The 144179-nt window shown below is 38.9% G+C and overlaps 3 protein-coding genes and 3 long non-coding RNA genes across 6 annotated transcripts; 2 read left to right on the top strand and 4 right to left on the bottom strand.

Annotated features, from left to right (window-relative positions):
* The first annotated feature begins 19862 nt into the window (after nucleotides 1-19862).
* On the top strand, nucleotides 19863-21845 carry LOC140240028 (uncharacterized). The gene is made up of 3 exons (XR_011902011.1): nucleotides 19863-19951; nucleotides 20943-20967; nucleotides 21689-21845. It is a non-coding gene; the product is annotated as an uncharacterized lncRNA (long non-coding RNA).
* Nucleotides 21846-26771: 4926 nt separating this feature from the next.
* On the bottom strand, nucleotides 26772-37381 carry LOC140239994 (acetylcholinesterase-like). The gene is made up of 9 exons (XM_072319802.1): nucleotides 36963-37381; nucleotides 36132-36291; nucleotides 34406-34483; nucleotides 33575-33693; nucleotides 32394-32558; nucleotides 31343-31636; nucleotides 30477-30826; nucleotides 28682-28869; nucleotides 26772-26893 (listed from the first exon to the last, which is right to left on the bottom strand). The coding sequence occupies exons 1-9, from the start codon at nucleotides 37344-37346 to the stop codon at nucleotides 26805-26807; spliced, it is 1827 nt and encodes a 608-aa protein (XP_072175903.1). The 5' UTR covers nucleotides 37347-37381; the 3' UTR covers nucleotides 26772-26804.
* A 4828-nt stretch (nucleotides 37382-42209) lies between these two features.
* Nucleotides 42210-58834, bottom strand: LOC140239510 (enoyl-CoA hydratase EchA19-like). Its single transcript, XM_072319341.1, has 7 exons — nucleotides 58713-58834; nucleotides 55572-55742; nucleotides 54304-54392; nucleotides 52288-52432; nucleotides 47717-47866; nucleotides 46448-46588; nucleotides 42210-45570 (listed from the first exon to the last, which is right to left on the bottom strand). The coding sequence occupies exons 1-7, from the start codon at nucleotides 58786-58788 to the stop codon at nucleotides 45470-45472; spliced, it is 873 nt and encodes a 290-aa protein (XP_072175442.1). The 5' UTR covers nucleotides 58789-58834; the 3' UTR covers nucleotides 42210-45469.
* A 6594-nt stretch (nucleotides 58835-65428) lies between these two features.
* On the bottom strand, nucleotides 65429-74912 carry LOC140239478 (uncharacterized). Its single transcript, XR_011901989.1, has 4 exons — nucleotides 74851-74912; nucleotides 70894-71025; nucleotides 69212-69310; nucleotides 65429-68574 (listed from the first exon to the last, which is right to left on the bottom strand). It is a non-coding gene; the product is annotated as an uncharacterized lncRNA (long non-coding RNA).
* Nucleotides 74913-75899: 987 nt separating this feature from the next.
* LOC140240266 (NPC intracellular cholesterol transporter 1-like) lies at nucleotides 75900-118424 on the top strand. Its single transcript, XM_072320051.1, has 21 exons — nucleotides 75900-75998; nucleotides 90303-91436; nucleotides 94800-95012; nucleotides 96840-97075; nucleotides 98045-98145; nucleotides 98603-98766; nucleotides 99533-99661; nucleotides 104705-104887; nucleotides 106998-107112; nucleotides 107957-108084; nucleotides 108516-108653; nucleotides 109256-109345; nucleotides 110032-110222; nucleotides 111138-111256; nucleotides 112105-112231; nucleotides 112689-112750; nucleotides 113513-113654; nucleotides 114389-114620; nucleotides 115126-115239; nucleotides 116292-116454; nucleotides 117718-118424. Exons 1-21 carry the CDS (start codon nucleotides 75900-75902, stop codon nucleotides 117840-117842), a joined length of 4005 nt encoding a protein of 1334 aa, XP_072176152.1. The 3' UTR covers nucleotides 117843-118424.
* Nucleotides 118425-128928: 10504 nt separating this feature from the next.
* On the bottom strand, nucleotides 128929-130060 carry LOC140239953 (uncharacterized). The gene is made up of 3 exons (XR_011902005.1): nucleotides 130020-130060; nucleotides 129473-129572; nucleotides 128929-129057 (listed from the first exon to the last, which is right to left on the bottom strand). It is a non-coding gene; the product is annotated as an uncharacterized lncRNA (long non-coding RNA).
* Nucleotides 130061-144179: the final 14119 nt, after the last annotated feature.

Raw genomic sequence — 144179 nt, 5'->3', positions numbered from 1 at the left:
TTGTCCGAGAAATTTGTCGGTCAAAATGCTCCATGAAATGCCCCCTGATGTTTCATGTATGTTTTATTTTAATTGGGTGGTTTTCATGCTTGTTTAAGTTAACGTGTGATGGTTAAAATGTACTTATAAGGGCTCCCATTACAAACACAGGTCGTGTTGCTTCTCAGGAGTATAATGTTGTATTTGCTTTCCTGCGTTGATTTGAATAATTGTTTTGTATTTTGCCAAATGAATGAATGAAAGAATGAATAATGAATGTTAAAACGTACTAAAATCGCTAGGTTATTACAACAAAACATCTAGATGTGAACGATGTAAAAATTGTGGTGTTTCCTTAATTAAAAATATTAGAAATAATTATAATGGTTGGGCGAGAAATCCATCGCATCACATGCATCATCATAATGATGTCATATTTTCATTTCATATCCAATTCAATTTTCTTATCAATTCAGTTCAATCTGTCACTCATTTTCCTCAAACAAAAGTTGTACCAAAACCCAAAGCACATTACACAATTATCATTTTGTAAGAAATACATGTAAGAATATTTGTAATGGTAAGATATAAGTAAGTACTAAGTATATAAATGCAGCTATACGTAAAATAATTTCGCCGATAGGGAAATAGGAAAAGGTGCCAGAGGTCTGCCATGCTGACAACAGCCATTCAAGTAATCATGACTTCTTTTCCATTTAACGTTTATGGTTGCACTTTTTTCTCCTGCAAAGCACATGGCCAATAATGGTTATTCGTGTATTGTGATCGAATCATCTCACCAAAAGGCGTCTCTTCGGTGACTTTTGAGACATCTTCAAACAGAACGACATATCGTTCGACCAACTGAAGTGGCAGGGTCGTCTCCTGCAGCCACGGCGACTACTTCTGAGAGACGTCATCTCAACTGCAAAGACGCCTCCGCGACGACTCCTCATTGTCAGCGTATGGAGCTATGGTAGCTCCATGGTTAGCGGTAGATCACTATCATCGTGGGTTTCCGCAAGGCTACACGAGGAATCGTGGACATGGCGGATTAAATTGTTTTCCTCGACGTCCCAGTAGCTTATGTCTCCGAAAAAAGTGTCATTTTTTATTCTAATGCAACTCCCTATGAAACCGACTCGCCTCTATAGAAGCCGGCGAGGAGACTTGTCCGCAACCGGGGGGATTTGCGTCGGCACCTGTGGCCGCATAGTCTCCAGGCCAATGAGATAAGCCCTATACCCATTAAGACTGTCACTGAGCAGTTGTATGAGGCAAATTGGGGCATGGCAGAATGAATTTTTCCAGGTCACAATTTGATAAGGTTTTGACTATGTATTTGAATTCCAATGGACCATTAGAAAACTTATGACCTATCAATATTATACTTGATACTGTAATCCCTCTCGCAGCTCCAAAAAGCTATACTGGGCTGAAACTACACATGTGTGCCATTGGGAGGTGCCATGGTGATGATCTCTATTTACAATAAAAGTGTGCACTGTGCGAGTAAAATCTGAATGCATCCTCCTTTTAAAGGATGAGTGATCCAGAAGAAGGCTGCAAGGTTGTAATACATGGGAGAGCAGCTTCTCTGAATGTTGTTAAGGTGGTGGCATGTACAACTTGACTAGGCAGGCGGTTCCAGATCCAAATTGTCCTTGGAAAGGATGAGTACTTGAATGCATCAGTAGTTATCTTGGGTATGTTGAACTTGAGGTCATGATCGTTCCTTCCATAGTAGGTTGCAGGGGTAACTGCTGAGGGCATTGGTAGGCTTACCACTCCATAGTGGATTTTGTAAAAAAAAAAAAAAGTGAACATTGGTCCAGGAGTCGCCGGTGGTGTAACGTGTGTCCATCCGTGTGCCGACACCAGACGGGTAGATGATGTAGACCATCTGTAGTCACCAGCAACAAACCGGGCTGCTGCCTTCTGCACTTGTTCGAGGCTGCTAATGGACGTCAAGGTGTGAGGGTTCCAAACCTCAGAGGCATACTCCAGTTTAGGCCTAACCGATGCTGTGTAGGCTCTACACTTCACTTCCTTTGAGCATGATGGCAATGTTCGGCGTATAAGTCCCAGGGTCTTGCTGGCCCTGCACCTGATGTTTTGACAGTGTGTATTCCAGCGTAGGTCAGGTGTTACAGTTACTCCAAGGTATTTATACTCCGTAACTCTTGGAATGACACCATTCTGAAGGTGGTATTTGTAGATTTTAGGATTGCGTTTTCGAGTGATTGACATTACTCCGCACTTCTTGATGTTGAAATTCATGAGCCACTTGGATGACCATAATGATAATGTGTGGAGATCTTGTTGTAGAGTGTTGTAGTCATCTTCTGACCTAATTTCCCGATAAGTCACACAGTCATCAGCATACAGACGGATGGGTGACGACATGCCATCCTGGATGTCGTTGATGAACAGTAGAAAGAGGGTAGGGCCAATAACAGAACCCTGCGGAACTCCTGATGAGACCTCCTTCCACGATGATTTGGTTCCATCAACGACTACAGCTTGTGACCTATCAGCCAAGAAAGCACATATCCAGTTGAGAGACTCTCCAGTAATGCCATAATAGCGTAGCTTAATAGAAAGTCGCTCATGTGGCATCCTGTCAAAGGCTTTCTGGAAGTCTAGAAAGATGACATCAGATTGGCTGCGATTTTGGAGTGTCTGAGACCAGTCATTGACATCAGAAGTGAGTTGTGTTGTAGTTGATAAGCCTTGTCTAAAACCATGCTGAGAGTCTGCAAAGATGTTGTTTACTACTATGTGCTTGGATAAGTGACTCAGCATGATATGTTCCATGACTTTGCAGGATATACAGGTTAAGGAAATTGGACGATAGTCGGAGGGATCACTTCTGTCACCAGATTTGTGGATTGGCGTGACAAATGCTTGCTTCCATTGAGGCGGAATCACACCACTGTCATAGCTTTGTTGGTAGAGGAAGGACAAGGCTGGTGCAATCTCATGGGCTATAAGTTTATATAGCCTAGGAGGTATCTCATCTGGTCCACTAGCATTTGACGGGTTCAGCTGTTGAAGTTGTTTCTCAACGCCAGTGCTGTAGATAATGCAGAATAAACTTACAATTTACAATGAACACGTAATTTAATGTACTGGCAAGTTATAACTACACTAAATTGTCATCATAACATAATCATCGCCAAAGAGGTTTCTTGATTATCTCCTTGACAGAACACAACATGCGTCAGACAAATTGAAAGACTAAGGATATTATGATTACATTTTTTAAGGCTGTCTTTCAGATCTCCCGTAAACAGAACAGTTCTGAGACCGTCGTGCCGCATTACACTCTATTACTACATTGTATTAAGGTGGCCCTAAATCTGCAAATAATACATTTTTGTTCGTTTCATCTGTTTCATTTAATAGTCATGGAATAAAAAAGGCTGTCTTTCAGATCTGCCGTAAACGGAACAGTTCTAAAATACTTACATGAAAGCTTTGTGCGTCGTGTGGTATTACACTGTATTAAGGTGGCTCTAAATTTGCCAATATATGTTGTACATTTTTGTTTGTTCATTTGTTGTTTGTTTGTTTGTTTGTTTTATTTAGTCATGGAATTAAAAAAAAAAAAAAGCTGTCTTTCAGATCTGCAACGAGAACAGTTGATATATACAACAACAAAAAATGTAAACCGAACAGTTCCAAGATACTGAAATTAAAGTTTTATGCGCAGTGCCGTATTACATTGTATTGAGGTGGCCCTAAATCTGCCACTGATATGCTGTACATTGTTTGTTTGTTGCTTATTGTTTGTTTCTTTTTTCTATTCAGTCACTGAATAAAGAAAGGCTGTTTTTTTTTTCAGATCTGCCGCGAGAAATGTTTATATACAAAAACTTTGTAAACAGAACAGTTCAAAGATACTGAAATGAAACAAAATCAGTTCAAACAAAACAAAACATAGAATAAACGTACGATGAAGAGCAAACAAATAACCTTCTTGAGACAAAAAACAACAACACACGAACATTTCATTATCAACTATGTGTTGCATGACTGTAGGGATACGTGTACTTTTAACCGAGTCTATATAGAACTTTTATTAAGAGATTATCAAATATCTGTGCGCCGATAAAGATACATGAAAAGAAAACATGCTTTGATACCGCGTGACGAATGGGTTTATTGTTATTGCTATATCCATCCTCTATTCAATGCGCATGAATGTATTTATGCCAAACTGCGCATTTATGTATTTATGCCAAACTGTTACGTCATCATCTGTACCTCCACACCCACTGAAATCCTGACAATCTCAGTCGTTGTTCTCTCAATGTCCGTATTTGTAGTTGCGTATAGTTGCAACATGTGACCTTTCTGTATTTTATTCTGTATTTTATTTAGTAACACTTATTCGATTTGATCTTTGTTCGTTTTAATCGGATCCCCCAGTTATAGTATGGCCTAAAAAAATATTTGTACTTATGTTTTCCCTAATCTGATTTTATCACGGGACCTGCGGCTCTATACAAGCTTGCTTTTACGCAGGCCCCATCATATTTTTCACATTATGAACAGCAGTACAGGCTAAGGCAAACAGAGGATTCTCAAAAATATAAGCATAAAACTTTAAATGCTTTATACTACAATGTATAAACTACTACGTCGGCTCTATACTGCGGTACTTCATTACGGGTGCTGTTCGTTATATAAGGTTCGCTATTCCGAAGGTTCGTTATTCCGAAGGTTCGTTAATCCGAAACACGCAAATTCCCTATACCTAGAGGCTCGTTAATCCGAAAATGAAAAAGGGTTCGTTAATCCGAACATATTTTGTGGCGTTATTCCGAAGGTTCGTTATTCCGAAGATTCGTTAATCCGAAAATGAAATTCGGAACAACGAACCTTCGGAATAACGAATCTTCGGACTAAAGAGCCTTCGGAATAACGAACCTTCGGAATAACGAGCTGTAACCCTTCATTATAACCCCCATTCTCTCACCAGAGTAAGATTGTCAAAAGTCTGACAAATCATAGTCTTCGCACTATTTAGATATCCAGACGTCAACAGATAATGCCAATCGCCTGTTATAATAATTTAAATGAATTGCTATATCAAAGTATTGTATATCAGACACAACGGGGTATTTTTGCTCATGGTTCAGAGTGTTTGAGTACTTATTTGGTTGGTTAAGTTAGTTTTGTTGTTGTTGCTGTTGCTGCTGTTATTGTTATTGTTCTTGTTTGATATGACACACGCTTTTCATCATATTTCAAGCCCGGTCACACAGCGCTTTACGGCTTAATCACTGTCAAAACCCGTCAAAAAGTGGTCTCCCGTGAAGCAGAAGATGTTGTTCGCGTTGATGTCGAGTTTAAGACGAGCTACGGTCGATTTATAGACATGGCAGGACGCGGGGAAAAATCGGAACGGCGTCGGACGCGGTAAAAAGTTTTGAACTGCTGAAAAGTTTATTCCGCGGACAACCACGGGCGGCACACGTGGTAAAGACGTCCAACACACGTGAAACGTGTTACGCGTTGGTATCACGGGAAATAGCGTGTGTTTAACGGCTTATCACTGACAAATGGATTTTCCTCGTACATACACGTGGCTGGACGTGGTTAGCCGTGCTTAGGCAGTGCTTCAGCAGTGGAACAGCCGCCAACGGCCATACCCAAGTACAAAGCACGGCAAACCCAAAATTGACAAAAAAAATTACCACATACGACCACGTCCACCAGATTTTCATAACTTTTTATACGTGATTTAGACGTGGAGTGCTGTGTGACCGGGGCTTAAGTTCTATTATGACATCACTGACATTGTAAAATGCCACTTTACAATCAAATACAGCTGACTGCTGAGGTGCATCGACCCGAGGAGAGCTATCACACTGTCCCTCTCCCCGTCGGTGGAGGCTCGGGGACAGATTGCGTTGCATGCACACAACTCGATTTTCACGCTCCTTTCCGCTCTGGTACACTCCGCGATATCAGGCGTGTCAGGATGGCACGATCATAGTCCTATACATGCGCCAATTTGTTGGGTTATAGACAATTGGTCTACTCTATGGCTGCCAGGCCAAACGTTTCCAACTCACTAGAGACATCAAAATGGTAAGCATGCCTGAGATTGCACTTTTAAACCTAGAACCTTGAAAAAGACAGTCCCTTTTGGTTGAGGCTTTGGGGTTTTGTCTAATGCTAGGAATCAATTGGAATTAACTATCTATGCGATGCAAGGAGTGCGTAGTTTTTGAAAGTAATTATTATGCGTGGAACTATGCAGGACATCAAAGTAGGAAAAATACATATCATCTTCTTATTCTCCTAGGTCCATGGCATGATATGAAATGTGCCTGGTGGATATAATTATAAGCTCGCGTCCTGATTTCAATCAGAGTTCGCGCGAACCACATGGGATCTTGGTTGTAAAATCTCATCTGTTTTGCAGGCTGACTAATGAGTGCATGCAAATGGTTATATTTGAAGTACTGACACGGGTCAGTTAACGGCGGTTTCTCATTGCTCTTATCCAGAACCGGATCTTTTAAAGTTGCTTTACTTCCTCATAATGTAGAATTCCAGATTATGTCTTGTATGTGAGGGACATGAAGGTGGAAAGGTGTGAGAGAAAAGGAAAGAACACTTTGTACCTGTGCAGCATGCAGTCTCCTTCATGGCAAACAACCTGCGATTGCAAACAACTGTGTGCCCTTGCATAGACGAATACAATATACTGAAAGCGCCACGTTAAAAAAAAGTACGACCTGCATTCCGCTTGAATTTAGCAAGTGCAGAACTAAGGTTTGTTTGTTTTTTATTCATAATAATGAATTTATATTTCTTGGAAAAACATATGTACAGACAACTTTGCTCCTTTATGTATGTGTTATCTTTTTTCTTGGTCAACGGTGGAGGTGTGATGAGCTGAGAACGTACATCTGGGCAGCACGAGAAATGGTGTAGGAACTTTCATGGTAAGTTCCAGTTCACTATACAATGTAGAACTAACGACCTATTTTGTATGCCTATAAGCATGCTTTTTGTATAATATGTACATACGATCAGATCAGGCTGGCGTTATGTCAACGTGAGCAGAAAGGCATACTGTTCAATAATGCTCCCAGATTGAGGAAATCTGAGATGCATGGTAATTTTGTGCGCCCAGATTATCTGATATAAATCATGTCGATATGAGCCATGGAAAACAACATCTCAAGCTTGAAAATAAATGCAAAGCATAGTTCTCAGAAGGGTTCAAAATTTATCTTCTACAGGGGCGGATCCAGGAATTCCAAAAGGGGGGGGGGGCAAAAAAAATATTTCTGGCGCCACTTCCGGGTTTCATCGGCTGACAAGCAAAAACAGGAAAAAAAATGGTTTTCTTCAAAAATTTAAGTGTGCGCCCCTTTCATTTTCTTTGGAGGGGGGGGGGCCCTCTGGATCCGCTTATGTTCTACATTAAAATTGTCAACAAAGAAACCTGTCTGACTGACGCGATTTGCAAGGATAATGAGTTTTTTTGGTGTATTTTGATATTAAAAGTGAAAAATAATTTCGATCGTATGCATATGACTTTTATTCCTAAAGCTCCCTCCCCATTCAGTAGTAAGCCTAGGTAGGTATAATATTACGCGATGATTGATCGTGCTCATAGCAATCTTATTTTCCAACAGCTGCATGCAATTGAAATGAATTTCTGAATTGAATCACTGTAAGTGCACCAGTCTTACACTCGAGACTCATCAGTGGACAGTTCCAGCACATTTTTTTCTTCATATTTCACTTCACAGTGGTGTAATACATAATTATTCTGACACACAAAAAAGACAAACAAGTAAGACAACATACATTTTACACTGGATCATGACTAGAAAGGTCTTGACTGCAGCATGTATGCAGGGCTGCACACTGGCGCCGGTCCGACGGTCAAAGACCGGTAAAAGTCACTGTCGGACCGGTAACTTTTCAGGAAATCCACAAGTTACCGGTCCGACATGACCAGTAAAAAAAAAAAAGCATTGGTGGGGTCAGTAGAAAGAAAAAGAGCAGCCCCGATCAGGGAGAAACAGAATGCAAGATATCGCACTGTTCAACAAGTTTTACGCAAGTTTTCGTTTATGTCTACCGGTGCACTTTGTACAGTAAACATACATATTAGTTTTGAGCACCAGCAGTCGACCAGTTATTCGCCCTCGCTTGCGCATTTGGCGCTGCTCACGCACTGCCATGCAATGCAATACATGCAGAGCATGTACAGTGTAACTGCTTTTCGTTTGCTTGCGATCGGCGGTCATGCCAGACAAGAAGCATTGATAGAAGAGCACGCATTTCTGGGTCATTTTACTCATGATTTTTTTAACGCAAGATCGATCCGATCCCGGCTTCGCAGCAGCGTGGCAGTTATGTTAGAACTAATTTACTTGTGTCGATTTTTAGAAAAAGTAAAAACACATTCGATATTCAGCGATACAGTAAATGGATCTGATTGCGTTCATTGATTTTTCATTTTACACAGTCATTTCACGAATGAATATTTTCATTCGCTCAGAATGGTCTCATAATGAAGATAGGCGCAAAAAGGATCACGAAATCGGCTCTTCCGTGTACTTTTTAAGAACGCATGCACAAAATGTGAATAGATAATACTAGGGAGGAAAAAAAAAATCATGAAATCATGGCAGTCCCGCTTACATATTTGAGGTAGAAATCGTCCCAAAAAGGATCATGAATTCGACCGGCTGCGTCGTATCTTTCAAAAGCTTATGTACGAAATGCGAAGAGATTTATAGAGGAGGAAAAAAAAAAATAAAGGACACATTTTGGTGAGTGCATCATAAAAGATTACAGCCGAATAACAATTCATGAAATCAACGCAATCCCGTTGAAATTTGAGGAAATAATATAGGCGCAAAAAGGATCTTGAATTCAGTCCTGCATGCCGTGTTGGTTATCAAAAACGCATGCACAAACGCGACGAGATTATCGGGAGAAAAATAAAAAACACATTTTACCCTTCTGGTGCGTGCATTATAAGAAATTACATCTGAAGTAATTCATGAAATCGCCACAATCCCGCTGATATTTGAGGTAGAAATACTGTAGGCGCAAAAAGGATCGTGAATTCGACCGTGTCGTATACCTTTTAAGAACGCATAGTTTACGAAATGGGAAAAGATTAGCGGGAGAAAAATAAAGGACACATTTTCACCCCCTTTTGGCGCTTGCATCATATAGATTACAGCCGAGTAGTAATTCATGAAAATTTCGCAATCCCGTTGGAATTTGAGTAAACAATAATAGGCGCAAAAAGAATATCGAATTCGGCCCTGCATGCAATGTATAATTTTGAAAACGCATGCATAAATGCGAAGAAATTATCGGGAGAAAAATAAAGAACTCATTTTCAACCCTTCTGGTGAATGTATCACAAAAGATTTCAGCCGAAATAATTCATGACATATAGCAATCCCGCTGATATTTGATGTAGAAATAGGCGCTAAAAGGATCGTGAATTCGGCCGTGACGTATAGGCATGTACGCAATAGGAAGTGATTTTGGGTGTAAAATACAGGACACATTTTCAAACCCTTTTGGCCCGTGCATCATAAAGATTAGAGCCGAATAATAATTCATAAAGTCATCGCAATCCCGTTGAAGTTTGAGGAAACGATAGGCGCAAAAGAATCATGATTTTTGGCCGTGTCGTGTATCTTTTAAGAACGCATTTATACGAAATGCGAAGAGTTTATCGGGGAAAAATAAAGGATACATTTTCAACCCCTTTTGGCGCGTGTATCATAAAAGATTGCATCCGAAGTCATACATGAAATCATCGCAATCCCGCTGATATTTCAGGTAGAAATAGACGCAAAAAGGATCGTGAATTCGGCCGTGTCGTATACCTTTCAAGAACGCATGTACGGAATGTGAAGAAATTATGGGGAGAAAAATAAAGAACGCATTTTCAACCATTCTCGCCGGTGCGTGCATCACAAAAGATTACATGAGAAGTAATTCATGAAATTACCACAATTCGGCTGATATTTGATGTAGAAATAGGCGATAAAAGGATCGTGAATTCAGCCGTGTCGTATACGCATGTACGAAATGCGAAGAGATTATTGGGAGAAAAATACAGGACACATTTTCAACCCCTTTTGGCCCGTGCATCATAAAGATTACAGCCGAATAATAATTCATGAAATCATCGCAATCTCGTTGAAGTTTGAGGAAACAATAGGCGCAAAAAGAATCATGATTTTTGGCCGTGTCGTATATCTTTTCAGCACGCATTTACGAAATGCGAAGAGTTTATATATCCGGGAAAAATAAAGGACACATTTTCAACCCATTTTGACGCGTTATCATAAAAGATAACAGCCGAAGTTATTCATAAAATCATCGCAATCCCGCTGATATTTTAGGTAGAAATAGGCGCAAAAAGGATCGTGAATTCTGCCGTGTCAAATACCTTTCAAGAACGCATGTACGGAATGCGAAGAGATATGGGGAGAAAAATAAAGAACGCATTTTCAACCATTCTCGCCGGTGCGTGCATCACAAAAAGTTACATCCGAAGTAATTCATGAAATCGCCACAATTCCGCTGATATTTGAGGTAGAAATAGGCGCAAAAACTATCATGAATTCGGCCATGTGGTGCATCTTTTTAAGAACGCACTTACGAAATTCGAAGAGTTTATCGGGAAAAATAAAGGACACATTTTCAACCTCTTTTGGCGCTTGCATCATGAAAGATTACAGCCGAAGTAATTTATGAAATCGTCACAATCCCGCTGATATTTGAGGTAGAAATAGGCGCAAAAAGTATCATGAATTCGGCCATGTGGTGCATCTTTTTTTAAGAACGCACTTACGAAATTCGAAGAGTTTATCGGGAAAAATAAAGGACACATTTTCAACCTCTTTTGGCGCTTGCATCTGAAAATATTACAGCCGAAGTAATTTATGAAATCGTCACAATCCCGCTAATATTTGAGGTGGAAATGGGCGCAAAAAGGATTGCGAATTCGGCCCTGCATGTCGTGTACCTTTCAAGAACGCATGCACAATGCGAATAGATTATCGGGAGAAAAAATAAAGAACCCCTTGAAGCGCGTGCATCAGAAAATATCACAGCTAAAATAATTCATTAAATCGTCGCAATCCAACTGACCACCAAGAGCAGGTTACGCAGCAAGTTCGTGCGCCGATGCTTAGAAAAAGTAACAAACGCATTTGATACAATCTGATTTTGTTCATTATCATTTTACACTGTAATTCACAAACAAACATTCTATTTTTTCCTATCTTTTTTTAAATTTCTTGTGCAATAAATAATGCAAGTTTAAAAAAAACTATTAATCTGTAAAATGTACATGGGTAAGGGGGTACGTCCATAAAAAACAAGAAAATAAGTTTGCAAGTCATTTAATGTTTTTTTAGGTTGTCGTTGTTGACCGGTAAATTTTCTGTTCGGACCGGTAAAAAATGGTAAAACGGGGCATTTACCGGTCCGACAGAGACAGGTTGGACCGGCAGAAAAAATGGGTTAGTGTGCAGCCCTGATGTATGAGAACTATGTTTTCCCTTAGATGCTGTTAGTTTTTCATTTTCCTTAAACATGTTAAATGCTATTAGTGTTTCAAAAAGTGATAATCCTTTAGTGCTTGGAACAACGCACTTATTTTGTTTTCATAGACAGGAATGTTAGAACAAAGCATTTAGAAGACCTTAAATATACCATACAAACATTGTGATTTTGGTTCACAAATAAATATATGTTATTATCATTATATATTGGGCCTGACATTTTTTTTTTTTCTAGTGGCTAGGTTCAAGTCACTAGAAATTTATCTTTAAATCTAAAATGGCGGTGGCCTGAAAAAAAGAGCAGTCTTAAGAGGCCATTCGAAATTTTATTTTTGCTATTTCATTCATGACGCTGTATCTCATTGTGTTAAATTGGTCTTTTGTTATCATTGCTATCTTGAAGGGCGTCTGCAAATGAATGACAAAATGTCAATTTCTGCAATTTTTACTTTTGTGTCTTCAAAGACAAAAATCAATATGTTCACTCATGCATGAAATTTCCCTTTGTATCAACCTACCAGGTTGATAGCCAATTAGATAATCTTTAATATGGTATATGGCACAATAATTTCGACCAAAATCTTCTTTGAAGACTCGTATTATGTGCTGGAAAAAAAGTGTTTACTTTCTTTTTTTACTGAGTGTATGTTTATACAATGTATATAATATGTCCAAATGAATTATGTATACATGTATATATATGTATTACAGGGCTGCACACTAACCCATTTTTTCTGCCGGTCCAACCTGTCTCTGTCGGACCGGTAAATGCCCCGTTTTACCATTTTTTACCGGTCCGAACAGAAAATTTACCGGTCAACAACGACAACCTAAAAAAACATTAAATGACTTGCAAACTTATTTTCTTGTTTTTTATGGACGTACCCCCTTACCCATGTACATTTTACAGATTAATAGTTTTTTTTAAACTTGCATTATTTATTGCACAAGAAATTTAAAAAAAGATAGGAAAAAATAGAATGTTTGTTTGTGAATTACAGTGTAAAATGATAATGAACAAAATCAGATTGTATCAAATGCGTTTGTTACTTTTTCTAAGCATCGGCGCACGAACTTGCTGCGTAACCTGCTCTTGGTGGTCAGTTGGATTGCGACGATTTAATGAATTATTTTAGCTGTGATATTTTCTGATGCACGCGCTTCAAGGGGTTCTTTATTTTTTCTCCCGATAATCTATTCGCATTGTGCATGCGTTCTTGAAAGGTACACGACATGCAGGGCCGAATTCGCAATCCTTTTTGCGCCCATTTCCACCTCAAATATTAGCGGGATTGTGACGATTTCATAAATTACTTCGGCTGTAATATTTTCAGATGCAAGCGCCAAAAGAGGTTGAAAATGTGTCCTTTATTTTTCCCGATAAACTCTTCGAATTTCGTAAGTGCGTTCTTAAAAAAAGATGCACCACATGGCCGAATTCATGATACTTTTTGCGCCTATTTCTACCTCAAATATCAGCGGGATTGTGACGATTTCATAAATTACTTCGGCTGTAATCTTTCATGATGCAAGCGCCAAAAGAGGTTGAAAATGTGTCCTTTATTTTTCCCGATAAACTCTTCGAATTTCGTAAGTGCGTTCTTAAAAAGATGCACCACATGGCCGAATTCATGATAGTTTTTGCGCCTATTTCTACCTCAAATATCAGCGGAATTGTGGCGATTTCATGAATTACTTCGGATGTAACTTTTTGTGATGCACGCACCGGCGAGAATGGTTGAAAATGCGTTCTTTATTTTTCTCCCCATATCTCTTCGCATTCCGTACATGCGTTCTTGAAAGGTATTTGACACGGCAGAATTCACGATCCTTTTTGCGCCTATTTCTACCTAAAATATCAGCGGGATTGCGATGATTTTATGAATAACTTCGGCTGTTATCTTTTATGATAACGCGTCAAAATGGGTTGAAAATGTGTCCTTTATTTTTCCCGGATATATAAACTCTTCGCATTTCGTAAATGCGTGCTGAAAAGATATACGACACGGCCAAAAATCATGATTCTTTTTGCGCCTATTGTTTCCTCAAACTTCAACGAGATTGCGATGATTTCATGAATTATTATTCGGCTGTAATCTTTATGATGCACGGGCCAAAAGGGGTTGAAAATGTGTCCTGTATTTTTCTCCCAATAATCTCTTCGCATTTCGTACATGCGTATACGACACGGCTGAATTCACGATCCTTTTATCGCCTATTTCTACATCAAATATCAGCCGAATTGTGGTAATTTCATGAATTACTTCTCATGTAATCTTTTGTGATGCACGCACCGGCGAGAATGGTTGAAAATGCGTTCTTTATTTTTCTCCCCATAATTTCTTCACATTCCGTACATGCGTTCTTGAAAGGTATACGACACGGCCGAATTCACGATCCTTTTTGCGTCTATTTCTACCTGAAATATCAGCGGGATTGCGATGATTTTATGAATAACTTCGGATGCAATCTTTTATGATACACGCGCCAAAAGGGGTTGAAAATGTATCCTTTATTTTTCCCCGATAAACTCTTCGCATTTCGTATAAATGCGTTCTTAAAAGATACACGACACGGCCAAAAATCATGATTCTTTTGCGCCTATCGTTTCCTCAAACTTCAACGGGATTGCGATGACTTTATGAATTATTATTCGGCTCTAATCTTTATGATGCACGGGCCAAAAGGGTTTGAAAATGTGTCCTGTATTTTACACCCAAAATCACTTCCTATTGCGTACATGCCTATACGTCACGGCCGAATTCACGATCCTTTTAGCGCCTATTTCTACATCAAATATCAGCGGGATTGCTATATGTCATGAATTATTTCGGCTGAAATCTTTTGTGATACATTCACCAGAAGGGTTGAAAATGAGTTCTTTATTTTTCTCCCGATAATTTCTTCGCATTTATGCATGCGTTTTCAAAATTATACATTGCATGCAGGGCCGAATTCGATATTCTTTTTGCGCCTATTATTGTTTACTCAAATTCCAACGGGATTGCGAAATTTTCATGAATTACTACTCGGCTGTAATCTATATGATGCAAGCGCCAAAAGGGGGTGAAAATGTGTCCTTTATTTTTCTCCCGCTAATCTTTTCCCATTTCGTAAACTATGCGTTCTTAAAAGGTATACGACACGGTCGAATTCACGATCCTTTTTGCGCCTACAGTATTTCTACCTCAAATATCAGCGGGATTGTGGCGATTTCATGAATTACTTCAGATGTAATTTCTTATAATGCACGCACCAGAAGGGTAAAATGTGTTTTTTATTTTTCTCCCGATAATCTCGTCGCGTTTGTGCATGCGTTTTTGATAACCAACACGGCATGCAGGACTGAATTCAAGATCCTTTTTGCGCCTATATTATTTCCTCAAATTTCAACGGGATTGCGTTGATTTCATGAATTGTTATTCGGCTGTAATCTTTTATGATGCACTCACCAAAATGTGTCCTTTATTTTTTTTTTTCCTCCTCTATAAATCTCTTCGCATTTCGTACATAAGCTTTTGAAAGATACGACGCAGCCGGTCGAATTCATGATCCTTTTTGGGACGATTTCTACCTCAAATATGTAAGCGGGACTGCCATGATTTCATGATTTTTTTTTTCCTCCCTAGTATTATCTATTCACATTTTGTGCATGCGTTCTTAAAAAGTACACGGAAGAGCCGATTTCGTGATCCTTTTTGCGCCTATCTTCATTATGAGACCATTCTGAGCGAATGAAAATATTCATTCGTGAAATGACTGTGTAAAATGAAAAATCAATGAACGCAATCAGATCCATTTACTGTATCGCTGAATATCGAATGTGTTTTTACTTTTTCTAAAAATCGACACAAGTAAATTAGTTCTAACATAACTGCCACGCTGCTGCGAAGCCGGGATCGGATCGATCTTGCGTTAAAAAAATCATGAGTAAAATGACCCAGAAATGCGTGCTCTTCTATCAATGCTTCTTGTCTGGCATGACCGCCGATCGCAAGCAAACGAAAAGCAGTTACACTGTACATGCTCTGCATGTATTGCATTGCATGGCAGTGCGTGAGCAGCGCCAAATGCGCAAGCGAGGGCGAATAACTGGTCGACTGCTGGTGCTCAAAACTAATATGTATGTTTACTGTACAAAGTGCACCGGTAGACATAAACGAAAACTTGCGTAAAACTTGTTGAACAGTGCGATATCTTGCATTCTGTTTCTCCCTGATCGGGGCTGCTCTTTTTCTTTCTACTGACCCCACCAATGCTTTTTTTTTTTACTGGTCATGTCGGACCGGTAACTTGTGGATTTCCTGAAAAGTTACCGGTCCGACAGTGACTTTTACCGGTCTTTGACCGTCGGACCGGCGCCAGTGTGCAGCCCTGTGTATTATAATTCATTGTCGTATCAAACAATATAGTATTATATATATATATATATATATATATATATATATATATATGATATTAAACATGTATTCTTGCTGACAGAAACAAAACCTTCAAATGTTTCAGATGTGTGGATGTAAGCAGATTCAACTTTGCTATCAAAGACCGTCTTTATCACCTCTTTCTGGACAATATCTGGGTGGAGTTTATAGGATTGTAACGTCTACAGTGATTGTAATGAGCAAATCCAGTGACTGAGGTGCCCACACAGAATCATTCTGGCTGAGTGGCTGACATAATATTACCGCAATCTGGTGATCCATGACAGTATAATGTTGGAGTACAATTCACAGTTCTGTCTGTTTTTGTGCTTGCGATGGTGCGTGATAGAGTAAGTCCGTGCATGTGTGTGCTCATACCAGTGTTGTGTGATAGTACACTGTATTGTTATCGTCTTTGTGCGAGGATGATTGTGTATTCAAATTACGTTCCCATTTTTTCCCCTAAATGGCTAGTGATTGTAGTGGCAAGGAATAGCAGATTCAAAAGACTGGAAGATGAAAAGAGAGACTCAATCGTTGCCTGAAGCGAAGGTAGACAATGAAGAGAGAGAGGGAGAGAGAGAGAAAAAAAAACAAACGAAACGAAGTGTAATTGTGGAGTTACGAAGTTGATTCGAAGTGGACTTTGAGAGTCTATGTTCGAGGTATGATTTGGAGGCGCATGCCATCGTCTGCTAAATCACCCCTGTGTATACATATTCCAAGGGAGACCGAACTTCGTTTTCTTTTATTTCTCTTCTGTCATGTTTATGGTGAGACTCTCCTTTTATTTTGTACGCCGTTTAGGGCGGGAGTCAGTTCTTTTCAACATTGTTAACATTATGCATAAAGCGGAGTGATCTATTTCTCCTTACTTTATCGTGTTTATATTATATTTCGTTTTGTGTAAGATACATATATTTATTTTTCTTTCTTCATGCTATGTTTTGTACACTGACAAGACTGGGTGAAAATGAAAATGATGAAGTGAAAAAAAAAAGAAATATTGCTCGTGGTTGGGTCAAAGGAAAATACCTCCGAACCCATCTATATACAATCTGGGAATAATCCGGAGGCCGTTCTCAATACAGTGGACTTGTTGAATTTCACTTTTTTTTTCTTTTTTTTTCTTTTTTTTTCAAAGGAAAAGGGTAGGGAGACATTTACCCACGATCCCCCTCCCCCCTTGTCCCCCAGCCAGTGTGTGTATGATTGCATGAAACTGTATATGGCATCGCGAGTATGCGAGAATTATAGTACATGTATGTATAGTTTTGTTGAGATGGGACGTCAGGTCTCCATTTTTTGCGATATAACGAGAAACCTCTTATGAAATATGAAAGAGCATACAATTACAATCAGGCCTGTTACAATTACAAAGTGTGTGTATGATTGCATGAAACTGTATATGGCATCGCGAGTATGCGAGAATTATAGTACATGTATGTATAGTTTTGTTGAGATGGGACGTCAGGTCTCCATTTTTTGCGATATAACGAGAAACCTCTTATGAAATATGAAAGAGCATACAATTACAATCAGGCCTGTTACAATTACAAAGTTTATTTGATGAAATTTGATTCTGAAATACATGTAACTGTGATATAAAAAAAAAGAACAAAGAGGTTCTAATAAAAGGTGGGACCCAACTTTTGTGGGATCATTTTGTTCTAATTTGTTTTTGATATCTCGGCCATTTCCGAACCGATTTTCATCAAATAACCTTTTTTTTACTTTTAGAATTACATGCTATTCAATATTTCAGTAGTTGTTTCTGATTACCTCGCTAAAAGTTAAAACCTGAATCGACCTCCTCGACCAAAATTATACCATCCCTTTAAGCTAAAGAAAGGCAGGTACTGGATGTATTGTATTCAATAACGCTATGAAGTGATCATTGATAATTGATAACCTGTGAAGTGACTAAATAACTAAATTGTTCTTGAGTATACCTTTATCTGGTAGACCTACTTGGTGTGTTACTGCCATTTGAAATTGTTACTATTATTATTATTATTATCATCATCATCATCATTTAATGAATGGTTATCTTGTGATGTTATTTCAACAAATAAAACACGAATGACACGATGATTTTAATTGCAAAACATACAAACACTCTTGCAACACACACACGCACACGCTTACACATGCTTGCACACACAATTATGCATAGCACACACACACACACATATATATATGTATATATATATATATATATATATACTCCTAGATGGGTCATTTGGAAGACATTTCCATTTGTTTTATATGCAAACTTTAAAATACATGTTCAATGGCAATTTACGAAATGGAGACACGAAAATTGTCTCCTTAATGACCAGTTGTCTCCCTAATGAAGACACTTCCCCCCAATATGTCTCACTAAGGTGCCAACTAGGGATATATATAAACATATATATTATGTTTGTGTGTGTTCGTGTGAATGTGTATGTAAAAGTACAGAAATGATCTCCTTCGGTTTCTATTTTCCAAACACATGGATAACATGTGAAATGCTGACACTTTAATAATTATCTATTGGTCGTATGTTTAATACCTTACTGTTCCACTGAAAAAAAAAAACAACCCACACACATCATAGTATCAAAAATGTATGTATACGTGTGGGTGCGGGTGTATGTGTGCGTGTGTGTGTGTGTGTGTGTGTGTGTGTGTAAAATATCAATGTGACTATATGAAGATCTGTTTCTCTTCCAAAAGGTCTAGAAGACTGAGTAAAGTAATTGATTGTATGAGGGACTGATGGAATAATCTTTTTCTTCTTCTTCTTCTTCTTCTTCTTCTTCTTCTTCTTCTTCTTCTTCTTCTTCTTCTTCAGGAGTCCGGAAAGAAAGATGGTGGCTTGGGTAAGTCAAAATCAATATGAATACATATATCCACACTTGTAAGATTTTGAAAACGAATTTATGTTTAACCTAACCAACACATATTTTGTATTGTGTCGAGCTGTTAAATTTTCTCCTAAAAGAACATAATATTAATATATTATACAATGTAATGTGAAATTGTAAATACAAATTTGAATCTGAATTGAAAAACCAGCTCATGGCTAGACCAGAGCACTTCTTGTCTTGAATGCGTGTTTGGTACGACATGTACGATGTCTTGATCAGGTACAAATGATTGTATAGGGATATTCTTCCCTGAGGACCCAACAATTTAGTACCATGTAGCTTACTCAATCGACATATTCTACATGTTCCATGTGACATAATTCCAGTACTGAAATTCAGAAATAAAGGCAGGATTTTGTGGAATTGGTGTGATTTTTGTGTCCACACGGGCAAAAATTTCGAAATTTGGATCGCGATGTAAATCTCGAGATTTGTATCCCGCTAATTCGCGCAGATGTGAATCCAGCTCACGTCGTCAGCTGCTGACCTAATAGTTATTTTTGGACAGACTTCTAGCACGAAGTAAACACGAAGAGTAGACAAAAGAAAAACATTAAACACCTTCCAATATGTACCGTCCGTTTCTGACACCAATATTGGATTTTGTTGCACAAAGTAGGTAAGGTCTTCGAGCTCTTAACAACAACAACAACAACAAAACAATATAACCTCTGTTATCGAATCTTGTCAGGAGCTTTTATATCCATGATCAAAATATTTATTTTTCCAGTCGTATCAGGGTTGATGTCATTTTCTGCAGATACAGGATTATGTTTACATTAATTAATGGAACTATATGCATGTATATTATGAGAGAGATTGTCCTGTATGTTCTATGTTTTCGATATTCTCAGGAATTTCAGTAATCATTTTCTTTGATTGACAGCACATAGTGGCAAAGGGGTACTCTCGATGATATACGTCGTGGTGGCTATTGCCATATTCGCTGCCATCGTGCTCGTGGTCGTCATTGTCTGCTGTGACCGTTATAGAAAACAGAAGTGGAGTTGTTTCACGACAGATTGTTTAAGGTGGCTTGGGCTGGAGAGATTCGGTAAGATGAGCTCTGGCGAACGTTGAATGAAATAATTATGATAATTTGTTGCTGGTGGTGGTGATGGTGGAGGTGGTGATGTTGGTTGTGTGTATGTTTGTGTGCGTTAACTCCTGTAAAATCGGATGTACTGCCGATCAGTATTTTGTTGTTAAGAGTATTATCACAAGGAAAATATCTACAAAATGCCTTGTGTTTAACATCATACACAAATAATATAATAGAAATGTGTGTGTGTGTGTGTGTGTGTGGGAGTATTATAGACTACTTGAGAAATATTGGTTGTTGTTTTTGTGTGGGAGGGGTATGGAATAAAGGTAGGATTATAGGGAATACGGGGAGAAAAGGCGGATGTTACGGTGGGGCGTACATAGCGGCAGATTAGTCAATTAATCATAAGGAATGATAGATTTCTGTGTGTGTTATAGGGGATGGGAAGTTGGGGATCTTTTATGCAAAAGATTCCATTCATTTGTTTCTTGTGAACTCTTATTGAGTGGAGATATTATACGCTTTGTGCATTTGAAAAACTGGTACATTTGTTTTTGAACATTAAGTGAACAATTTGAGTGTTGCCCTTGACATGAAGTATTTGTGCATAATATGTCTATTTGTCCATTCAAGTAGAATGATTTAAGTGTATACTTCTTATCATGAAATATTATGTTTCGTCCATTTATTTTGTTTATTCAAACATTCAAGAGGAATGTAAAGCAACGAATGAAATCAAAATAAAGGAAAAAATGTTGAACGATTAACGTCGTCAGGACCACCATCTTAGAATTTCACGTGAAATAGCGCGAAAACTGCTTGATCACAATGACAGGGTTAAGTCAATTTTTATACTGACTAGCTAAAAGTTAGTTTTTGCAATTTTGGCATTTCCATCTACTTCCTGTTCCTTCATGATGCCGCTATATACAGGTTCAGCTATATAATACTAAAATTAATATCAGGTAACGATTTACATTTCCGTATTTTCTACATACAGATCCTATACCAGGTGACCCAGTCGGGTGAGACTTATTGTTCTACTCTTAACCAGGATTAAATTCTAAGCGTTGGTAGAACTGTGCACTTTTCGTTTATACCAATGAAAATATGCAACTTAACCAGATAATCAATGTTGATCATTATTATAATAGTTATGCATTTACGTCAAGTAATTAATATGAACCACCAAGTTATACCATGAAGGGATGCCACAGCCCTTTCGAGCAATCACATCTCGAATAGTGTGGTCATTTTCATTGTTTTGTCAAACAGCTCGTTTGCCGTGAACTCCCCGTCACTTTAAGTTTATGTTGGCCACTTTTGTCACAGTTGAAAACAAAACCGACCGACTTCTTGTTTTTTTTTTCCTTTTCATAATTGTGAACGAATATCGAGTTTTTTCGTAATTGGAATGGTGGAGAGATGGTCAAAATCTTGAATACATGTAGTTTGATGCTTTACTCATGTTACTAGCTCAATTTACGACAAAGTCGTTTTACCATGGTGGTAAAAAAACAACAACAACAACGACAACAGCAGCAACAACTATATGCAGCAACAACTATATGCTGACCTACCTTATTTCTGTGGAAGGGTAGCTATACATCAATACCAAAAAAAAAAAAAAGAAGAAATGAATCGCGACATCTAGATTACTGAATGAGATAAAAGATACCGGGTTTCGAGAAACAGAAATTTATTCCTTAAACACTGACACACGGTATGAAAATTTGAACCATACAGAGTACCGCCCCGGACTCCCGAACTGACACCCGCGGGTCTGCCAGAACACGGGCATATGCTACCTCCTCCCAAACCCGTCGAGCAGGTAGCTGTCGAACCGGAGCAGGTTGTACCACAGGAAGTTCAGCCGCTTGGAGCCAGGCCCACTGACACGATCAGCGCAAAAATGGGACGCACATGTGACGATACAGAAGAGCAACCTCTTGTAACTCAGCCATCGATGGATAACACAGATGGCACAGATTCAGCAAAAAATACTCAGCATCCCGATATAAACATTGATTCGCGAGTCCACGGAAAGGAGCCGTTACACATCGTTATCAAAGCAGAGACGGTAAATGTCACTCACGCCGAAACTTTGGTAATGGGGAATGTTCATCATCACAACGAATCTGATGGAAACCCCCCGGTGCGATCGACAGACAGAACTGAAGAGACGTAAAACTAAACGTTGATGAACGTGCTGAATATAGCCTAATTATCTAAGATGGATTATCTGCAATTATGAATATCAGTATACTGATTGAGTGCATCATGTATATGTATTCATTTAACATGGTGAACCTTATACAGAGCATGCCCAGGGGAGCATGATCGTTACCGACGTATCATGACTATCGATATTCAAGTTCAACTCAAAACTGCAATTAAAAGTATACCATCTCTTTCCCCTGTGGTTTAGAACTTCGCTGATCCTTACTTTAAAGTTTCAAAATCATAAATGCTTACACAAGGCCCATTAATGAGAGCTATTTTACTACAAATGAGAAGCAAGAACAATCAGCTTAACTTTCCATTTGGGACCGTCATAATGGCAGGATGAACAGTGCGTGAAGTAAAGATAAATTTTTGGAGACTTTTCCGTGAACCTGGCAAATTGTTCCCTCATATACACTATAAACTCATTGCATTCTTTCAGAGAACATAATAAAAGGAATACATGGCGTTAAAAAAATGATGCAGATTTGCATGTGTGACTTGCTGCATTCAATTATTTGTTAAATTTCTTGAACTACAAGGGTTGGAATTCTTTGTTGATTTTCCCTTTTCAGTACAGGCTGAGAGAGCACTCTTTATCGTGGGACTCCAAGATTATGCATAAAGTCATACAAGTTTTCTTTTGCATGAATCCTGCTTTTGATAATTATTGTTGCCGCCAAAACAGTAATACATTTGTATTGTCATGAGATTAACACAATTCATGGAGTTTTGTTAGTTGTACAGTGTATTTGGTACTGTTTTTCGCAGTCTCGATTTTACAGTGCATCTGATAGTATGATACCTCTTTCAGAAATCTGCTACAACTTGTCAGAAGAAAAATCTACGGAGGCAGATACATTTATATATGTCGCATGTTGGCAAACTTGCGAAATAACCATCCATGTCTCTCTTGCTTCAGTTTATGTTTGCAATATTTTTCTCTAAAATGTCTCTGTTTCCTCACCATTTCAGCTATAATAATCATTTAACCGAACTTGCTGTAGATGCAATTGTATCATACCCACCACTCCTCTCTCCTCGACACACCTGTCCCGTGTTGTTTAGAGGACAAGTTCACCTTCATTAACATAAGAATTGAGAGAATGTAGCAATATTAGTAGAACACATCATTGAAAGTTTGAGAAAAATCGAACAATCCGTTCAAAAGTTATGAATTTTTGACGTTTTTGTGCAGTCATCGCTGGATGAGAAGACTACTGCAGTGTATGATGTCACATGCGTACAACAATATAAGGAAAAATAGAGAATTTCACAAAATTTCATCTTTTGATAAAAGTACACATTCCCTTGACTCGTGTGTATACTGACATATGTTATGGGTAATACTATTCCCATTGCCTTTAAAAAGAGGCAAGTCAAGTGCTCTTTTATTATGCGAAAAAAGTGAAAATATGTTGAATTTTCTTTACATTTTCTTTACACTGTTGTACTCGTATGACATCACGAGCCTTAGTAGTCTCCTCATCCAGAGGTTCTAACACAAAAGTTCTCAAAATTCATAACTTTTGCATCGATTGTCCAATTTTCCTAAAACTTTCACTGATGTATTCTACTAATATTGCTGCATTCTCTCAATCCGTGTGTTAATGGAGGTGAACTTGTCGGGCTTGAATGGAGTTTTCTGTGTCTTTGTCCGTGTCTGTGTGTGTGTGTTTGTTTGTTTGTTTGTTTGTGTGCGCGCGCGTGTGTGAGTGTGTGTGATATCTTGACTTGCACACTTCCTCTTATCTCCTCTGAATCGGTATGCCTTTACTTGCACATCTTCCTCTTATCTCCTCTGAATCGGTATGCCTATTCGTTTATTTGGATATTGAATCGGTATGCCTATTCGTTTATTTGGATATAATATGCACGAATGCAAAGACCTTTTTTTTTTTTTTTTTTTTTTTTTTTTTTTTTACTCGGAACTTACTGTACAAGCTCTGTTTTCTCTTTTCATTGCAAGTTCCCTCCACATCCCTTACTAGCTACTGTTGCCTGTAGGGATTTTCAACTCATAGCAATTTCACATAATGTTACATAAGGTCACATAATGTAAATTGCGTGTGTTCATCTGTGCTTGTAAGTGCTGCTGTATATGTATTATGCTTTTGTCATAATTTTGTTGTATTTGTATTTTGCTTCATGACATTTCACCTTCTTGTGCAAATCGTTAATGCTACTTTGCAATAATTTTGTATTATTTGGATATTGGAACAATAGAATGAAATGATACGAAACAAAACGATACTGGATTCAAATGGCTACCAGTGGGTGTAATGCATAAAAATTATGTACCATGCTTTTTATGCGTTCGGAGTCTGCAGGATAAATGTATGCAAACTTTTCGTTCGGAATTTCACTTCAAAACCAATTGTGCTTATTTGATAAAGTAATCCTTAAAAGGAAAATTAAATCAACTTTTGACTAATACAGTAAGTGCCTCTTGTGACGTCAGCATCTATTAGATCTTTAGGTATAAATACGTGTCTCACTTATGTTTGATTGTGTACTGGTCATAAAGTTACGGCCATGTCGACCTAAAAAATAACCCTAGCAGATTTATCATTCTTTTGGTATGTTTTATGAATTCATCGTCGAGATGTACGGTCTAAGGTGGTTTGAGTCAATGAAATCTTCACCCATCATCGTCACCATTTTAGGCCTAGTAATTCTACATGTTTCATTTTGATCTGTCCACTTTAATTGGTTTGCGTGAAATTCGAAACCTACTTCCTAAAACGCTCCGTTAATAACTTTCTCCATAAGGATAACGCACAAACATGACACACAAATACCGCATTTGCAATACTGTATTTGCTAGACATGACATCGGTCAATTGTAATACAGTGCACTACCGTTTAACGAACGCGGTTATAACGAAAGTCCCGTTACAACGAAGTAAACATTAAAATTCTATGATTATCATCTTTATAATATCGCTGTATACCTCACTGTCCAGGTATGTTGGCATTTCAAAATATCCAAAGAGACCGCAGTCACAATGACTTCGTTATAACGGTAGTGCACAGTATGGCTCTTGCAAAAATCTTATGTGCAGAAAACCATCAAGGAATCAAGGTATTTTCAGTCGTTCCATGGCTAGGATTTATTCTTAAAACAATCACGGCAGTCAAATTCAATCATGTCAATTTAATACTATGTGTGAAAGAGAAGGGGGAGACCCAGACACAGTACTCTGATTTGAAAATTAGTTTATGAAAAATTCAGTCCTATGATCGGATTCAGTGAAACCTTGTTGTTTGATAATAATTCTCATTTAACTGATCTCTCCGGTTATATTGTTGTGGTAAAGAATAGGCAAGACGAAATCGACGAAGGAGTCGAAGTATATATATATATATATATATATATATATATATATATATATATATAATATATATATGTAATGATGTAATTCATTATCACTTATGTTGCATGAATAACACCGCCGTGTCACCTTTTACCGAGTTGGTGACTCCAAGTGATAAAACAATTTTGATTGATATTTGTTACCGATCCCCGAAATCAAATATTCATGTGTTTTGTTTTTTTACTCTATGTCGGTAGATTGGTACACCAACTATTATTTCACAGCAGGAATTCCTCCTCTATGCGAGATTTTAATGTTGATGTGCTGAAATATGATTTCGATAACATTGATCGTGATTATTTTAAAAGAAATTTTTACGTCTGCTTCCTTTCTTCCTCTCCTCTCTAAGCCCACTCTTGTTAGTGATCAATCTGAAACTCTCATTGATGATATCTTCATAATAATCTCCTCCCTCTTCCAGAGTCTGCCGTGATACTAAGTCTTTCTGATGTATCTGATCATTATCCTATATTCACATTTACGCTACTGAAACTCACGTCAAAAAAGGAATGTGTAATTTGAAAAGACGTAAAATTACATCAGACATTTTGAGTGTTTAAAACACTGCTTAGATGAAACGGACTGGTCTTCTGTTTCTGATAATGTGGATGTAAATGTATTATTTGAACTTTTTTTACAGCCAAAAGGAAAATTAAGTTGTTTTACAAATATCAGTCTATCCTAGTGAAAAAGTAAGTCCAAACGTACTTTAGTAAGGAATACGCTTACAAATATTTCAAGAAGATATGAAAAATACACGGTATGTGACAAACAGGGTTCTAATACTTCTATCAACAGATGCAATATTTCAAAAATTAGATGGAGTAATATTGAGACTGAAGACTCCTATAATGATATTGAGAGTGAATACCACAAATATTCAATGATCTTTCTTTTCTTTTTAATATTTCAATAACACATTTATTTTGAACAACTAATTTCACATATAATATGTTAGAAAAGACGACGAAGTAGGGTAGTAATGCATTTTAGTCCAACAGTGCTATTCAAACCAAATTTTCACGCATACACACGTCTTCTTACCCTTCCTTACTTCATCATCTTTTCTGTACTGAAATACACACACACACACATATATACATGTATATATATGTATATATAATATACATACACATACACATGTATACATTGTTGCAATACACAATACGCTTTGTTTTTCTCCTTGAACTTGTATCAACAAAAATGTGCTATTGGAATTAAAATGTTCATTTGAATTGAAATTGAATAGACGCATAGGCCTATCAAGGACAGTTCTTCTCGTCTTGACATGTCTTCGCGCTGTCGGCCGACACTTTTTCCTCCAGGAGCGCCTTCAGGCGGGAGTTCTCGGCTGTATGGGGGGGGGGGGGGGAGGGGAGAGAGATAAAGCGCGGTCAGTGTCGGGAGAATTGAAAACTAATATAGGCATGTATTGTTTTTTTGTGAATGTTTTACCAGTAAAAAGAAGTATGCATTGTACTGACGTGAACACACAACACACATACATACACGTAGGCCTATAGCCTACAAGTATATACTGTACAATGAATAGCTGCAGTCTGTACTGTATAACAAGCTTTGTTATATCAGTTTATAGTACATTATTGATACCCCCAACACACACACACACACACACACACACACACACAAGCAAAACAAACGAATCGAGAACAGGAGTATACTCCGAGATACACATAGCTGCAGACATCTGCCAAGCAGCCATGATTAGAATATTGCAATTTCGTACATAGGCATACATCTTGATGTATGAATAGGGACATCAACACAATACATTTCGCAGGCAACCCCTATGACCTTTGACCTCATAACCCCAAAGTTAATTGTTTCTCATTTCATTATTAACACACCGAGGAAACGGTGAAAATCAGATTATGCATTCGTTTTGTAGTTATTGGTAATTTAGGCTTAATTCATCTTCTTTATGACTCGTATGACCTTTCACATTTGACGTCATGACCCCCAACTATAATAGTTTCTTTCTTACATCATTATAAACACACCCTACAAGTTTGTTAAAAATCCGATCGTCCGTTCTTGAGGTATCGGGAATTTCGACCAAAAGATCTGTCTGTATTTTATCGTCAGGGAATAAAACCGCGGAAACTACGTCTGTCTTCACGAAATCGGACATTGTCGTAAAAGTAAACAAAAACAAAAAATGAAACGTTCTAAAACTCCTCCGGACGGACGGATCTTCTGTCTATGGAAGATTAAGCATATTCTATCTTTTTTTATTTCATTTTATTTCATCTAATTTCATTTTATTTCATTTCCGACAAAAGTATAGACTACAATATATGACATTTGCACATACAAAAAGTACAACGATCGAGTGCAAAGTGACTTCTGCATATTCATGCGAAATTAATGCAGTTCATTTTGTTTTTACAATAAAACAAAACATAGTTTAAGAAAATGTATAGACAAACTTTATTTGAATCGTATCAATTGAAAGATGTCGGAAATCTAGAAAAATGCCAAAAAGCCTATCTTGTAGAATGCAGTCCCCTCGTGAGCAGTGAGTAGTAGTAACAGCAAACGAAACGATAAGACAAATTGCCTGAGAGACAGAGGGAACATATTACGCACACTATCGCACACACAGACAGAAACAAAGCAGCTCTCTTACATACATACAGTGGTCACATATGTCTCCTATGACACATGATCTTTGACCTCATGACCCCAAACTTCAATCGTGTTTTTTTTTCTGACCTCATTATGAATACAGCCTGCAAATTTTGTGACAATCCCTTCATCCGTTCTCGAGTTATCTTGTACACAGACAGACAGGCAGACAGACAAACATACGGAACCGAGAACACAACCTCCGCCGGCCGTATATGTTTCACCTACTGACGGAGGTCAAAATAATTTAAGTCCATAAACGCAAAAAGCGATAAGGGGTTATAAATGTATAGGCTTACACAAAACTATGGAAGTCCGCATACAGGCTATTCAAGGTGAAGAATTTTCATGTGTGTGTGTGTTTTTTGTTTTTTGTTTTTTTTTTTTTTTTTTATAGTGCCACAGACTATGGGAGTGAATGCAGTGCTTTTGTGAATCACGGAATGTAGAGTGAAGGATAACCATATCCCGGGTCGTTATCAGAACCTACCTGCCATTTCACGGAGAGAAGGTAGAAGCTCCTTGAGATAGTAGCAGGTCTTGGCATTGCCCCTGCCCGCCCGGTTCTCGAAACCTTCGGACAATCTCTTGTGGACGGGCTCCAGAATGGTGAACTTGGGCCAGCTCGGGTAGCGCGGCGTCGAATCTTCGCTGCTCCTCGACGGAATATTGGGGTCGCTGTGTGATACAAAATAAATGGGAGATGAACATTGTATCCGATGGGATAGCTATGCATACACTGTAATGATAAAGGTATGTATACGCCGACCTTATATTCACATCTTATGCCATCTTCTCTTAATTTCGGGACAGTATGACTGTGACTCCACGTACCTATTACGTACAACTGCTGGGAGGAACGTCACTGACCCTATCAGCAACACTAATGATAATAATGATAATAATAATAATAATAATGATAATGATAATAATAATAATAATAATAATAATAATAATAATAATAATAATAATAATAATAATAATGATAATAATAATAATGTTAATAAGGTCTTATTTACCCAGGATAGCCTCTTCAGTGTTGCCACTGCTCTACCAGAGGGCCCTGCTATCATCATTACCCCAGCGTTGCCAAATAGGCCTACCCATTTATGCACCTGGGTCAAGAGGGACTTATAGTGGGTAATAACATCTTGTCCAGGGAGTACATAAGCACTGGCACATCATAAATGTGTTTTGATGATATTTGCCCCTACATCATATGAGAAATTACATTTGTATTCAAGGGTTATAAAGCTTCTCAAAGGGACACTTTTGAAAATCATGCCCTTTGTTTGTTTGTTTTTTCAAAATAAATCTTGCAGTGTTGATCAGTTCTTCATAAGATGAATACATAGATGCAGGCAGTTACCCTTGATTATGGGGGTGTCATCATCACCTTATTGCCTACAAAGTACTTTAAAAGACTTTGTTTTGTCAAACAGACTAACTTTATGTATTTTGAGCTGTTTCAGTGGTAGCCAAAACAAGGAAATACATTAAGATAACACAGTCATTCAAAGTTTTGTGATACTGATGAGCGCTATGTACAAAGATCTAGGGCCTAGTACACAACAACATAACAAAAAAAAAAAAAAACAACCAAAATGTAGCCAAGCAGGGTGGGGGGGGGGGGGTAGATGAGAGGGGTGGGTGGGTAGGAAGGAGAAGGGGGAGGGAGAAAGAGTTCTGACACAATAGATCAACATAAACCAGCAGAGCTTGTATGGGATGAATACTTCCCATAGACTTGTGTGCATTGCGTGCATTCTCTATAGGGCTCACACGGGTAAATAATTCCCCATAGAGACGTGTGTTAACATTCAAATTTCAAAAAATTCTGTAAAATAGCCAGGAGAAATGAGGTGTTTCAGCTTCACTTAACCTGGATACAGTGAGATATGACTTTTCATCCATCAAATTTCCAGGGTGGATTCTTCAGCTCAAATTCTGTCCAGGGGTCCCCAAAGCCAGACTACGAGTTCTTGTCACTCAAAAAATCACCTATTTTCCGTACACATACCCAATGAAATATAGTCCCCTCAAATTCCATCAGAAAAGCTTTCATCTTCCAAGCAAAATGCACTTTGTAGAGGAATTCATACTCAATATCTACAGCTATTCAGTTTTTGCCAAACTACATCATTGATTTTTAATTAATTTTTTTCTTCATTTATTTTGGTATCTTTGGTACGAATTTGTGAAGGGGTCTAGGACAGTCCATGTTATTTACAGGTGTGAGCCCTATAGTGTATCATAAGATTCAAAATCAGGCATATTATATGTACCCAGTTTTGGCGAAGGTGGACCAGTATCGCACCATCTGGATCGAGATTTCTATTTCCGCGTCGCCCTCGAAGCGACCGATCAGGTTGTATCTGTCGTCTTCTCCGGGCTCGGTGCTGAGAGCGAAAGGGGTGCCGAGAACGTAGATGATGTCCTCCCCGTGGGCGGCCCCTAACCACGTGTAGTTGCTTCCCCACAGGGAGTGCGAGGGCACGTGGTCCATCACGAAGGCAAACACGGTTCTACCCGCCCCGGCGAGGTCGTCAGCCAGCGCGAATGTGGGACACATCATGTTGACGTCACCGAGAAACTGAATAACGCCCTCTGCATGGTCCGTCTCGGCACTCTGGAGCTGAGAATGAAAGAGAGAAAAAAAAAACTGTCCATAGATTAGATTGAACAAAACGTATGCATCAATCTGCGACAGATTTTGATTACATTTAGAATGATAAAGATGATGATAATAATGACAATTGTAATGACGACCATTCAAATTAAAGGGATGGTAAAGTATTTGACAAGATAAGGATTCAGCTTTCAACTCTTTGCGAGATAATTAGAAGCCACTTATGAAATGTTAAAGAGCATACAGTTCTTAAAGTAACTTTTTTTTTATTTCATGAAACTTAGTTTTGAAATGGCTGAGATATCATATCAACAAGTGTTGCAGTCTTCTCATCCACCGATGACTTCACCGAAACTTTATAAGTTCATCGCAGTCAAACGGATGGTTAGGGTTTTCCTCAATCCTAACTGATGTGTTCTATTTATACTGCTGCAGTTACTAAATACACTTTGATATACATGTACATTTGTAGTATCAACACTTGGGTTTCATTCTTATTTGAGGCAAGTCTGTGCCCTTTACCATCTCTGCCGAAGAGTACACGAATGTCGTCGAGTCGGCAACTGCGCTGTCCGTAGGCGAGTACAGAGCACCGACAAGGTTGGCGAAATCCGACCTGCTGAACACGGGGCGGTCGTGGCCCTCTTTACCAGCAAATGAAGGAATGATGAACAGCGTCCCTTCGTCTTGGAGACAGCCTAGGAGGACTTCACCTGGATTGAACGAACCCTGCTTCGCTAGCTTGAAGGGGTCGTCCAGCAGGAAGTGGCCGTCGGCTACGGGCCGGAAGAAGAATCGCGTAGGACCCGAGGTTAACTTCAGGAGGAAGGAGAAAGGGTAGTGGTAAACAACATAGGGAACTTGCGTTTTATGCATAGGTGTAAATTCCAGTAAAAATCTAAATTTAACTACAGTTTGCGGCGTCTTTTGATCATTTTAACGAAGAAACTATCATTAGCATTCTTTTGCAGGAGATGGGATATTGATTACACCAGTGGAATATATAGTTATGCTAATGAGAATTAGAATAAAATAATATAACACAAAATGCAGTATTTGAAAAAGAAAAAGAAGAAAAACACAAAAAAAGAAAGCTGCATCTTTTTTACATCAGGATCAGTTCTTGAATACACAGAAAAAGCAAATAAGCACAATCATGGGCATATTTAACTTCGTAAGGCAATGCAAATGATTAGAATTATGATTATGTTAAAAAAGTGTACTTCTCTCTGTGTATGTTTAGCCGTGTTATATAACATGGACTTTAATGTTGTTCGTGGTTTGTGAGTTGTTATGTGGCGTTGTTTGTGTTTCTTTGGATGTTACGTTTTTATTATTTACGTGCTTGTTTGTTTGTTTGTTTGTTTTTTCAAGTTCAAATTTATTTTCATTTCCATCAAATAAACAAAGAAAAGTATATACAATGTATAAGCAGAACATACCACATTCGTAATAATTGCATGAACATAAATTGATTTTTTTTTTCTGTGTGCACGTGTGTTTGTGTGTGTGTATGTGTGTTATAGGCTTTTCACACATCTCTGTTATTTGGATGTGTATCGGCGTGCCTTACGTTGTAAACCTCCCCAAAGTCCTCGAATGTCTTGCCCCGAAGACACGTGACCAGTTCGGCGGAAACGCTGGTCTCACATCCAACTGCCTTCCCGAAGTCAAAAGCCATCGCCGCCGCATCATCCTTGTTACCATGGTGACTCCAAAAATCATTGATGGCGCCGCTCTTATTTAGACCAAAAAAAAAAAATAACAAGAACAAAAACGAAATGAACATGGGCATACGAGGTACTAATTTATAACAACATTCATAATTATCTTCTTCTTAATGTAAATCACTTTATAGCTTTGATACAAACACATTTCATTTTCGATTAATTTTCATTTTATTTCATTTCCAACAACACAAAACATATATTATAGGACCTACAGACAAATAGTAACACATAATCAGTACAGCGTGGTAGCAAAGAAAAATATTGTGAATTGACTATAAATAATGTGGCCTTTCTGAATAGTAAATTGAATTTTAAATTGTTGGAAATGGAGGAGACATGCTGAACAAATTAAATTTTGTGTTTCACTCTGTTTGACTTTGTTCCTTGGAGAGATAATTATACGTAAGGTGAGCAATTGAATTGAATTGAACTTAATTTATTGAATTGCAAGTATGATAGCATTTTCATCCATTATGAGAAAAAGACAAACAAAATCAACAAGACAAAAGAAGTTATAAAATTGCTTGTTGACATAAGTGAAAAAAGTATATTAATTTTACTTTACGCATGTACAAATTTAAATTGTACGTGTAGAATCTACATAGGACATTACTATTAGAGGGCATTACTGATTAAAGAAAGTGTTTGCATGTTTGTAGGGCATATCATTTTGTTAACCCTAACTTTGTATCATAATTATTTCCATTTTTGCCGGGAAGATTTCAAGCGCTAGGGACAGATAGATACATAGATAGATAGATAGATAGACAGATAAATGGATGATCTAGGTAGATATAAGGAGATAGATAGATAGATAGATCATAATAGGTAGATAGATAGACAGACAGACAGACAGATAAATAGATAGATAGATAGATAGATAGATAGATAGATAGATAGATAGATAGATAGATAGTGAAGTCTTTTCTGCAACTTATATAAGCGAGTGACCCTGATATGAGGTTGTGGCGAGAGAGAAAGGGAAGAAAAGGGACCGGGAAGAAAGGAATAATTATTTTCAAACCTGCAAGATGGCTCGAGCAAAGAGTCCCGCGCTCATTGTCGACAACATGTGCAAGTTGACGCTGCCAGATCCAGCACTTTCCCCAAAGATGGTTACTCGACTCGGATCGCCGCCAAACGCTGGCCAAGAAGAGGTACGAAATAAAATATGATATGCAAAAATTACACACCTGGGGGCAATTTTATAGAGCATTTTGTCGGATATTTTTCTGACAAACTGAAGCTAATGAAATACTTTCATCTTCTTGGCTAAGAGGAAATTTGTCACACAAAACGCTTCATGAATTGCTCCTCTGTAAATCAGCCTAATTTTCAGGGGGGGGGGAAGTATTTTTTTGTTTCATGATTTATGCTACTAAATCAACTTAATTTCTTTGTATTCACAATTTCGCAATTAGGTGAAAAAATCTGCTCATTGGCGTGGTTGACACAGCCAAACTTGTCAACGTAACTCAAGATAAGGCGCAATTCGCCACATAACAGTTTAGCTAGTGCACACAACGCGTATAGAGGTGAGGAGAATATAAAATATCATTTTGATAATTTCATTACATTTGCAGGGTCGTCAGATCTTACGCGATTTACATCAGGAGAAAATGGAATATAAAAAAAGCTAGATTTGTACTGCTACGTGATTCTATGCTGATTTCGGACCATGCAGTCAAATACTCACCAAATCAGTCAATTCGAATAATACCCTCAGCATTTATCCATGAAATGACAAGAAACAAAGTTTTACATGGCGTTTACGTGGCTATTACAGAACATTTCTTAAACACACACGCACAGACTAAACTTTAGCAGCAGTGTTTCCGAGGCCCCGAGGGTATACCTGCGATATTTTCTTGTACCCAGAGCATAGCTTGACGTTGATCCCAAAGCCCGAGGTTACCAGGGATGTCATCGTTTCCTGTAAAAGGAAAAAAACGGAAGGAAAAAATAAAAACAACAAGTAAAAGACTGATATAGGGGTATGACAGACAAATGCACTGTCTAATTTTCTTGTAACTTCGAGTTACCCTGCAAACATGGTAATCCTGTTGTGCAGGTCTTGCAGGTCGAAAGAGAAAAAAAACTCATACTGTCTATGCAAGCTTCCATTTATGAAAGCACATGTTTCTGCAGTCACAGGTGGATCAATGAAAAGAAGGGAACGGCTTTTAAAAATTACATGATTTTTTTTTTTTTCTGCTCGGTAGATTTTGACTTTCACGCTTTGTTGCCGTACTTGCTGTTGTTAATTATTAGCCAATACATCAATTAACATTATACCAATAGAGGTTTCTACGTCAGCAGGCCACGAGAGAACGAGAAAAAAAAAAACATTTTGTTGTTACTTTGTTCCAACTCCATTCTGTCTTATACTATTCAGTTCACTGAGGTGATTCAACTGAATCACAGGGCTGCCAACATTGGAAACCAGTTGAGAGTGAGACTCCCATAGGCCAATGCTATAATTTAGGAGTCAAAATGAGTGAGATCAATAGAAGTGCATGCAAATGAAATAAAGTTTTAGAGTGAGAAAGGACTAAAATGAGTGAGTCTCACTCTCAATGAGAGAGAGTTGGCAGCCCTGGAATCAATCATCATGGAACTATGTTGACTGGTTCGCTTTTGAGGTTCATATGGATGAACAAAGTAAAACACACAAATCCATGATGGTATCAATTCTTTCATTCAAAGATTCTGACAGTTTTGAAACATTCGTTTTATGGTGTTTTTTATAAGTATCATTGAAGTCATTCTTACACAATTCAGGGACATTGTATACCTAGGACCATGAACACAAGATTTAAAAGAAACACTTCAGAAACTATTTTTAACAGTTTCAAACTATAGATAGGGTTCGCCTCTCGTATACTTACGAATAAGTTTGTGGTTATGTGGGTGCTGTGTGTATTTATGTGTAAAGCCGCATAGTATCGAATAATTTTTGGATTCCTTCAAAACAATTCATTCAATAGCCTTTCCGGTTAAAAAAAAAAAAAAGGAGGAAAAAGAATGGAAGAAAGCATGGCAGCAGTAACGCATTTTTTGTGATCGTTGTAAATTGCTGAAACATGTCGTCCTCGTAAAGGGAAATTTTATTCAACATTTGATGAAAAGATTTATGACTAACAGATGAAATATTGAACGTTCATTAAAATCACACGAAAGTTTTGAAAGTAATGACATTTCAAACATGCATGGTTTCGCGACAGAATAATATCTGCCAGAATCAGAATTGAATACCACATTAATAACAACTCTTCCATTCAGTAATTCATGACAAACACTAAACCAAACAGTTTGAATGTCATTTCATCAATTATAAAAAAAGATATGTTCGTTTTTAATTGATTTCAAATAGCAAACATATCTATTGTAGTTTGTAAGTTTTTTGTGTTAAGATTAAAGGGTAACTTGTGAGGCGCTAGAATAATATTGCCAGCTGCTTTCTAATGTGACGGTGCTCTCCAAACTCTACTTGGAGATGAAGTGGAGATTCTTTGTGAGCCGTCGGCTCAAAACAGTAAACAGTTGTTGTCAACAGTTGGTATCGAATCTTCTCATCTCACCTGTCGTCAAAAAGCCCAAGGGACCAAGTCTGTAGTTTATCGTCACCACAATGACTTCTCCGTAGGCTGCCAGAAACGTCGGTGACAATTCTGGAACAAAGCCTGCGCCGGCCTGGTACCCGCCGCCGTGAATCCAAAACATCACGGCTGCAGACGTTGGCTTGACGGAAGAAAAATGGTTTGAAGAAACCGACGCACCTGATATAAGCTAGTTCTTATTCATCATGGCGACGTTAAATTAGGGCTCAAAATTAAATCAGAGCATCTGGGCTTACTGATTCATTTCTATAGAACAGTTCCATGACGGTCCGGATGCTTCAGCTCGTCCGATTTTGGTGGCAGGAAAACTTTGCTGCCGAGGACGAACTTCGAATAAGACGAGCCATATTGTAAACCGCAGCTCGAAGAATCAAACTAAAATTGTAATCTACACGTCAATGCAAATCCCTTTCAGCAACGGAAGGATAAAACGCAAATTGACGGCGACACTAATTGCGCCGCGTTTGATTTCAACTGCAATGGCAGTTCATCCCAAGTCGAGTTTCTTTGGAAACGGATCCCTGTCAAGTTGGAGGGGAATAAGAAAAGCAGCAGGAGCATCACATACTGTCGTATGATGAACCTATCATGCACATTTTCCTTAAAGCACTGAGTGGCATTGCCGACTAAATGGGGGTGTTAAATTGAGTTACCACTGATAGTGTTTATTTTCGTTGTTATAATCATTGACAAAAAAAAAGTTACAAAGTATAATTATCAACATAAAGGTTTTTCACTTTTCTTCGAATAACCAGATGCTACAAACAGATATGCCAATAAAAGCTTTTTTACCTTGGGCTCGGGTACAAACACGTCCAAGTAAAGACAATCTTCTGACAAGTCAACGTTAAGATAGAAGTCCGGGCTCTTTATCTGGGGGCATGCCACTGGCTCACGAGTAGCATCGAAGTCCCCGCTCGGAGATTTGGGGACGGGCAGCGCATAGCGCAACTCTCCGACCGGCGGCTCGGCATAGGGGAGACGAGTGTACACGGACAAACTCTTGCGAAAGTCTTTGAGTTGGTAAGGACTTAAATTGACTCGTTTTCCTCGTAACGTTGTTCCTGTCGATAGTCGAACTACAGACTGATCATCATCTGCACGGACGGCAATCGAGACCAAACAGATCACTGCAGTCAAAGCGAGGCAAATCAGGTGCTTTCCTGGCAGACACATTTTGACCTCAAGTATTATGTGTCACCAAACGTAGTGTTCCCTTGTTCCTTTCCAAAGCCCCACTGTTCGAAATGGCCGATTGTTCGACAACGGCGACGTGTTACAGGACATTCAGTTACCCTTTGTGAATAAGACCCTCACAACTGTAATGAGATACGGACAATGAGTTCAAAGTCTCCGTCTGAAGAAATGTGGAAAGAACGAATAAAAAGTTAAAGTGGGTGTACTATGAACTGATATCATACACACACGCACTCTACTACAGACATGCTAGCGCAAACATGCGCGTGCTACATGCAACCCAAGGATTCTACTAATAGAGGGGATAATGCAATCAGTTAAAAATAGAAAGAAAGAAAGTAAACACTTTTTAAGTTCAGATTTTTCAAACAATACTGCAATACAATCAAATGAAACAAATATCAAATTAAAGAAACCTCTGTTCTCTTTCTTATTGGTAGGGTAACATATAAAGATGAACTTTACCTCCGAATGATCACTCACGTTTTTCTCTTCGAAGGTGCAAAATCAAAAATTGCAACAACAAAAGACAAATGGACACTGATGCACTGGTGAGTACATGCCATTCCTGATAACAATGGAAACAAAGCATCAAACTTACATGAGCACAATGGCTTTGTCTCAGAGACAGAAGAGGTGATCGAGTTAAACAATACGATTGCTTCTCGACATTATTTTTCATCTGCCTCCCTATAATTTCCCTGAAAGAGAGGAGGGGTGGAGCTTCTATTAGTCCAAATCAAAAGTTGATCGGAGTAGTCACGGGATGACTGAAATGCCCAAATTTTAAACTGTTCTGAATATGTAGGCTGAATAAGTAATGTAATGCCACTACACCTGGTTCTTCAGTGGGGTCAGCTGAGGTGGTGTAGCGCGTGCAGTCAAAGACATTGCATGGTTGTCCCACACCATACGCCATACTGTGGGGATCAAATGGGTACTATATCATAGCCTATTCTACTCGTGCCATTACTGTAGAGGTATGAATACCATCTCCATTGATGACTCAGTACATGCTCCTGACTAACCAATATTGTCAATTGTATTGATCCCTGGCCAGCCACTCGCCAGATTAGGAACCCTACTGACATGACTGAGGGACAACATGGGCGCCACCGGCATAGTATTTCATACGATTCTATTACAGTGCGGTATGAAAAATCTGAACTTGAAAACAATTTTATACATGCAGGCCTTCTCTCTTATGATAGACATGCTTCTGACAAATTAGTGAAATACCGATCGAATGTTAAGACACGGTAGGGCCTACTATTCATTGAGAACAACAGTACTGCAACTGATCTAATGCGATACAAGTCGTAATAAATGCATCAAAAACTGTCACGCTCCATTCCGCGACAAACCAAATTGTGACATTTTGAAAATTTGCCCTTGACTTTCGACCTTTCATACCTTGGGCATGTGTGCCTAAACGTTGATAGGCACAACTTCGTCCATTATATACATACGTGCCAAGTTTCATTAGGATATAACTTAATTTGTTTTCAAATTACGTCGTCCAAAAAATCGAGTACGGGCAGACGGACGGAAGGATGGAAGAACGAAGGACAGAGTGACGGACATCCTGAAAACAAAATGCCTCTGGCGACACTTCGCCGCGGAGGCGTAAAAAGATATCACAAAATGTGATAAAGGAAAGGTAAACGTAAAATAAAGGAATTTCAATTGAATAGATCTATGGGACCAAACTTTTCGTTGAAAAGAAAATCCACGATATTAATACTGTCCTCACGCACGTATCTTTTGCACTTACAACACACACACACACACACACACACACACATCCCATATACGTCCAGGTTCAATGAAATATGTACCATTCTCTCGTCATTAACACTTGAATTACGAAAGGTGGCTTTATTGAATAAATGTTCTTGTGAGTGCCGCTGTTCATAGCCAAAGAGAATCCAACGCAGGACATACAGCAGCCCGTATCAGTAGAATATGCTTAGTTTAAATTATATTGAATTTTATTCTGTGCTTTTCACATGACGAGGAGGAGGCCGGAATGTGTTCATGGCTTGATGAAATTACAAAACGAAATGACATACGCCAGACCTTGTTACGGCACATTTTGGTAAATTGCACATTTTGGTAAATTACCAAAATGTGCAGGACATTGACGGCACATTTTGGTAACTTTCTGCTCCTCCACAACCATCACAAAACAAATTGTAAGTGCCGTTGGTTTTCTGTCCCCACCGAATGAGTTCGGTAGCTAAAGGCCGTGTCACACCTTTCCGGGCAAGCTGCGCGGGCTTGTTGCGAGTAAGGTTTTTCCAGCACGCAGGAAAATTATCTCGCCCGTAGTTGCCCGGAGCTGCGCACGCAAGTCCGATTTACCCGCAGCCAAGCCCGCGTAGCTTGCCCGGAAAGGTGTGACAAGGCCTAATATAAACATGGTTACGGTTAAAAAGGATTTGCGTGCGCACCTCCGGGCGACTACGGGTGAGATACGTGCTAGGTACTGTTATGTGCAGGTCATCTGCGGGGACCTCCGGGTAGTAAAAATTGTTCTTCGCTAGTTGCACGCAAGGCTTGCCCGGAAAACTGTGACAGGGCCTGTAAGGCCGTTCACACCTTTCCGGGCAAGCTACGCGGGCTTGTTGCGAGTAAGGATTTTTCAGCACGCAGAAAAATTTTCTGCGGGCGGACATGAATGTTTGCGAGTTTCGCACTTGTACGTGTCTCATTTGCTGGACGCGTGCTACTTACCTTCTACTTGTGTGTATTCCGTTTGACCTGCGTGAGAACTTTGAAACCGATCCGTTTTCTGCTACGAGCGACTTACGGGTACTGCGAGGTACCTGCGTTGGAGTTGTCTGCAAGGTGCTGCCGGTAAGGGTCTCCTACTTGTGTTCTGCGTGTACCCCCGCAACTCACTCGGAACATATTTTGAACATGCTCAATGCCTTGTCATACCGTATCTGGGGAAGTTTCGGGGAAGCAAACGTGCTACCCGGAGCTCTCCGCGGCTAGTTGCACCTGACAGTACCTACCACGTATCTCGCCCGTATTTGCCCGGAGGTGCGCACGCAAGTCCGATTTACCCGCAGCCAAGTTGAGAGCATGACCAAAACTTTTTCCGGTTGATCTAGTTGCCCGGAGAGGTACACGCAGAACCCCAGTAGGAGGCCCTTTAATAGCGGCAGCACCTCGCAGGCAACTCCCACGCAGGTACTTCGCAGTCCCCGTATGCGGCCAAATTATGGCATTCTGTGGGTTTTTAGTTCAGTTACCAAAATGTGCAGATTGTCCAAAATGTGCAGGCAAATCCACTTTTAACTGCACATTTTGGTTACAGTTGATCCCGTCAGGTATAGGTGCACTATCGGCACATTTTGGTAAATTACCAAAATGTGCCAATTTACCAAAATGTGCCGTGACAGACCTCAGCGTGACTGTGTTTTGCCAGCTATAGGCCTACTCTACTCTTGAGTTCATCAGCCATTATACACCTACATTTGCATTATGAAGAATATGGGCAAGGAAATCAACTCTCACATCACTTTACAGCCAAATCTTGTATCAGCCTAAAGGTAACACGTTGAGATTATGCTTGTATAACACATTTGCAGCGAAAACCTCACAGAGTCTTAACAATTTGCTCAGAAAATTCTTAGCTTTATTCATGTCAAATAGTGGTAAAAAAAGGCATGACTTTTGTATCATTACTTAAAGTACCATTAGGTTCGTATAGGCGGTGTTGGTCTCATTCTAAGCTCTCTCATAATGTCAGTAAAGTAGCGTCTTATTTTTTCCTCTCTCATTTCACACTGACGACTCAAATGGCAAGATTTGATGTAAGACAAAAGAAAGCAACCCCAAGTTCGCAAATCGGCTGTGAATTCTATTCAGATATACATCAATTTATTTCTCTGTGAAAAAAGCAACAACAAACAAACAAACATAATACAAAGACTGCTGAAAACTGCTTATCCTATGTAATACTACATAGCAGCGAGCCAGAAGAGTCAAATCAAATCAAAGGGGGCTGAGCTTCCGATCCAAGCAGAACTTTCGAGTATCTGCCTGCCTGACATTTATCTTTTGTCAGTTTGCTCTTGACGAAGATTCTGCTATGATCAAAAAACTCGGACTCCTTTTGATCAATTTCATTTCGCTCGGTACTCCACGACCGTAGGCATAAAATGAATATCGTTCATCATTTAACGTGGCACATTTTAGGCCACAGACATAACATTTTGAGAAGACAAGGGTTAAAGATCTTTTATGTTAAATGCAATTGTAAGCATTAACAATGTGATTCCGCTATATGTCTAGCCTTGCAATGGATGGCACACAACCAAACAAAGGTATAAAGCTACATTGTATATCTGTTCCAAATTCCTACGATCCCTCGCCCCGCACCCGAAAAACAAACAAAAACAAAACAAACGAAAAACATTGACAAACAAACAATGAACCAACAGACACTAATAATAGTTTTTTTAACACACACAATGCAAACTTTCGCAAAATTCCCAAGTAGATTAGAATACATCTCAGACAAACTGAGACACAGAAAGAGAAAGGTGGAAATATAGGAGAAAAGAAGAAAAGGAGAAAAAGACGACAGAATGATGTATTCAGAAATCACTCCATATTTTGCTCCTTTCAAAAAATAAGAAAAAATCATCTGGAAGACACAAAGTTCAGCATGGTAATACAAATAGATTGGTAATGAATACATTATACACTACGCAAAAAAAAAAAAAAAAAATATATATATATATATATATATATATATATATATATATTATATATATATATATATATATATATATATATATATATATATATATATATATACTTATCTGTATCTGCTAGTGCTCCAGGTTTGAATTTCAGAAAAGAAGGCCTTTGCTAGAGAAAGATAACGCCTGGGACCACTAGACTGTGCAGAGGTGGATAGTACGCGTATACATACATGGAGAATTAGCTGTAGCTGCAGTAGTAGAAACAAGGAGGTACGAGAGAACTCTCGTACCTCCTTGGTAGAAGTAGCAGCAAAAGTACAAGACTAGGTATTACATGTAGTTGATGAAAGCAAAGGAGAAAAAAAATACACATTCATATCAAACTACTCAGTACAATGTATTTCCTTCAAAATCATTGTGTTATTGGGCATTTTGATATTCCATATCAAAGCCTGTTGTAACTTTTCCTGTGCCTTTGACAATGCATGTCTGAACTTCAGAGATGATGTACCTCATATATATTGTTCATTGATCATTTGATGAAAGAAATAGAAATTCAGGAGCACAATATCAGTCATCTCATTCTTTGCTGCCAAAGTTCATGGAACAGTGTTGACTGCTGTCTTATAATGAACACTTGAATGAGATAATGTCAACATCCTTGTGGGAGATAAGATGTTGGGTAATGCTAACAAATCTTGGCACAGCAAATGTTCATATGAGCACAAGGAACTTGCGTCTACACAGACACATTGATATGTTTACACATGATTTCTTAACGTTCAATGTCTCTACAACTCCAGATAGTCACCGGAGATAATAACTTGAATGATAAGAGGTGAGGGGTAGTCTAGAATCACATACTATATACTCATGCAGATAAACTTCTCAGTACAGTTTAAAATACAAACACATGGATAGGTTTCATTCTTCAATGAATTTCTATCTCACAAGTACAGTGTAACAGAGACAATCACCACAAGACATTTACATATGTGACCGTGCACCACGAAACAAACAAAAAGTCGCACACAGTGATTTTGTGTGAGGACTGAAGATAGGTAAAATGGGTCAACCTAACCGATCTTGAGTTTTTCATATTTTCTGAAAGAGCAAGTCTTTTTCTATATTACATAAAAGTTTGGGATCATAATACAAACAGAGACTTGCATTTTCAGCAGTTTTTTTCGAACACTTTTTGGTGGATTAGTGTGATTAGTCGATTCTCATGATAGAACCTCTTCCCATTTCTCAAAAGCCTTGTCCACACACTTCACTTTCAACTCCAATAACTTTGAAGAGAATGACGCTACTGCATTGAAAGTTGGTATTAATCATTTACAGAATGTGGCAATGAAGCAAGCTCAATTTCAACTTAATCTGATAATCACTTCATTGTTGTTGCTCCAGTGGTCAACATCCTGTTTTTTGTTCAATTCATTCCACAGCTAGCATGCCGCTTGGTAAAGATTTTAAGCGCTTGAATACACTGTGTACTTCAGAGCCTGTTTTCTCAGTTCTCACTTTCCAGAGTGTGTCCTTGCGTTGCAATATTTAGATAGGTTAGGAAAGTCCACTTGAATTGAGTTATACACCACTTTAAAGCTTAGAGTCTGCTCTTTTAAAGAATCTTTCCTTAACTAAAAATCCATGTTTGGCGTCTTTTTGTTGGTTTTGTGATGCAGGGTCAAATATATCAATAGAGTACTTTGCAGTTTGCTCTCTAGTTTACCTTTCCCACTTGTTGTGGTGCTGAAAGCAATTTTTGACATAATTATTCACATTATATACAAATGAAGATTATCATGTCACCGGAGTCACAGCTATATGCTCCTTCACTTCACTCCTTGAAGGGCTCTTTCAGGTAGAATTCCTTCAGTAATGTCATTGAACTACCCTGTAAAATTTAGGAACCGTATTCATAGATTGTTTTACTTTGTTTTTGTTTTGTTATGTTTCTGTGCTTTTCTTCATTTTCTTCCTTTTTTTTTTTTTGTTAATGCTCTTGTTTTGCTCTGTCTTTTTTTTATTCTTGACACATTTGAATGTCAGCATGTATGAACTTGGACACCAGGGACACAATTAAATATAAATTATTTCAGATGCATACTATAAATCAGAATAAAGTCTACAAAAATGACCACATTCCCACTATAGAGCTACATGCAGCATTATTATCAATATTTAACTACTATAGCATACTCCCTGCAAATGCAGGCAACTGCAATATCTTTATAATAGCATAATATGGTAAGCATTTCTCCAATAGTCAGAATACAAGCATCAAAAGCAGAGCAGCCAACATTATAGATCAAAATCTGAGGGGTTCAAATGAACAATCATGCAGATACTTGTGTGTTTTACAGGCAGGCACTTGTGCTTCACATGCATCACAATTATATAGGCAAGAATAATTCTCACTCTGGGGAGACTTCGAAGAATCTTCTGACAGAATAATTCTGAAGAAATGTGTCATTTTTTAGGGAGACCCCTGAAGTTTTGCCAATTTGACGACTTTGCAAAAGCGAAATCTAATAGAACAGACCAGTTCCCACTCTACAAAGATGATTCAAATACATCAAATTTTGAACTTTTTTAAACAAATCAAATGTAAAGCAAGATATCATCCACTTACGTAATCCAACTTGTTTTTATGAATAACAAGGTCCGTCGAATGTGTAGATATATTCTTTCACTGTCACATATAGAAATCAACTAGGTGCAGTCCGTAGCATTGTTCAACACAACTCTGTTTCTCAATATAACATTTTTCTCATATGACGTATATCTGATAATGCGCAGAATGAACTCCGAACTCACTTGCTGGTCTGATGGACAGTTAGGATGTCCGTGCAGCCACGAGCATCTGGTCAGCCTGTCTAGCTTTCATTTGAAAGAAATGCTAAATACAGTTGTTAACATATGCTGGGCTCAATCTCTTCACTTCTGACAATTACTTTATTGACATTAAGTGTGACATCTTTACTAGTAAACACTCCTTGTTCTGTTTAAAGTTTTTTAAATCAGCAGGTCACACATTAAACAACGGAATAACAAACCTGGAAGAAGGGACTAAGTGGGGGTCAGGTCAAATCGACCATCTCTCCTTAAACCAGTTAGCTGAAGTCTTAATTTGCCTTTGATTTAAAATAATCAGAAATCATGCTAACACTAACGCATACATTGTAAGATCTGCAAGATATTGATATGTGACATCAATTTCCATTATCAAATAATGAGATGAACAAAACATATTTCTGGCAAAATTTTAACAGCATGTACTCCATGCATTTCTCCTTGAAGACATGGAAATTATTGCACAAAATATCCTCTATGGCATTCACATCTTCTCTAGCCCGTAGCATTTCCTCGTGGCTCACATTACAGCTTGCTGTTAAAATCGTCAAACCTGCCACTGCGCCCGCTTCCATCTGCAAATCGCTTCGCCCCAGGTACAGACTCCTGGCGTATGACATTGAGGCCTGCATTAGTGACAAGAAAAGGAGTGATCACAAGCAAATGAAAAGAATTCTCATGTTGTTGCTGTTGTTGTCTTTGTTGCTGTTGTTGTTGTTGTTGCTGCTGCTGCTGTTGTTGTTGTTGCTGTTGCTGTTGCTGTTGTTGTTGTTGTTGTTGTTGTTGTTGTTGTTGTTGTTGTTGTTGTTGTCGTTGTTGTTGTTGTTTTGATTCCCTATTTCTATGTGAGTGCTTTGGGCCCATGTTTGTTTTGGATCAAAATTGGAAGTTCAGGAAATGCATAGGTTATTATCTAGACATTTCAATTTGAATGTTACCAGCAGCTCAGTTGTCCAGTTATTTGTTAAGCACATGATATATAGAAAGCCTTCTGGGTTCTGTTGCACATAATATATTAAACCGTCAAGGACAAGTCCCGAGTAAACTTGGACAAATGTGTATGGAAAATGCGTGTTGCAGCAAAATCAAACTGTCCTCAACAGGTTAACCTACTGGCTTCTGTTGCATAAAAGCTGAGGTCAAACAAAAGGCTGTGAATACTCAATTCTGATTGGCCGACACCCGACTCACTTTTGATTTTACGACCTATCTTTGATTACATATTTTTTTTTATGCAACAGGGACCTGGGCCCCAATTCATAAAAGATGTTAGGATGGCAACTCTTGCTGGAATGGCAACTTCCAATAGCAACAGCCAATCAGGAAGCCGGATTCCTGTCATTACAATGACAATTGCCATTCCAGCAAGAGCTGCTATCATGTCAACCTTTTCATGAAATGGGGCCCTGGACAACTTCAACAAATTGGCTTTGACCACTTTACGTGTCATACACTTGAAACTGGTAAAAACAAACTGGACCTACATTTTACTCAACAACCTACCTTGATCATGTTCATACTTGATGGCCTCATCAAATGATTCACAGCTGAAAGTGTTTCTGAGTGTGGAGTTTCTGTCAGTCCTCATGCAGGTTTGCGGGAAGGAGGCGAGCTGTCTGGCAAGTTCCTTGGCTTCTTCAAGAGCTATGGTTTTTCGAAAGCATTCCAAAGAATGTCAGAAATAATGTTTGCATTGATGCTGTCACCGCAAAAATAATAATATCATGAACATTATCAAGGTATACATATTCATTTGAAAGGTTCTATGACAGTCACCCCCTGGACAACTACCCCAGATTCTTCCCTGACCCTAACCCTAACCGAAATTCTAACCATAAACCTAACCTGGCCCAAATCTTCACTATAACTTTATCCCCTATCACTTATGGGTATTCAGGTTAGGACATAATTGTCCTCGCGGGGTAATTGTCTTGATACAATTCAAACACAGAAGAAGAAGAAGAAGATGATGATGATGATGATTGTGATGTAGTACTACCAACATGGTTGTAATATCTTCTTTCTGAATTCTGCATAACAAAGTAGAACACCTTTGATCAACAAAAAGATGATAACAAAGACAATTTAGTACTAAATGATAACAGAAGTGTACCCTACAAAAGTCATTAGTACCACCTTTATAACTGATCATCTGTAATGTTCTGCGATGATCATGATAATAATGGTGATGATAAAAAAAGATTATTTTTATATTTTACACTAACTAGAGTTAAGAATCATGGTAGTGCCAGTGTGGCTGTTGATCGCCTCAATTCTTTGCTGTCATTAGTTGCACTGTTATATTAGACCTTGCGATGATTGACCCATTGAGAACTAACTGATGATTTTTATATAACATACATTTCTAATAGACACCTGCCAAAGCATACTCGGGACTAGTCTTCAAAAGGATAAAACAGTTATGATGATAATGACAATGATTGAGATGGTGATGTTGATGACGACCTCATCTATGGAACTCATTCACACTAAAAATCCGTAAGGAGACATACTACACCCATTCTACAGGCTCTTCATAAAACGCCTTTTGTTTCATTGAAAGTTTGAGTAAAATTACATTTTGGTTGTCATTATAAAATATTGTGTACATAGCATGCTATGGTATTACACAGGTTCTTGTGATCCGATAGTGAAAAGGTACACTGTAAGTGAACAGTATGTCCTAAACTTTAATAGGGTTTGAAATGTTATTTTGGTTAGGTTATAAGCCCTTACCCCAGGAGCATTTCAGACCCACTAAATTAAAGGTACCTTTTCCATCAGGGACCACACGGTTGACCAGACCAATCCTGAGGGCCTCATCAGCACCAACTGGTCTACCTGTGAGGATCAGGTCCAAGGCCCTTGACAGACCAATCAGCTTGGGGAGACGCACTGTGCAGCCATCTACAAGAGGGACACCTGTAACAAAAATACACCATTACACAGAGAATTTGTAATGCACCAACTTCATCTTGTAAAGATTAAAAGATGTAAAGATGCTCAAGTTTTTAAGTCCCTGCATTGCAAGTACCCTGTATTATTATAATTGTTGCTATTGAGTTCAGAGAGAAATCATTTTTACAGTGGCCATTACGTACAAGATTTTACCTATTTTGGGAGCTGAGAGCCACTTTTCTTTGGTTTGTAACAACTTTTTTTTTTTAAATTCCATCCTTCTTCATCCATGTCAAACTCATAGATGTGCTCTTCCAAAGAACACTCTCATATAATACAGTAGGGTCTACCATACACAAGCAAAATGCTTGATATTCAATTACAGTTGAACCTCTATTATCCGGCCTCCCTTTATCCGGATCTCTCTATTATCCGGATGCAATCTCGCCGTGATTTTTTTATCTTTTTTTTATAATTACGGGAGGAAACACACATGAATTACATATACTTGATACATTTCTTAATAATTATTTAGGTAAATCATCCCAAGAATTTATAAAAGAAAATGATTTCCGCTTGCAAACACGAACCTCTATTTTGGGGTCTGTTACTGAGTGTAACAATGAAAAGGTCGCAGTATACACATTACTACATGTGGTACTACAATGGGCTACATCAGTACATGTGTATGTGTATGTACCATAGAGCTCTATTATACGGTATGTACATATATGTATAAAGCATTGAGTCTCCCGTATCCGGCCAAATCCCGGTCCCGACTTGTCCGGATACGAGAGGTTCAACTGTACTCTGTAGTGTTTGATGGGCTGCAGAAGTACATGCGTGTAAGCTGTGACAAAAGTCTTTTATATGCTTTTTTGTTGCTCACTTTATTGACCGATTCTGTGACGCGCTATGTGTATTTTTGGCATGGGCAGCGCCATTACTGCGGTGTATCATCCGACCCCCCCTCCTCTCTCCCCACCCCTCTCACGCGCGCAGAATGAAAAACTGATGCATGGTTGTTTTAGCCAATGGGCGTCTCGTACTGAGTGCGCGAATGCTTGCTTAGTGCGTGAACCTTTGTTACAAGTGCGCGATAAACATGTTGCCCGTGGGGTGGGGGAGAGCAGGGGGGTCGGCTGAGACACCGCAATTTGAGCTCATGGCTGCGCCCAGTGCCATAAAATGTCTGCTGCCCTCAACGAACCCGAATCGGTCAATACACACTGAGCAGTGACATCATGATAAAGAGTGCATGCGTAACTCATTTCAGCACTCTTGATGAGCCCATTCTGTAAATGTTTTGATACTACGATAGTTCCACCCAGTCTCTCTCAAATACACATTTGCAGGATAGACAGAAAAATCGGGAGTTGCAAATTTGATAATGTCGAGAGGACAACATCTGTAGTAAAATTTCGCCCCAAACTTGATGGGCCAACTGGTCAGTTATCTTGAGCTTCCAATTGAACCTGGCTTGGAAAGGGATGCACAAAGGCTTACTTGCCATGCCACCCATCTAGGCATTCTGAAGGTTAAAGGTCGATTTTTGCTCTAAAGTGTAGGCCCTATGCACAAATGCATTTAGAAGAAATGAGTGAATAAATTTCAGTTGGGTAGCAACAAAAATGTGAAATACTGACCAAAAAGATTTGCTAGAAGCATTGCAGTCTCACAACATAATTATCTGATCGTGGTTGCGTGGCTGTGTGATGTAGCTGCATGCAATTCAAAACTGCTACTAGGGCATGATTTGATCAACATGCATGTAGGGCAAATGAGCAGCCTTCTACATGCCCACTACTGACCAAGGAGGGCGCTCTAAGAAGAAAAGTCAGGTACAGAACTTTCATTACTTCAAACTTTTGATTAAAAAAAAAAAAAAAAAAAAACTAGAGATTGTAATTTGTCATCACTGACAAATTAAGGTGATCCGATTTTTTTTTAATCAATGATTCAAATCCTGATCGCAATAGGCATGACCATGCAGGTTTCATCTGTGTTCAGAGACATTGGCCGTGTGATGTTTGGATTCTCATTTAGAAAAGGGAGTCATATCTACCATCTTTGGTACCAAATCTGTATACACTATAACGAAGATACAGCAACAAGTACATATGACCTTTGACCCCACTTTGCACAACCTAGATGGCATCTGAGCAAAAAGTGGTTATTTTGTGAAATGATTCTTGTAACATGATCTTTCCGTGTACAAAATATGGAAAAGATAAGACATGTATTCACCAAGAGACAGGATGAAACATTTGTGACCTTTGACCCTAATTTACATACCCAAGATGGCGTCTGATCAAGTAGTTGTTATTTTATGAAATAATGTACGTGACATGAACTAAACATGTGTAAAATATGGGGGTGATAGGGGCTGTTTTTCTTGAGTTATTGCAAAGAAAGTTGCAGAAACATAGAAATATCTCAATACATCGAAGATAAGCTTTAATTTCAACCAAGTATTATAACATGATCCCGACATCATATGAAAAAAAAAAAAACAAAGAGCACGTAACGATAGCGCAAAGTCTCAGTTACAACATGTTAAGATCGTAGAAAAATTCACCGAAGGGTAAGTGAGCTAGTGCTCGACAAAGACAATCATGTCAATTTTCACATCTAGAAAAATTCCCTCCCATAGAGATAACACGTCATAACGAAGAAACAGAAAGAAGTACATATGACCTTTTGACCCCACTTTGCACAGACAAGATGGCATCTGAGCAAAGAGTGGTTATTTTGTGAAATGATTCTTGTAACATGATCTTTCCGTGTGCAAAATATGGGAAAGATAGGACATGCATTCACCAAGATACAGGATAAAACATTTATGACCTTTGACCCTAATTTACATACCCAAGATGGCGTCTGATCAAGTAGTTGTTATTTTATCAAATAATGTACGTAACATGAACTAAACATGGGCAAAATACGGGGGTGATAGGATATGTTTTTCTTGAGTTATTGCACGGAAAGTTGCAGAAAGAAAGAAATATTTCAATACATCGAAAATAAGCTTTAATTTCAACCAAGTTTTTTTACGTGATGCAGACATCGTATGAAAAAGCAAAGGGCACACTTACGATAGCACAAAGTCTCAGCTACAACATATTAAAATCTTAGAGAAATTCACCAAAGCATATGTGAGCTAGTGCTCGATAAAGATAGTCATGTCAATTTTCATTTCCAGAAAAATTGTACTCCCATAGAGATAACACGTAAACTGGTCAAATTTGACAAGATTACTTTCAATCCATTTTTACGAGGTGATGCCGTCATCTAATCAAAATATTGTTATAACAGTAATGAAAGAGCATTTAATAAGCTACAACATACTGAAATCTGGATGGAAATTGACAAAGGATTAGTGAGATATGCCCGAATAAACTTGAAATTTGATGACGTCATTTTGAAAATTTACTTTTTTTACTTTATTAAGAAATTTCATATCTTTTAATCATTTTGCCAGCATTGCCACCCCATGAAATGACATGTACAACTCATCAGCTTTCAAAATATGTAAAGAAAATGGGGGGTCACCGTCCATCCTGACGAGTAAAATCGGATTTAAAATTGGCGGTTTTTTGGCATAGTTGCACTGTATATCGCCATTGACGCGCGCGCGGAATTTCAACTTTGACGGGCCCGTATGACGTCATATTGAGTCGGATTGACTTGAAACTTGGTATAAATATTTCTTGACATTTCAGACATCCGATCAAAGTGAAAAAACTTGAAATTTCAATTGCAAATGAGCTGTGCGTGCGTATATGCGCGCGCGCGTACGCGTCCGTCCGATTTTTTCAATTTTTCAAAAAATGCTCCACATGAACTGAAACGTGTGCAAAAAAATTTTGAGCTCGATTGGAGCATACAAATATTTCAACGCGCGCGTACGCGCACGTTTTAAGAGAATATATGAATTTTGAGAACATGAGTAAAATGCGCATAACTTGAAATATATGTGACGTAAATTTCATTGAAAAATTCTATTCCATTAATGAGATATGATTGAGAATGTGTTTTCATATAATGACGTCATAGTGACGTCACGGTCGATTGATCACAATGATACATTAGATTTGTCGTCTTTGGGACATGATGCATACATGGTATAATTTTGAAATTGATAGGCAGCGGACTTTCTGAGCTAACCTCTGCACAACTTTTGGGGAGAAATAAAGAAATAAAGAAGAAGAAAGAATCCGTACAGATACAGAAGGTGATCCGAGAGGATACTCGGATCACCTAAAAATATATCAATCAATATTACAGAAAATCTATTACCGGTACAGAAAGTTTCTTGGTACACCCTTTCGATGCATTGCAAGCAAATTCAAAATGGTGATAGACGAACTCTGAGCCATTCTGAGAACTATGCTTTGCTTGAGAAGCACATGTGCATCAATGATATTCAATTATTGTGCCCCTACCAAATCTTCTGTTGAAGATTCCCATCACTGTGCTCTTCTCAGCAATCCGCAGGTCGCACATGATTGCCAGCTCCAGACCGCCTGCCACGGCATATCCGTTAAGGGCGCCGATCACAGGTTTGCTGAACTGAATTGCTGTGGGACCCTTGGAAAAAAAAAATATAGGAAGACATTTTGTTATTACGCTTTATTCACATACCAGCATTATTTACATACCAGTACACTGAAACTCCACCTCCCACCCCCCCCCCACCCCCCCCACACACACACAATTTTACTGGTTAGCATGAAATTGGAGGGTATTACAATGTATACAGTGCACTCCCGTTATAACTAACACAGTTATAACGAAATTCCGCTTACAACGAAGTAAAAATTCAGGTCGCAACATTATCCACTCTACATATTTTTATTGTTTATTTTTTTGGTTATAATATCGAAATTTCGATATGACGAAAGAAAATTGCCAGTCCCGAGGACTTTGTTAAACGGGAGTCCACTGTATTGGATGACAGTTATTGTGCCCTGCATATGATCATATTGGATACAGTAGCTGTCATACAGCCTGAATGCGAATTCACTTCGTCATTATGTATGGAGAAAATATCCTTGGATTCTTAAGACATATAACCTGATACATGGAGCATTATTATTTCATTATGACATATTATTTCATCCACAACACAACTATAATGTTTTGCATCTTTAGCATGTCTGTGAAAAAGTCCTGAGAATACTCGAGCAGGTGTCTATGGGAAATGTGTGCTATAGCAAAATCGGTCCATCCCCAACAGGTTTAATGTTTTCTCATAAATTGCTGCACTCATTCAGTGTCCATTATAAGCATGTATTTTGTGTTGACTCAGGTGTACCTCATACTCATGTCATTTACCACTTCTCAGCTTTACCTGGAAATGTGTGCAACGATGCTAGATACTCCACAGAGTTACATGTAAAATACACAGACCTAGCAATAGGACATAACTGGAGCAATGCTGGCTCATTTGCAGAGAGAACACCGAGTATTGAGTGCTTTGATACACTTCCCTGCAAACATTTGAGTTGGTAATAAATTCAGCAGCTGGACAGTGGAGAGCTGCATTAAATCTTGACCAAGAATTGCCTTTTTTGAGCTCTGAATATTGTTATCATAGTGGATCAACTACTTGACATGAATAAAGGAAAATACATTGTACTGTCCTCTCTACAGCTACACAGAAGCCGCATGGATATTATAATACACGAGACCAAAGACCAACAATAACAGATAATTTTCTTTTCTGTGGCAATACTAAGCAAATGATTCATATTCCACAACAGAGAGAGCAAAACAAAGAGACTCTGAAGTGCCAAAGCAAGTCAAAGATAACCAGCATGCCTGTATGGCCCGAATTCACGAAGGTAGTATTTATTACCATTTAATTTATTTTATTACCATCAGATTATGTTGATATTACATGAAATGAATCCAGTACTAAGTACTTTCTTATCAGTACATAAGACTAATTTGTCAAATTTTGGAGCCATTATGGGGGTATTTTCGGCATGGTGGTACGTACCTACAGTGTTGTACATTTCATGTCAACATGTCTGTTTCGTAGGCACTTTCTAAACATCGGAAGTGAGTGATGGTTTGCCTGTTCTAGCGATGATTACAGATGTTTTGTAGTGCAAATATACAATTTTTTTTTTAAAAAGCTTTCTCATGATAACTCAGAAAAAAAAAATCATGAAAAAGAAAACAATGGGTGCACAAAAACTCACAACTACTACTTTCACTTGACAACTTTGTTTCTATTCTTGGAATTTTAGTTAGAAAGCAGGTAATTCTGTTGGAATATTGAAAAAGAACAACAGAGTTGTTCCATTATGGCTACTGGAAAATGACCTAATGTGCATTTTTGTGTACTTTGTGATATAGAATCATATTCTTAGTAGCAACATCTCCCTCTGGAGAAACAGTCTATTTGGATGTACAGATCACTGTGTGAAGGGTCAGCATGGTCTCTAGCCTACCATTGGTCCAAGTTGCAAGGTCTCTGCTGTCTGTTCTGGGTCAAGGCCAGCTAGTTGTTTCAGATCCCATCCAGCACAAAATGTTCCCCCTGTAGTATATGATTCCATGAAGTGATATTCATTGAAAGACATTAATTACTAGTATTGGAATTCCATAATACTCAGTGACAACCATAACATACATGTATACCACTAACTATTATTTTGTTTTGCAGAGGTAAAGACCTCTTCAAATTTCTGTCATTTTATTGCAAAAGTGGAAATTTTTGCTAGAGTAACTTTTATTGCTCAGCCTGTCAAGAGGAAGTTTGTGTGTTTTAAATTCCACAGAATCACAAGATAAGGTAGTACTACATACAATGTATGGCAAGCAACACATTTCATGTACTTTTGATTTTATGTTAATTTCATTCTGTGTGAAATGCATTAAAATTTCCACACCACAAAAACTAGGCTTTTACAGTATTTGGTTGATGTGGCGGTCTAATCAGACCATTTACATTACGTCACACTATTCTACAAATTACTTCAGTAGTACATGTAGAATAACCTCATGTGATACAGTTGTACAATGAATGGTTAATATTTAGTATTCATCTTATCAAGACAAAAAGATATATGGAATTTGAAGTTGTTCTATCTGCACAAAACAGTGATCTATAAATAATTGCAAACATACACTATGTACAAATAACATGACGCAGGGGCAGATCCAGGAATTCCTTAAGGCGGGGGGTGACTTTACAACAAAATATTTCGATCAAAGGGGGGCGCGTGCACCCCCCCCCCCCCATTTTTAAAATTCTGTTTGTTTTAACAAAAATTAAAGGGGGGTGCGCGCCTGGTGCACCCCTGCCTGGATCCGCCACTGTGACGCACTGATGTCATTATTGTGCTTTATACTTTAATATTTCAGGTTTTGGGCTGACAGTTTAGCTTAATCCCATTAACCTTCAAATTTTTGAAATGCATGATACAGAATATTAAAATTTTGTACTACAATGTATTTATTTAATTTCTTTTTTTTTTAATGGAGAAATATGCAGATTGGTGGAAGATTTGTGAAATCATCACCTCACCTGACTTGCACCTAAAAGTTTGCAACAAATATCATCAATTTGTAACATATTATGTAAGATTCCACAACTTTATATCAAATTTTAATGAAATGTACATGTACTCTTGCTTTTCTCTCATTTGATTTTTATACTCTATCTAGCCAACATAAAACATTGGCACCTTTGCATTTTAGGATGAGTATTTCTCACCTTTCCCATACAAGATGGCTACACTGAGACTGGGGTCCTCTTCAAACCGACAGAAAGCCACCTGTAGCTGCCTGGCTGTCTCCACACTCACAGCATTCCTCACATCAGGACGATTGATGCCAATCAAGCATACAGCATCCTCTCTATCAACCTCCACCAAAGAGGCTGATCCTGGACAACAAAATGAATGAATGAATGAATGAATGAATGAATAAATGAATGAATAGATAGATAGACAGATAAAGATATAAGTAAATACATACATACAACATACCCGAATAAGTAAATGAATGAATAAAGAAAGAAAGAAAGAAACTGTTCTTTTTAGAGATAAATTAAAAATCAAAAAAAAAACATGTAAAATTACTTTTATTGTCATTTATCCAAACTAGCATCATGAACGTGGAACATTTATGATTTATTTACAGGTAGTGTGTCTGTTTGTATATATTTGCACATTGTGTGTTTGTGCTGGGGTATCATCCTCACAGATCTACTGTTGGTAATTAATGAAGCCATTATTGTTACAATTAAGAATATCTCTCAAAAATTGGTTCATCCAACAGTGGCAAGAAAAAAAAAAAACAACACAACAGTAAAGGATAGCTTCAGGTAATGTAGTTTTACATTAAGTACAGATAGCCTGTTACTAATCATGTTGAAATAGTATGCCTTTTTTTCTCTCCTCTTTCCTTTTCTTTTTGCCTTTTAGCTGGGATCTTGTGCAGTTGGCATGTTCTATTAATGAACACTATCCATTTTCTCTCTTTTTTTTCAGCATTCTACAAGTCTGAATATTTTGGTTAGTGGTCTATAGTGTATGATGCGGATTGTGTATTTCATTACATTTTTTAAATGTCACAGATTGTCAACAAAGTAACAGATAAAATATCAATTCACATGTCCAGAATTATTATTCAAGATTAATTACTTCTATATGTAATTCATGCTAGAATTATAACATAATGCATACAGGTACAACTGAATTTATTATTGTGAAACGTGTAAACAATGTCCACAATTATAGTACAGCTACAATGTAACAGGCCTGTACCAGTATAGATACTCACAAAATGAAATTATATTAAATTTAGACCACGGATGTACATAACTGGTGTTAATTTAAGACTTATAAGAGTAAGATATGCTTAAAGGTTGTTTATAATCTATTTTGCAAAAGCCGCAACATTTTTGTATTTAATGTCTCTGAATCACATGAGCGTGGTATGGGTTCGAGGGTTCAAGCACATGCAAAGCCCGACACGTTTGCCCTCAGCAAGGCACTTTGTCCACAATGCTGCTCTCCACCCAAAAGTATAAGTGGGTACCTGGTAGGATGAGAATGCAGCATACTCAAATTCTTGTGCTACAAGTTTGTACATCCTCAAAAGCCATCAACATGTTTGTGCAACATCCTAAAGAATTTGCAACAATTAAGCTAAACTTCAAATGTATTCTATTTTACAGGTGAAAAATTTATGCAAAACATAAGAAACATCAAACTATCTGGCACTTTGATATTCGTTTGCAAAACATGAGGGAGAACACTGAATGTAACAGCACAAAGAGAGATAATCTGAAAAAAAATATTGTGTATTACGTGCTCATGCATGTCCCTCATGTGTGCTCCAAGCACATGCACATACAATTTCTGCAACAGCAATATTTTCAGATTCTGAGCTTGCAATGTGCTCAAATTTCAAGTTGTGGACCACTCTAACGTTAGAGTTGTATTACTGTCAGCTGTCTAGGCCTATAGTACCAGTAGGCCTACTAGTAGTAGACTACAGGTAGTAGTAGTAGTAGTAGTAGGCCTACGTAGTGACTAGACCTAACCGCAGCAGCGACCCCATACGGACAAATACGTGTTACTACGTTACAGCGCCCCGCGACGGGGTTATACTAGACCTAAATTTACTTACTAGTAGTAAGTAAATTTAGGCCTAGTAGTACTACGTAAGCCTACTACTACTACTACTACCAACTGTAGTCTACTAGATCTACTAGTAGGCCTATATAGTATAGGCTATAGTATACTTCTTCTTCTCCTCCTCCTCCTCGCCTCCTTCATCTCCTCTTCCTTCTCCTCCTCCTTCTCCTCTTCCTCCTCCTTCTCCTCCTCCTCCTCCTCCTTCTATCCATTCACTTCGAAGTATACATACAACCTACCCAATTAGCGGTTCTAGCCTAGCTTTCAGCTTTCTAATAGACCTTATGCATATGACGTCACACGGTCTTACTAACTGAAGGGCGCCCTCCCTCAGAGGGCAAGCGATGCGTCGCTAGAGCGTGCTTTTACACGCGAGGCAATGGGCATTTACACACAACATCGGTGTTTCTTTTACTGTCTTTTCTATTGCATGTAATCTACAGCCCTAGATCGGGAAATTCAAGCTTGTATAGCAAAATCGACATTTGAGGTATGCATTGCACTCACCAGGTTACTGATATATCCAACATTTTGGCACAATTTTCATGAAAAAAGATGCAACTACCAGCGGTCGTAACAGCTCATCAACCTACGAATCCGTTAGCCAATCACATGTGAGGTAGATTTCTACGTGTTTTTTACTAAAACACGTACCTCGCATGTGATTGGCTAATGAAATTCAAAATGGCGACATACATTCAGCGAACGGCGATGTTGCGCTATGGATACAAATTTCTGCGATATAACCTAGGAATTCTGTAGTTACTGTGAGTATTTCGATTGCACAATGTGAGAAAATTACCTAAATATTGCTGCATAATGTGTCATGTCATGTCAAACTTGTTTGATGGTAAAAAAAACCTGCCACTAGCCTGGGGACTGGCGGCGAGTGAGGCGATCGCCGCTAGCGCGCATAGGGAAAGCACATACAAGCTGCACGCCTCTGCGATGTCAAGGACTTCGCTTGCCCTCTAAGATGGCGTCGCGAGAGGTTGTCAAGCGAGTGATGACGTCAATGCATAAGGTCTATTCGATAGTAGGCACACAACAGTAAATTATTCGATGGAATTCGGTTTCACAGCAACACAGCAGCAATGACAGTATGTGGGACTGCGATGACATGGTCTGTTACCAGTGGATCAAAAAACATTATCGTCCAAGGTCCCTCTGGTTTAATTATGAATTTGACATGCCCTAGGAGTTTTTCTCACCTGTAGAACACTGCCTGAATGTAAAAGCTCTTATTCCAGAAGATGGAAGCCTCCGAAACCGTTGTAGAAATGCCATTCCTTTCTCGTTCCAGCCGACCCACAAATGATAGCAGATACCAGTAAACAGTCAAAATTTGACACGCCACTGATCGACCCGCGATCGCAAGATCGCGATCAAACTCACCTTTTATACCTTTGGGAGCAGTGATTTCAAAAATGTTCAAGATATCACATTTGATGCATATGTGTAGGTCTGTTGTATCATAAAACATCCTACCGTATGAAATATTTGCAATAAAACCTAAAATATAAGGAAATATCAGGGTTTTTCTCAATAAACCGTAACTGTATACGGTTTAGTCTGGAAACATTTTTATTATAACTATTGTTCACATTTCGTGTATTTAACAACACTTAACATCGATTATACGGATTCAAATTTTGACAGTGGTTGTTTCTATCCCTAACTCACATTTTAGAACTATTTTAAAGCACTAATGCTTTCATCTGCAAATGGTAAATTATGCCTTTACGGCACGGTCACAGCACGGGGCCTAGGGTTCATTACCACCACCTGCTGCACCTGGCAGAGGAAGGCAGCATGCAGGGAGGTGGAAAAGGAGGGGGGGGGGGGGGGGTCAAAGGTTAACTCTGACAGTAATTAAGCTTCCATCCAGGGCCGGCGAAACCCGGTGGGTCCAGAGGGTTGCCCCCATCCCCCGCCCCCGGGCCCCCCTCCTACTTTTTTTTTTTTTTCACCCGTAGACCTATGATACTTGGAAGTATAGGCCTACATAGGGTGTCACCAAGGAATGACAATTCGGAAGGCAGGAATGTGGAAAAGGAGGGCCCGGGGGAGGGGGGGGGGGTCAAAATCCTAACTCTAATTCTAAATAATGACAGTAATTGAGCTTCTAGGGCTGGCGGAACCCAGGGGATTATCCCAACCCCGCCCCTCCCACTTTTTTTTTTTTTGCACTTGTACATAGGAATACATAGGGTATTTTGCATTATGAATAACTGAACAATTATGTAAATTATACAAATTCAACGCAGTTAAAAAGTTTGAACCCAGGATAGATGCTTTATAAATAGATTTCATTGTCTTTATCTAAGTTTATTTCCACTATACTTTTCAAATCTTCAAGTGGGACACGTTCTCTGAATCGAAAACTGTTCAACCAATCTGCGATTGGTTTATATGACAGTAATTGAGCTTCTATTGCATTGGTTTATATCTACGATTGGTTTATATCTACAATAAGCCCCTAGCAACCATACATCACACTAAGAAAGCCACGCAGTTCGGCAAATTAAAAGTATGTATAAATTGCTATTGAAAATTTTCCCCAAAATATTATATTTTTTTGAAATCAGGTTAATTAACCTGTTGTCTTTGTATCCACTCATAATTTCGAGGGCACAGTTTAAAGGGGATGGCTACTAACTGATCAGTGGGAATCAGTGGGAATGCTGGAGGATGTTTGTTCCAATTCTTGTTGGATTCATTTAAGAGTACATTATATATCTATTGTTGTGTGAAAATTATTGGCTTCAGAATGGTCTCATATTCAAGTAATGTGCAGTTTAATGTTTCCAGGTTAGCATGCCTGGTCAGTGACGGGGCATTAATCTGCACATTACTTGAATATGAGACCGTTCTGAAGCAAATAATTTTCACACAACAGTAGATATATAATGTACTCTTAAATGAATCCCATAAGAATTGGAACAATCATCCCTCAGCATTCCCACTGATTCCCACTGATCGGTTACTAGCCATCCCCTAAACTGGTGGTGAGCCTTATTAATATGCAACTAATATAACTTGTTTTTGACAAATGCCTGCATGGTTACTGAGTAGTACATATTTATGTATATGTCATGTGCGGGACAGTTGGGACAACGTGTCCCATTTGGCCCTCATAATACCATTACATGTATTTGGAATTCATACAAAACAAGTTGAATCAAACAATATTTATTACCCAAATTCACAGTTGACGTACTCTGAAAATAAAATGCAAAGACCAATAAAGATAATGGAGATACAGCAGGCCTAAGTTTATATTTATTAACTACTGGGCATAATTTGTTCAGGAAACAAAAGTAGTTCAGATTTTCAAACATGTTGTTCAAACTTGTTTTGTTGAAATAAAGATCATTTTAAAGCATGTTTGACTGCATGTTTTCATTACCAATGTTTCATTACGCCTTCCAACTTTGACATTTCTATAGGATGTCCCACTTTACCCCTACCGTCCCCTTTCTCCCTTTTTTCGTTGTCCCACTTTACCCACGGGTGGGTCAACTTCTCCCCCAAAATAAGGTTTTTTTCTTTTAAGTAACTGCAGAACATTGAGAACAGTGCCACCCCAGCTCCCCTGCTTATGACTCTTTATGTAACCTACCATAATTATGAACCTTCATGCAAGCCCGAAAGGAAATGTAATCATCTCTTCTATAAAAAAAAAAAAAAAAAAAAAAAAAAAAAAATCCGGCGGCGAACTTGAAATAATGTCCCACTTCTAAAAAAAAAAAAGTTTTCAAAAAAAAAAAAAAAAAAAAAAAAAAACCCACAAAACTGTGCTTTGGGGTTTTAGCCCAAACTTTGCCATTATGTATGTACGTTCTAAAAACATCCGTTTTAGACGAAGACGTGCGGATTACTACTTTAAAATAAGTAGAGGAAACGTCCTGAAAACGTTATGCCGCATTGCTGGGAACCACTGTATCCTGTGTGTGGGCGCTCAGTTTGCATTGCAGACACGACATCGTACATAGAGTCAAGACAGTACACGGGCACAAACTTTTAGAGCGCCATCTGTCGTCACATCATAACTTGACTAAATACAAGTGTATACCACACTCACTGTCTTTTGAGTATAGACGTCTCGTGGTTGACGAACTCTACAAAAAATCCAATACTAGTACTGTTTAATTAGAATTTAAATATAATAAGTATTATCAGTCTTCGGGTATGATAAAATATCATCATTCACGAAATTTCCATGTCTTCTAAAAACAAACAAACAAACAAACAAACAAAAACAAAGAGAAATTCATTTTCCAGAAAATCCAGCCACTGTGTCTGAACTGTTTACATTTGAGAAAATTGAAAATTTCATTTGAGTCTGCGGCATGCAAATAAATCATGAGAAAAAACAAAACAAAATAAAACAAAACAAAACACCACTTTAGAACCTCTAAGAACTACACAATGCAATCTACATAAGATAGTAAGTGTACTGTGGGGTGAAATCATTGATAACCCTAGTATATACATCTATCAAATCTAAATTCCTCTCATACCTCTCGAATAATATAGGTCTATTAGCTTAGGTAAGCATGTTGATAACTGAGGGTTTTATTCCATGCAAAATATTTCTCCAAAAAGATTTTTTACAAAAAAGAAGAAAAAAAAGAAGAAGAAAACCAGAAATTGTGTGAAGAAAAAACAATTATTCTGTAGAAAGAGTAAAGACACTATGTTGCAAAGCATGATTTTTTATTTTCTTTTTACTTAATGGAGTATGCATTATCAGTTTGGGTCCTTGTAATATAGTATGGGACAAAATATTTTTGTTTGTTTGTTTGTGTTTTCTTTGTTTGTTTTTAAAGAAAATAAATATTTATAAGTCTGGCTTCCCGGAGAAGAGCGATGACGTCAAAGAAATGAAAGACTCCTGCGGACAGACGGATATTTCTGTTTACAATATCAGTATAGACACATTGGGGAAAGTTTGACAAAAATTGGACAATCCGTTCAAAAGTTATGATTTCATAATGTTTCTGCACACTCACTGCAGGATGAGAAGATTAGTGCAGTTTATGATACCATATGCGTAGCGCAATACAGTGTATAAAGAAAATATAAAGAGAATTCCACAAAATTTCTTTTTTTTGGGGGGGGGGGGGGGGGAGGGAGTACACATTCCCTCGACTTGTTATTGACGCATGTTAAGGGTAATATAATTCCCCCTGCAGGCCCTGCCTTCTGAACGAGGCAAGTCAAGTGCTCTTTTATTATGCAAGAAAAGTGAAATATGTTGAATTTGCTTTATATTTTCTTTATATCGTTGTACACACGGGCCTCACATGTTGTAGTCTTCTCTTCAAGCATTGGCAGCACAGAAATTTCAAAAATTCAAAACTTTTGAATGGATTATCCGAATTTCCACAAACTGAATTTCACCGATGTGTTCTACTAAATATTGCTGCATTTACCAATTCAATATGTATTTAAAGGTGAACTTAAAGGGTGTGTACAGTTCTGGTCGAGGTGAAGATTTAGCTTTTAACATTTTGCGAGATATTCAGAAACCACTCTATGAGATGTCAAAGAGCATGCAGTTCTAAGGGGATATCAAAAGTTGAAATGGCTGAGATATCCAAAAACATGGTGAAACATAGAGATCCTAATGAAGTTGTGGCATGTCGCCTTTTATTATTAGCACTTTCTTTTATATCTCAACCATTTGAGAACCAATTTTCATCAAATAAACGTTGAATCCTTCTTAAAATTACATGCTCTTTCATATTTCATTAAAGGCTTTTCATTATCTCACTTAGGAATGTTCAAAACATGAATCCCTACCTCAACCAACACTGTACAGTCCCTTTAACCTTTAAGTCCTTTTCCTTCCACCATTATCATACTAAAATACATGTTGAATAAGTGTTGACGGTGCTTCTAAACATCGTTCTTCTTCTTTTGGTTTTGGTCTTTGAACGAAGGCTCTATTTGACAAAGGGATAGAACCATTATGTGAAAAACATGAGAAACTATAAACAGGTCATTGAAAGCACGCTGTAAATAAAGAGAACATAATGAATTAAAAACGACCTAAAACAACAGTAGAGATATAGGGCCTACCATATTTTTATAGTCTTGTTGGATTGTTTGCATTTCTTGTTGTTTTAACCATTAAATATGGTACATCATACATTCATTCTCTTCTTCTAGATCTTTTTTTTTTAAATCAATTACTCTGTTCTCTATAGTTACTTTCAATGACCTAGTTGTTTGTAACATTAAATGTTTTGTCTACAATTAAGCGATTACAAACATATCGTTGAAAGTAATACCAGAGAAAAGAGTACATTGTATACATGTAAAAAAACAAACAAACAAACAAACAAACAAACTAAGAGAATGGTACAGATGTACCATATATCTACAAAGTCTTTTGGGAATGTCTGCATTTGTTGTTGTTGTTGTTGTTGTGTTTGACCATAAGAAGGAATGACCGACATGAAATAAGCATTATACTCCATGTCAAGGTTTGTGGATCACCACCTGAATATAGCTTTCCAACTTTGTTTCACAATCACACTCTCTCCTGCAGCAAGGCATGTAGTGTGTTGTATGACAACATCAATGCATTTTTGATTTCGTCTAGAGTTGCTCTTTCCTACAGTTATGAATGTTGGGCATGCTTCATACTTCTACTACACATATTACGATTATGATGCTGAATATTGTCTGTGAGTGTGGCTGAAAGTTAACCAGGCTTTCTCAGGACTCCATATGAAAATGATTGCATTTGAATCAGATACAATGTACTTATCAACTGATGGAATATGAATGCATGACGTAGGTATAGCTGCACTGTAATGTAAATTGCATGATGTAGGTATGGGAGAATACAGTACAATGTATAACATGTTCATTTGGTTAACAATTGTTTTGTGTGCACGATGTACATTGTATAGCAGCAGTTTGGAACATTTCCATCTGGTTATTGACTGTTCGGCTTGGCACACACAAGTACCTTCCTGGATTGAATATGTAATTGCATTCTTTGTCTAAAGTTGTCTTTTTTTAAAATGAAAACATGACAATGTAGATGCTCAGAACTTTCAAAATATATTTCTTGCAGTCAGTGACACTATGCTTTTATGAATAGAATATGAAGTTCTTTCTTTCATTCAAACAGGATAGAGTATTCATGAATAACAGAATTATGAATACTCTTAACATGTATCTTGTTTGAATGGAAGAAAAAATATACTGTACGAGCTGAAATTTTCGCGGTGATTTTATTTTCGCGAATCGCCTTCAAACCGCGAAAATAACAACACGCGATTAACTACGTTCAGTTAGACCCTCGTAACCGCGAAATTAAAACGCGAAAATGTCCTCCAAGTAACAAATTGCGAAAATATCTGTACGCGAAAATTTCAGCTCGTACAGTAGCCAGCTGTAGTTCTTGCATATTCTATTCTTAAAGGGACTGTACAGTACTGGTTGAGGTGGGGATTCATGTTTTGAGCATTCCTAAGTGAGATATGAAAAGCCTCTTGTGAAATATGAAAGAGCATGTAATTTTAAGAAGGATTCAACGTTTATTTGATGAAAATTGGTTTTTAAATGGCTGAGATATCCCCAAAAGTGCTAATAATAAAAGGCGACATGCCACAACTTTATTAGATCTCTTTGTTTCACCTTGTTTTTGGATATCTCAGCCATTTCAAAACCGATTTTCATCGAATAAACATTTGATACCCCTTAGAACTGCATGCTATTTGACATCTCATAGAGTGGTTTCTGAATATCTCGCAAAACATTAAAAGCTAAATCCTCACCTCGACCAGAACTGTACACACCCTTTAAATAGGGAAAGAGCAAGAAACTACAAATGATTCAATACACTTAGCTGTGGACACAACACAATTTCTACAAAGAACAACATCAACAATGCAATACTGTAACATGTTTGTCATTCATGCACTTGCAAAGGTACATTTTATTAAAATTTTCTCAACATTCTCAGATACCCTGTATGTTAAAGCACATTTCAATCTATCATTTCCTGAGAAACCAACTCAGACATCTGTATTTAATTTACATGTCCATGATACCAACATCTCAAATTCAATGTGCTACTGACAATTTGCAGAAAAACCACATTACTAAGACTAAACTGACTTATCATTGTACACTGCATGAATTTATCATTTTCCACATTTTAATTTTGAAAACACTCTTTAGAGCACCTAATTCTTTTTTAATGGTATTTATGTTGTAATAGATATGCCATTATCTATGACACAAGGACTTAAGACAGCTTGGTCAGCTGAAACTCATCTTTTCTTTTTTCTTTTAAAGCATGGGCTGTACAGTGTATATTTTCAGAATGCCCCACTCCGTAGAATCTGATATACATGTACTACCCATCAACAATACATGTACATTGTATATGTACAGCCTAAGAATTGTACTTGTACTAGTAGTACCCAATCTACCAGGGTACATGTACCGCAATTTGGCTTTTAGGTGTATGGCTGGGATGTGTATAGTTTCCCAAGTGCTCACTTCTCAATTTTTTTTTTTTTTTTTTTTTTTTTTTTTTTTTTTTTTTTTTTTTTTTATGTAATACCTGTGACGTGTCATAAGAACATAACCCTTTTAATACACTGTACTCATTAACTTCAGTCAGTTGAGGATGTGGTGCAGGAACAACATGCTAAACACTGAAACACTGGCCTATACTGGCCTCTGATATTCATGCAAATAATTGTTCATTATTTACTTTTAGCAGTTTACTATCACATAAACCAATACTCTACTGTCCTAGCTGAATAAACAGAATATTATTTCCTTTCTTTTTTATTAATAATTTTTTTTTTTGGGGGGGGGGGGCAAAAAGTATGGTGATCTATGACCTTACTATTTGAACTTCAGCTATCATTAAATCATAATATGTCATTCATTTCAACCCTTTCAGCCAAATCACATTACCATCAGATATTATAAGTGACCGTGCATCACAAAACCAACAAAAAGTTGCATGCACTGATTTTGTGTGAGGACTGAAAATAGGTAAAATGGGTCAACCTAGCCAATCTTTAATTTTCATATTTTCTGAAAGAGCAAGTCCTCTTCTACATTATGCTGAAGTCTAGGATCATAATACAAACAGGAAATTGTGTTTTTAGCAGTTTTTCTAGAACACTTTTTTGTAGAATAGTGTGATTAGGTGTGTCTTATAGAGTCCACTTTTCATTTCTGAAAACCCTGTACACACTCTTCACTTTCAACTCTAATAACTTTAGAAAGGATAATGCTACTGCTTTGAAAGTTGGCATTAATAATGGATGGAATGGTTTCAGCTTAATCTGATAATCCCTTCATTGTTGTTGCTGTGGTGGTTTACATCCTGTTTTTTGTCCCATACATTGTATACATTAGTTGTAGCTAGCACGGCTTGGTAAAGAATAAGTGCTTGAATAGACCCTGTACTTCAGAGCCTCTTTTTTCAGTTCACACTTTTCTGGAAGTGTGTGCTTTCTTTCCAATACATGTATTTAGATAGGTTAGGAGAGTCTATTTGAATTGAGTTATACATCATTTTAAAGCTTAGAGTCTGCTCTTTCAGAATCTGCTCTTACTTAAAAATCCATGTCTGGCGAATTTTTGTTGGTTTTGTGATGCAGGGTCACATAAGATGAAGTTCAGTGACCTTTATTCCTGGAGGGTATTGCTCCTATTCTAATGAGCACAACATTTCCTGTACCATACCCGGTTACAATATCAACAGAGGATACATTGGAACTATTTTTTTTTCTTCAATCAGGACAATGAGATGTAGGAAAGACAGACAGACAGACAGACAACCCCAAAGCATAATGCCTGTGGCATCATTCAGGGCAGAGGAATAAAAAAGAAAAAGAAAAACAAAAAGTTGACAAAAGGGGAAACCAGAAGAATGACTGCACTCTTGAGAAACAAAAAGAAGTTAAGCCTTCTATTATTACCAGTCATACTCTCATTTTCAATATAATGGGAAGTCACGTAACACTTGCTGTCTCATGTAGCAGTTCCACTTTCATTACAATCTTGTCCATCTTAACCTCTGCAGGATACATGTACCTGACTGTTTAATATCCTGATTACTAATTCTACGCATTGCATGGATCAGTCACAAGTCAGCACACTGTGCAGCTATCCCCTACAATTCCTCAAAATTGGCCAGATTTACCATAAAGACATGGGATGACCACTGTTTGGCAGTTGTGTACACCCTGGCATACCATGCACTCCCGCTATAATGGACACAATTCAAATAAAATTCCGGTTACAACGAAATAAAAATTCAGGCCCCAAAATTATCCACTCTATGTTTTTATATTGTTCATTTTTTCAGTTATAACAAAATTTCAGTACAGTGGACTCCTGTTATAACGAAGTCCTCGGGACTGGCAGTTTTCTTTCGTTATAACGAAATTTCGTTATAACCGAATGAATAAACAATAAAAATACAAAGAGTTGATAATGTTGCGGCCCTGAATTTTATTTCGTTGTAACCGGAATTTCGTTATAACCGTGTTCGTTATAACGGGAGTGCACTGTACAACGAAAGAAAACTGCCGGTCCCAAGGACTTTGTTATAACGGGAGTCCACTGCACTCACTTTGCATTTTGAGTTCTTGCTACCATTACAAATTCAATAAACCTTTCTCCTTTTCTTGACTTGTTCTCTGCTGAGAACCACACTGGTCAGTTTCAGACCATGCAAAATTGAGAAGTTGGCAGACTTGAAAATGTGCTGAACATCTGGGCCCATCTCGCCTCTACAATAAAACTCTTTACTTACAAGTTGTGTACTATTAACAAAGTGTTTGTAGCCAATGTAAACAGCATTTAGAGGTAGTAGTCTCGTAAGGGTCAAGCAATGTTTCAGGCACCAGCCACAACTTCAAATGACAAATCTGCCTCTAACAACACGTCTAGACAGGTCTGAAGCAAAGACTATCCCTCTCATGTGACCGGTTTTCGCTTGACGAAAGCTGATCTTCTGATTCCGGAGATAACCCTATGCCCAGGCACCTGACGCTTTCATTTCTTCATCTTTCTCATCTGTGGCCACAATAAAATAACAGGGATGAGAGGTGAAAAAAAAGGATGGAAAGAAGAAAGTGCATAAATATTCCAAGACAATACTCTCAAAAGAAGTAAACATTCACCCTAATGTAATATCATGTCTACAAATATGAACCTGTGATTGTGTTTTCTTTCCTCTTTTTTTTCTCTTTACAAACTGAACCTAAAATCCTAGTATCCAAAGTTCTAAATGACATGTCCCACATAATGTGACAAGTGACAGTGATGTTTGCGCGTATAAGAATTCAGTTATGATCTTGAGCAAGTCTGATTCAGGAGTTTTTATGCTGTACAGTGTAAGAACATAACTCAATGAAGAATTTTCCAAGGCAATACATATATAAAGGAAATAAACTGAATCAAATACACTTGTACAATAACAAAAGAGCAGAATGTTGCAAGAGTCACAACTGATAATCTTTCGTAATTTCAATTCATTTGAACAACTACACATGTAAACAAACAAACAAGCATGCATTACAAAAAACATTGGTTTTCTGCATTACTCGAATCAAAGAGTTGGAAAGAAATGAACATTAAGTCACCTGAGAGCAATTTTATGGCTCATTGGTAGCCTTTGCATTAAATCCCTGAAAAGAAATGTCAAACTCACTGCTCGTTGAAAACAATCCTTGTACACCTGGAACTCTTTTGCACAGTCACGGTGGCCAATATTGTCTCGACTCGAAGCACATCTTCCGTAAGACAGGGCCTACAAAAAATTTATTCAGAACACATACCGGTACATCTGAACAAACATGTCAAAAACAGGAAGTCTCGATCCTACATGTACTATTGGGTACCAGATGAAAACACAACATATGAAATTACTGGTGTGTAGAGTCCATACTGCTTTTTCTTAAATCTGTGATATGTTATATGATATGTGGAAACTTAGGTGGGAACATAATAAACAAAAATTGTTCTTCTTTCAGTTTAGTGTAAGAAACCATAAGTTAGTAACTAAAGTACAAATCAACTATCACTGCACAAAAAAGAGCAACTCTGAAGTAGGAAGAGGGGTATAATGTACTACAAAAAAAAAAAATCTTTTTTCACCTTTTCCCTTGTAAGTACCGTACATGTACACTGCACAACTTCACACTATGTTCAAAATGCCTGTAAGAAATAGTCATGGCCTAATGGATATTCCAATGACTTAGGCTGCACATAAATCTTCACCATGGCATAAAATAAAAGAATAAGAAGGTCAAGTTTGTATCCATAGTATAAAAATTTTTCTTGTATCACAGCTTTATTAAACCTACACATTTATGTAGCAAAGGATGACTGAATAAGAAGGGAATTACTTTTAAGTGTCTCTTTTTGCTATATCATTGAACAATACAATTGTACCACTACAGGGTTGCAGGATATTTTGGAGCACTGGACAAGAGGACGAGTTGTACAATGTAATTAGCACCACGAAGGTTGCAGAGCAGTGTTATTACTGTACAGGGTCAACATTTGAAAGACATAAATTTTATGCCTCAGAGTCTACTTCTTTCAATTATGTCAGATCTTGAAGAAACTTCTCTTTGTTTGCCTTTGCATCTACTGAAGTCACTTGAACCAGCTTAATTATGTACCTATCAGGCTATAGGCACAAAAAAAGATGATAATTAATATTATATTGTACTTTCAAAGCACAGAAGAGAACTGTAAAAGAATTATAAAACAATCATGCAAAATTGAAGACAGACTTGTACCGTGGCCCTGGTAGCATACACTTGTATTATATACACTTTTTGTATATATATATATATATATATATATATATATATAATATTTCATTTTATTTTTTAATGACAGTCTATAAAATTTGTACAACACTGTATCTTGAAATTGGTACATTAAAGGGACTGTACAGTTCTGGGTGAGGTGAGGATTTAGCTTTTAGCGTTTTGCGAGATATTCAGAAACCACTCTATGAGATGTCAAAGAGCATGCAATTCTAAGGGGTCTCAAAAGTTTATTTGATGAAAATCGGTTTTGAAATGACCGAGATATCCAAAAAACAAGGTGAAAAAAGAGATCCTAATAAAAGGTGTGGCACGTCGCCTTTTATTACTACCACTTTTTTGGATATCTCAGCCATTTGAAAACCAATTTTCATCAAATAAACATTGAATCCTTCTTAAAATTACATGCTCTTTCATATTTCATCAGAGGTTTCTCATTATCTCACTTTGGAATGTTATAATTAAACCTGAATCTCCACCTCAGCCAGTTACTGTACAGTCCCTAATTTACCCAGCACTTTGAGAAAAATTGCCTTCTCCATCTGAATCTCACCTGTGATGAACACTCCGCAAGTGCGACTGGAAAATATGCCATGCGCTGCCTGGCTCGCTGCACACTGCTACTGTTCATGACCGAAGTAGATTTCAATGTATCCAGTACGCTGACTGCTTCTTGAGTTTATCTCTGTGAAAAAGAAAAGCAAAGAGAATGAGGCTATTTTGTTGTGACTGAATTGACAATGGTGACACGCGTACTAGAAACTACATATTAGAAAGACGACAGACAACTCCATGTACTGCAGTAGTCGAGCCTTCTCCAGCCTGAATATCACTTACAAGTTGCATGGACATGTACACCGGAGGTTGCCAAGAGCGTGATATATTTAGGAGTAATGCTATGCCCAGACCTCAACTGGATAGAGCACATCACCAGTATACTTATGTTCCAAAGCTAACAAGACCCTGGGCTTTGTGAGACACAACCTCAAGATCTCTTCCACGAAGATTAACCCATTGGGGACGGACTGATTTTACTACAACACGCATTTCCCATAGATCCCTGCATGAGTATACTCGGGACTCGTCCTCAACGGGTTTGAAGAGACAGCATACAAGACTTAATGTCAGACCAGTAATGAAAGTATGACACCACCGTCTGGGATCCCCACACCCAGCAGGCCATCAACATGTTGAAGGCAGTCCAACGACATGCAGCTCGCTTCATCACGAGACGATACCGTAACACCTCAAGTGTATCGGCCATGATTGACTAAGTGCAGTGGCCATCACTCGGGGAGTGACGCTGTACTGCCCACCTCACCATATGTGTACAAGATCTATCATGGTCTTGCCTGCGTGGGAAATATAAAAAAAAAAAAACAGCTCCACCCACTTCCATCAAGACAAAGAAGGGGCCAAAATCAACAATTCGTCATCCCACAATGCCGTACACATTACCATCGACTCTGAAAGCCTCAAGACCAGAGCAGCTGATCATCAGCACACTAAATGTTTATTTTTGCTTATTAACTGCATTCTTTTTTTAAATGAAATGAAATTTATTTAACTTCCACATACACAACTGAAGATGGTCTAGACTATATTATAGTGGACATTAGACTAGATATCTAAGCAGAATACAATTATACATGTACTTTGTTACCGGTACTTTTTCAAGTTTATTGAAATTGTGTTCTTTATTTGCAATTATCAATTATCATAAAAAATCATTAAAAATTTCTGCAACTTAGCAGGGTGCACTGCCGACCTCTCTACAAAAGTGACAGAATAATAAACTTGTTGATTGTGGTCGCTATTTAAACCTGGAAGAAGTAGAAGAAGAAGAGTTGAGCCGAGCAGCACAGCATGCTATATGCTAGCACAGACCACAGTCAGTCAGTACGTCAGTCATGGGTATCAACACTGCGGTGCTCCTTGAGCTCCTTGAGCTGTCTCTTAAGCCTCATATTGAACGTCAGCTCTATATTAGCAACATCCCAGATGAACTTCAGTTTGGATTTAGGAAAGGATTCTCTTGCTCTCTCACATCCATTTCACTCGAGCTTGTTATTGAATTGAATACCATTCGTAAACAACCAACATACTATTACTAAGTAGCTCTTCTCGATGCGGAAAAGGCTTTCGACACTGTCTGGCATAGGGGTCTTTTTTGTAAGCTGAAGTCTTCGAAGCTAGAACCGTGTATTCTGGATATGTTGCAATCAATGTACAACGGCTTAGAAAGCAAAGTATTCTCGAAGGGTAAGGTCAGCAACCCGATCCCTGTCACCCAAGGTGTAAGACAAGGCGGGGTCTTGTCTCCATTACTTTACACTACATTCGTTGATGACTTGATAAAGGAGCTAAGAGAGAAGAATCTTGGATGCTCAATAGACGGCCGTTTCTCGGGTGTGGTGGTTCTTGCTGATGATGTAGCACTCATCGCTAACTCTCCAGATCAGCCGCAACAGATGTTAGAAGTCACCTTCAACCACGCGGAGTATTGGCATTACAAAATTAATCCCTCCAAAAGTGCAGTGATAGCTATCAACAATGCTAAGCAACCTACGAGATCATCTTGGTGTGTCAATGGATTCATTGTTGAGGAGAAATCCAGTCATCCTCATCTTGGGGTCATTAAATCAGGCTCACGGTATGATCCTACAGACAACATCACTGGAACTGGTCTCCGTACTTTTTATGCCTTGACTGGCTCCGGAGCTTATACGGGAGGGCTAATTCCGACACTTGTATCCCAGTTATGGAGGATTTTTTGTATCCCGAGAATGTTGCATGGCTCATTGACCACTAAATTCACAAAATTGATGCTGCAGAAGTTGGATGGGGCACAGTCCCATCTCTTCAAGCAAGTACTTGGAGTGCCAAAATCAGCTGCTGACGAGATAGTCTATCTGCTCACCAACCTCTTGCCTCTCTCTGCCCAGATACTAGTAGATCTTGACAAATTGTTGCTTCTAGGCCAACTCGCCAGCCTTGACCATAGGTATAGCCGTTATGAGTTCAGAACATTTTTAGCAGCTCTCAAAGCTCGTACACCTACGGTTCAAGTCCTACAAGAGACTGCGTTGAAATATAATCTTCCAGATCTACATAGCATTGTCTCGATCTACACCACTCCCGTACTCAACTTGGAAGAGGTTGACTAAATACAGAGTCTATCAGGCTGTAAGACATCTTACCATACAAGGAATTCGCTCCAAGTCGTCTCTCAAGTTCTGGAAAGATAACGTTCCACCCTCTGCTAATCTCCTATAACCGAAGAACCCCCCGTCTCCTATCATCCGTCATGCTTTAATAATTAGAGCCCAACTTCTGTCATCCACATACTTGACACAACGTCGTCTCTACATACTTAGAAAGTCTTCCATATGTACTTGCCCCCTATGTGAATCTGAGGATGAGACAGTGGAACACTATGTTGGATCTTGTCCCAGTCTTGTTCATCTCCGTCAAGAGTTCATAAGATGCAGAGTCAAGGAATGTCTTGTTGATCACCCGAACTGTCTGGACTTGTATGACACTGATTACCCACTGCAATTTTCTCGCGCTGCCTTATTAAAGGACAAGTTCACCTTCATAAACAAAGGATTGAGAGAATGCAACAATATTAGTAGAACACACCAGTGAAAGTTTGAGGAAAATTGGACAATCGATGCAAAAGTTATGAATTTTTAAAATTTTTGTGTTGGAACCGCTGGATGAGGAGACTATTACAGCTTGTGAGTCATATGCGTACAACAGTATAAAGAAAATGTAAAGAAAATTCAACATATTTTCACTTTTTTCGCATAATAAAAGAGCACTTGACTTGCCTCTTTCTAAAGGCAGGGGGAATAATATTACCCATAACATTTGTCGGTAACGAGTCGGGGGAACGAGTACTTTTTTCAAAAGATGAAATTTTGTGAAATTCTCTTTATATTTTTGTGAAATTTTTGTGAAATTCTCTTTATTTTGTTGTACGCATGTGACATCTAAGTTATTAACACACTGCAGTAGTCTTCTCATCCAGCGGTTACTGCACAAAAACTTCAAAAATTCATAACTTTTGAACGGATTGTCCGATTTTCCTCAAACTTTCAATGCTGTGTTCTACTAATATTGCTACCTTCTCTCAATCCTTATGTTTATGAAGGTGAACTTGTCCTTTAACCTTTCAACCTTGCCTGCCATCTGTAATCCAAAATAGCCTGCTTCTTCTATCCCTCTTCTTTCTTCATAAAATTCATACTTGCCGTTCTACTTATGTTTAATACCATTATCTTATCTTGCTGGATTTGCATATCTGGATTCCAGGAATCTCCAAAATAGTGGAGGGATCAGCTAAGAGAGAGAGGTGCTCTACTGCAACCGAAACCCGGTACCCACCTGCCTGGTTCAGTCGGTAGAAGAAGCAAGTAAGTTAGTCATTAGATGATCTCGAACGACTAGCTACTAGAATCTAGTAACGTTAGAGTCAAAACAAAAGCCGTAAGAATGCTCCACATACCGGACGCAGACGAAGGTGTAGCAGCGTCTGGTACAAAATGTCCAACCTCGTGCAGTGGCGGTAGGGCCTACAGTGACTGCGATCGGTGGTAACAACTGAACACGTACGGCGCTAGCGTCCGCGCCTAGCCTCCCCAGCTCCGCGAGCTCCCCGGGCGGGTGGTGTGCCGGCGATAGGCCGATGATTCGGTACCGAAATTTACCCAGCTAGCTAGCTAGGCATTACGAGTGCAGTGACGAGTAGTGGCAACGTTTGGTAAAAACAAAACCGAAAACAACATAGAAAGAGTCACATGAGAACGTTTTACGAAAAAGTGGGCGAGGCATAACGAACCAAATATGGTCATAGGTCGTGACATCATAAAATATTTACTTAGCCAATTTTAAATTGTAAGATAGGAATGAGTGATAATTTTTTTTTTTTGCTTTAATTGAGACATTATATAGCTTAATTTAAGTTTTATTATAAATTTTTATGGATTTTAAATTATATATTTATTTTTATTTTGAAAAGATTTTGCTGTACATTGCCAATTTATGATATAAATCAGTAAGACTATGGAAGATCTTATTACCGGTAATGGGGGGTTTGTCATCTCCACTATCATGCGATCAACCATCCCAGTTATCAATAAGCTTATTGTATGTAACCATCGACCACACACTCCGTACTCGGTTTGCTTGACTGCTCTTATCTCATGCATGTGATATGTGACGCCCGACGACTGTCCTGTCCATGTCATGTCCAACCCAGTCTACTACCTTTGCTATTCGATTACTTATATGTGCGCTTCATCGTCGGGTCAGTCGGTCGATACGTCAACGTGTGAAGAGTAGGGTAGGCATTAATTGAACCGGTGTCGTCGCGTCGATGACTGTTTTGTATGTGATATTTGATAGTAAAGCTAATATCCTGAAAAACTACCCGATCATTTGAAGGCATACGAGTCCTAGACATAGGCTTGTATACTAACGTGAGTTGGAAAGCGTGATCTTGCCCCTATCTATCGAACTGTCTCTCTCGATCCGAGAGAGGTATTCCGAGGAGCGATGGCTTCTCAGCGACAGACGTACATACTGCTTCTGTTGGCGATCGTATGTTTCACCATGAACGCTGCTGCTGACGGCGAAGTCAGTGCAGCGATGAGTGTGAGTATCATTTTTTTTTTCTCTTTTTTTTTTTGTAGTGCAGAACTAGGAATTGTCTATAATAATAAAAAATGAAAATTATACGAGTAGAACTACTGTGGAGTAGGCTAAAACTTGTATTAATTATTAGAGAGGTCTCTACACTCAAGTAAATTTACAAATATACAACAATGCTGTGTGTGACTCAGTGTTACTGTGCAACTGTGAGTGCGAGTGTGACTGGGTTCGTATTCCTGAATCCTCAGCTTACCACACGCTTACACTAAATTTATACAGGTATGGTTGAGGGGTCTAGATATTGCGCACGAAAATTTGTGATGCTCTTATTTAATAGAAATTATTCCACAATCGTACCTGAATTTCTCAATAAATATCACGAAAATGCAGAAAAATCACCTCCCAGAATCTCCTGATGATATGATGACGGAGTAGTGCGCTGTTGCCGTTTGTACAAATGTGTATGTCGGACTTAATTTTATGCGTTCAATTTCTCGGGGTATGTAAAGGTCGCGCAGCTGCCCTATGTATGTAGTTTCACGCGTGAAAGTGTCTGCCCCTCTCTGTGGCTGTAACGTGCTTCACCTTGCTTTCGTAGAATATTATAAACGATCAATCGAACAAATTACGAATTCTATCAGCCACACGTCTAGGCTACAACATCCTTAAAAAAGATTTTAAGCTAAGGTAGTACCTAGGTATTAAAATTGCAAGGTGAAAAATTGGAAATTTAGTGAAAAATTTGTTCGAAATCAAAATTTCTTACCTGCTTCCTTCTCATGTTCAGCGGTTGTCAGGTATGTTTATTCCATGGGCGTATCGGCAAATTTTGCGCTTAGTCCTACGCGTGATATTGCTTGCTAAACGCAGTTACGCTATGCGCGACCATTAAGTCCCTGCGCGAGATCTAGTACCCTTACTATACTAAGTAGACAGAGAGATCCGTCTGATCGGAGGAGTCTTTTATTTTGTGACGTTATCAAAGCTAGACACGGTCTCCGCGGAACATATCCCCAACGACCAGATACAGACCGATCTTTACATTTTATTTGGTCAAGCTTAATAGATCTACATCACACTAGGCTGTTGAGTGTTGTACTTGTACTTGTAGTGCAGTGTCCTTTTACATATTTTAGGCTTTATTTGAATTCATAGAATGGTCTAGTCTATGGGTACATGTCAATCAATGAATATAGACAGTCCAAACCATCAAGTAAGTTAAAGAAAGTACATTTGTACATAAACTCTATCGTACATATATCGTATACACAGTAGAGTCTAGGTTTTAGACTCTTTTTTTTTTTTTTTTTTTAAGAAACGGTGGTCTAACCGGCATATCTGCGTATACCTGCAGTGGGATAGGACATTGCATTGTTGTACATCGTGTAGAAATTATCTAGTGTTCTACATTGTATAATGATGTAAACTGGGGCGCTGTATTTACATGGCAGTAACAGCACGTGTTGTGGTCACTGGTGGCTAGTGGTGCGGTTAGCTTTAATAGCCTGTACATGGTACTTTGTAGGTAGATACTGTGTAGTGGTCTATATTAAGCTTTTTATATTTTCTCAAGGGTGTAATTTTGCGAATTTAGCAAATCACAGTTGGATCGCATATTTCACAACATGCGAAAATGTGGCCACATGTGAGAGTGTAACAAAAATAACATGTTGTGATGTCTGTGATCGATTTCATTCAGCTGTATAGTGCTGAAATGACAGCTTTATCTCAGCATCAGGGTGGAGGCTAGGGCCTGCATGTACAATTGTACATGTACTGTAGATCTCCCTAGTTGGCGACCTGGTAGTAACTTTAGTCTCCCTAATCTCCGCAACGTCTCCAGGAATGTAACCGACTCTCGAGAGAATCAAATATAAAGGAAACTCTTTCCAGTCTCCATCTTGTGGCAGAGACAGCGCAGAGACGTCTCCATGATGTCTTCATGGTGTCTTCAATTTTGAACCAAGTCGTGGAGATGAATTTTTATCTATGAGGTCGCTAATGGACGTCTTTGTGACTTCACGGAGACCCATTGGCGACCTACTGGAGATGTCACAGATATGACTTCATGACTGAGAAGACATCTCAGATATTGTACAAAACAGTCTGAAAAGTGAATAAAGTCTGTGTCGTTTACAGCCCATGAGTTGCAATATGTACAATATGTACATGATACTTGTATGTTATAAAATGAGGATAACTGAACGAAGCTGACTTCAAAATAATCTAAAGATTTCACCTGCAGAATCATGCGTAGTATACACAAAATAGTTTAAGATGAAAACTTTTTATCATAGGGTTTTATGCTCTTTACAGCACTTTTCTTTTAGGGGAAAGTGACCACAAGCTGTGCATGGAATACTAATCAAAATTTCAAAGAGCAATGAATATCCCATGTACAGGTGTATAGCAGAACCTGTGTGAAAGGGATTAAATTCATTGAACAGCATGGCACAGACCTACTACAGGTACAACATTTGAACATGTGACTCAGACTGCTGAAGACTGCAGGCTTGTTTCCACAGTGCTCAGAGTCCAGATGTTTTATAGTCTGATCTATGCATGAGATGGAAGCTGGAGCGAGTTAATAACAAAAACCACGCAGGAAACGATCTAGGCCTTCCCACAGGGAAGTTGTCATCATGTGAGCAGATATTGAATAACGACAATTACAATCTACACCGACCCGACCTGATGTAATCAGTTGTACATCCATTTGCTGAAGAGGAGGAAAGAGAAAGGGAAAACAGAAAGAAATGGGTGGCTTCTTCAAAGATGTTTTTCCAGACAATCTACTGCTCTTATGACAGGATGTCAAGGAACTAAAAATAATTTCTGCTCTGTGCTTCGTGCCAAGTGCCACAGCCAGCCATTTTCACAGAAGTTTAGAAATCCATTGCAACATAAGTTGCATCATTCCAATACACTATTTGGTCACACATTAAATTCAATTCCTTCTTTATTTGACTTTTCATCTCATTCACGTGACACTGTCTGAATGCACATAATATGTAATATTATGTAATAATATGATATGCTGATATTATACACTGTATATTTTAACACGTATAGCAACAGCTGTATTGGTATTTTTGATGGTCCCCCCCCCCCCATGTTATGCAATATGGCTTTGTACATACTATACACTTTGTACATGTAGTTGATAAAGAAAAGGAGAACATTGTCCGGATTATTTTGAATAAGGAAAGCCAAATAAATACACAAACTGTAGGTTGTTTTACACATCATGCAGTATACACTATGGACATTTTACAACAGCATCAGCACTGGTGAACATTCAGGTGCACGGGGATGTTTGCTCATCACGCTAAAGTATACACACTGATCTGCTATGTGTGCCACTATTTCTCAGTCACAATGTTTAACCGTTTAGTCAGCATACCGTAAATGTTTATGAGTGCTTAATATACTGACCTTTGCATGAGTCATGTGCTGAGGCATCACCTGATCAGTACAGTGGTACAGTACTTTGTTGTCAGTCGGCTTTTAAAGGGAAATTCCATCCTGATATTATGGCAGGATAACAATCACAATCCAAATACCTAGATTTTTGCGCCCGTTCAGACTGACAGATCTACACATAATATATCCAACAAAATGATAAGTGCTGTAGTTTGTGTGTTTTGTATGATGGGACCCCAAAATTTAAATCACGCAACTTCCTTTGCTGCAGCATTCACACACTCACCACGTTGCGACTTAAACAAAATTCCAAAATACATGTAATCAAACTAAGATTTCTTTGGATTTGGATAGCAATGCTGATCACATAATATTTTGTGGGAATTTTACATGAGGATAAGTATAGGCAAATATCTATTTAAGATTTCAATCATGATGCAAATTCGGAGATTTGTATCAGACTGCTGAAATAGCATTAGTTAGTGTGAATCCAACTATTAAAAGTCCGTCAAGTCCAAGAAACCCCTGTTTTTGATTTTGTTGAAAATTGCTTGAAACATATTTGTACGAGGACACTTCGAGCTCTTGAAGAAAATTGAAATATCAGTTTCAATACAGAATATATAATCAGGTTGGGAAAGCAGGCAAACCTCATCAGGTGTCAGTGAGTGTGATTGTACTGTACTGTTCCAAAGCCATGTTCTATGAAATGATTTGCGATATACACTTGTATCAGAGATTTAGGCATATTATGGTACTACAAACAATGTGTAGGGACCTTCAGTATTTTGTCTAGAGAGTAGTTTCAAATTCACCTTATCCTCTCATTGTTTTGTCTACCAGGAAGTCAGTGCATGAGACACAACATAAAGAGTATTCATACCATAAAAATAAACAAAAACAAAATGAAACAAAAAATACCCATTACCCAAGCTGTTAGGCAATATTGTACATTCTACAGAGCTCTCTATAGTGTGCACCGTGCTCACTTTGAATCCAAGCAAGTCCTGAGTGGAATTATCATCATGTCAAATTTCATGAATTTGATTAGAAATATTATAGTGTCCTCTTTAAATTGTCAACTCTGATTTCATTCCTTATAATTTTTAGCATTATCATATTATATGTTTGAGAAAAAGCCAGCAGTACCGGTCAAATTCATTGATAATCTGTCCTCACTAAAAAAAAAAATGAAAAAAGAAAAGAAAAAAAAATTCAATTTGAGACAGAGACATGTTTGTGTACATTTCAATTTTTGGAAATTCTTTATGTGCCACGTTTGCATGCCAGACTTGCCTGACAGCATGCTAAGTTTGCATTTACATTAAGCTCTGTATTTTGGTCAAGCGCACAAACCCACCCAAATCAATCCATAAATCGCCAAATGCCACTCGACAATGAAAGCTTCACACGCGATCCTATTCCTCTCTGTAATACCTGGTACAACACATGCATGGTGATTGAACATCCTGTGGTATTTCTAATTGGATTTTCGCGTCATTTCCAACTTTCTGCCCCTGTTTTGTGTGCATAAGTCATGCCTGGACAATGATGTCGCTACTGGTCATTTGAAAGAAAAGTAATCATCATAGATTTGTCTTAAAATTTACATCAAAGCACTTTTCTGACTCAAGATTTTAACCATGTGCAGATATATGGAAAAAAAAAAAAATCTTTTAATATGATAGTGCTTCCAAAACAGTTCTAAGATGAGTTAGGGATAGAAACAACCAATAATGTAAAAATGTATTGATTAATACATATAATCAACGTTTACAGAATGTGAACAGTGATTTTATTAAAGTCATTTCCAGGCCTCGAATTAACCGATGGCCACCGACAGCCATGGCCGTCGGTGCCCCTCTCGTTGGCCGCAATGCCTTTTTTTTCCTTGATCAAAGTTACGGCCAAAAAAAATGTGCCCTTTTTCTTTTGGCCGTGGTGCCCTTTTAGAATGAAAGTTATTATTTATGAAGTATAATATGCCCTTTCTCAAAGTCTACACTTTAATAATCTTGAACAACTTTCCTGATCTCAAATATCATACCTTCAGTTCACTCGCGTCCCAATATATCTGATTCAAACTCAAAGTATCTTTCCGAGATACGAGACGACGTGTAGAAGTCTACGTACATGTACGCCTGACCGGCTTTTACCGTCCCGACTGCCTCCGCAGCGCAGCGGCCATAGAGTTACTAGCTAGGCAGCGGCGGGCCAGAGCAAGTGGTCGCAAGCCATACTAAAAAATGCCAGGCCTGTCGGACTGCTGCGAGCATTGCCATCTCTCTTGCTGTGCATTCATGCCCGCATGCTCAAAGCAAAATGGCGCCGGAAGTGCTCCAAAGCAAGCGCGGCGTACGCGTTGAGAACGTACTGTATTACAGAACCTACATCATATTGCGTATGGCCTACTGCCTAACGTCGTCTGCTGCGGAGAGATCTTATGCGTGCGTGCGCTGCTGGAGTGTAGCAGCACGGTCGATAGCATACAGCTCTATGGGGCATTCACATCACGTATAAACACCCAACATGCCCTTTCCAATGTGGCCTTGGTGCCCCTCTGACTGACCTAAGTGCCCTGGCCTCTTGGAAAAAGTGCCCTTTTCTAATACCCCTTTCATAAACTCATCCTCCTATTATCCGCATAAAAATAATGCGGACAATTCAATAAAAAATGCGTTCACAAACTCTGAAAATAATCCGCATTATTTTTACGAGCGCCCGTCCTGAAAAAGGCGGATAATCGTCATGGTGACTGCACACCCCCCTTCTGCGGGAAAGACAGGTGACGTTTGACCGCACCCCGGCAATTATCCGCATTATTTGGGTTTGCGTTCATAAACTCAAAATCTCGTCCCGACGCTGCTATTATGCGGATAATAGAAGGGTCGAAATAATGCGCATTATTCTTTCCCCTCTCCGATTTTACGACCAAATGTTGCGGATATTATCCGCATTATTGAGTTTATGAAAGGGGTATAAATGGCCTTGCCCCTCCAAAATCCTATTTCGAGGCCTGCATTTCCAGAATGAACTGTCTACAGTTATAAATTAAGAAAATTAGTTACAAGGCAGATAGTACACAGTTTTATGTACAATACTGCAGCGCTGTCAACATTGGAAACTAGTTGAGAGTGAGACTCCCATAGGCCAATGCTATAATTTAGGAGTCAAAATGAGTGAGATCAGTAGAAATGCATGCAAATGAAATAAAGTTTTAGAGTGAGAAAGGACCAAAATGAGTGAGTCTCACTCTCAGTGAGTGAGAGTTGGCAGCCCTGATACTGGTAGTCATAGCAGGGAGTTGCCACCTCCTTGGTCATAGTGTAGCACTATGATACATACAGTGTACATGGGTACAAGTACTGTAAAAGTTGATATTTTCGCGTGACTAATTTTTCGCGCTTGGCCTGGTCGGAAGAGTTTCGCGTGTTTTTAATTCCGCGGAATCAAGACATCACGTACAGGCACATATGGCAAGCAAAAATATTCGCGTGCTTTTATTTTCGCGCTAGTTTCTGGTTGCGCGAAATGCGCGAAAATTTGAACACCGCGAAAATTTCCACTTTTACAGTAGGCATACATGCAGGAATTCAGCCTATGTCATTGTATTCATTGTGTGCATGACAGAGCCGTGAAGTTTTGTTTTGTTTTTGTTGTTGTTGCTTTTTCGGGGGGGGGGGGTTTGAAGTGAAAACAGTAATTTAAAACATTGAAGTGCCCTCTAGATACCATTTTTAGTCACGTGTTGTTCAGTGAGTTTTGATTGTCTATTACCAGTCATAAAATGAACTACAATAAGTCTTTTATGGGTTTAAATGGTAGCGGTACCATGCCCTATGATCCTTGCATAATTTGTATTACAACACAGAGACCATCCAGACCCAAGTCCTGATAGTACTGTGTACACGGTGTATGTAATCATCATAGAAATAGACTATTAAAGCCAGGGGAGGTTTTGCATTGAATTACTGGACTTTGGGCAAGAGTCATGTGTAGCAATTTTGGCTCTCAGTTGAAGGACAATATGACAGTACTGTATATGTAGGCCTACAGTGTACAATATTGTAGGGTAAAGAATTTAAGGTGAAACTGTATACGCATGTTAAAGCATTTTACATAGTCTGCATAAATATTACAAACGTATGGGTATAATGTACGAACATGCACACGATGTACAACATATAAATACTGGTCGGCAATTGATCACTATGCAGTCACATGACGATTTAAATGCAGCAAGGATTGAAATAGTTGTATTGCATGCAGTGATAGTAAAATATTAAATACCTTCTGGAATTTGATTGGCCGCTGTCTAGACTAGAATGAAATGGTTTAGTACATTGTACATTTCATAACAAATACAGTCAAACCTGTCTAGTATACTGTATAGTGTATTTAAAATAAGTGGCCATTATGTAATACAGGTTTCTGAGCACTAAAATATTGCTTTTGTTTGACAGGGATTTTTTATTTTTTTTTTAACCCGTTGAGGACGGACTGATTTTGCAACAACATTGTATTTCCCACAGACACCTGCCCGAGTATACTCGGGACTCGTTCTCAACGGGTTAAGTTTCCGTACATGTACATGTACGGCAGGTGGTTGCCAAAGACACGTGGCCACTATAAAGGCAGGTTTGACTGTATTGCCTTTTTTGTCAATGCTATGAACACTGGACCGTCCACAGGGAATATTTTCCCCTTAAAAGACAATGATTTTCTGGTCTGTAATTTGTCATTCATGAGGAAAAGATTACTTGTGAGGATGTCAAGTGTTAACTAGACTTGGAATTTGTCAAGACTGACAAATTAGGTGATCCGATTTGTTTTAATCGATGATTCGAGTCCTGATCGCAATAGGCATGACCATAGGTTTCATCTGTGTTTAGAGACATTGGCCGTGTGATGTTTGGATTCCCATTTAGAAAAGAGAGTCAGGTCTGCCATCTTTGGTACCAAATTCGGTATACACTATAACGAAGATACAGAATGAAGTATATTTGACCATTGACCCAACTTTGCACAGCCAAGATGGCATCTGAGCAAAAAGTGGTTATTTTGTTAAATGATTCTTGTAACATGGTCTTTGCGTGTGGAAAATATGGGAAAGATAGGACATGTATTCACCAAGATACAGGTTGAAACATTTATGACCTTTGACCCTAATTTACATACCCAAGATGGTGTCTGATCAAGTAGTTGTTATTTTATGAAATAATGTACGTGACATGAACTAAACATGTGCAAAATATGGGCGTGATAGGGGCTGGTTTTCTTGACTTATTGCAAAGAAAGTTGCAGAAAGAAAGAAATATCTCAATACATCGAAGATAAGTTTGATTTCAACCAAGTTTTTTTTTGACGTGATCTCGGCGTCGTATGAAAAATTGGAGAGAACAATGACGATAGCCCATAGTCTCAGCTACAACATATTAAAATCTGGGAGAAATTCACCGAAGAGTAAGTGAACTAGTGCTCGATAAAGACCGCCATGTCAATTTTCATTTCCAGAAAAATTCCCTCCCATAGAGATAACACGTAAACTGGTTAAATTTGACAAGGTTACATTATATCCATTTTCACGAGGTGAAGACATCATCCGATTAAATCTTTGATGAATAGAACTTAAAGAGTATTAAATTGGCTACAACATACTAAAATCTGGAAGAAATTCACCGAAGGGTAAGTGAGCTAGTCGTCGATAAAGACAATCATGTCAATTTTCTCATCTAGAAAAATTCCCTCCCATAGAGATAACACGTCATAATGAAGATAAAGAAAGAAGTACATATGACCTTTGATCCTACTTTGCACAGACAAGATGGCGTCTGAGCAAAAAGTGGTTATTTTGTGAAATGATTCTTGTAGCATGGTCTTTACGTATGCAAAATATGGGAAAGATAAGACATGTATTCACCAAGATACAGGATGAAACATTTTTGACCTTTGACCCTAATTTACATACCCAAGAAGGTGCCCGATCAAGTAGTTGTTATTTTATGAAATAATGTACGTGACATAAACTAAACATGTGCAAAATATTGGGCTGATAGAGCTTGTTTTTCTTGAGTTATTGCAAAGAAAGTTGCAGAAAGAAAGGAATATGAAAATACATGGAAGATAAGCTTTAATTTCAACCAAGTTTTTGGGCATGATGCCGACTCCGTATGAAAAAACGAAGGGCACACTTACGATAGCCCAAAGTCTCAGCTACAACATACTAAAATATGGGAGAAATTCACCGAAGCATAAGTGAGCTAGTGCTCGATAAAGATAGTCATGTCAGTTTTCATTTCCAGAAAAACTGCACTCCCATAGAGATAACACGTAAACTGGTCAAATTTGACAATGTTACTTTTAATCCCTTTTTACGAGGTGATGCCGTCATCCAATCAAAAAGTTGTTATTATATGACTGAAAGACAATTTAATAAGCTACAACATATTGAAATTTGGACGAAAATCAACAAAAGAATAAGTGAAATACGCTTGAGTGAACTTAAAATTTGATGACGTCATTTTGAAAATTTACTTTTTTTACTTTATTAAGAAATTTGATATCTTTTAATCATTTTTCCAGCATCGCCAACCTATGAAATTACATGTACCACTCATCAGCTTTCAGAATATGTAAAGAAAATGGGGGGTCACCGTCCATCCTGACGAGCAAAATCGGATTTAAAATTGGCGGTTTTTTGGCATTGTTGGACTGTATATCGCCATTGACGCGCGCGCGGAATTTCAACTTTGACGGGTCCGTATGACGTCATATTGAGTCAAATTGACTTAAAACTTGGTAGAAATATTCCTTGACATTTCAGGCATCCGATAAGTGTGAAAAAACCGGAACTTTCTATTGCATATGAGCTGTGCGTGCGTATATGTGCGCGCGCGTACGCGTCCGTCCAATTTTTTCAATTTTTCAAAAAATGCTCCAAATGGTCTGAAACGTGTGCAAAAAAAATTTGAGCTCGATTTGAGCATACAAATATTTCAACGCGCGCGTACGCGCACGTTTTAAGGGAAAATATGAATTCTGAAAATATGAGTAGAATGCGCATAATTTGAAATATATGTGACGTAAATTTCATCGAAAAATTCCATTCCATTAATGACATATGATTGAGAATGTGTTTTCATATAATGACGTCATAGTGACGTCACGGTCGACTGATCACTTTGATTTTAGTTCGATTGCCGTCTTAGGGACATGATACATATATGGTATGATTTTGACATTGGTAGGAAGAGGACTTTCTGAGCTAATCCATACACAACTTTTGCGGAGAAAGAAGAAGAAAAAGAACAAAGAATCAGTACAGATACAGAAGGTGATCCGAGAGGATACTCGGATCACCTAATTACACAGAAAAGGCAATATGTGCAGTCTATCTGTAAAATCTGAAATAATGTGGCCTTTGAAAGAGGAGGACAAAGCACAGTATTCTCAAGGTAAAAATGAAAGAATTCAAAGAAAAATATATAATATCTGTAGGCTTGTCATGGAATCAACAAAGAATTCAAAATACAAGACGCATATCTGCCAATGTACAGTATGTAAATACATATATATATGAGTGTACACATCTACAATATCTGTATTATTGTACACAGAATGCCTTTGATGTACCGGTACACCTTGTATGTTGTACACTGTATGTCATTATCATTTATCCAGATTCTGGTTCACTTGGAATGCATGAAAAGACAGTTCCTCACACCACAATTTCTGTACAGATTCCATGTATCCCCTGTTACTTATTGCAGGATCTTGATTAATGATTAAACTGATACTCCCTGCTTTTTTTTTTAGGGTCAGTACACTGTACATAAAATGCACTACATTGAACTAGTACTCATGTGGTGTCCAAGGCACAATTTCCCTGGCCATGGATAAAAGTGCAGTGGGAATATCACTGAAGTTGTATCGTGAAGGCAAGGTCGTGGTTTATCTTTCCGAAATACGTCATGTCAACAAAGATCTTGAACCCACATTGAAGTATCCCTGATCAAGAGACAGACAAACATGGCACCATGTGTGCTTTTGCACACGCTGTAAAATGTGCACTGCATGTGACTTTGCTGTGCAGTTGTACATATCATCGCTGGGGTGATAAGACCTTGTATCTGCAATTTTGGTGAAAGTGAGTTTTTTGGATTAATGGTCAAATAATGGGTTAAGTGATGTCCCATCCAAATCCCAATTGTCTTACTCCAAAAATGAAGCCACCACAGCATGTCAAAGGAAAGGCTATCCCATTCGCCACAGTGCTTTGGCCGCCATGTTTTTTGGCTCTAAACATTTGACATTACGAGGTCTTATCGCCCCAGCAACGATATACATTGTACAGAGTTACATGTTTAACATGTCTTCTGAATTGATGTGAAGTTGATCAAATGTTTTACAACATGATATCAGTAATCTCTCACAAATGAGCGTAATATTATGGTTTATTGATATTTTGTTTTGAGAACAACATGAGGCGAGGTGCCACATTCAAAGCGCTTGACTGAGGCGAGTGGAACTCAAAAGTCAGGCAAATGTTATGGAACGATGAGAAAAATATGCTTGCCCAAATGGGCAAGTAAAAAGTCTTGAAGCCACCTTTTCCCCACTTTCTCCCCACTACAAACCCACTAAGTCAAGTAACAGAAGCCCAAAGATAATGACTGTTTTAATAGTGATGGAATTCACAACATTTTGATTTTATTTCAGCAACTTTCCAGCACTTTAATAGATGGAGAAGCCCCAATGCAATGCAATACCAACACTTGATGGAACCAAGTTTGTTAATACTCAAAAGTGTTTAAGTGTGCTAATCAACTTGTGCTGTTTATTCAAATGATTGACGAACAAGTGATTTTCTACATATATCATTTTCTTATATTTTTGGACTTTATTTCAGTGAAGTCCATGTTCAGGCAAGTGTTTTGCAATAATTGTAAAATCTACTTGCTCAGTTGGGGAAGTGCTAAAAGTTTACATTTTACATACATGTACATTATATGCAGCACCCAGTCTGTGTAATGAAATTGCTTCACAAATGATATCAAATATATATATATGGTGATAAGCACAATCAGGGTATGCAATCATGACTTTCTCACTTTAAAAAATTGTAACTTCTAAAAGAATGCACCAACTGACTTAAAAATTCACATGCAGCATGCCAAGACATCAGTAATCACATGTGGTAAGACAATAGCTAATTTCTTCTCATTTACTGTTAATTATTTAAGATTAATTACCAAAAAGTCCCCCAAAACCCACGTAATGCGTCAAAAAAAGCGTTTTACAACTTACGTAAAATCAAGATTTGAGGTCCATATTTTAAGTCTACCCCTATGTGTTTGGTATCAAATTAATGGATTTTTTCCTGGCATTGCTTGCATGCAATAAAAAACAGTGGTTCTTTCAGCTGGAGAAAGTTATAAGGTCTGAAGTCCCATCCTGGTAGGAGTGTAATGCTGGCTTATTTTTGTGACATTGTGACCTTTTAACCCATGCTGTACAGCTATACATGGAGAAACAGCTTATTTTTTCGCTTTTCCTGAAAGTACTGAAGACACACTACAATATGGTGTGCTGTTTGCCAATAAATGTTCAGCCAGTTTTGAGTTTTGAGCCATTTTCAAATGCTGAGTAAAATAAGTGCAGCCGTTTTTCAGTACTTTCAGTTAGGTATATCCTGATTTGACTACTTTAAAGAATCTTTTCCCCTTATTGAATATCCTTGTTTTTTTAACCATGAATTGTACATATGTAGAAATCTATTGTGTGAAAATTTTAGCAAATTTGAGCAATAGGAACTTATTTTTTTATATTTTTACAAATTGCTGAGCATAAATAAGACCGATACACGCCCATGTAATACTGCATGAAGGTCATATGATAAGTGTTCCGTGTTCATATTTCAATGCTTGTTCAATTTCTAAAGATATCATAAGCAAAAACATAGTATTTTGGCTTAATATGTCATTGTTTGAGTGTCACAGCTTGGATATCAACTCAAGTCATCATAAATCTCACATTCATTCTTCTATCTGTGTTTACAAATATGAGAATTGATCCAAACACTGTGCGCACATTCAAGGTCAAACTGTACAGATAATTTTTAAGATGAAAAATATAATATCTTCCAAAGTACCAGCCCTAATTTCATAAAAATTTGTAATAATGGCCACTATATGTCTGTTACCTATTCCTGAAAGTTTCGCCTCTTCACTCTCTGGCAAAAGTGAAATATGATAAAATATGTAAAAGTGGTTTTATTTGAATTCAAAATAATGCCTACAAAATTGATCATCCATTTCGAGAAGTGAAAATATGAAATTCATTCATATTTTGTGATATGTCATGGCTATGTGCTGGTGGTGAATGAAAGGGATATTTATCAGGAATATCTAACAGCAATATCAGATGAAAAAAGCATTCTCCTTTTTTTTAATGAATTTTTCCAATATATTAGTCATTTCAATGTAATTCGACACCCCTAATTTAAATGCTAATTTATGCGCAGTTTAATGCAAAATTTTGACTCTTTCTTTACATGAAATGAAAATTTGAACACTCAGCTACAACAAACAACAAAAAAAGCATTTTCACCAAGTTTTTTCATTTTTGCCCTGTTACACAATTGCATACCCTGATTGTGCTATTGACCATATATATATTTTTTTTTTAGCAGTCATATCCAAACTCTGTCGCAAATTGCTGTGTGATGGTTACAGGAAAAGTATCCCTGTATATGTACACATGTAAAACTGTAAAAGGTGATAAGTTTGCTTTCACAGAGCACTACAAATGTAGATTTATGTATTGGCCCACTCATGCTGTTGTTTATAACATATTTTTGTCCCTTTTTTTTTCAACCCTCTGTAGGATGGCATCTTCATTCATGAGCCAGGGTACTGTATGTGGTATGACCAGTGTGGCACAGATTCGACTACCCAGAAACCCTTAAACTGCCTGTACAACAAGCCAGCTCCTCTCCTCAATGACTCCAAGGGTCTGGAAATCCTGAAGGAGCTCTGCCCCGAGATGGTCGCGGAGGACGAGAATGCCACCCGCACGTGCTGCGCCACCTCCCAGCTGCTCACCTTCCAGGGCAACATGAAGCTGCCCGAAGAAACGATGGGGCGGTGTCCGTCGTGCTACAAGAATCTCGTCACCCTCTACTGCCACCTAACGTGCAGCACCAACCAGAGCATGTTCGTGAATGCCACAACAACTCTGCCTTACCCTGGCTTTGATAGTGGTTCTGATGCAGCTAGCGCAATGTCCAACCGAAGCATCTCAGAGGTGGACTATTACGTCCTTAACGACACTGCCCAGGAGATGTTCAACTCGTGCAAGAACGTGAACTTCCCCAGCAGTAACACCAAAGTGCTGTCGCTGTACTGTGGGCAGTATGGAGCAGAGCACTGCACGGCACAGCGCTGGCTGGACTTTATGGGCGACAAAACGAACCAGCAGACGCCGTTCCAAATCAACTTTAACCTCTCGTCTCCTCCCGAGTCTATGGAATCCATGGAGACCAAGGTGTACTCGTGCCAGGAAGCAATAAGCAACGACACGCAGCCTTGCAGCTGCCAAGACTGTCCTGCATCCTGCCCCCCTCTGCCCCCACCTCCGACCACCAAGCCGCCCTTCCTCATCTTTGGCGTTGATGGATACATGGTCATCTTCACCGCAGCCTACGGTGTTTTCGTCATCTTCTTCTGCACCGTCAACATCCTGACCCTGTGCTGCTGTAAGCAGAGGAGTGATGGCAGCCGGGGCGAGTGCTGCGACGAAAACTCCACGTCCATCAACTCCGTCAACGAGACTGGTACTACATCGCAGATCTCGGAAGAGGATGTCGGATGCAAAGCAAGCTGTGGCCTCGCCTTCCAGCGCCTCTTGGAGTTGCTCTTCCAGAAGATTGGCACGGCTGTGGCTGCTCATCCCCACGTCGTCATTGTCCTGGGTGTAATGGTGGTAACAGGGATGTCGGTGGGATTCATCAAACTCCAGGTGAGGATTTTCATAATTTCATCTGAAAGAAGATTAGACATGTTTTCAGGTAAAATTGTGTCGTGTGCAGAGGAAACATTCCCATTCTAGTAACTGTAATAGCCCATTCTTTTATCTGTAAGCACCTAAAGCTGGCACAGGTATAATGGTTGTGAAAAATTATTGTATTTTCTGTTTTACTCAGGACTAATCTAACAATTAGCCCTACTTTGGGGCGATGTCATTCATGCAGTTGGATGGCATCATCCACAAAGTAAAGTGATCTGCTTTTTTTTAATGATAGATACATGTGGGCAATTCCACGGTATGTAGGACACAAATGCCGAAAATTCAAAATTATATTTGTTTCAAACACCATACATTTTCAGACATTACTTGAGTTGAAGTTTTAAGAATCATTATGTTTTTCAATAAAAGCGGCCATTTTGATTTTCAAAATGGCTGCCAAAATATGCCAATAACTCAGTGGTAAGAAAGAGTGTTTTGTCACATAATTTACCCTCTGTATATCCACTTTACTAGTACTCTAAACAACAATCTTTTATATGCATGCAGTTATCAGACAAGTCTTTTACCACATGATAGAAAGAAAAAGCTGGTTGCTTTAAAGAATTTTATTAAACCTTTTAATTAGTTTGACAATGATGGATGTAACGTCAGTTACCAAAAACAAGAAATTTTTAACTTTATTCATCAAAGAAAAAGAGCTGTATGATGTAACTTAGGATTTCTAATGTATGCCCATATGCCTTCCTTTCAATACCAGAAAATAAGGATACTTGGCATACTGGAGAGTCAAATGAACACATCAAAGTGTGTAACGTCAGTTACCGAAACGTCATATACCAGTATGTAACGTCAGTTACCATGACAGTAGTTATAACTTAGGCAAATTTTTTGACTTAAGGCCATTTCAATACATCTGGGAAGTCAAAGGTTATCAACAAAGAGCAGCAATCCCTTTGATAGGGAATGATGTCATCACCATGGTACACTGTATGTCCACGGATACATTTTTTTTTGTTCACTTTATCTTATTTATTTATTTATCATATTTTTTTCTTTTGGGGGGGGGGCTTGAGCTTTTGATTTTCGGCTCAGCACAAGTTTAAGGTTAAATCGTCTGGAAGTTTAGGTTTACCACATGCAATATATATGCACTCAAATTACTATATAGTACTCACTGTCCTACGCGATGATAAAGCTAACGAATTTGTAGGCCTAGTCAATGATGTGGTTGCATGGTAACCACCTTTTTCTATTAAAAAGCTTGTGTACAGCTGTATACCAACAGTTTTACAATCTTTACTAATGACTACTTTTGCAAGCATTTTTCTTTTTTTCTGGAAGCTTAGTGAAGTTTCTACCTAAAGGCAAATGCAGGAACAGTATATATTTCTTCGCTTGCACTTAAATGTGTGGTTTAGTTAATATGGCACATCTTGAAATGGTACACAAGCAGGCCTGACATAAGGCATGTACTGTCATTACTGTTTGAAACTAACACTGATGTTGCTCAAAGTGAGAGGTGATTCTAGGGTAAAATAAAAAACTGTTCATATTTGTTGATTACTTTATTTCATTCATGCAGGGACATTTTTGTAATACATGATAATTATGAACAGGAAGATTAGTTTATATTGATCTTAGAATTCTTTCGGTGCAAAGTCCTATTTCTTGGTATCTGGGATGTATTTGCAAGCCTTGATATACCAGTGAAAAGGAAAAGAAAAACAATTACATTCCTTCAAGCAAGGAATAAACAAAAAATGCCCTTTTGACCAAAAAAGCATGTTTCTTCTTCACAGAAAAAAAAAAATATTGAAAGTGTAACACTATTCATTTAAATCATTATAGATAATGGAGATCAATTTTTTTTTATTTGTGGCCCTAACAATGCCTTGAGGGAGAAGGAGTAAAATAAAGAATAGAACCGCAGTAGATTTCATACATATTTATTAATATTTTTATTTGTATGTGTTTTTTCCCCATGACCTGAAAGATATATATATATATTTTTTTTTTTTACACACAAAAACATCTGTGTTTTGTGTGGTACTGCAGGGCATTATGGGTGGGGTACTCTAGATAGAAACTTTCCTGTTCATCAAAAAAAAAAAAAACAACAACAACAACCAAAAAAAAAAAAACAACCCTTAGTTATGTCAATATTTATACTTGGAACTGCTGAATCTAAATGGCTCTGTGTAATCATAACTGTTGAATAAGCATTCAATCTCAAGACAAATGTCAAGAAATATCCTCTGGTGCATTTACATTATTTTTGCTCAACTGTGCTATGGCATGGGGGGGGGGGGCGGGGTGCTTGCCCTCTATGAAGGGCCCAACCCCATTTTTGTCTTTAGATTTTGTTTTAATTTGTTAAAGTAAATGCCTGGGATTGTTACTGGTATACTGCAGCAGTATAATAACCTGTTGAATAAATTAATTCTTTGTAAACCCCATAGCAAAAGTATGTGTAACGTCAGTTACGTAACGTCAGTTACTGACATGTTTACCTTTAAGTTTTCATAAAACATAAAGAAAATGGACTTATGTTTCATTTCATTTGGGTATTTGTAATTGATGAACCAAGGTATGATACCAGTACAAACAAATCACTCTGAAAGGTCAGAATTATGAAATATCACAAAACTATTCCTAATCGTGATTTTTCATGTGTAAACCCTATGGCAAATGTAAGCGTAACGTCAGTTACGTAACGTCAGTTACCGTCATGCCTTCACTGAAATTGGCATGGTGCTAAAAGGAAATATCTAAAGTGCACATTATTTTGCACACCTGTTCCTAAGAACCTAGGTATATTGCCATATTAAACACATAAAGTTTAGAAGTCAGGGACATGAGATATTTCCATTTAAATCTACACCATAATTTCCCATGTCCTTTTTCCGTAACGTCAGTTACCGACACATTTTCACTTGCTATGTGATAAGAAATGCAGTTTGAGAAAAAAACTTTCCACCTATTTCTTCATTCCCATGAACTCATTCATCAATGCTAATTACAAGCCCCGGGTGCTTTCATTCACAAAACTACAACATAAACAATTTTATGAAAATCCTTACGCGTAACGTCAGTTACCGTGGAATTGCCCATATGGTGATTCTAAAATGAAGGCTATATCATTAAGTTTCATTAAATATTTTTCATTCTTGACTGATTGTTGCTCTGTGTGTGTATGTGTGAAAAGACTCAGCATAGGATGTTTTGTTTTGAAAGTTTTGTAGCCATCCACTGTGTAATGATGCAAACGTGTACATTCAGTTAAAGCACTTTGATACATGCTTCCGCATCTATGCATATATTTGATTATGAAATAATTTCCATCCCTGCCCAAAGATTACAACGGATCCAGTGCAGCTCTGGTCCCCACCTGACAGCGAGTCGCGGCTTGAAAAGAACTACTTCGACGAGCACTTCGGCCCGTTCTACCGCACTGAACAGCTCATCTTGACCGCACCCAACCGCAAGCCATACAATTACACCAGAGATTTGCCCGTTACGACAACCATGGAGTTCTCCGGCATCATTGACCTCGATATCCTTCATCAGGTATGCAGAATAAGTTCCTTGTGTTTTTTTTTTGCAAATACTGTAAAAGCAGAAATTGTTTGCACAAGTTTGTTTTTAATAGCACTTTCATAGCATGTACTTGTAACAAGAAAAATAAAACAACAACAACAATCAAGTGCTTTAATTTCTCGTTCTGCTTGAAGTTTTTTTTTTTTTTTCTTCTTCTTTTCTGCTGATTTAATGCAGTGTGAAATGTGCAAGTTCCCATTTTACAGTATTTCAGAGATACATACCAGGCCAGTCAGAGCAGTTCATTGCCTGTAAAATTTCATTCCACAGAATGAGAGTTTCTTTCGTGACAGGTGAATGCACATTTGAATGTGAATTAAATATAATGACATGCAGTGGAAGGATATTACTAAATTTGATTATGAGAGTTCATTGAGGGCAATTTTTTTTCAAATCTTTTTAAATTTTCTCAACATAAAACTTGCCTGAGGATATATATGTACACTACAATACTTCAGAAGGAAATTCATGTCGAGGAACTTAGGTGGCAACCAATATTTTGGCCAGTATCATATTTCCTTGTCTGCATCAGTTTACTGAAAGGAAATAAAATATATGTTGCCAAGAGGGCAGGTGCTTGCTGCAGCAGTGTATTGAGTCATTGTCCAACACTTCTGCACAAACCTTCAAAATATAAAGCAACCATTGAAACTGGGCAACTCTTTAGGGGATCATGTCACATATAAATGTGTTTGTTTGCTGTGTTGTTTCCAGCATGACACGATTACAAATGGGTCGGTCTACAGTTATTAATGGGTGTAAAGTCGACCGACCCTTGATAAATCACAAAGCCTCACTCTGATATGAAATCGGTGCTTATTCAAGATACATAGCATTGACCTCAATGTATGGCACTTGAAGGTACATGTTGTAGTTTCTTTATTAAGGCCTTGTTTTTAGATTGTATGTGTTTTTTAGTTTATGTGGGGACTTGGGATTGTTTTGTTTCCCCAGTTGAAAGCAGGAAAGTTAAGATCTGCAGTGCATCAAATTACAGACAGCAGCCATAATTTGAATGGAATATGGTAGTACTCAAATTGTAGTATTCAGTGACGAGTTGTTCAAAAAAAGCCTTACAAAAATATTTCAAATTGCTTGTTCCTTATGTGCAAACTTGAGGCAGTGTGTTAATAGTTGATTTGTCTTTGAGCAAGTGCATTACAGTCAAACTTGCTCTGGCAACTATTAGACAGTCTATAACAACCACCTGCCTGAAAATCCTGAGCAAAGAAACTGTAGAGTTACAAGAATCTGTGTGTGGGGAACCACCTGCATACCGCAACCAGCAACCACAGATTTGGTTCTAGTAGAAAACCAAAAAGTCTGTTCAACGACCACCCGGCAGCAGAATGACCTGCTTGCTATAGCTTTGTTGGTTGTTGCATGATGTGAACTGTCAGTCTATAGCTATTTGATAATACAACCTGTGATAATTTGAAAGGCCAGGCAGTTAGCTATTGCACAAATGACTTTTATACGTAATTGCAGTGTGTATACAAATGTACATTTTGTAGTATCATGGTGTATGTGTACATGTCATCATACATTATATGGGCATGTACATCTCAATGGTGACTGCATTGAAACCAGGCTGCAATAACCTAGGTATAACAGCCTCATATTTTTTTTTTCCATATTTGTGGTCATTGCAGACAGGGTTTTAATACTGTACATGAAAAATTGCTGTTTTGCAGAAAGAAGAGGAACCCTGAGATATGTATTCTCACACGCTTTTCCAAACATATACCATACTGGTTATCGTAATCTGACTGAGATTCTGTTTGATTTCCTCCATAGGTGCTTGACCTTCAAACAGAAATCCTGAACCTCCAAGTGCCGTACGGCAACGACAGCTACATAACGCTGTCCGACATCTGCTACAAGCCCCTGGCCCCGCAGAACGACCACTGCACGATCGAGAGCGTGGTGAACTACTTCCAGAACAGCCATGAAAACCTCGACAAGAAGGCCATGGGGCCGTACGGCTGGCAGCTTGCCGCAGACTATCACGACCACATTCTCTCATGTGCGGGGTGAGTGAAAATCACACACTCTACTACGTCAGTTGATACGTTAAAAATTTAATAATTTTGTAGCATAAATTTTTGGGGGTTGGAGGGAGGCAGAATGTGCTGTCCACCGAACTAAAAGTGACAAATTACTACTAGTACTAAAGAAATATTTTGAAAGATTTATACTGTGTTACAAATGATGAAAACATACACTTTTTCACGGTTTGGTTCACCGTTAACTGTGCATGAAACAATGTGATTTTGAATGCCAATGAATTTGAAACATCTACAATGAAGTTGCAAATTTTTTAGTCCAATTGTATAGATATTATGTTTGTGTTTGTGACTGTGAAGACATTACATTTACTAGAACTGTTTAACTCTTTATGTGCCATGATGGAAACCCCCTGTGTGCCATGTTATTCTGAGACACGAAGGTGGTCATGCTTTGATAAAGAATTCTGTTTTCCAATTTGTATAACTTCTACAAATTTCTGTTAAGATGGGCATAATAGTAGGCAAAGTTAAAGAGGAATGCCAAGCTTTGTTCCAATATAAATTGTATGAAGAATCTGTTTTCAATTTTTCTTTTGAATGACCAGTTGCTGCATTACTGTAAAGGCATGGGTTTTGCACATAAAACCGTGACAGAAACTTAGAATGTACGGGCAAATCTAGTTGGGAACACCACTTGATAGTCAATCACCACATAGAATGCAAGCCGTATATGAAAGGAACAAAAGTACGAGAAGCGCTTTCATTGTGCTGCGGGATTAGCAGTGATTAGCGATTTATCGATCGGTTTTGGCGGCTTTGTTTGTTGAGCAGAATATGCGAAGTTGGCACGCCGTCGACTGAGTCGGACGTGCGAATGTGGCACATAAAGAGTTAATGCCCTTGCAATGAATTACCTTCCAAAGAAATCTAGCAATCACCGGAGTTGCCAGTTTGTTTCATTATGTTCTTGTTTGTTGTTATTTTATCCCATAGGGCTCCGAATTCACTCAACGACACCACCGCACTGCTCATGCCCTGTTTGGGGACCTATGGGGGACCGATCTTCCCATGGACGGCCCTGGGCGGTTTTCAAGGTACCAATTATGCAAAAACACTTCTAATAGCTCAAAACTTCACCTCATGTTGAGGTTAACTTACAGTGAGCCATGAACTCCAATGTGTATCTGGCGATGGTACGCTGTACAGTTACTGTAACTATCAATTTTCCTTTGGATTTTAAACTTCACAACACAATATCTTCTTCAGATTATTTGGTTGTTTGTTTGTTTGTCTGTCTGTCTGTTGGTTTGTTGCAATTTCACATTGCCCATGCCCTTTTTTGAGTGTACAGGCTACCCCCATCAAAACAAAGGTCCTGGCAGTTTCTCTCGTAATGTGTACATATATATCAACATTTTTAAATAATTTAATAAATAAAGTGTGTAGAGATAATTCTGGGACTTCCATGTTAGCTTCATTGATACAAAATGTTCATATAATGGGAGCGCACTGTAATCTGAGCCACCCGTCTTTGAAACGTCACTGCTGCAGGTGATAAGTACAACATGGCCGATTCTCTGATCATCACGTTTCCGGTCAACAACTACCTGGCCGGTGACCCTCGCCTGGACATGGCCATGGCGTGGGAGAAGGAGTACATCAAATTCGTGAAGAACTACAGCAACCCCAACCTGACCATCGCCTTTCAGGCTGAGGTGAGGATGGTATCCCTGACATTTCAGAGTTGACCATCAGATGGACAGTCCCTTTCTCTGACGATGGCAGCCACCTCCTGTTATCATTTACATGTTACGTAGCTTTTGCAATGATTAAAGGGATTTTTTCGTTTTGGTTGAGATGATGGTTTCAGATTTTAACTTTTTTACAAGATCATTAGAAACCGCTTATGAAATATTAAAGAGCATATAATTCTAAAAAGAATTCAAAGTTTATATGATGAAAATCGGTTTTGAAATGGCTGAGATATCCAAACACTATATAAAACAAAGTGATCCTAATAAAAGGGGGGGGGGGTCCTACCTCTTATTAGGACCTCTTTGTTTGGATATCTCAGCCATTTCATAACCGATTTTCATGAGATAGACTTTGAACTCCTTTTAGAATTATATGCTCTGTCATGTCATATTTCATGAGGTTTCATAAGAGGTTTCTCGTTAGCTCAAAAAAATGCTAGAAACCTGAAGCCCCCTCTCAACCAAAACTATACTGTCCCATCAACAAAATTATAAACCCGATGATATCTGATAGGAATGGAATTGCTGTCTCAAGTCAGCGACCTCACACATTTCTTCTCATGGCTTCTGAAATAGAATCTTTGAGGCAATGACAAGGTCTTTGTTCATATACTTTACAGTTGTGTGTGCGTATATAAATGTATAAAATTGTTGTCAAGCCTGGGAAATTCTTTATAGTTGTAGTGTAAAGTAAAGTAATGTTTTTGTGTGTCTGCTCATTATACAGAGATCAGTGGAAGATGAAATTAATAGGGAGAGTAGTTCGGACGTGGTGACCATCGCTGCCAGCTACATGCTCATGTTTGCCTACGTGACCTTTGCTCTCGGACAGATCAACAGCTGCCAACGCCTGCTAGTGAGTTTCTTGGTCATTTTGATATAATGTAGCATGGTGTGCCTGATGGCATTCTCCCTCAGAGTGCAAATAGATAAATGAATATAAACACACACAAAAAGAAACATGCAAAACCAATCAGAAACAGTGATGGTGGTGATGATGATGATGATGGTGCTGGTTATGATGATGATGATGATGGGGATGATGTTGATGATAATGGTCATAATGATGATGGTGATGGTGATGGTGGTGGTGGTGATGGTGATGGTGGTGGTGATGGTGATGGTGATGATGATGATGGTGATGATGATGATGATGGTGATGGTGATAATGATGATGATGATGATGATGATGAAAAGGGTAATGATGATATTCACAGTTGTTACTTTGAGGTTGGTTTTGCAACAACTGATATCATATTTTTAGAAGTGGTGAGAATTGTGTCAGTCTATACTATGGTGGAGTCAGGCTTGTCTGTGACTGCCTTTTTGCCCAGAGTACTTAAGTTACACAACAGTGTGTTCAAACATACCTATTGGCTGATTTAATCCTACCCCTTATCTCCTTCCAAACGTAATTTGCTTCTTTATTCTGAAAAGATGCCCCATTGATCCCAAAGCATTAGCAGGGAGACAAATTGACAATATTGGGATATCAGTGATATTTCACTTTGTTTCTTTGACCCAATTTAAGCATCACCCTCCGCTGCATTTTTGGGATGAAGGAACTTTTCACCACATGACTGAATTTGCGGTGTGTGCATTTGAATAATGGTTGTAATAGTTTGGTGAACTTCTGTATAATTTCAGTATCTTATTAAAGGGATTTTTTCATGGGTAGTCTTGTTATACATAGTCTGCAATTTCAGACATGGTATTTTGGTGCCAAATCCCCACCTAAGGAAAATGCAGTTATTTTTTTTTTCTGTGTGACCAGCTGTTTGTTCATTGCAATTGGTTTGTTCGTTTGTTTTGTTTGTTTTCTGCAAAAATGGTAAAACTTCACAATAGAAGTATGGTGACTTGGATTTACTATCTACGTTAATGTTGTACCCAGAGCTGTCTTTCAGAAATCAGAATATGAGCCAAGATCCAAAGAATTTTTGTTCTGTGCATATTTATGCATGTTTTATTGAGATAGTCAAGGAGAAATTACTTATAAACAAATCTTCTATCACTCGTGAGAAAACACCAATCAGATAGAAAACCAAATGTTTTTGTACTGACCAAAGTAGGCATACATATGTACATGTACGTTTATTAGTGTGTAGACTCCGTGCCCTTTCCGTGTGGCTAATTTCCCACTCTCATGCAGTCTAAACTTGAAATCATATCCCATCCTCATCAGTAGTACTTCCAACTTGTCTCATCAGATTTCCCTAGCAACCATTTTTGTTGTAAATGGAAGGCCACAATAAGACTACTTGTATCATGGCACTCTTCTCTCATGCTTCACACAGTTTCCTGTTTGGCACAGATAATGTCAGCAGTGATCTCCAATCACCACTTGCTTTAGGCACAATTAATAGCTGACTGCATACAATGTGTCTACAGCAATAAAATCATCTGAGCACCCTCAGTTTACACTGTATAGGTACCCATATAAAATTGCTAGTATTTACTTTATGTGTGCAGTCACAACTGTCAGGTTCTCAAAGTATTTTGCACCACCACCCCCATCCCTCCCTTATTTCCTCTGGTAGTAAATTGTACATTGTAAATGATGAGTTAGAAAATTATCTCTAGGAACAGTGTACATATTTAAACATATAATTTAAAATGTAGAAAAAATACACTGTTTATAAGCACACAAAGTGATGCCTTGTAGAGTGCAGTCAGTACAATGAAGCAATTATTGTCTGTCAGCCTTGTGATTCACAGTCATATGTACAGTATCTCAAAATTATTGACTTACAAGTAAAATGTACATGTTTCATATATCTCCCCCTCTTTTATGAGAAAAACAAAGAGCAGCCAAAAGAATAAGTGGACTATTAAGTACAAATGTAATTCGAAAAGTCAAGTATTGATTTCTGAGCGGGCGGGTTGACAAGTCTTTCCTCGTTCATGTCACTACGGTGTGCCAACTCCTGTACTGTATGTGTACTTGTAGATCCTCACCATTTTTATCTCATGTTGTGATAAGCCACGAGATAAAGAAACTGCCGTCATGGGTAATTAACGTGCTTGTTATCAGACAAGGTGATTTTCACTCAAGACGTTGATCTTTGGCTCCTTGGTCGTAATATATGTTATTGTGATCTCATCATATGACACATTTATTTTGTCAAATGATTAACTGCCATTTTCATTCTCGGAAAGGGGAGGGGGAGGTTTTGATGGGCTGTTAAACTCATCATAGTTTTGTTTATTGAATTATACATGTTTAAATAGCTGTTGGTCATGAAGTCTATAAAGATACTGTTTGCAAGTACATACTGTACATGTATGTACTTCACATGAAAGATCTCAAATACAATATACGTGTTGTACATGGTCAATAGATTACGTATCAAAGAAACTTATTGTAGTTTTGTTTCCATTACAAAAAAAAAGGTCTTGCTCATCGTCATTAAATTGTTTTGTACTATGATGTACAAAACTGTAGTTTACACATTGTATGACATCTGGACATTTCTTGTGATGACATCACAGTAATTGTAATGTATAGACATGACAAGCTTCATAAACATCCTGATGCACACATGTCTGTTATTAAACCCACTGAAGACTAGTCCTGAGTATACTTGATCAAGTGTTTATGGGAAATGTGTGTTGTACGGCAATCAGTCCATCCTTTACGGGTTAATCTGTTAGTCCGTTGAGGACTACACTTTAGAGCTGAGTTTGCTATGAGTCTGACACGCATTTTCCATACTACCATATATAGACACCTGCCCGGGTATACTCTGGACTACCCATGTAGTCTTCAACAGGTAAACTATCATCTGCAGAATTCAGTACATGCTTTTCTCTATCTTTTGTCCTTTTTTTTGGGGGGGGGGGGGGAGGAGGGGAGAGGGGAGAGGGAGATTTTTGCAATGGCAGGTCATAGTGTGAATGAATACAATGACAACACAACAGTCATACATGTACAGTTGTAGACCCAGAAGACAGTTTACATGGGTCTGTAGAACACCTTGTAAATGATGAATGACTAAACCAGTGTTTACACGGTCACAACCTTTCCTTCCGAAAGACTGCTTGTGGAGGACAATGTTGTTGGACCTGTTTGATGTCCTTCACCCCACAATGTGTGCATAAATTTCTGTTAACTTTGCGGGGAAACATTGCACACACAGTTAAGGAAACGAGCAGTCCAGGAAACGTACAGTTGTAAGAAATCAAATAAAGTACACCTTGTAGCTCATAACACTTACTCAATACTTTGAGCCTGTATTAATAATACACTCAGGCTACAGTTGCACAGTGGCTTAAAGATTAAATTTTGACACCCATGCTGAAAAGCATTTGTAGAGCTCTGTTTGCTGACATCAAGTAATTAATCATCAACCTGCTTGCTTTTTTTTTTTTCTTTTTTTTAAAGACCAACTACATTTTTAATAGTTCACTGCAGTGTGAAGGTGTATTAAATGTAGTGTGGGTTCATACTGTTTGCTAGTGATGGGTAATTTTGCACATAAATTTGTTTGTGTGTACATGTCTGTGAGTGTACAAGACTGCACTGTACAAGTTTGTGTGTGTTTGTGTGTCTGCGTCTATTTATGTTCATACAGTAGTTATTACAGAATGAAAGCACTTGTGCATTTAAAGCGATAAGGACTTTGATCATCACTCCAGAGTTACAAAACCATGTAGTGCCAGTTAGATACTGGTCACTCTGACACACATGTACAGTCTGTATGTTCAAATTTTTGCTATGTACACCAAGGACACCAGGCCACTTTTGTGTTTGCCTTTGTTCAAGGCTCTGGTATCTTTCTTCAAATACATTTTTGTATATTTCCTGTCAAAGTATCCGTATGACTTGAATGAAGACTATACATTGAAAGCCCCTGTGACACACTGTCTCCAACACATACTGTACACACACACACACACACACACACACAAAAGCAAAACAAAACAAAACAAAAATTGATCATTATCCATGTACCTGTACAGAGTACTAGAACAGGGTCTACTTTTGATTTTAATTCAACTGGATAGACATGTCTTCCTTTCTCAGTTTCTCTTTGCCCATCAACATTTTTTGTTCTCCTTTCCCCCTTTCATACGCTCTCTCTTGGTTTCTCTATCATTTTCTTTTTCTTTCTTTCTTTCTTTTTTAAACTAGAGCTTTATCTTTCCTCAGTTTTAAAACTTAAACAGGAATAGGGTAGATTGTGTATCAGTGTATTCATTTCTGCACAACATTGTTGTTGTTTTATAGTCCCTGTTCTGTGTTTAAAGAACACATACATTGTACATTTGTGGTTCGCATCATCATTGCATTAAATCAGATCAGCAATTCTATAAGCAATGGATTCATCTTACCATGTACAGCATTACCCATGTTAAAGAGATATTAATGAAGAATATATGAACTTGGTATTCATTAGATGGAATACAAATGGAGTGTACCTACTGTAAAATGGTTCAGATTTTTGGATTCATACTGTAGTTTTCCCTTTTTAATATGGATGGAGGGACAAGCTACTGAATCCCTGACTTCCTGCTACACATATATGTGTGCATTTCATTACTTTGAGTCCAGATTGCCTACGTTACATTAATTTTTGGCTTTGCCAAGTGATCCAGTTTCCTGTTGGGATCTATTGGGTCTTTTTTTTTTTTTCAGAGATGAAATTGTATACATGTATAGGAATATAGTTTCGCTTTGCAATTTATTGATAGCACTACGCAGTCGTGCACAATATACGATTTCTTCTGACCATTAAGTTGGTGCATGTCAAGTGTTGTCAGGGAAAAGATACATACTATGTACTCATATTCTTACTCTAGTACAAAAAAGATATGATTATGTTTCATTATCTATTGAAATTTGTGTACAAGCTGTACGAGTGATGAATGTTAACTCATGTCTCTTTGTGTGGTACAGATCGATTCCAAGATCATTCTTGGTCTGTCTGGTGTCATCATCGTTCTGATGTCTGTCAGCTCCTCCATCGGCGTCCTGAGCTGGGCAGGCATTCCTGCCACCCTGATCGTCATCGAGGTCGTCCCCTTCCTCGTCTTGGCCGTCGGTGTCGACAACATCTTCATTTTGGTGCAGCGCTATCAGGTAAGGAGGGACTTGCATAATACTCTAATTATGAAAAAAGAAAACATACTTATGAATCTTAAGATTGTTGCCTTTTTGATAAAAAGAACTGAAACCCAAATACTGTGAAACCAGAAATATTCACGTAATGAAACTTTGGCATATGGGAGCCGATGACCTTTATTACTTTTGTGAATCTTGGCTCCTTGTGAAGCATGTGAAATCTTTCTATTTTGCAGTATACGTGTGGATTGAATGAATGTAGAAGATTAATGTACAATAGGAAAAATTGGAACACATTGAAGTTTGAGAAAAATCTGGCAATTTCTTCAAATGATTTCTTTTAATTTCAGCGCCAATATTGCTGGATAAGAAGAATACAATAATTTGTTATATCACCGTAGGACTACAATATCAAGAAAAATATAAAGAGAATTCTACACACTTTCATTTTGATATAGCATAATGAAAGAGCACCGGGCTTACCTCTTTCAGGAAGCAGGGGAAATGATGTTATCCTCAGTATGTGTCAACAACAAATGGAGGGAATGTGTACTTTTTGTAGAAAATAAGGTGTGAAATTCTGTATGCCATTTTCTGTATTGTTGTCCTGCTGTGATATCCACAAATTGTGGGCTTCTTTAATGTCCATCATTGACATTTTATACTGAAATGTTATCAAAACAATTCATAACTTTTGAATGGATTTTCCAATCTTCCTCAAACTTCACTGTTCAATTCAATTCAATTCAAAGTTTATTTCATTTTTCGACAAAACATAAGTTACACTTCTTTTGACAACAGAGAATATTAAAGGTAAACAGAACATTATGTATTGAAAAGAATGTACAACAATTGAGAACCTTATGTACATTGTTGAAAAAAAGAAACAGAAGTAATCGAAATGAAGTACATGTATAACTTTGCTTAAAGTGTGAAAAATGGAGAGACCCACTAAAAAGACAGAGCTTGTAGAATGTGGGCCCCTCTACTGTTCTATGTGTTTGCTATTCTGCATTTGTTCAATCCATATTTTATTTCGGTTTCATGCCTCTTTTTAACCCTTAATGTGCCCACTGACATTTCAGGCATTGCCAAAGTCCAAATCCTCCAGTGCCAGTCTTACTTTGTATACTATTAAAAAAAACAAAAAAAAAACAAAAACAAAACAAAACAAAAACCTTCTAAAAGAGCAACAAAATAAACTTTCATGTTTTGGGATTGAATACAATGTATATCTGTGCACTGGGATCAGTTGTGCTCTAAGCTGCCAGGATCAGCAGGCAGAGACAACGATTGTATGCTGATTGTGTTTTAAAAAACTCACACACACACACACAGCATTCCATTGGTACACATGAACATGTGACTCCAGTGGGAGCAAGTAGATATGAATGCTGAGTTTTTTTCATAGGGTTAACCACAGTAGCCCCGTTAATGTTAACGACGGCCTTGCTTTGTATGCAGATCAGTACACTTGATGGTGGGGATTTTTTTTGTCACCTGTCATGCATCTTGTGATGAAACTGGCATACAGTAGAATACTGTTAGGCATTTGGTACAAATTGTCCATCATAATGCAGTCGGCTGTCACATTGCGTCACTTTGAGTGGGTTTGTTTAACTGGTGGAAAGGCCAAATCTCGTTTTGGTTTAGCTTGTGGTTTGTTTAGGGGTTTTTTTTATGGGAGGAGGAAGTTAACTCAAGTGTTGTCAAGTTTTACAATAACTAGGCATGTAGGAAGACATTCATGTCATCTGTATGCCCTTGTTAATTTGTTTTTAATTAGTCATTAATTTGGATATCAAAGCAGATGCTGAGATTCTGTCCACTAACAATAATGGTGCACTGCATTGTTTTTAATTGAGCTTTAATATCAAACATGTCTTGTTCTTTTCTAAACCCATATTTTTTTTTTTTCTAACAAGATTATTACAAGGATGGTAACAAATATTGTTAGTTTACCAGATACAGTAAATATTGCTTTAAGTTTGATTTTAAATGTATATAAAGAAAAAGAATTGTAAATGTTTGAAGGGATTGCAAATAGGGTTGTTGCTCTTTAAAAAGTAAAATGCTCATTTTGTCAGAAGACATCAATATCGATTGCTCTTGTATTTCCCTGCCTCAGAGGGACCAGCGTTTCCCCGCTGAGAGCCGGGCGGAGCACATTGGCAGGGTGCTGGGGGAGGTCGCCCCCAGCATGCTCCTCACCAGCTCCTCAGAGTCTATCGCTTTTGGTCTAGGTGAGTCTTGGTAGACATTAAGTAGTCAATCTGATCCATCATCCAACTTTCCCTTGTCTGCGAGTTCCTCTTCTTTTGATCTGTGGTGCTTTGTTTAATTTGTTTTTTTTTTTTAATTCTGTGTAGGTACATGTATGAACAATTTAGTAAGCATTTAAATCAATGAAAAGTGTTTATTTAAGAAGCAACATGTATCGTAGAGAAGACGGTCTGCAGTCTTGTTCTCTAATAGTGACTTCCCTGTACCGGAACAAATGTATTTTGGGAAAAACTAAAACACAAATGAATTATTGGAATGACATACAGTATATAACAAGGTAAAGTGTTTTGTTGTGTCAGCTTGCCCTGATGTGCTGCAGATTGTAGAACCAGAGTCACTTTGACTCATCAGACCAGAGCTGGCAAAGTCTACTGTACAATATGTATGTCTGTTTTGGATATGAAAGGAACTGCTTTGGAAAACATTTATTTCAACACCTAGACATGCTTTTGCTAGACCACTCATAAATATGCCCATGAAATCATGTTTTCTCCATAGTCTACATTGTGTATTCAATATTTTGACTCAGCAAACACCAAGTTTCATTTCAAAATGCTTAATTTACAACAATTGACAAGTAACCAGAAAAGCGATACTTGCTGCAACAGACATATAAAAACTGTATCCATTCAAGTTGGCCGAAGAGGTTCTTCTCAAAACACCATCTGAATTCTGTTCCCCATATTTGCTGGATTTCTTCATGACGGTTATTTCTGGAAACTGTAGCTGCTAAAATATTGATGCATTCAAATACAAGATGCTTCAACATCTTTTTATGACTGTTATTTTGTTCCTCATGCACAGGGGCAATGTCCAGCATGCCTGCCGTGAGAGCATTCTCCATGTATGCAGCGGTTGCTGTAGCGATGGACTTCCTCCTACAAATCACATGCTTTGTTGCCGTGATGGCGCTAGACTCTTCTCGTCAAGAGGTGAGTGGTGGGACCTTTGAGTCTTCACACATGGGCACCTTGAAGGGTAAACTGATTGGAACACTCCCCAGGGGGTCAACAAGAGGGGATTTCATGAAGTGTTTTGTCTGACAAATTTGCCAGATAAATTTGCTCTCAGCCAATCAGATGCAAGAATTTCTGTAGCTTAAAACAGGTTGTTAAAAAAAAACTCTTCATGACATGCCCTAGGCTTGAGTAACTTGGTTTCAGATATCTTTTTAAAAATGTTAGAAGCACCCTTGACACAGTATAGAAATGAAATACTTAATACAGCCAGAAAAAAAAAAAAACAACAACAACAACAACAAAGTATCATTCAGGATGTTACCCTTCTTTGTGGAGATGTATATTGCATTGACTTGGTATGTTACGTAGCAACATTACCCTTGCACTTGTTCTTTTCTTAACAGGCCAACCGCTATGAGATCTTGTGCTGTGCATCCAACAAGCATGCTGGCAAGCAGCCCAAGGAGCCGGGTATTCTGTACCGCGTGGTCAAGAACTACTACGCTCCTTTCCTCCTCACGAAGTGTGTGCGCATTTTGGTGGTAAGCAAAGGTCTATCTCTTCATGTCCTTTTGGGAAAATATTGCATGTAGCAAGCTCCTTGTGTACCTGACAAGTGTTGCCATTTTGTAGCATTCCTTTTTCTTCCTATGAAGGGTGCATGGTCCTGGTGATTTAGTTGAATGCATACGCAGGCGCACGGCGCAAGTTTCCCATAGAGACCTATGCTATCGACTCCTCTTCGAACCTACGACCTCCTTGTTCATGTTGAAATAATATGCAGACAAGATGTCTACAAGTTGTCTCAGTTGTGTTTTATAGAGATGGAATTCCTTGTCTTTTTTCTATGCCATATGATAGAAAAGAGCACGCCAGCAAGCAATTTATTGATTTAGTTTGCTATTCTTTTAGCAAGCAATTGTTTAGTCCTTGTTCAGTTATTTTCTTTTTTGAATAATTTCTATTAGAAGTCGTGGATTGGTCTTTTACTGTGCTAGTACTGTGTCAACAGTGATCACCTGTTTTATCCCCCCCCCCCCTCCTTCTTCTTTTTTTTTTTGGGGGGGGGGGGGTTGATACTTTTAGAGACCTCAAAAATTGTTCAAAGGCTACATTTTCACTTTTTGCCTGTTCCTTTTGCCAGATCCTTGTCTTCTCCTTCCTGCTGTGTGCTGCTGGAGCACTCATTCCTCACCTCTCTGTTGGTCTCGATCAGAAGCTCTCCATGCCAGAGGTGGGTCTTTATGAGAGAAAAGCCATATATAGTGACAGAGATCTCAAGTTGATATTGTGGTTTAGCTTGAATCAATGTTGAACGATCATTAGCATAATGATATGTGCATGCCAGCATGTAATGGTTGGGAATAGTGAAATATTCACTTTGTAGATACATGAAGTCCATTCGAGACGTGAAGAAACTAGAAATGACATTTTTGCTACATTTTCTTGTTAGAAGGTTTGTCTTTTGTTTATGTTTTGTTTTGTTTTTGGTGTTAGTTTGTTTGTTTGTTTGTTTGTTTGTTTTTGCTTTAGATTTATTGAAATTTCAAAGGATATGTCAGTTACCTACCTTTTCAGAAGAAAACATAACAAGCAAGACAAATAACATGTACAAAAACGAAAAACATATCAGAGCTCCAGTCCATTTGGGCAGTTGGCTTGTTAGGAATAGACAGTTAAAAAATTGTAGTCTGTTTCAGCTTTCAGTACTGTAGCATATTTTGTTGTTGTTGTTGCAGAGGGGGGATGGTTAGAGGTAGTACAGTGTTTGAGGGTAAAACTTGAAAAAGGTTTCGTTCATAATTATCTTCCTCGGGGAATAGAGTTAGGGAAAGAAAGGGTTCCTGCTCAAGTGTAATATGCTGAAATATTTGCATAAGACCACTATTTAATGAAACGTCCTTGCCCTTTCCTCTGCAGGATTCGTACATGGTGAAGTACTTTGAAGCCCAGGGATCCCTGCTCAACGTGGGACCGCCGGTCTATTTTGTGGTGCGGGAGGGGTACAACTACACCACCCTGGAAGGGCAGAACAAGATCTGTGGAGGCACAGGGTGCAACGAGAACTCCCTGACTTCACAAGTTTACTTTGCCTCCGAGCAAGCAGATTAGTGAGTGAAAGTTATGGTTCCATTCCCTTGCAACTAGTGTTTTTCATTGTCATCATTAAAAGTAAGAAAAAGATATGTTTTTTGCAATGACAGTGTTTTTTCCCAACATTTGATGCAGCATGCTTTCTTTGTGCACTGTACCAAAACATGAATTTTTTTTTTTGGTCTTCATTTTTTATTTAATTTATTTACTGTGCAGTAGTGGCATCAGGATTTGTTTTTTTCTTTCTTTCCTTCTTTGTCCCCCCCCCCCCCTTTTTTTTTTATGGGGGGGGGGGATGAAGGTTTGGGGATATCTGCAGTGGTTAATGGCCCTGCTCATTATAAACTTTTCGGAGTGAACTGGTGGTTGAGTCTATGCAAGATGGTGCAAGTGTTGATATTGTCTTGTGTGTTTGCCCATTTATAGTGTAATCAAGTATTTTTACCAAATATTCCAAAGTTGCCCTCTTCTTTGTCTTTTTTCTAATGATTACCTTACAGACAAAAATGTCATAACTGTGAACTTTACCGAAAAGAAGAAAAAAAAAAAAAGGAATTGCAAATACCAGTTGTGTTGAACGTTATGAATGGGGAGATTTTATTTGTTGTAGTACAGTTATCCTTGCCAAACCTTGTCCTCGCACAAGTTGAGAAATTTAGCAAAGTCAAAGAAATACTGTATTCTACCTGGACGGATAAAAGCATGTGTTCATCAACTTTGTTTTGCAAGTCTCATTTCTTATGTGTAAGTCTAAGGATTTTCCCCTGGCCCCTTTGGCTTTGACTAGAAAGGCAAGGTTATCTGGAGTATGATGCAGAATTTGAACAGTACAAAGTATCTAGAATAGCTGTCCTTGTATATATGTGAGCAAGTCAATCAAAACTAAAGACCTGTATTTTCATTGTTCTCTTCCACTCTCATTCGTACTCAAGTACCAACATTGCTCATCCCACCTCATCATGGATGGATGATTTCTTTGATTGGGTGAAACCAACAGGTGCCCTGACATGTTGCCGTGTCAACGCTTCTGGGGATTTCTGTCCGGCAACAGGTGAGATTTTTGATTGATTGAAGGGTCTTGTATGGAGCATTGGCGTAGCAGCCTCTCTCTGACCAAATTACAACAGATTTTACATGAGTACTAATCTGACTACGTGTAGCTGGTATTTAGACAGTGGTCAATGAGACTAAGTGGCAATTTGACTACATAGTTATTAGACGAACCGGTTGTAGACAAAACAGATGTAGGCCTAACAGGTTGATACTAAACGGGCATTGGACAAAGTGGGAGTAGGCCAAGTGACAGATTCCCAAACCAATAAAGTGACCACTACGCGTACAAAGAGCTTTCCACTACTGTAAGGATCAATAAAGGACAGCTGTTACTGTGTTGTTCATGTTTTATTCTGTTTGATATAGCAGGTATTCTAGGCAAGGGAAAAGTCAAATCTTGACTAGTTCAGTGCAATTGAAAGTGCAAAGCAGTGTAGCAGGCAATGTACTCTATGTTCGATGCAGTTCACGGGAAAAAGTTTCCAAAGCATACACCAGCAGCGTAGCTGAACGTATTGTAAATGTGGTACTTTCACGTACAGATATTCTTGCAAATGACGATGTCATAGACATTTTTGTTTGATGGTGCTTTTATGATCTGACACCAAGGCTATCATGAGTGCACTAATACCTATACATTCACTTTGCTAGCGGATCAGGTGACAATATCCTTGCGTGTTGTTCAATTCGCGGCCTAACAGGGATTCGCAAAAAATTAAATCCTCGCGAAACTACAGCCGTTATTAGTTTCAGTAACTAGTGTCAAGTAATGTTCATTCTTGTTGATTCCGTGCATCCGATTTGTTGCTTTGAGGAGTGCGTACGGATTGTTGCCCTTTGCCCTAGATTTGAACGACACCTGCACATCGTGCCGTCCGCTGTCACAGAAGAATGACCGACCAACCCCAATGCAGTTCGAGGAGTTCCTCCCCTTCTTCCTTGAGGACATTCCTGGCACAGCCTGCAGCAAGGGGTATGTGTCTCCCCCAGGGATCTTGTTGAATATTTTGTTCTTGTTTTTGTCTTAATTTTTTGTTTGTTTTATTTTTTGAGAGGAGTAAGACATATGCGATACTTTGTAAAGGATGTTGTGTAGGTGTTAATGATAGCAATGATTTTTAACCTGTTGAGGACAGACTGATTTTGCTACAACACGCATTTCCCATAGACACCTGCCCGAGTATACTCGGGACTCGTCCTCAACGGGTTAATAGAAAAAAAAAAAAATCCTGAAGACTGTGATATTGACTTGTTTTTTGGGAACTCCAAGAAAGGAGATGTTTGCAAATTAGTGTTATCACTATTAATAAAAGAAATCTTGATTTCAGTTGAAAAAGAAAAAATAAAAAGAGTGCATATCATTATGTCTTCCATATCAAGGGATGTGTAGTAACTCTCATTCCTTTTTTTTTTTTTCATGGTTTTAACAGAGGCAAAGCTGCCTACGCCTCCGCATTGAATTTCACAGACAAGACACAGAAGGATATTGCATGTGAGTAATCATAGTTATCTGAAACCCTTACCATGATATTTCATTCATCTATCAGCACACAATAGCTTGCTACCTTTGTCAATAGGCATAAATGTCTTCAAGGTTACTGTCAGCGAAGAGGGATTATGCAACACCGCAAAAACCATTCAATACCATTTTATACCACTGTGAAATGCCTCGGTTACTGTAAAAGTGGAAATTTTCACGGTGTTGAAATTTTTTGCGCATTTTGTTCAACCAGAGACTCTTCTTATCCGGCCAAGCGGGAAAAATCATTTGCGCGAAAATATCCACTTTTACAGTACTGTGACATTGGTATAGCTCAGTATGTTTTCTAGCTTGGCAATGAGGTCAAATGTAGGAGGACTACCTGCATTGTAAATGCCACTGAAATTGCTTGGCTAGTCACAACTTGTATTATTGCATTGGCATGTAAAAGATCAGTCACTTGTATCCCATAATGTGTTTGACAGGTACAAGTAACCCTCGCATTTTTACATTTTTTAAGGCAAAAAAGATGGAATATGATTTTTGTAAAGTAAAAACCCAGGCATTTAGTGACACTGAGGTACTCGATGACGGTAACATTGTTCTTTTGTATAGATCCAGTAAAGATCCCGTTTTGCATTGTGTTGCTGGTTGTGCATGGTGGGGTATGAATCTTGAAATGTTGCATTATTGAGCCAGTACCAGAAATTTGTGGAAATTATATTTCTTAGGGTTTTCTTAATGATACCTTATTTCTGGAATGTTTTCCTTCAGCGAGCTACTTCATGACATACCACACCACAATGAGAAACTCGTCCACGTTCATCTCAGCTCTGAAGAACGCCAGGGAGATTGGCGTCAACATCACTACCATGCTGAACCAGACAATAGATGGATTCAATGTATTCCCATACAGGTGAGGGGAGAGGGAACTCGGGTGACAGTGTGGTTTGCTGCTACCACAGTGTGGTGTGTTATTACCGTGGTTTATTGTGCATCTATTGGACAGATGGAGTGTATTTTGTATGTACCATAGTGTGTGTGCATCCACCATAGTGTGGTGTGCATCTGTTAATGTCTTTTAGATGTACCACCATGTGTTTTGCATCAAACATTGTGTGGTGTGCATCTACAAGAATAGTATATTTTTCATGCAACACAGTGTGTTTGCATCCATCATAGTGTGGTGTGCATCTGTTAGTGTAGTTTGTATGTACCACAGTGTGTTTGCACCCTTCGTAGTGTGATGTGCATCTATTGGCAGGTGTACTTTGCGTGTGCCACAGTGTGCTTGCGTCAACCGTTGTGTGGTGTGATTTGTTGGTGTTTTTTGCAACACAGTGTGTTTGCATTCACTATGGTATGAACTTCATCTATTTGTGTATTTTGTATGCACTGCAATGTGTTTCCTTCATAGAGATACATTGTATGTGCATCTGTATGTGGATTTTGTATGTGCCATAGAGTAGTACGTATTTAATATTACCACATCCTTCTCAGTATGTATGTGTACTGACATCCTCTGATCAGAGAAATGAACATACTGCCACTAGAATAACAGAATCACAGAGAGAACACCTTCGATGTGGCCAAGACTGTTCAAACTTTGCAACTCTTGATTACGGATACCTTTTTTCCTTCAAATTGCAGCATCTTCTATGTCTACTATGAGCAGTACCTGACCATCGTCCACGAGACGGCCGTCTCGCTCGGCATCGTCATCGCCGCCGTCTTCGGGGTGACCTTCATCCTCCTGGCCTTCGAGTTGGTGGCCGCCTTCATCAGCACACTGACCATCGCCATGATCACGCTGGACATCATGGGCATGATGGTCCTCTGGGGAATCGAGCTCAACGCCATCTCACTGGTCAACCTCATCATGGTGGGTCATGTAAATCTCTTGGTTTGACCTCTTTTGGCTGGCTGCCTTTCCTTCTTCGATAACACTACCATGAAAGTGGACATTTCTGCAGTGTGGAAATTTTAAAGCAATATGTGCCTCGTAACACTTGCACTAATATAGAAATGTACAAATTTTCTGCTTGTTATATGTAATATTGATTTACATCTTTAATCTCAGATAGGGATATTGTATGATAGATGCCAGTGTTGTTATTTGTAGTTTTCTCCATGTTTGCTACTCCTGTAGTGTGAATGACTTTGCATTCATAATGTGGGCCAGTCACCATTTACATTTATATATATATATATATATATATATATATATATATATATATATATATATATATATATATATATATATAATATGTATATATTTTTTTTTTTTTTTTTTTTTTTAAAGAGGAAATATTTGATCGAAATAAACACAGCCAGTGATTAACAGGAGTACATGTTTGTCTCTTCTCTCCAACCCATCCCTTTCGTAGTCTGTGGGAATATCTGTAGAGTTCTGCTCCCACATCGTCAGGGGATTTACTGTCAGCACCAAGCGGACTCGCCTCGAGAGAGCAGAGGATGCACTGGCACATATAGGAAGTTCGGTGAGTGAGTGAGTGAGTTGTTGAGCTGAGCATGTAGTGAGTTGTTGAGGCAAGCTTTTGAGAGTGGTTCAGCCAAGCATGCAGTGAGTGGTTGAGCAGAGCTTATAGTGAGTCGTGGGGTTGAGCTTGTTGTGAGTTATGGAGCTGATCTTGTCGTGAGTGGTTGAGCCGAAGTTTGAATGTAGTGAGTGGTTGAGCCAAGCTTGTGGTAGTGATTGAGCCAAGCTTGCAGTGAGTGGTTGAGCAGAGCTTGCAGTGAGTGGTTGAGCCAAGCTTGCAGTGACTTGCCGAGCTTGCAGTGAGGTGTTGAGCTGAGCTTGCAGTGACTTATTCTGGGGGGTTTTTCATCAACGTTTGTCGGCGCTGACAACTTGAATCACCATAGTAACAGTCAGTGACCAGAGCATCTCAGCGAATCAAAACCAAGGATTTTGCTGAAATTGGTCAGCGCCAACTGTCGGCGCTGACAAGCGTTGATGAAACACCCCCCAGATCAGATTGCAGTGAGTGGTTGAGCCAAAGTTGAAGTGAGTTGTTGAGCCAAGCTTGCAGTGACTCATTAAGCCAAGCTTGTAGCGAGTGGTTGAGCCGAGTTTGTAGCGAGTGGTTGAGCCGAGCTTGTAGTGAGTGGTTGAGCCAAGCTTTCAGTTATTGGTTGAGCCAAGCTTGTTTCAGATGCAGTCTACCTCTCATCAGTTTCTTGCATGCTGCACCTCAAACAAGTGCTCACTGTGTTTATGCACACTTCAAATATGCACAGCTTGACGTCCCTCATTTGTTTGCTCTATTTTCCTATGATAATCCTTTGAAAAAAAATTGTGGATTTACACTGAGGTCTGCATCATTACCAAAATTTAATCATCTATTCCTTGTGTCATTATCGACTTTTCCTGGAAGATTTCTAAGGTCAATTCACAACTTTTTGATTTATTTTGCAAACAGACAGACAGACAGACAGACAAACCAATGCGAGCAAATACATAGTCTCCTTGGTGTAGGTGAAGAAGTATGGTTACTGATTGTTGCACTTTCCCATCTTCGTTTACCTCCAGGTGTTGAGTGGCATCACATTGACGAAGGCCTTTGGGATCATCATCCTGGCCTTCTCCCACTCCCAGCTCTTTAAGGTCTACTACTTCAGGATGTACCTGGGAATGGTCATCTTCGGTGCCGCCCACGGCCTCATCTTCCTACCGGTCTTCCTCAGCTACATTGGTAAGAGCCAGATTTAACCCTTTCTCTGCCAGGGGGTTTGAATAGTGTGTACAGCTCTGTGGGGGTTTTCTGTGTCACTCAAAGCACACAAAGGTTTAAAGGCATTATTTACCATTTACTGTTGAAACAAAAACCCAGCATTAGTGCTCTGAAATAGTTCTTAAATGTGAGTTAGGGATAGAAACAACCATTGTAAAAGTTTGAATCAGTATAATCGATGTGAAGTATTGTTTGATATACAAAATGTGAACAATAGTTATAATACAAATGTGTGCAAACTAAACCGTCCACAGTTATGGTTTATTAAGAAAAATACTGATATCTCCTTATATTTTAGGCTTTATTTCAAAAACCTTATATGTAGGATGTTTTGTGATACAACAGACCTACACATATGCATCAAGTGTGATATCTCAAACATTTTTAAAATCATTGCTCCCAAAGGTAAACAGGACCTTTAAGGTCATGAACCTCATGTAGTATATCTCTGATTCATACGCATCTGCCTCCATCCAGCGACCAGGGAAAAGAGAGCTTTTGCGCTGTATTCACATCTTTAGGCAAAATCCAGGAACAAAACAGTCCTTGATTACCAGATACAATAGTGGAGCTTGTTGAGCTTGTGTTGCCTACCAACAGGTAATTAATGCAAACTGAATGAGATGCAGGTTTCAACAAAAAGGGTTCAGGAAGGTACCAAGCAGATGTACAATACTGTGTACAACCAGGGATTTCAGTTAACTCAAAAAAAAAAAAAAAGTCATCTGAAAGAAGTTTTCGCACTGTTCAATACAATATGAGATTTCTTCAATGTCTTTGAATTTAACATGTGTGGTTTTGAATAAAAATAATACCCTCCCTGCGTCAGTGAAATGTGTCATTTTTTATGCCTCCGCCACAAAGTGGTGTCAGAGGCATTATTGTTATTGCTGTTTATACTAGTGATGTTGAATCAATTTTCAATTTCAAGGCGTGGGTTACAAATGAAAGAATTGCAAATTTCACACATCTGCTAGAAATGTGCATTTTTTTTAAGTCTGAGGAGGAAAAAAAAAACAGCAACAACATTAAACGGACCAGTGTTTATATGATTAGAAGTATAATGTTGCCAGAACTCTGAATGCAGAATACAAACAGAAAATAATGTCCATGACAGTCACTGGTGCAGGTTCCATGGTATCAGGTACAAGAAAATTGTGTTCCTATTTTATTCCACTCATGGTTACATCACCCTCTTTCTCCATCCTTAATTATGCCACACAGGACCAGGAGTTAGTAAAGCACAGCTATTGGAGGAGCAGGAAAGAAGCCATGGCCGAGTGCGACGTGGGGACGACAACGAACATCTAATCCCCGCCAGAGATTCCCAGGGCTACTTCTACGCATGATGATGGTGATGAGGGCGATATTTTATATTTCTATTTAAGTGCAAATTCCAGTGAACATGTGACGTTTATGTGTAATCTCAACTATGTGATTACCTTGTGTGTTGATACAATTTATTTTTTTTTTTGCTGATAGTGTATGATATCCCGTGTTGTGTTTGTCAGATGTGTCTAAAAGAATAGATGGGTGATATGCATTCCCCTCAGTTCTCAACCAGACCGATTTCAACGTACGTAGGAGGGAATTTAAGATAAGTTGTAAGCTGTATGTGTCAAGATTGTTCGTCTGATTTTTGTGACATGACTGTAGAAATTCATCCTCCTTTTGTATCGGAGGCATGTACTATTGAGTAAACATTGTGAAACTATTCCTTATAGAGTCTAAAAACACTATAGGCTTTACATGGGACTCAGTGTCTGTGGAGCATTGGGTAACACTCTGAAAGTCACATTGGAACACATGATTGTGAGTGAGTTTGTCGACGTAATTATGTCACTTTGGGTTGGTGGTTGAACCAAAAGGTGTGCTACGAATGTTTACAGGAATTCTGTCAGCCATCTGTGGAAGGCAGTCCATGTAGTTTATCCCAGAAAGGGGGAGGGGGGTTGTGTGGCTGGGTTTTCAGAAAGAGGCCAGTAGGTGGCGCTATATCAGGTCACCAGTTGGCTATTTGAGTTATATTGTGTAATAGTGGATTTAGTTCAATGATTTGAAAAAAAAAAAAAAAAAAATGTATTAGGAATAAAGACTTGCAATATGTAGCAGTATCTAGTTGGGAAATTTTATTGAGTCTCTATTTTTTTTTTTTCCATATTATGTTGTCATCCTCATATTGGCAATGCAAGGAAAGATTCATGGGGTTCACTGTATAAGCTGTTATTTCTGCAAGGGTTCAAATTTCCTGAAATATGTGAATCCTTGTTGGATTGGGAATTTAACAACACATGAAAAAGGCGCCTTGCGCAAAGGTAATAGGGGCATAGTTCACTTACAATAGTCTCAGTGTCAATTTGCAAAAACATCTCGCAAAGATGTCTGTGACCTCATTCACGAAAATATCTGTACATGAAAATAACGGCTTCTAGAGTACATATTACACCCAGATCTCTTGGATGTGTGCAGCTAATGTGGCTTCAACTGCAGACGTACTATAAAGAATTTACAAAGCACACACTTGGCCAGCCAGAGAGCTGCATGTACATGCAAATACAAGCCTGCCACTGTCAGTCTTGCCAATCAAAACTCTTTAGTGTTGGTGATGATTCGAACTGCAGCTGCCCAGATGCCAGATAATCCTTGCACCATATCATCCGATGTGAACGACGCCTGCTGCAGTAAATTAATGTAAGTTTGAAAGAATTCTCACCTTCTGAGTGGGCAACTTTCCTTAGTCCTCCTCCTTGCAGGGGGCAGTGTGAACATGTGTTCCTGCTTCACTCCAGAACTTCATTAATTTACAAGCAGCTTTGAGAAATTGTGGTTTCCGTTTTAGGGAATACATGTATTTCTCGTCGAAAAAAGGATTTCACTTGTCAGCAAAGTAGTTGCACCTACAGGCTTGTAATTATGGCATTCTGTGGAAATGCAAAGTTCGGGATTCCTACTATCCTTGCTTTTGATAGCTTGTCTGCAGTATCTGTGACTACAGTGTAAGTGCATGGAGACAAAAGGTGTTATTTTGTTTTGATGCTCAAGGAATAAGCCGTGTTCTTCATCCAAACACATATCAGTCGGTCATTACTTGTTAATTTGCAGCTGTGTGTTAGGCATATTGTTCTGAGAGACCACTTTGCCGGAAAAGTTTCGTTCTCTACCTCAGATCAGACATCGTATTAGGCGCACAACATGGCAGTGATATCCAGCTTTGTATTGTACACAAACTAGGCTCAAAGCTCTCTCCTGGCAATCCACACATTTCTGTGACTGATTCAAGGCCTGCTTTGAGCGAAACATGATTATGAATCCGTCCATAATTCATGTTTAATGCGCACAGCTTCAAGTTTGTACTCACTGTCGGCAGTGAATTCACTTGTTGGTAAAGAATGATCGTGTTTCCTCGTATTTATCACTGCAAACGCTGATATCATGTGCCATCAGATCTGTTTGTGAAATGTCATTTTTATGTGCAAGACTTGATAAATAGAAAAGGCAGAAAAGTACATTATGGCATATTGTCCATGAATGGTATCAATATTTACAATGATGGTCAGTGAAGCAGAATCAAACTTAGCGCATAAACTCCTAGGGGGGATTTTTTTTTTTTTTCTGCAGAATGTACGATCTTGTCACCATTGAAATGGCACCTCTAGATTTCCCTGTATATTAGACATGGGAGAAATATGAGATGGAAGTGGTTAAAGGGACTGTACAGTACTGGTTGAGGTAGGGATTCATGTTTTGAACATTCCTAAGTGAGATAATGAAAAGCTTCCTATGAAATATGAAAGAGCATGTAATTTTAAGAAGGATTCAACGTTTATTTGATGAAAATTGGTTTTGAAATGGCTGAGATATCCAAAATAGTGCTAATAATAAAAGGCGACATGCCCCAACTTTATTAGTATCTCTTTGTTTCACCTTGTTTTCGGATATCTCAGCCATTTCAAAACCAACTTTCATCGAATAAACTTTTGATACCCCTTAGAACTGCATGCTCTTTTGCATCTCATAGAGTGGTTTCTGAATATCTCACAAAATGTTAAAAGCTAAATCTTCACCTCGACCAGAACTGTACACACCCTTTAATGTCTTTAAATGTGCCAAATGTCAGGATGGTATTTATCAAAGATTTTTCAATTTTAGAGAGATGCAGAAACTTCAATCTTTTAAAGTTGTGGTGCCAATCTGTGGATCGGTTGACATTGTAAATTGATGCGTATAGATAATTCATACCTTTATGCTGACACTTTGCTATAAAAATTCTGTTGTATTGAAAATGTACTGCACAAATAGAATTGAACTAAACTACAACACAGCAAATAGAGAAGGTTATTGGCAATTCTGCACCAAGAACAGTGACATAGTATATTAAAAAGGAGGGGGCGGGGGTTTAAATGAAAGATAACTTTTTTAGCTCTCGTGAAACGTGGACAAGTACATACAGTGTACATTCAAACATCGTAGAAGAAAGATTCAGTACCAAGCCGCAGAACTTGGTACCAGGGACTTGATCGGTTAAACTAGTCCAGCCCTAGGATTTGACAAATGATATAAAGTTTATTCTGTGGTTTCTTCTTTTCGTAAAAGCAGCGATGTGTTGAGTGCCATTTTACTAGGTATGAGGCAACTACACTGGTCTCTCGTTCTGTAGAAGTCTAGGTGTTGATTGCCCATGCATTTACAAGAAGAGAGCGTTGTGCTTTAATTTCTGTATCGTTGTTTTAGAATAGAGCATATGTTTTAACTGGCCAGCATAATCGATTTGAATCAGGTAATTGATGCCTTGCCTGATGTGATTTTGCAATTTTTTTACCATATTTATGAGGGAGCGAAGTCGCTTGTCTTGCCTTTTTGCAATTGAAATGACCATTCAGGTAGAGGTTGCTTTTTAACTTTCTTATCTCATGTGGACAATCACTTGCAGGGGTAACACCAAGTGAGTTTGGGATCCTGATATTAACCTGTTGAAGATGAGTCCAAAGAATACATGGGCAGGTGTGTATGGGGAAATGTGTGTTGTAGCAATATCAGTTCCTCAACAGGTTAACCCGTTGAGGATGGGTCCCGAGTATAGTCGGGCAAGTGTACGTGGGAAATGCGTGTTGTAGCAAAATTAGCCTGTCCTCAACAGGCTAAAGTTGACTCTTCAACTTGTCAAATTCATGCAAGTCCATGTTTTCTTGAATGCAAAGTTCATGGCCATCTGGAACATCTACAGATTTTAAAGTCACTGTACAATACATTATGGACCGTGTTGATAACTGGTGAATCGATGTAAACAGATGCATCTTCCCAGACTTCAAGTTTCAGTGCAAAAGTGTGTACTGTGCAGATAAATCAGGATGAGTACCTACATGTGAATGGTGTGTATAATTATGCTTATCACTTGCACCCCTCTCTCTCTCCCACAACCAGATTAAGATCATCAGGAATTTAAGTGCTGGTGATTAAACATTGACTTCTATCTCGAAATCTTGACTCTTGCTGCCTTGCCTGTCTGAACAGGCAAAAGGCCAAGAAAAAAAGATAACCTTTAAAAGTTATGTCTTAGTTCCAGTATAAAAAAAGAAAAGAAAACCTCTATCATTTGGGGTTTTAGTAACCATCGTCCATAGACCATTCCTGTGTTAATAGTTCATAGATACTAGTTATTACATGAACCCTTTTTTTTTTTTTCACTCAAACAGAAGTTGTGGAAGGTGACACACAGCCCCTCTGCTTCCAACTGTAATGTACAACATTCTCTGTCTTATGTTCCTGTGTAGATCAGCTGCAATTGTTGTCAGAATGTGTTCAGACTGGTGTTGGTGTAAGGTGTTCAGTGTATTAATATCTATTCAGCGTCTCTCAATGCGTTTATTGGATGACCTTCCATTCTGTTGATTCCATACGCATATTGCCTTATATTTCATCGGTATACCAAGAATTATTGAGCAATCTTCTTAAATGTTATCTTGAAGGACATGTATACGTATTTCCAGATACTATGCTCTGTGTCTGATTATTTTTGATTTTTCTATCTGAACTGTGAGATATTGTTCAGGATTACAATGATGTATTATGGTACTAGAGTATATGTGTTTCTTCTTGTATGTTTTATAGTGACAATACATGTATGTTTTTCCACAGTATGAGATGCTTGAACAGAAGTGCTAAAACATGGTGAAAATGAAATGTATATATATTGAGATATGTGTATTAAAAGGAATATAACTTCACGCAGCAAACTCAACTTTCAATGCAGTGGTCTGATAATGACAAATTAGTATGACATTGTCGATTGTATAAATCAGTACATGCTGTGATAAATGTAAATTTTTTAAAAAGTCATATCTAGCGGCTAATAGTGTCAAGTATATTCCTGTGAATTGCAAACCAGGAGTAGTATTTTCGTATGTTAACTTGCTCAATGTTTCATCATCTGTATACAGTATGTATGCTTGTAGGCCTATCTCAGTCATTTTTATGTATTGATTAAGAAAAGAATTAAGAAGGACAGCTTAAGGCAGACACAGTGAAGGGGGCTGTCGATGTTCCAAACCACTGTACTAGTAACTTACTAGTACAGTGGTTTAAGGGTGAAAATAGTTTGATCGTTGGCATTATAAGACTGAACTGTGCTGTAAAGTGCTGTTACTTTTGTTATTATCATAATCTAATCAAGAGTATGCATATTAGCCTCACTGTACCTCACACTGTACTTTTGTGGGTGATATTAGCACTTCTTTTTAGTTATTTGCAAATGCTATACAGCTGTAGTTCTTGGCACAGCTGTTCAAAGTTTATGGCACATCAAGAATTGCTCTAAGCTTTTTCCTCTTTTTTTTTTTGTCGTCTTTTTTAAACGTAGCTTAATCTCTCTGAGTGCTCTTTTTAATTTTATTATTATTTTTTTATTTATTGTGATATTTATTTCACTGTTATTATTTATCTCTTTTTTTTTTTTTTTTTGGGGGGGGGGGGGTTCCAAACATTCTGAGTTGGTCCTAGCGAGAGCAATCTGTACACAGAGTTTGGCCATCTTGATTTCGGCTGGTCATAGCACGGCATACATTCCTTTCTGGTCGTGCTTGCCACCATCGTGCTTCCCACTGAAGCAAAGAGTTGGCCAGACTTTGCATCTTCTGACTGTAGATGGCGCTGGTCCTGGCCTTAGTCTAACAAGTGAAAGTGAAGCGAGTAGACGGTCATCACGCGAGGAAGAGTCTAACTATCGAACGGCGAGCCCTACTGATTACAATTTCATTGCTAACAGCAACATGGTTGCCTTTTCAAACAAAGGCTTTAAGGCTTGCTAATTACGGGTGTACAGAATTTTTTTTATTTAAACCTAAAGAGATAAGATTCTACCCATGCTTCACTAGAGCTATATCAAATTGTGCTTCAGAATCAAATGGCATACATGTAGACACAATGTAACTATAAATTCTTCTCGATATGGCAAAAGTCTTGCAGATATGGGTTTGCCAGGGCATCAAGGTAATGACGAATGTGATACATTAAGATGTAACTACTGCAGTTTTTATTCTGAGTGGTTTAATTCAGAACAATTTGAACCTAGCATGGTTTTAAGTATCAAACAATTCTGATGTTTTGTTGCCAGACTGCTGTGCTGTCCATTATGTTGAAATTAGTCTACATACACCTTACCATGCTATAGAGATTAGGGATACGACTTACAGTGTATTTTTAATCAGTTCAAAAAGTATTAGAAGTGTATTTTGCTGCTGATATATTTATTGCTTTTTTACTTTGATAGCCAAGTGTGGTGTGGAGAAAAATTAAAGGAATGGAACTAAAGGCATAAATTTTGAGTACATTGATCCTGTCCTGCTTACTCAAATGAGTTCACTATTGTTGTATGATGACTAATCCTGTTGATGTCATGTTAGAAAAAAAGAAAACAGGTTTATTTGAAATGAAAGGATGTTATTAATGATAATGAAGAAGTTTGTGAGTCGATTGAATATAGGAGCATACCAGGGGTATTCTTATATAAGATATTGGAACTTTCCCTGCACCATCATGAACTAAATCTTTCCGACTATAGAGGCACCGTTCTTTGCAGTGCCTTGACTGTCCCATAATACTTCATTGCCATTTTGATTGCGAGTAACCAGGCATGCTCCAACCCCGTGACCTCTAGATTTTCATTAGTTTTCCCACAAGAATGCAACATCTACTCTGCCTGTCTCTCTTGTATAGGTTCATATCAATCTGTGTACTGTCATGTTCTCCTTTTTATTGCCAAAGAGATATAACTTATTTCGATTCTCTGTGATTTAAAGGTGGTCATGTCAGAGAGATTGGCGTGTGTTGTAAAGCCAAAGTGCAGATCGACTCGCACTCTTTAAAAGTAGATTTTTATGCTGTCATGTATCACACTGCTTGACTGTATACGCACCTTTCGGCAGAGCACTTTTTATAATGCATTTGAAATTTCCTGAAATCATATAGGCATTTATTGTGTTTGTTGTTGTGTTCTGTTCAAAATGGATTATCCTTATCAATGCAGTCTCTCCAATGGTCAAATGCTTCATTCTAAATCACGACAAGACAGCCCGACTCTTTTTATTGTAGCTTGTCGTAATGTTACAAAGGTGATACATGAATATGACATTTTGTGTTATAATGCGATGAGCTCTCATTTCACTTCTTGATGTAAAATGATTGTTGTTGAAATAAAAGTTTATTACAAATCTATCAATCATGCCTCTGTTGAGTGTGTTACTCAACTTTAAAAGTGTGATGAATGAGATGGATACAGACAAGTGCAACGAGTATAAATACTGCAATATGTTTCAGTAAGTCACATGACTGGAACGAGTGTGTCACATGACCTAAATGCAACTTTGTGTGTTTGTTTGCGGGGGGTCGAGTTCGGCTCTGTTCGGCGCATATGACTCCTACACGTGCGAAATTTACTGTTTATTCAGATAGAATGTGAGTTCGTGCGTTGTAGAATGTGGAATGGTTTGTTTTTGAGTGAAGCATGGGGGGGGGGGAATATTTTGTGATCTCCAATGTCTATGCAACTACGTTATTCCACGTTAATCTATGTCTATGCAACTACGTTAATCCACCATTGACCCGTCCACATCGAACATCTTTTGAATATTAAAAACAGAAAGAATACTAGTAGCAGTTACTGGTTACAATCGAGGCTTGATAAAATTCAATTACATGGACACCTGAGTTAATTTGATGGAACCTTGAAAGAATGAGCGGTCAGTCTTGTAGACCCAACTTACATTCTCTGCTCTGCTTTTGAGTGTGTTTCACAAGCAGATGAAAATCCATCTTATTCTGAAAGCAATACGACAGAAACCACACAAACGTGGGACAAAGGGACAGCTTATTCGTACTAGCAGTGGTACATAATTTCTTTTCAACCTTCAGCCATTATTGATGATCATACTCTACCTTTTTTGTCTGTATACCCCCCCCCCCATCTATCTCTAATATAACTCCCACCCCCTTCACACCCCTTCCCTCCCCCATCTTCCTTTCGTTCATTCCCCGTTACTATGGTTACCGTCTCCACGCCCTTTCTCATTTCTGTTTTCTCTGTCTCATCTCTCCCGCTCCCATCAGTTATTTTTATACTTTTATCTCTTACTTTTTCCGTAAGCAAAACCGAGGTGACAGGCGACAGTTGAATTCTCTAGAACGAATTTCAGAGTCACGATGCATTTACAAGTGCGCAGTAGTTGTTTACATGTTTTATTCGTATCTTGGAGGTTTTATACAATCAATCCGGTAATTAGGCAGGGTTTTTTTTTTCTGTTTTGTTTTTTATTGCATGAACGGTTATGGAAACCTTGAAAAAAAGCTGAGTGACCAAGTTTATTCCCCTTTTTTGTTCGTTGTCTGAAGACTACTCATTGGCGTATGTACCCTCCCCAGTATATTGTTAACATTAAATTGATGCCGTATACATGGTTTATACAAATTCGCAGTGAAAGGTATAATTCTGATGCAATTCTAAAATGTTGCAGTACCAGTATTTATTTTGTTAGGTATATCGAATGCATTCCGATATTGCGTAGAAAGAACCAGGTCAACCAGCTAAGCCCCCCCCCCCCCTTTAAATCCAAGCATCATTAAAGGACAAGTCCGCCTTCATTATACATGTGGATTGAGTGAATGCCACAATGACAGTAGAACACATCAGTGAAAGTTTGGGGGAAATCGGACAATCCGTTCAAAAGTTATGAATTTTTGAATTATCTGTACAGTCACTCCTGGATGAGAAGACTACTACAGTGTATGATGTTACATGCTTACTACGATATAAGGAAAATACAAAGAGAATTTAACAAAATTTTACTATTTGGAAAAAGTGCACATTTCCTCGACGTGTCACTGACGTATGTTAAGGGTAATATTATTCCCCCTGCCTTCAAAAAGAGGCAAGTTAAGCGTTCTTTTATCATGCGAGAAAAAAAATGAAAACATTGATGTATTTTCTTCACGTTTTCTTTATATCGTTGCACATGTGACATCACAAGCTGTAGTAGTCTTGTCATCCAGCAGTGACTGAGCACAAACTTCAAAATTTCATAACTTTTGAACGGACTGTCCGATTTTCCTCAAACTCTCACTAATGTGTCCTACTGATATTACGGCATTCCCTCAATCCATATGTATATAAAGGCGGATTTGTCCTTTAAGAAATGATGTTTGGTTTTTTTTTTTTTTGTTGTTTTTCCAATATTGTGGTCACTCGATCAATGTTCCTGCTTATTGCTTAGTTTTCACCCAACGATCCCCATAAGGTGTGGGCGTGGGCTGACCAAAGCCTAAATCATTAAACAAACGATGCAAGGGCTCCATCTGAATCACACTGTCGTACGGATAGGGCTCTGATTGGACGAGGAGCTCCGATGAGTGAAAGTGATTTGTCCTGACGTTTGTGACGTCATCTGCCCAGTGTCCTCGAATGATGTCATTGCCATTACTGGTATTATCAGAAGCGGATTTCGTATGGCGACTTCCGTGCACCTTGTGCGTCCTGATATCTTGCCAGCTTTCAGTTTGAAGTCCACTTTCCTTCTGCGCGAACGAGAAGTCTTATTCTTTTAATTGCTCTGCATCAGGTGTATTGTGTGGCCGTACCTTCCTACTCCTTCTCTTTTTCGTCTTTTCCCCTGCGACTTCTCTTTCAATCCCTCCATCTTGTCTTTGCTCGTCCCTTATCTGTTTTGTTGGAGATTCTGAGCGTGAGATCTCCTCTTTGCGAGTCCTCATCTTCCTTCTCCGACCTCGATGTCGACTCGCGTCTTCTGTCTCGTGCTCGATTTCAGTCTCGTTCCTTTCCCATGGAGGAGGAGAAGTCGTTAGAGACTTGGATTGTTTCTGAACTGAGGAATCCAGGCGCTTTGAAATTTTATTCTTTCTCTCGAATTTAATGTCTGGTTGACTTATGTTAGGCTGTTGCCGGTCCTTCCCATAGAAGATTTCATTTTGATCGGAGTATGTGTGATTATCAACAGTTCGTCGACTGTGATGGCGCTGTTGATGAAGATGGAAAGTAGAACGTAGTTAAATGTTGAGCGATTAATTCCAATTTCCTTTTTTTTTTTTTTTTTTTTTCTTTTTCGGCTTCTCTATAATAGTTCCAAGGTCTTTTATTAGAATAAATGATTTTCTCATAATACCGCAATACCGATACTTCTTATATACCCTATAAACCGGTTTGACGAACAAATTGAAGTTTTTCCAACAGTAATAAATACATGTAATGAAATTATTTTCAGTGCATTATGTACGCAGCAGTAAAGTTTGTTGCATGAAGCCTTCCCGACAATGAAACAATCATTAATTTCATGAAAAGGTTAATGAGGTTAGATGAAAGAAACTGAGCACAGGTTTGCTATATATGTTCTTGTTGTTGTTATTGTTTTTGTTTTTGTTCTCTCTCTCTCTCTCTCTCTCTCCTCTCATTTTTACCTTATATTCTATCCTGTATTTGCGTTTTTGAACTTCCGAAGAATTGACGTCCTTCGGTAAAGCATCAGTTGGCCAGTCCAACTCTGCTACTTTTCTGAGACTGTTGAACAAACAGATAAACAGGAGTCAAACCTTGATGAGTTGGTGCATGGAGAAAACAGTGTCTTCATGTACTAGATAACATTACAAGTCGGGGATCCAATACCCACTGGTCCTATAAAAGCAAAGAGTTATAAATTCCTTTATCTAACGATGCAAATATGATTGTAAAGAGAACACAAAATATATCCTCCGTGATTCTTACCTCTCTTCAATCTCCTTCTTAGTCAGGGGTACCGGGTCTCCAAGCTCGGCCTGCACCGTCTTGGCCCAGCTAATGGCGCCCAATTCTGTTGAGATCTGCGCATCGAAGTCAATTATGGCTTTAAAATCGACTGGTGGCAGTATACCGGATCCAGTGCTTGGTAGAGGATTTATCTCAGTTGGTAAATTGGTAGCGGTTTTACTCGGTCGAGAAAGTTTGGACTGTTTGCGGGCCTTCTGACTGATGATTTCATTTTGATGGGAATAGGTGTAATTATCAGGAGTCCGCTGACGGGGAGGGCGCTGTTGATGAAGATGCAAAACAGAGGATACAAAATGTGGTGAATTTCACTTTCGCATTTGTGGTTGTTTTAACTAATGTAATGTGTTTAAAGTGTCCTCAGTGTAATACAGGTTATCTCCTTCGTTATTATCTTTTTTCTTTTTTTTTCAACGAACTCCGTTGGTTTCCTTCGGTTTCAAAGGCATATTATGAACTCCATACCAGCCAATATGCCAGAATGTCTAATTTAAGGCAGTTATGCAGTACGTCATGATGTAATCATAGGATTTCATTCATATGGCGGAATTGGCAGAGTGAAAAAAATACCAGATTGAGTTACTTTGGTTTAAAACGATGGTGTGTTCTTGCTCCTGATGTCAAGGTATTTTCATTACTAGTAACCTTTAAAGAATGTTAAATGCTTTATAAAATTACCTTTGACTGCTTCCTGCATTTCCGTGTCCGAATTTCGGAAGAATGGAAATCTTTTTGCCCATCTCCGATCGGCCAGTCCATCTCTGCCAGTTTTCTCAGACTGTTCGATAGCAATGAAATGACATGGAAACTTTGTTGTGACTTTGATCGGGTTTAGATATGAGCAAGAGCTGTGAAAAACAAACAAACAAAACAAACAGAGTAACAATATTATCAAGATAAAATTATACATGGAGAAGACCCCTCCCCAACCCTAAAAAGAGAAATGAATAGATAAAAGTGCTGTTTTCTCTGTTTTGATATATTCAGTGACTTGTCTTTCAATGATTGCCTGAGTAATGGAGTGTGTAAAAGGTTAGGTTAAATCAATTACATGGTGAGTCATTAACATTATTATTTTAAATATGACACGATATGAGATACATGTATGAAACAAAATGTAAATATGCACATTGTTTTTCGTTCCACGTTTATGTAGGCCCTACTAGCACAAAACAATATTTCTTAATTTTTAACTACTTACAACATACCTTACTGATTTCCTTACCTCTCTTGAATATCCCTCTCTGTCAAGGGTGCCGGGTCCCCCAGCTCGGCTTGCACCGTTTCGGCCCAGCTAATCACGCCGAACTCTACTGCGATCGGCGCATCGAAATCAATGATGGTGTCGAAATCGAGTGGCGGCAGTATCCGGGATCCAGTGCTCAATCCAGGATCTGTTTCACATCCGAGATTAAAACAGAATATACGATAATTATTATGTCGTTACCATATTATAGATAGTAAGGAAACAGACAGGATGATAAGCGACTAATGACACAAGGCGGAGGAGATAATTATAGAGAAGAGTCAAGATAAAGAGAGTGAGAGATATAAGCAGGGAGAGAAGAAATCGCGCATACTGCAGACTGTAGAAAATGTGCATTGCCGCGTCTCCACAAATACACATGTAATTTATCAGATATTTTCAGCTAAATTTGGCGTATTGATTATCCATGTATTTTTCACGACTTTTACATCTCACCCTTTGCCGCTTCTCGTGAAGTAGACAATGTGATGACTTCCATTTTCGTCGATTTATTATTCGAAATCGAAAACGATATTGACCTTCAAAAGCTCAAATACTAGTATCACTCTGACAGTCACAATGGTAAGACATGATGTTTATGTTGCTATCGACGGTTGCTATAAACAAAGGGAACTCTACAGCGCATGTGTCGTTGTGAAAGGAGACGCCTGACGCAACAATAATGGAAGCGCGTAAACGCGCCCTGCTGTGAGAGTACAACGCGGCTGCAGTTGTAACCGAATTTGACCTTCCAAAAGAACTTTTCACCGATGGTGATATCTAAAATTGTTTTCATCATCCTATCTAATAAATCATTGAAAGGTCGTTATCAATTTGATGTGGAAATGTTCATGTGAAGAGTTTGTATCTTATCTCTCAAGTTGGGGGTAATATCTATTTGCAACAATTCTCTGTTTTGGAAATAAAGATCTGCATAAAAAGCGGTCTCCCCGTACCAAAATTCTAAACAGTTATCAAAAGAGAGAGAGAGAGAGAAAAAAAAAAAATTGTTGCTGGAGCCTATTACAAACTACACTGTGTGTCAGATCCTGTATACACTGCATTCGAATAATTGTAACAAACAATTGAAATAAACGAAGGTGCTGTCATTGATCAGAAGAATGAGTAGGCCCTATAAAATTCAAAGTGACTAATTTGCAAATCTATTTGGCTACTTAGCAGCTTCTATGGCAGGTGTCTTGATGGCTGCTTTTCTGTGTATCTCCTTGATTGTGTCAAAGACCTTTTTGCTGTTGTTGTTTTCAAAAGCCTGCTGCATCTGGCACACTAGCCAGGCACACTAGCGCATACGATAATGCATGGTCGGGTGGATGGGCGACGAGCTCAAGGAAGACCAAAGAGGAATTGGGTGGATGATGTGAGAAGATGGGCGGAGAAACCGGTGGAAATCTGTGTGAGAATGGCGGAGGATAAGGAAGCCTGGAGAAGGACATCTCAGTGCCCCAACGGCAGAACTGCTACGGGTGTGACCTGACCTGACCTGATTTGGCTACTATATATCAGAACATGATAGAAATGTCTACAGATTTACTGGTTTAAAGGTAGGGGATACCTTTTACAGACCTCCCAAAATGCAGCAAAACATTAAATATGAACCTCAGGGGACTTGTTTCGGCCACTGCTGAGAAATTTGGATGTCAACAGTTATCTACAATTTGAATAATGCACAAAACTCAACTACTCAGTAGTTCTGTGTGTCAGCCACACTTAAGCCTTTCTGTTGCAGTCTTCTGTATCTTTTATCTATAAACACAAATCTAAAAGTATAAGAGCTGATGTAATAACATATAGTGTGGCAAGAATGTATATAGAAATGTTTGTAAGTTTTGATGAATTTTCTTCACAAAATATACATGATGGACACACATGCAGTGCATGGGTCTGCAAAGGTAGCCTAGTAATGTACTGGAATTTACGGTGAGCCCCGAAAAAAAAAATTCAATTCAAAATCTAACGGTCAATAAAAATGTACTAAATGTTACCTTCCACTTTCAATACTTTATGGGAGTTTCTAAAATGATACTCTCTTCAACATACCACTGTATTTATACAACTCTTCATTTAAGGCATGCAAATGGGATTCCCTACCTTTAAGTATAAAACGTTTGAAAAAATAACTATTAAGACGTTATCAAACTTCATGTTTGACACGTACTTGAGTTTGGGTGCAAGCTGGCTGTGGAGAAGGAAGGCACTTTCGAAAGTGGAAATGGTCCAGAGAAGAGCTGCGCGATTCACTTTAAATCGCTACCATAACACCTCAAGTGTCACCAAAATGCTACAAGAGCTTGATTGGACCACTCTGGAACAGCGCAGAGAAAATGACAGGCTAATTATGATGTACAAAATACACAATAATCTTACTCCTCTTTCAGCACAGGACTATATTATCAAACAGGCTACTCAGTTAACGAGAGCCTCGCAACCACACTCCTATCAGGTACCATATTCGAGAGCTGAATCGCATCGCCATTCGTTCTTCCCAAGAACTGTAAGGAACTGGAATTCCCTGTCGTCAGACATCGTTTCTGCGCCATCTGTGGGATCATTTCGAAACCGTCTAACGGTTGATCACAGTGGCTAGTTGTTTTCGTCAAATTTTCTATGTGCTTGTAAATATCTGTAAATAAATTGTATTATAATGTAAATAGCACCAGTCTGCAAGAATCTTCAGGCTATTGAAGGAGGCAGACTTAACCAGAAGAAGAAGAAGAAGAAGAAGGAGTTTTGAGCATGCTCAAGGCCTTGTCACACCGTGTCTGGAGAAACCTTGCGGGTTGACTTGCAGGGAAAACAAAAATGCTTCCCGGACCTCCCAGCAGTTGGTCCGCACCTTACAGTGTCTAGCAGGTATCTCGCCCGTAGTTGCCCGGAGGTGAGCACGCAAGTCCGATTTACCCGCAGCCAGGTTCTAGTGAGCATGACCAAAACTTTTTCCGAGTAGCGGGGATTGCCCACAGAGGTCCATGCATAGAACCCCAGTAGGAGACCCTTAGCGGCAGCACCTCGCAGGCAACTCGCACGCAGGTACTTCGCAGCTGTAAACGCAGGTACTTCGCAATCCCCGTATTTGCGTAAGATAATGACATGCTGTGGGACTTCTACCATTCCTTCACGAGGAATTCCTTCACTGAGTTGTCATCCCCACGCGCCTGGCACGCAGGTCACACAGAATACCCGCAAGTAGAACTTAAGTAGAACGCATCCAGCAAGTAAGACACATGCAAAACTCGCCCAAATCCTTGTCCGCCCTCAGAAATTGTCCGGTATGCTGCAAAATCCCCACACGCAACAAGCCCGTATAGCTAAATTGCCCGGAAAGGTGTGACAGGGCCTAAACATGGTTGCGGCCGGGTAAAAAGGATTTTGCGTGCTTACCTCCGGGCTACTATACTGGTGAGATACGTGCTAGGTACTGACATGTGCGGGTCATCTGCGGGGACCTCCAGGGAGTAAGAATTGTTCTTCGCAAGTCGCACGCAAGGCTTGCCCGGAAAGGTATGACACGGCCTTAAAGATGCAGTGTAAATCTTTCCCTATATCAACGCTATACAATTTAAAATATTCAAATTCGGTCACTCGTCAACTTTAATTCAAAATAACAGTATGACCTGCATAATGTTGTACACTTCCTGTTTACTAACATTTACAAAAGAGTATATTTTACACCACCATCCATGTACAAGAGCAAACTTAGTTACACCGAACACAATTCAAGTGCACCTTATTTGCAATTCACAATATCTTGCACTGCGAGACATGCAGATATACAGGGACAACTGTTGGCCTTCTCCCGATAATGCCATCTAAACCACACACTCCATGACATTCGCTAGCAGCAGACACACTTTCATAAAGGAAAACCTACCCTGTGCATCTTAAATGCCTGCTGACACGGCAGAGATGTCTATATGAATTGTTTGTTTTTTTTTTTTCTGCTCATGCGCAAAGTGGAACTGCGAACTGGCTTATTGTATTGCACGAATCCTTTGGTGCTGTCTGCTTAGATAGAGTGCACAAGAAAACTTACAGTCGAATCGTACACCGTGACCGTATAGCACATCGTCGGCTGGGATCTTTGTGCGAGCTCGCCAGCAAACTGGAGAAAATACATGTAGCTCTTCATCAAGTTTTCTCAGCGCTATATACATGTACCTGCTAGTTCAAAACAAGTGTAAGATTCCGTCTTTTCCTAAATACCGAATATAGCGATTTTACTATGTAGTACGTATACATCAAAAAAAATTTATGCGACTGCATAGTCCCGCCAATATCATTTCTTGTAGGCCCTATGTGATATTAACGCACATCATGAACAGATCTCTTGTAACACTGTAAGTTACAGGGAAATGTGCCGATTTGACTTAACGTTACGTATTATACTCTGATTAAGTTATTACAAGATATGATATAGTATCGATTGGCAGATGTTGTTATGTATATAGCAATGACATTAGTTAATTGCATTACGATATGTTTTCCCATAAATATTTATATAGTGTGAGATGATGGAAGTATGAGCTACTGAACATAATGAAATAATATATTATGTTCTGCATAATATGCTTAAGTTATATCGTCTAGACATCCCGAGCAGGTTTTTAATAGCTTGTAGTGTACATCCATACATATTCACACGACATAGACTGATCAGTGTACAACTATTTATGTATTTGAGTATAAGCATTTGATAGATCAAATCAAATCAAATCAAGCGACATTTAGGACTTGATTCAACAGGTAAGCATATGGCGAGATCCAGGTATAGCTACTCGAGTAATAGCCCGGTAAACGCTACTCTGCAAAATTTGATAGAATACATGCAGGGTCTATTTACAGCACCATTTTTTTTTTCTGTCATGCAGAATGAGATATGGGGAGGGAACTTGTAAGGTTTTCTGTTCGATAAAATTCAGTTCACTCAATTTCTTAGCTTATAAATTAAATCACAGAATATGGTACATCAAGATCAAGTTCAGGGACAGGGTTCTACGTTTACTTTACCTTTTTTTTTTCCTAGAACATTTGTATCGCTATAGGAGTCTTTCGAGACAAAAGCAATCAAAACGGGTTCTCTGAAATTAGAATTATTGTTAGCTTCCCAAACGTTTTAATGTATGTGATTGAGAAGAGATAGCCATACCGTGCGAATGAGTGTCGATATACGACGTTTATGGACTTTGCCCGGAGAGTTGGCTGCAAAGGCGCGTACAGCTATGACCTTCGGCTTGCGACCATGACCTTCTGTGAGTTGTTTGGTACTCAGTACTGGTAGCCTGTTTGTAAAGGAAGCAGAGTATACTGAATATAAGCCGATATGCAGTAAAACCTGATGTGCGAATTATTGTACATGTAATTGTCAGACAATGGCGAGGTAGTTTGGATTAATTACAACGTGTGTATACTGTCACAGCAGCACCAACATCGAGACTACTTTGAAGACAATGTTATCAATATCATTGCTATTTTTCTGTTTAGTATACTCGTATGCTGTTTTACATGAGTATCTAAAGAGAAAGAACTAAAAATGTTCAAGATTTTATAGCTCATGATCTGTACAAGTAAACTTCCAATCGTTTGCAACACGAGTTGCACAAGTGACTGTCACAAAATCGTTGAGATGTATCATTGGATATGTAGGTCTACTAAAAACACCGCAATATTTTGGCTGCGTGTGGTCCTATCATGACCTATGAATGTGCTACCAGTGAATCGGACTCTGAATACTGTAAATGGAAATATCCAGTATGAAATATTATTAATTCATTCATCCATTCATTCATTATGAGGGGGCGGAACATCACCTTTCAGAGGGAGTGGGGTACGGACGAGGTCAGAGGTCAACACTACGGTAATGGTATTCCAGTGTGGTGTGAAAGGAAAGTCATGGGTGAAGTTACTTTTCTCAATTTTCCCCCGATTTTTGTTCGCGACATCAATCTGGGCATGAGTGCGCCGATCGATTACCAAGTACCACAGCGAGGGCATGAAACTATCTTGAATTGGAATCGATGGTCCTTTTCGCTGCTTGAAACTTTCGCGAATCTTGGCTCCTCTCGACATTCCAGAAAGTTTCATGCAAGCGAAAATTTCTTTGCAAGTGACTGACAAATTGCCCTACATCGACGTAAATAAGCACTGAATTGATCAGTGTTTTAGTAGTAATCATGATAAAAAAATCAAGGGCGTACATACTCGAGCAGGATTCAAACCTATACGCTCGAGTATGTACGCCCATGATTTTTTATCATGGCTACTTAGAAAACACTGATCAATTCAGTGCTTATTTACGTCTATGTTGGGCAATTTGTCAGTCAGTTGCAATGAAAAACATCTCGACGAAACTTTCTTGATTTACAGGAACGAAAATGACGAACAATTACAATCCGGGACGCCTCACCGACAAGGAACATCTCACCCGATACCACGACATATTTACGAACACTTTTCTGCCAAATTCCGACGAGATCCAGGTCATATTTCAGTGGTTACAGAGTGACTTCGAACACGAGGTTCTACCCAGACTTGTATCAGCGTCCGGAAAAGGCAGTCAGCTGAAAGCGCTTGGAGTAGGTACTGGTGACGGTAAGTTGTTTGTTTGTTTGTTTGTCTGTTTGTTTGTTTGTTTTTGTGGATATTAAAACTTGCATCCTTAAACTCTTAAACAGGTTTCCTATAGATAAACGTACAAAACATATACAAAAAAAAAAAAAAAATGTGTAACCTATCTTGATGCCGATTGTCGTGCGGTCTATGTCTTTTGATAGTACATGTAATTCGTTGTGTGGTCTATATCTTTTGAGTTATTGTTGGAGGGGAGACATACTATAAACACATAATTTGATGTTACTGTGGCTCAAACTAGTTCAGCAATTGTTGAACTTTTTGTGACTATACCGTATGTCCCACAAAAAAAAAAAAAAATACAACGGTACCCTCCGCAACAATAACTTTAAAAATAGCGTATCAATCCAAACACGATTTCAGGGTATGAAACTATAACTCATTGCCCACATCTTACAGAAAACCCCATTCAGTTTGCTTCAGTGGTCAAAGAGAAATGAGAAATTTTGTAGAGCATGTCAGAAATCTCTTCCCTCCAAGTTCTGTCCATTGTGTTCACACATTGATATGCAGTTCCAAGGGCATCCAAGTGCTAAACTGAGAAGAATCAGCCTCATGAAATGCTTTACAACAATCCACATTTTTGTGTGACCGCTTAACCAAATTTAATGGAGCTTTTTGCAAATTAGAGCTAAGATGTTTTATTTCAAGACCCTGAAGTAGCATTTAGACAGTTTAATCATATTGGGTGTTTTCATTGCGAAAATCCTATTGCATTTTTTTTTTGGGGGGGGGGGGCATACTGTATAACTTGTATGATGATCGTCAAATTGATGAATATTTCACATAAACAAAGTGAGATTTTCTCCTTCCCTATGGCACCTCAAAGTTTCATCGTATTGTTTTGAATTATTTTTGAAATATAATTTCAGACATCGTGTTCTTTATGCCGTTTCTCTGAACAGGAGACAAGGATCAGGTGATCATCAGAAAGCTCATCAAGCATTTCGGAAGATTAAGTTACACCGTCGTGGAGCCTGGAGGTATCATCGAAAAATTCAGGTTGAATGTGAGCACGAATCCGGAACTTAAAGCTGCGCAATATACGTGGCACAATGTGCCCTTTGAGAATTTCTGCCTTAAAACCTCTGGAAGCAGTGACAAATACAATTTCATCAGTGTCATCCATTCTGTCTATTACCTCAAAGACACTACGTCATCCCTTAAGTGTCTGCTAGAAATCCTGGAAGATGGAGGAGTATTAATGTTCATCATCAATGATGGTACGTATTTCATCTCCATCAACTCGCTGCGATTTCATTTTTTTTTTCGTGCATTGTATCTTACAGATTGCCATGCCCTTTCGTCTCCATTCTACCACCGCACACTACATGATTAAGCCACGATGCCCCAGCGGTACGACATTAGGGATTGTGACGTCAACAGCCTTGCGAGTTTCCATTCGTGCCACTGGGTCGCAATGGCAGTCGTAGAGATTTGACATGTCGAATTTTCACGACTGGTCGTGGACTTCCAGCTATTCACGTTTCAGTATAATGGTACTGAAGCTAGTATAATCGTAAGCCTTGCCGTGTAGTCTGATCGCATAGCACGATGTCGAGTTGGGTCTAGGGCAATTACCCCCGGGACCCTTCCCCTGGCCCTAATCCTAACCCTAATCCTGAACCTAATCCTAACCCTAACCTAATCTCCAAACCCCAAATCTAACCATAACCCTAATCTTTACTCTAACCTTACCACTAACCAGAATTTAGCCGGGGGTAATTGCCCTCGGGGGTAATTGCCCTTGTAGCAGCACAATGACTCACACTTTCATTTTCTCGCACTACTAAGAATTGTTTTCGTCCACTCGCTGACCATATCCGCTAGTGGTCACTCTACGGCGTAATACAAGCACATTTTTACGACTGCTCTGGCCCTCTGTATCGCGAGCACTCATATATTATCATCTGTCACATTCCTCGCGAACAACGTAACTTCACCTCCGGTCACTCCTACGGTCACCATGACAACGCGAGATGGACATCCTTTCTAACCAATCTCCTTCTTTTCTCCGCTCCACGTCTCGAAGAAATTTCGCACACATGCTACAACTCTTCATTCACAAAATTCAATTTTTCACGCACACTACACTTCTTGACCAGCTTTCGACGTGAAAGCACGGAAACGTCAAGTTGTCAACTCGCCAAACTTGATCAACAAACATCGGATTCGCGAACTTCTCTCTCTCTCTCTCTCAATCTATCTCTATTTTCCATCTCTAACTTCGCTGTCTCGTGGAGCATTCAACATTGTGCTACTTCGCCATATTTAGTGGAATTATACTTTGTGTCGCGTTATGTTCTTGTGTATATACCAAACGGGAAAGTGCAATAACTGAACTCTCGATTGGAGGACCATTTCCCGCAACATCAACTCCAGGTGCAGCTCGGCAACGCGGGAGATTATTGTGTGTATAAAAACAACGAATGGTGAGTAGCAGGATATTTTCTACGCCCTACTATACCGTACTACGAAATCCCTTCACTGGTGACCCCGACGTGATCTAATTCATCTCCCCGCCACTATGACCGACCCCTCTCAAGCGCCTGTTGAGCCCGTTCAGCCCCCGATTGATGACGCGACTTCGAAACCATCCACGGATATCGCTGTCGATAATGCCGCCGTAGCAAACATAAAGCTGCCACCCTACTGGCTACAAGACCCGTTGGTGTGGTTCGCGCAGGTTGAGGCCCAATTCACAACTCGCCGCATTACCAAGGAAGACTCAAAATATGCGGACATCCGAGTCGGAGCAACGTAGACTACAGCAGCTCTTGACGGAGGAAGAACTGGGGGATAGGAAACCAACCCAACTCCTCCGTCGGATAAAACAGCTGCTTGGCGATCGCGTGCTCAAAGACAGCATTCTTCGGCAGCTGTTCGTCCAGCGCATGCCGACAAACGTGCAACAAATCCTGGCATCGTCGAGCGATTCGCTGACGGTCACACAGTTAGCGGAGCTCGCCGACCGCATCCTAGCCGTCACAGCGCCTAGTTTTGTCAATGCCATGACAGCCCCACCCCAAATAACACCCACGTCCAATCAACACCTCCAGGACCAAATACACCGTTTAACAATGCAGGTGGAAACTCTAACAATGCAGCTTAGTAACCGTGAGCGGAGCCGTAGTCGAGGTCAGTCGGCCACAGGCAGAAACCGACAGCATACCTCGCGTAGTAGCAGCCCTGCCGTGCCTCCTCAGACGCCTGCTTCCGACGACAATGGTGAGTGCTGGTACCATCAAACATATGGAGAGCACGCTCGCCATTGTCAACCACCGTGTCGACAACCGTCTTCTGCTCATCAACCGCCCGCTGCCACGAGCCAGGGAAACGAGCAAGCCAGCGCCTAATGGCGACAAACAACGCTGGCTCACACTCACACACTCGCCTCTTTTACATTTCGGACAAGAACACCGGCACGCGGTTCCTCGTCGACACCGGCGCGGAAGTCAGTGTTCTTCCCCCTTCCCCGGCTGAGAGGCGAGTGACATCAAACAAAATCAGGCTACAGGCCGCCAATCACTCACAAATCACGACATACGGCGAACGCTCCCTAACGCTAAACCTTGGACTGCGACGTGTGTATCGATGGATTTTCGTACTAGCGGACGTGCCCACACCCATCTTAGGAGCCGACTTCCTAAGGCATTTCGGTCTGCTAGTCGACGTCAGGCGACGCAAACTGATAGATGCAGCGACTAATCTCTCGGTTAGCGGCGTCGTCACCGAACCGTCGGCAACGTCCCTCAGTCTCAAAATGCTACGCTCCACCGGCACTCGCTTCGACGCTCTAATTCAGCAACATCCATCAATCACACAGCCAGTATACACACCGGCGAGCGTCAAACACTCAGTCACCCACCACATCGAGACTCGAGGTCCCCCCGTTTCCACTCGACCACGCCGTCTCGCATCCGACCGCCTCAAAGTAGCTAAAGCGGAATTTAGCCACATGCTCGAGCTCGGCATCGTCACGCAATCGAAAAGCAACTGGTCTTCGCCCCTCCACATGGTGCCAAAAAAGACCGACGGCGACTGGCGACCATGTGGCGATTACCGCGCCCTCAACCGACAAACAGTCCCCGATCGATATCCCATTCCCCACCTCCAAGACTTTGCAGCAAACCTCGATGGCATGACAGTATTTTCTAAACTCGACCTCGTTAAGGCGTACCATCGAATTCCCGTTCATCCGGCTGATGTTCACAAAACCGCCATCACCACGCCCTTCGGTCTGTTTGAATATGCTCGCATGCCTTTTGGACTACGCAAAGCGGCGCAGACCTTTCAACGCTTCATGGACGAAGCACTGCATGGGCTTCCATTCGCCTACGCGTACGTGGACGACGTCCTTGTCGCAAGCCGCTCACACGAGGAACACGAAAACACCTCAGCATTGTGTTTTCACGCTTTGCTGAGTATGGCATGTCATCAACCCAGCTAAATGCCAACTCGGCGTGCCATCCCTCCACTTCCTCGGTCACGTTGTCGATCACCACGGCATCTCTCCTCTGCCAGACAAGATCCAGGCAATTCAAGACCTACCAGCCCCGACTTCACTTCGCAAGCTGCGAGAATTTCTGGGTCTCGTCAACTTCTACCGGAGATTTCTCCCTCGATGCGCAGATTTGATGCAACCACTCACCGACAAGTTGAAAAATGCTAAAAGGAAAAATCAGCCCATCTCACTCAGCGACGACGAATTCTCCTCATTCAACGCAGTCAAAGCAGCGCTTTCACAAGCCACCATGCTTGTTCACCCGAAGATGGATGCACCTCTCTGTCTCCTCACAGATGCGTCGGACGTCGGCGTCGGCGGTGTACTCCAGCAATGCATCGACGGTACATGGCAACCTCTCACGTTTTTCTCTAAACGACTACAGCCAGCTGAAACTCGCTACAGCGCGTTTGGACGAGAGCTGCTCGCAGTCTACCTGTGCATCAAACACTTTCGTCACATGCTCGAGGGACGACAGTTCATTGTGTACACCGACCACAAGCCTCTCACTCACTCTCTCCACGGTCGTCCCGACAGATACTCGCCACGGGAAATTCGTCAACTCGACTTCATTTCCCAGTTCACCAACGACATCCGTCACATCTCAGGCAAACGCAAAACAGCTGCTGACGCACTCTCTCGAGCTTTCATCAACAATGTAAGCACTACCCCCATCGACTTCCACGTCATTGCCCTCGCCCAAGAGGACGACGAGGAAATCAAACACTCACGACTGACACTTTACTCAAACTCTCACCAGTGCCAATCCCCTCATCAGACCGCACGATATTATGTGATTTGTCAACTGGATTTCCTCGTCCATACATTCCAGCTCCTCATCGCAAGGCGATCTTTCACTCCCTTCATCAACTCTCTCATCCAGGAGTAAGAGCAACGCAGAAACTGGTTACTGACAGATTTGTTTGGAACGGCATCAATCGTGACGTTCGTTCATGGGCCAAAACATGTCTACGGTGCCAACGCAGCAAAATTCATCGCCACAACAAAGCACCCCTCGGCACCTTCTCATCGCCCGATGCACGATTTGACCACGTTCACATCGACATCGTCGGCCCACTCTCTCCATCAAATGGTCACACATACCTCCTCACATGTGTCGATCGATTCACACGATGGCCAGAAGCCTTCCTTATGAGCGACATCACAGCTGAAACAGTCGCTCGAGTCTTCGTCACTCACTGGGTCGCACGATTTGGCGCACCATCGACCATCACAACAGAGGTCGTCAATTTTTAATCCAATCTCTTCAACGCTCTCACTACGCAACTCGGATCCACTCGCATTCGCACAACGGCATACCATCCGACATCGAACGGCCTCGTCGAACGCCTACATCATCAACTCAAAGCCTCTCTCATGGCACACGACGACGCCAGATGGAGTGAGACACTACCACTCGTTCTCCTCGGCATTCGGACCGCAGTGAACACAGACATAGGCTGCGCAGCTGCAGAGCTTGTCTATGGGACAACACTACGACTCCCAGGCCAGTGCATCACCAAGCATGAACAGACCACGACGGACATCGACCCTTCCGACTACGTCCAACGTCTACGTAAGTTCATGCAGGACATGCACCCGCCATCAACACGCACTCAACACAAACCGACATTCATACACAACGACCTCAACACATCTACACATGTTTTCATTCGCGATGACACCGTGAGAAAACCACAACAACATCCATACAGAGGTCCCTTTCCGGTCAGTCGGCGTGCTGACAAGTTTTTCGTGATCGACTACCACGGCAAACACGACACCGTCAGCATCGACCGCTTGAAACCAGCATGCATAGAAACGGACATCATTCCCGAGCCATTGCCTCGCCGCACCACACGACCACCCGTGGCTACAAATACACAACGCACGACACAACTTGCCACGCCCCCTTCCATCCCGCCTCGCACCCCCACCTCGCACTCCAACCAAACGACCACGGAAATCAAGAAAACACGCTCCGGTCGTCACGTGCGATTCCCCGCAAAATACGTCGACTACTGTGACAACGGTTGAAGAGACATTTGTGTTTCTTACTGATCCAGCTTGTTGTTTTCTAAGTCATTGTACATATTATTTTGTTACTCTCGCTCACCTGCGAATATTCTACTCTATTTTTTTACACTCATCGATTGCGGCTGCATCTCATTTCGCAGCAATCTAGGGGGGAGCTACTTGTAGCAGCACAATGACTCACACTTTCATTTTCTCGCACTACTAAGAATTGTTTTCGTCCACTCGCTGACCATATTCGCTAGTGGTCACTCTACGGCGTAATACAAGCACATTTTTACGACTGCTCTGGCCCTCTGTATCGCGAGCACTCATATATGTGACCCTGCACCTCAAAACAAACACAGAATCGCCAGACATGAATTTTTAGTTAAGGCCATATTCTGAAAGAGCAGATTTTAAGCTTTAAAATGATGTATAACTCAAATCAAATGGACTCTCCTAACCTATCTAAATATTGAAAAGAAAGCACAAACTCAGGAAAAGTGTGAACTGAGAAAAGAGGCTCTGAAGTACAGTGTTTATTCAAGCGTTTAATCTTTACCAAACCGTGCTGGCTGTGTGATGAATGGGACAAAAAACAGGAAGTAAACCACCAGAGTAACAACAATGAGGGGATTATCAGATTGAACTGAAATTACGCATGCCTCATTAACACATTCTGTCCATAATTAATGCCAACTTTCAAAGCAGTAGCACTATCCTTTCAAAAGTTATTAGAGTTGAAAGTGAAAAGTTTGGACAAGGTTTTTCAGAAATGAAAAAGGGATTCTAAAGACACACCTAATCACACTATTCTACCAAAAATGTTGGAGATAAACTGCTAAAAAAACACACTTTCCTGCCCGTGTTATGATACCAAATTTTAGCATAATGTGAAAGAAGACCCGCTCTTTCAGAAAATATGAAAAAGTCAAGTTCGGCTAGGTTGACCCATTTCACTTATTTTCAGTCCT

The sequence above is a fragment of the Diadema setosum genome, chromosome 16 (genome assembly GCF_964275005.1).
Source record: "Diadema setosum chromosome 16, eeDiaSeto1, whole genome shotgun sequence".
In the NCBI taxonomy this organism is placed as follows: Eukaryota; Metazoa; Echinodermata; class Echinoidea; order Diadematoida; family Diadematidae; genus Diadema; species Diadema setosum.
The sequence above is the reverse complement of the archived record's forward strand: the minus strand, read 5'-3'. Positions and strand labels throughout refer to the sequence as shown.

Coding starts and splice junctions, on each gene's coding strand:
- LOC140239994 (XM_072319802.1), bottom strand. CDS start 37,346: ATGTGTCTGCCAGGAAAGCACCTGATTTGCCTCGCTTTGACTGCAGTG. Junction 28,870..30,476: donor TCCACCTTCGCCAAAACTGG/GTACATATAATA, acceptor TGTATCACACAG/CGACCCCAATATTCCGTCGA. Junction 26,894..28,681: donor TTCTCTCCGTGAAATGGCAG/GTAGGTTCTGAT, acceptor CCCCCCATACAG/CCGAGAACTCCCGCCTGAAG.
- LOC140239510 (XM_072319341.1), bottom strand. CDS start 58,788: ATGGCATTTCTACAACGGTTTCGGAGGCTTCCATCTTCTGGAATAAGA. Junction 52,433..54,303: donor CCTTGCAACTTGGACCAATG/GTAGGCTAGAGA, acceptor TTTTTTTCCAAG/GGTCCCACAGCAATTCAGTT. Junction 46,589..47,716: donor TGTGGTCCCTGATGGAAAAG/GTACCTTTAATT, acceptor GAAAAACCATAG/CTCTTGAAGAAGCCAAGGAA.
- LOC140240266 (XM_072320051.1), top strand. CDS start 75,900: ATGGCTTCTCAGCGACAGACGTACATACTGCTTCTGTTGGCGATCGTA. Junction 109,346..110,031: donor AGAAGCTCTCCATGCCAGAG/GTGGGTCTTTAT, acceptor TTTCCTCTGCAG/GATTCGTACATGGTGAAGTA. Junction 112,232..112,688: donor GGCACAGCCTGCAGCAAGGG/GTATGTGTCTCC, acceptor TGGTTTTAACAG/AGGCAAAGCTGCCTACGCCT.